We start from the raw sequence: 144,179 nt of genomic DNA, 5'->3' as shown, positions 1-144,179 counted from the left end.
GAGCATGGCTAGCATGTGGGCCAGCCACCTTCCTCATCACAGGGGTCAGCAACACAGCCCAGGCAGAAGCCTGACTCCACGATGGAAAGAGTGGTCCTCTCCTGGAACTTAATGCCCGTTTCCAGACTCAACAAATATTAAGCAGGAAAGGGGCTACCTGAGGCCTGCCTCAAGGGCCTGGATGGTTGGCTGCGGAAGACGACAAGGTCATTTGAAACTGGAAAACATTATTAGCAAGATCAGAATGTGAGTCTCCCAACACCTAACCCCTGGTCTCTAGGGCACATGCATACAAGACCCAGAGTTCTGCTTTGGGTCAGCCCTAGCTAGCAATTTTCACTGTTCTGGAAGCTTCCTTTTGCCTTTTGATTAATAGTTCTGAGATAAAGGATGACACAGTGTGTGTGTGTGTGTGTGTGTGTGTGTGTGTGTGTGTGTGTGTGTGTGGGTTTTCATTCCACAGAAAACATGCATCCAGTGTCTTGAGCCTTGAGCCTTACTGTCCTTCAGGATGGGAAGATAAAGCTATTTGCCAAACAGATAAAATACCTTTGGGGGGGGGGGTATGCCTTTTCACTAGGAGGCCCTGTTTTCTTATGGGGGCGTAGCAGGAGCATCCCAGGCAAGTCTGTATGTAGACTCAGGTATACAGTGAGGAGTTACAGCCCTTTCCTGGTCCTCAAGGGGTTGGGAACAGACCTTGTGAAAGCAATTCCTGTGTGTGCTCTGTCTCCCGCTCTGTGGCCCTACGGCACACGCAGACCCACCTGGTGAGCATCTCCTACCTTTGAGTGCCTTTCCTTCCCATCACTGACTTCCAGATCCTCACACAGAGGGACTACACCTATGCCATCACTTGATGGCCACGCTGTGGGGACTCTTGAATCACGGAGGAACTGCTCAATGAAACCATCGATTGTGACTCGGGCAGTTCCTCTGGAACACCTAGGTGATAACCATCTAGACGACTCCTGACTGTCCTCTACATCAGATGAGACGTGGGAGATGAAAGGACCTTGGAACCAACATGCCAGCAATGATACCGGTCTTATTATCCCCCATAAAAATGGCACCGGTTAAGTGTCTCTCTGGGAAAAGACTCGGCTGGGGAGGTCCTAGTTTTAGCTGGAGTGTACTTGTGTGTAAGTGGGAGTGCATTTAGGCCAGGAAAGCCATCTGGACCCTGAAAGAATACCGTAGCTTCCAGCAGCTTTTACCAGCACCTGCCTGGCTGGCCTCGCTCCCAGAGACACGCGGCTGCCCAGACCTCCGGGCCCTGCTTGAGTCAGCGCTGAGCAGAGAGAAAAAAGGGGGCACCCTTAGTACCCCTGCCCTCCAGTTGCCCAACTGTCCAGCTGTTTCTTAGCTGCAGCCAGTGGATCTCCAGGCAGGACGGAAGCACTGTCCGGCCGTAAATGACCACTGGCTCCAGGCTGGCCGCCCGCCCTAGCCGTCCGCACGGAAGGGCCGGACTTTACCCAGCAAATCGGGAAGGAACTGGAGCCTCTGAACTTGGGACTTGGGCTCCATCGATAAGGCCAGTGGACAAACAGAGGGCAGGGGCCAGAGCTCCCCTTTATACACACAGAAGCTTGGCTCCGGGCTGATACATCGAGATCTTTGCCCTTTAGTTCAAACAGGAAATCTTAAAATGGAAAATGAGCTGCGTAAGGAAGGGGCGCGGCCACCAGCCTACAGGGAAAGACAGCAGGTTGTTGGCAAAGAGTGCTGGGGCTGCAGTGAAGGGAACGGCACTGCGTGGTATGTTTAAAAGAATTCAACCAGCTGTAAATGCCAGAAAGCAAGCGGGCAGGTGAGGATGCCCTGTGGGCAGCTTAGGGCGGAGGAGAGTCAGGAAGCCAGCCTGAGCTACTTCTTCCTTGAGGGACCTGTGGAGAAGGATATCACCCAATGGAACCTCAGTTTCTCCATCCATAAACGGGGCTGGCAGTAGTATCTCCCTCCATGTTCACACAGAGGTATCCATGAAGGCACAGAGTCCGGATGGCCAGCCCTGCATCCTAATGAGGCCCTTCCCCCAAGAGCTATTTCACAATCGAGAGGGGAAATCCAAAATAAGATCTCTGGCTCCCCGTGCCACCCCCATACACCTCCATGCTTCGCAGTTCAAAGAAGAGAAAATTGGGGGAAGGTAAATAATTAGAGAAGCTGAGCGGTCTCCGTGCTGGGGGATCCAAGTAATTATTCACCTGTAATTTACTCCTCTCGCATTAATTCCATCTCGAGATCCCTCAGACAAGAGAAGTTCATTTATTTATATCTCTAACCTGGCCGCTTTGGTAAACATCCCAACAAGCTTGCGTGGCCCATTAAAGAAAGAAAAAAAAAAGTGGAAGAAGGGGAGACGGGCAGGAGAGAGCGAAATTAACCTGTGGTCATTACTGGCATTTAGAAGATTACCTCCAAGGGTAATTAATGGGGAATCAAAGCCAAGGCAGACCTCATACTCAGCCAAAGGGGAGGCCAAGGCAGCCAGGAGGGGCCTGCAGGAAGCCTTGGCTGCAGAAGTCCCAGCTCCCCACCTGCAGGATGGAACCTTCCAGCAATCTTCCTTTCTGCCCTAAAGCAGTGGTTGGACTGCACTAACTATAGAAAGAGCTCTTCTTATGCAGTGAGGTCGTTCTTGAGTCTTCCCTCTCCCTCAAACGCCCAGACCTTTCCAGCACATTCCCAAGCCAACCTGGCTGTTTCTGGGCCTGGCACATGGACACTCATTAAGTCGTTACTGAATGGATGAATCCACACAGCTGTCCATTCTAGTGCCATAAAGCCTCTCAAATTTGCCAAAGCCCATAGTCAGCCCCACCCCCACCCCACCCCAGCCATGAAACTGACAAATCAAACAAGGTAATCATCTTCCAGCTCCAACCAAAGAGGAGAAAGTTGTAATTTAGACAGCTTCCCCTAGAGTCAGACAACCTGGGTCTGAGGTCCAGGTCAACTCCAGATCACCTGCATGGCCTTGGAGAAATTGACTGACGTCTCTGAACCTTCGCTTCCTCATTTAATGAGCACGCCCTGTTAGCTTCAGCAACACTATTCTTGTTACCCTGCGACTTTTGGTGTCCTCAAATGAGAGACAAAGCGATGTCTCGGCATGCCTTGCGAATGCTGGGCCCCGCTTGCCTCTTAGACTCAGTCCTCACCACTTCCCAGCCCTCTTCACTCTAGCCACAAAGTCCTTCTGGTTTCTCAAATGCTTTTTTCTACCTCAGGTCCTAGCACGGGCTGCACCCCAGATCCTGGCAGTCCAGTGAGAAGCAACAGAGAAGTGACGTCACAGGAACCCAGCGTGCAGAGCACATGTGAGGCGGGAGGCTGGCCTCCTCAGCTAGCCTTTCTGAGCACACACGTTTCCTAGCAGCTTTCTAATCACTTTGAGACCCTCAAAGCACTGTGAGCTAGGGAGGTAACTGAGTCTGCCCTGCTTTAAGATGAAGGAGCGGTGGTCCCCAGAGGGGGCTGTGACTTGTCCATGGTCTCCACTTAGCAACAGTGGAGATCTGATCTGAATGTTTCCCCGGCTGGGATGCAGCTTAGTTTTGTTAGAGTACTTGCCTAGCAGGCACTGAGACCCTGAGCTCAGTCCCCAGCACTACATAAAAACAGGCATGGTAGCACATGCCTATAATCACAGAACCTGGGAGATAGAGGAAGAGGAATCCAAAACTCAAGATCAATCTGGGCCATATAGAAAACCAAGGTCAGCTAAACTGTACCTAGCAGCACAAGCCCTTAATTGTGGCTAATCTGGAGACTGAGTCAGGAGGAGTATGCAAGTTCAAGGCCAGCCTGAATTTCAGGATGAGTTCAAGACTATATTAGGCACCTTAGTGAGACCCTGTCTAAAGTATAAAAACAGAAGAACACAGAGATAACTCAATGGTAGAGCACTTGTCTGGCATGCATGAGGTCCAGTATTTAATCTCCAACACCAAAAACAGGGAGGGAGGAGGAAAAAAGGAAGAGAAGGAGGTTGAGAAGAAGGAAGGGAGGGGAGGAGGGAAGAGAAGAGTAGTGGAGCATTAAAAAGGAGGGAAGAGAAGAGATAAAAGAACAAAAGCAGTGAAGGTGAATGTAGAGATCAGGTGTGGCCTGGGGCCAGCTCCAGGAAAGCCATCATGATGGGATGAGATAAAACCTCCCAGGAAATGAGCTAGAGATGGGAACCTGGAGGGGACTCGGATCGGGAGCCAAGGAGAGAGATGTGAACGGGCAGGGACTGAAAACACACAATGACCCCCAGCAACAGCAAAGCTGGCAGCACAACAGTCATCCCCCAAACAGCACTGTGTGCTTATTCAACACTTTCCTCCAAGTACATTCTTCGAGACTCATTTTCACATTTCACTAAATGAAAAAATGATCGCGCGAGCGATGCTAGCAGGCATGTCAGCAAACGTGAACTTCACAAGGGCAAGGCCAGATCTCGAGCCCAGCCCAGGGCCTGGCCTGGTGCCCTCAATACATAGTGTGAGTGCCGAAAGACAGAAACAACAGGCTAACACGGATGTTACGGGGAATCCCCGAGATGTCCTTCAACTCATATTTATGAATAAACTCAAAGTATTATTGTTGTCACCTTATTATTATCTTATTTTCCAAATGACTGTCTAAGCAATTATGTAAGTTAAAAATAGTGTTTGAGGGAACCTGACCTCTCAGACCCTTGTGCTTCTTAAACACTAGTTTCTATTTAGTATCTTTATTGGAAGGAATCAAAGGCATATATATACCAAGTAACATCTGGAGTATAGCTCAGTTGATTGATTGCTAGCCTGGTACCCACAAAGCCCTGGACTGGATCCCCAGCACCATATAATCTTGGTATGATGGCACATGCCTGAGATACCAACACAGCGGAGATAGAAACAGGAGGATCAGAAGTTCAAAGTCATCCTCACTTACACAGGAATTTCTAGACCAACCTGAGCTAAATGAGACCTGCCCCCACCCCCAAAGAATCCATATGGTTTTCATTTCATACACGGAACCTGTCTACCAGGCTATCAAGTCCAAAACCATTTAGAAACAGAATCTCTCTAGACTGTATTCTCCAACCACAAAACAATTCATCTGGAAATAAAAAAAAAAAAAAGGATAACAAGAAGAATATGGGTTTGACAATGTGTGAGCACAAGTTCAAATAAGGCCAAGATCAAAGAAGAAATTAAACTGTGACTTTGAACATACTTAGAACTGTCAGTGGCAATGCATGTGCCAGAATGTATGGACAGCCAAGTGAGCATCAGAGTGGACTTATCAGTGGAAGTGCTAAGTTGGTGTGGAAGAAGTGCTAATGTACTGTAAACTAGATATTCAGTGTAAGGGCTGAATAAACACAAAATGAACTTAAGGAAAGAAAGCAAAAACTCAAGGAAAGAAAGCAAAAATATAAACAGGAGCAGAAATTACTGAAAGGAAAAAACAAATAAGCTCAACTTTTAATAGACAAAGTTGGTTCTTCAATGAGTTTAAAATGATTAACAAATTTTGAGTGAAAATGAACAAAAATTACAAAAGTGTAGAAAAACAGAATTATGACCAAAGTTAGTGGTCTTTGCCAGTAATTCTGGCACTTGAAGAAGCTGAGGCAGGAGAATTGCAAGTTTTAGGTCAGCCTGATCTATTTATAACAAAACTGGAGAGAGAGAGAGAGAGAGAGAGAGAGAGAGAGAGAGAGAGAGAGAGAGAGAGAGAGAGGACTGTCAGTGTAGTTCAGAGGCATTTCCCTAGAATGTGAGGCCCAGCGTTCCATACAATAACTGACAAAAACTGGCATTGGGAGTTGACGAAACCTGTGGGAAACAATTATAGAGAGCCTGGCGGTGGAAGGATATTAACCAACGCTCCACGAGTGGACTGAGATGCAGCTTCGTGACAGGGTGCTTGCCCGACATGCACAAAGCCTTGGGTTCAATATCTGGAACTGAAAAGTACCTAGATTATGAATGACTTTATGTCAGTAAATTTTAAATAAAGAGGACTTATACTTCTATACAATTATACAAAATCCACTAAAATAATTGTAAATTCTGCCTTTTTCTTTAACCATTAAAGATATATATATATATATATATATATATATATATATATATATATATATACATATATATAATCTCAAAGAGAATTCCCATGGGTTTGAGGAGATAACTCAGTGGGTAAAAGGTCTTGCTTCAGTGAGCATGAAGACCAAGCTCATATCCCTAGCACTCATATAAAAAATTTTGTGTGGTCTCAAGCATGCCTGTAACACTGGTACTGTGGGGGATGGTCACACGCATGCCTATAACACGGGTACTGTGGGGGATGGTCACATGCATGCCTATAACACGGGTACTGTGAGAGATGGTCACGTGAATGCCTGTAACACGGGTACTGTGGGGAATAGAGAAGGAAGGTTGATGAAGCTTGATGACTCCCAGCCTAGCTCCAGATTCGGTAAGAAACACTTTCCTAAAGGAATAAAGTAGATGGAGATAGAGTAGACCAACCAATGTCCTTTTCTGGCCTCTAGCATGTGCAACTGCATACACAGGGTGCATACACCGCACAGCACAGTTTCATAAAGAGAACTCCCAGGTCCAACAGCTCCAAAAGCTAGTTTTAACTAAACGCCAAGGAATAGGTAAGTAACAGACTCAGTCTGTCATGCAACTCAGAGAAGAATAAATTTCCCATCCATTTTCTGAAGAAAATATGCCTAAGTGAGAGAGAAAGGAAGGAAGGAAGGAAGGAAGGAATAGTGGCTAGCCAGCATCACATGTGAACCTAGATGCAAAGCTGTATGCATACACAAATCAGATCCAGTAAGTGCAAAAACCAATGACACCGTTGCCAATGTTTATCTAAGCAGTACTGTCTTGGCTTAAACCATATATATGTTATATATTTTTGCTACTCATCATTGTAACATATTTTATAGTATTTGTGTGTGTGTGTGTGTGTGTGTGTGTGTGTGTGTGTGTGTGTGGTGGGAGTGGGTACCTACAGAGATCAGAAGAGGACATCAGATACCCTGGAGCTGAAGTTACAGGGAGTTATGAACAAGGGTTCTGACAATGGTTCTGGGACTCAAATTTGGGTCCTCTGGAAGAGCAGTACATGCTCTTAACTGCTGAGTCAGCCCTCCAGCCCCCTCACAACAACATATTAAGGGAGATAAACCACAAGACTGTGTGAGCAGTCACACAAAAATGTCTTTTAGAATGCAACAGTAACACATGATTTGGAGGCGAGAAACTTAGAAAACTAGAAATAGAAATTTCCTTAATTTGAAAAATTACAAAAATCCAAAGCAAACATCATTCTTAATGGTAAAGTACTGGAAGAATTTCCTCACTGTCAACAAAGCACCAACCATCTTGACATTAGTCTGACACTTTGGGGGAAGCATAAACTCATATATATATATCACTAATAGAAACTAAGAGTAACTGAGAAGAAAAGAAAAAAAATAGCAAGATCTTTATCAGTAAGCAAAACTGTTGCTTTTTAGAATGCAACAATCATCAGCTATATAGCAAGTTCAAAGCCAACCTGAATCACATGAGACCCTGTCTTGGGAAGAAAACCCCAAGTAAAAAAGAAAATGGTCTTGTTTGTACAATGTCTACAGCTCATCAGGACCACCGATGCTTTCTCTCAGGGATTCCTCAGAATTTCCAGGTGACCAGTGGTCCTTAACGAATTCCTGGTGCCATGAGTTCCAACATACACCGTGTTGACACTGATAAAACTTTCAAATCATGCAAGGCTGAGCAATGTTTTTATAAGCAACATCTCAATATGTGAAAAACAAGATATAGAGAACCAGAAAGAAATGCTTAACGGGCATCAGCCAGAAGGGTACACTCTGCCAAGCACCAGAGGCATTTTCCAGTGTGGACACAAGGCCATGTGCATCTTTTGATCTTAACTATTTAACAGAAGCATAGAGGCCACTGTTCTATTCATGGAATGGTACAGTACGTGATTCTAGGCTGAGCAGTTCAATGGTAGAGCCCTTTCCTCATGAGGAAAAGGTCCCCAGTGTTACAAGAAAAAGAAAACAGCCATTTCAAATACTAATCAAATTTGAAGGGGCTGGAGAGATGGCTCAGCAGTTAAGAGCACTGGCTGCTCTTCCAGAGGACCCAGGTTCAATTCCCAGCACCCACATGGCAGCTCACAATTGTCTGTAACTCCAGTTCCAGGGGATGGGACTCCCTCACACAGACATACATGCAGACAAAATACCAATGCACAGAAAAATAGATTACAAAAAATGTTTTTTTTGAAAATTGAAATGTGGCTAAGAGAATGATATCTATCTCAGTGGTAGTGCTTGCCTGGCATGTACAAGGCCCTATGCTCAATTGTTAGTGCTGTGGAGAAAAAATAATATAAATATGTAGAAACAAGGCGACTGGAGATGTGTGGAAGTGTTAGCCATGGCTCTCTTCAAATGACAAGATGTCATCTTTTTCTTCCCCTTTTCCCTGTAGTTTCTAATTTTCTACAATGAACATGTATATCTTTTATAATCAAAAAGGGAAAAAAAGTACTTTGTTTAACAACACAAACCCATAATTTCAAAGATAAACACCAGGCAGTTGAAAGAAGAAGGGAAAAAAAACCCACTAGGTATAAAAATAACTTTTCCTGGGTTTGATCTTCAAGCAATGAGCTACAATCTCAGGAACTCTTTTTCCCCTGAGCTTTTCTGGGTCCTGCGTAACAAAATTGGGCCAAATGTGCCTGTTGGATTATATTGTTCCCTAGGCAGGTAGGAACCAGAAAGCTTTTGTGCATTTAAGGAAAAAGCACACCAGGCTTTATTTTTAGATATACTGTAATTCAGTCTCCTAAAGGACCTAGCAGCCAAGTGAACTAGGTGGTTTGTTCTTCCTTCTCTGGCGTCATAATGTTGCCTTTGTTGTTGTTGGTAGTGGGGTGTGTGTGTGTGTGTGTGTGTGTGTGTGTGTGTGTGTGTGTGTGTGTACACGTGTGCAGAGGCGTATAATCCAGCCTCACACAGGCAGGAACTTCCTTCAGTTTTAGCTCACTGTCTGCACATCCCTAATTTGGTCCTAGTCCCTTTGTCGGCCTCACCAGTTACTAAATTCTTTCGCAGGAGATTAGCATCTCAAACACTGATGCTCACAGCAGCAGGGATGGTCAGCTGAGATCCTAGCCCCAGGATGCAGATACAGAAACTGAGAAGCCACAAGGTGACCCATCTGTGCTTTGTCAGAGACAGGACCAACACATAGCCTGAATGCCATGGGTGGCCAGTTCTTTCGCTGTCCCTGGCCATGCTAGGACAGGCCTTCAGCCCCTCTGTGATGTTCACCCAACAGAATGCCAACATCCAGGTCCAGCGCTCCACTGGAGTCAGAACTCCTTTACAGTCTTCTGTACAGGGTGTATCCTTCCTGTAACCCAGCCTACAGGAAGTGGAGGCAAGAAGAGAAGGAGTTCAAGGCCAGCCTCAACTACAGAGTGAGTTCTAGGCTGGCTTCAACTACAGAGACCGTGTGGCAAACAAGCAAACAGCTTCATTTGGGGTTATATATTGAAATGGTGATGTTTTGATTCGTTGGCTTAAACAAACATAATAAATATAGCATTAAGGATATATATTTTTACCTGTTTAAGTTTTCTGTTGTGACCCCCAAACAATTTAGGAATTAAAGTATTTATGGGTTTTTTTAGGTGCTTAAGAGTGCCAATGGGACTTACATTATAGTTCTCCTGGGCAATGGACTCTAGTAGTCAGAGTTCCGCCACCTCAGGACCAGGCTGGAAGAGGACTTACCTCAAAACTCATCCAGCCAGGTGGTGGTGGCGCACACCTTTAATCCCAGCACTCAGGAGGCAGAGCCAGCCGGATCTCTGTGAGTTCGAGGCCAGCCTGGTCTACAGAGCGAGTTCCAGGAAAGGCGCAAAGCTACACAGAGAAACCCTGTCTCGAAAAACTAAAAAAAAAAAAAAAAAGAAAACAAAAAAAAAAACCTCATCTCCATTGCTCACCCCCTTCTTGCATATAATAGGCATTCAAGAAATACATGTAGCAATATCAAAAACTTCACCAATTGCTTGGAGCCTAAAAAGCATGAGTTCTTCAATCCTCAGAAAATACATATCAACCTCTCAGAGAGATTGGTGGTGTTTCAACTTAAAAGGCAAAGAAGGAAGGACACACAGACTGTCCGGTTCCGACGCTAAAACCCTGGTAGTCAAACAATTTCACCCAACTCCGTGTTGGGCTGGACCACAGCGACTGCCATGGCTGAGCCATGGACTCCACTGGGAACTGAGTTTGGAGGAAGCTCAGCAGCAGGCCGAGCGAGCGCAGGAGGAGTGTGAAGTATTACCCCGTGTCCTCCACTCCCCCACCAGCGTTGTCTGGCCTAGATTTTTCTGGACAGCTACAGAGTGTGCAGACACTGTGTTCCCTGGATTTACAACTCCTTTTATAATGTTTTGGGTGAGGCCTGAAGCTTTACATGCACTGATGTTTCCCTTGCTGGTCTTCAAGCTAAGTGGGATTCCTTGGAGGGCACAGGAGAGAAGCAGACTCCAGAGAAGCATCAGAAAGCTCTAGTTCCCGTCCGCTAAACTTCCAGACTTGGCGTCTTGCCCGTGTCTAAGGAATTGGAGGGAAAGCTATCTTCTTAGAGTTGAAGGTTTATCTTAGAACTGACTTTACATGTCCCCAGATTTCAACGGCCCACCAGATGGCCAGCTGAGCAGTTCTCATTGACTCCATTAACCTATCTCAGTTACTATTCCTGTTGTTGTGATAAAACACAATGACGAAAGCAACGTAAGAGTGTTTATTTGATCTCATGGTTGGACAGCACAGGCCAGTATGGCCGAGAAGCCATGACAGCAGGAGCTTGAGACAGCGGCTCACGTTGTGTCCACAACCAGGAGGCAGCGAGGGATGGAGGCCATGGACAGCTAACTTTCTCCTTTTGTGCAGTCCAGGAGCCCAGCCTAGGGAATGGTATCACCCAGTTAGGGTGGGTCTTCCTTAACCTAGATAGGAAAATCCCTCACAGGCACACCCACAGGCTTGTTTCTTTGGTGTTCTAGATCCTTCAAGTTGATAATATTAATCTGTCACACTATCATTCCCCGGAATTCAAATGTTCTGTACTAAAAAGTTCTCCTCCTCATCAAAGTTCGTTTTTCACTCCCAAGTCAACACTCTCGATGCTTCTTTTTCTTTTCTTCTCATTTTGTTTGTTTCTATTTTAGCTATTTATTTTGTGGGAGGGAGTGCATATGTGTTGCGGTATGCATGTGGAGGTCACGGGACAACTTTCAAAAGTTAGTCCTCTTCCACCACTCGGGTCTCTAGGCTTGAACTCAGGTCAACAGGCTTAGCAGCAAACGCCTTTACCCACTTAGCCATCTCATAAACCCTGTCTTTGTTTTCCCCAGACAGGGTCTCACGCTAGCCCAGGCTGACCCAGAACTCACGACACAACTTAGACTGCCCTCAACTCAAGGCAATCCTGCCTCGGCCTCTCAGTGCAAGCATTACAGGTGTAAGCCGCCACACCCAGCTGCTCACGGTGCTTTCCTGGTCATTCACAGAGCTGGGAGACTTGGAATAGTCCAGGCATGTTCCCAGCTGAGGCACTTCCCTGAGCTCCTGCCCGCTCAGCACTGGGAGAGTAAGGCAGGAGGATTGCCACAAGTTCAAGGCCAGACAGGGATACATGACAAGACTGTCTCAACAAAAAGCAAAAGCAAACTAAATAAAAACAGCAACCCTCAGAGCACAGTCAGGTATGGATTGATTTGGGGAGGGGACGCTCAGAGGAACCTGACTGCATTTCCTCCGGAGCTATGGGTAGGCTTTCCCTAACTCCTGTCAGCGTTGCAGGACAATCACTCAAGAGGACTAAAAGTGATTTGGGGTGAGTTGTAAATTATGTACTCTTCTGAAACATCCCTACTTCTTTTTTTTTTTTTCCTGTATTATAAACCCTTAGCTGGGAACACTCTAAGGTGACTTGAAATTTTTGTGTTTGTCATGACCATAAAGGTATCATAAGTAGCTAAGTGCATGGTGACTCACACCTGAAATCTTAGCACTTAAGAGTCAGGAGCAGGAGGATTGCCCCAAGATTGAGGGAAGCTTAGGCTACATATCTCATGTAGCTAAGGATGACCTTGAATTTCTGATCCTCTTGTGACTACCTTGAAAGAGCTAGGATTGCAGGCATGTCCCACCACATCCGGTTTACCCGCTGCTGGGGATTGAACCCAGGGCTTTACACATACTAGGCAGCACTCTGCCAAATGAGCTATTTCCCAGCTTTGTGCCCCACTTTCCATGAACCTCTCCAGCGGCTTGCACTTCTTCATTTTGCAAAGACAGCTAGTACCCAGTAACACTCAGCAGAAGTGATCAGGAAACCCAGAGAAGGGAAGTCCATCGTGGTCAACTGTCTTTGATGGGAAAACACCTTGATTGTTTTATAGTGTTCAGGGCAAGGGGCAACACTGGCCGAGGCTAGCACTAATGGAGAGGAGTTAATTCTAACTGCCGAGAAACTGTTGGTGGCTTGTTATTTGAAACAGAGGGGCAGGGAGAAGGATGGAGGGAGAGAAGGGAGAGAGGGAGGTGGAAGGAAGGAAGGAAGAGAGAAAGAAAGGAAGAAGGAAGGAAGGAAGGAAGGAAGGAAGGAAGGAAGGAAGGAAGGAAGGAAGGAAGAGCCTCTCCCTCATCTTCTCTACTGGCACATGGAACCTAGAACAGAAAATCAGCAAATAAAAAATAAATACAGTGCACTTCTGTCTCAGCAATTGGCATGAAAGAACACTTGCCCAAGGAGACCTCTGGCTTTCTATCCCAAGTCACCCATGTGGCACCTCTCATGTCCATTGAAAGGTCAGGGACTGTGAGGTCAAATTGGTGTGGATTCAAAGCATACCTGCCTCTCTCTCTGGCTGTGCAGACTTGAGCCTCGGTTTCTCTATTTGCAAGTTGAGGGCTGATGGTAGTTTTTGAAGATCAAGGAAGGGCTAAAGGAAATCCAGTACCCACTGCAATCCTTGATCCATCTGAATTATTCAAGGTTCTACCATGCTGCTACCTTTCTCTCCACGGCTCATTTATTTGTGAGCATTGTCCCTCCACTAACACTTCACCCTGGAGAAAAAAGGCCCCTTGGCTGATCTTCCAGCAAATCTGGTTGTACCCCTACTGCTACTTTGGGGCACAGCCCCGCTCTGACGATGATGTCTTCATACCTTATATAGCAATGTCTTATGTAGCCCCAAGGCTCCAAACAGTGGTAGGAGAGTTTCGGGCCGCCGGGCTGAGGCCGGATGCTATTAACGATGAGGTGAGAGCAGGAGGCTTCCTGGAGGAAGTGTTCTCCTTCTTAGTATGTTTCAGATTAGTGCTGATCTGGTAAGACAGGGGGCAGATGCGGGGGTAAAGCTTGAGCCTTGGGGCGGGGGTGGGGTGCCTATAAACTCAGTACCTGAGAGACGAGCAGAAGAGTTCCTGTAAATTCAAAGTCAGGGGCTGGAGAGATGGTTCGATGTGAAAAGTCCTGTGCAAGTGTGAAGATCTCAGCTGGATCCCCAGAACCAGCATGTCAGTATATACCTGTAACCCCATTGCTGGGGGGTAGGGGATGGACACAGGCAGATCCAGGGATTACTGCAGCTCAGAACGAGGTTCTGTCTCAACAAAACATGGTGGAGAGGAATAAAATAAGATAGTGAAAGTTGACCTATGGCTTTCACATGCACGTGCTTGGGGGAGTGCACCGTCATGCACCCATGCTTGCTTACTCACAAGTACACATGTGCGGGGGGGCGGGGGAGCGGGGAGGAGAAGAAGAAAGAGAAGAAAAAAAAAAAACAAGTTCAAAGACAGCCTGGGATAACTCCATAGTGTTTCAGATCAGCCTAAATTAAGAGTAAGACTGTCTCATAAGAGGAAAAGAAAAAAAGAAAGAAAAGAAAGTTCTCTGGTTTAGATGGAACACAGATTAAAACTCTGGGAGTCTTAATTGTGTGCTGGCGCATAACTTTAATCTCAGTACTCCAGAGGCAGAGGCAGGAGAATTACCACCAAATTTAAGGCCAGACTGAGTTGCATCGTGAGGTCCAGGCAAGTTCTGGCTACACGAGACCCTGAATCAGAAAAGACTTGAGTAAACTTCTTCCAGTGGCTTCTCATCTCCCACGCAGAAGCCAAGCTCACTTCCTCCCTTCTCTTTTACTGAATGAAGATGAGAACTATTTGTAATTAATTTTTTAAAGATAATGAATTTTCAATCAGCAAAATTTAAAGCTTTACTCAAAAATAAAATTACAGAGGCAAGCAAGATGACTCGGTGAGTAAAGTACTGTGCAAGCTATCCTGGAGGTATAAATTTGATCGGCAGAGTAAGCCTACAGATGCACAGCACACACACACACACACACACACACACACACACACATGCACGCACGCGCGCGCGCGCACACACACACACACAGGCAAACATGTACATGCACAAATAAATAAAACGGCCTGTCTTGCCTGGCCTAAAGATAATTTCTACTCTGTTGTGGCAAATACTTTTCTAGATTATGCAAGTATTATGTGAGTTCTGTTTGTTCCTTTAGTTTTCTTGAAACTGCCTTGCTGTGTAACCCTGACTGGCCTGGAACTTACCATATAAACCAGGCTGCTTTGAATTTGTGGCAATCCTCCTGCCTCAGCTTCCTGAGTGCTAGGATTCCTCTTTTACAGTTTGCTTATCACTTAACGGATGTATCAGCATGTTGTCTACATCCACAAATATGAGGCTGTCTCGTGCTTGACAGCCCTGTGGCAGCCCTTTAGACAGAACATCTAGAATTTATTAAGCCTCTCCCTAAGGGAAACTGTGATATGTCTCTGAATTTCAGGCTTTTGCTTACTTTGTTGTTTTGTTGCGACAGGGTCTTGTATAGCGCAGGATGGCCTCGAACTCACTATGCAGCCAAGGATGATGTTAAACTCTTATTAGAGCTGGTGTCACTAGCTTGCACCACCAGGCCTGGTTTAGTTGATACAGGAGATGGAACCCGGGACTTTGTGTATGCTGGGCAAGCACTCCAGCAACGGGGCCACATCCTCGGCTTGTCTCTGCATTTTAAAGACAGATCCCAGAGAACATGGTGATATATAAAGTTCTAATTACTATGAAGTAAATAATTGGTTACATAGAGCACTTGGGAAATATGGAGAATTTTTTATTTTTTATTTTAACCTCCCTTTGGAGACAGTTTTTGAATATGAACTGGCGAGACTCACAAGGCCCTCCCTGGCTAACAGCTGATGTGACTCCACAGAGCCTGACAGGAATGTCTGCTGCTGAGCCTGGCCAGGCCCGATTTCCTGAAGCAGACCTTGTCCTCCCCTTCTTCTATGTGAAAAACAATCCAGATAGGATAATGGTAAAATCACATTTTATAAAACTTAGGCTGCCTCAGGCTCTCACAAATACCATGACATGACATTCTTTCCCTAAATCAATTCTAGAAATACATTTTAGATAAACATTAAAAAGAGCAACAAATAGGGGTTACTTTTATATAGTATAGATTGTTTTAAATGCTTGCAATTTTGTTCAACAAATGTTAATTTCTTAATCAGAACAAAAATAGACCCCACCAGGTACAGTGGAACAGTGAGGCTGAGGTTTAAAGATGCCTGGTTCCAGGCCAGCCTGGGCTACATAACAACTACCAGTCTAGCCTGGGCTACATGTCAACTACCAGGCCAGCCTGGGTTTCATTAGATCCTGTCTCAAAATTAACTCATTAAAGGCTTTTTGGGGATTTTTTTAAGACATAAAATATTGAAAGAAAACTACAATCATTCACTCTTTACACCTCCTGTTGAAATTTTGCTACGCTTCCCTATGTTTTTCTATGCACGGTTAGATGCCTAGTATTTTTAAATTGGTTCGTGCATGTGTGCATGTGTGAGGGGGCTGGGTTGTGGGTGCCACCTTAGGTATATGGAGATCAAAGAACAACTTACAGGCAATGACTCATTCGTTGTATTGTGTGGGTTCTGGGGATCGAACTCAAATCAGCAGGCTTGGCTACAAGCAACCTGCTGAGCCACATAGCCAGCCCAGTAGCCTGGTTTTAAATAGCTGGGATTATAGTACAAATAAAATCCTCTATCAGCTTATTTCAATCATAATCATTTTTCATTCATAACCTTCAAATACGTATTTTTTTTGAGCTGACGATCGAACCCAGGGCCTTGTGCTTGCTAGGCAAGCGCTCTACCACTGAGCTAAATCCCCAACCCCAAATACGTATTTTTAATAGTTATATAATATTCCATTTCTCGGTGTAACCGTTTACACCATGTTTCTCCATGTTCACACAGTTCTGGGTGTTCTGAGTGTTCGTACTAAACACAGATTTTTTTGATCTCAGAGCAGGAATCCAGCTCTTCCCTTTGAATTATTTCTTTATTAGAGATTCCCAGAAGTGGAATGACTTAGCTGAAAGGCAGTGAACATTTTTCAGGCCTGGAATACATATTGCCAAATTCCTTTCCCCCGAAGGGCTGTACCATTTCACACTCCCACTAACTCTGTTGCTCATTCCATTTTTAATGGCATCACTGGCTGAACTAGCCAATAGCAAGGTCTAAACCAACTATAATACATCCAGTCAGTGAATTATACAGCCCACGAACTTGATCACTGGCCTGGGGACCAGCATAGGAAAAGTTAGGATGCATGAAGCAGAAAAAGCAGACAATAGGAGAGAATGTAACTGCTGCATGGAAAACACATAAATACATAGGACTAGATAGGGATGGAGTCTCGGTGGGGGGAGGGGGAGGGGTATCGGGGACTAGGGGGGTCCAGCCCCTCGATAGTCCCCTCCCAGGGTCCGGGAAGAATCTACAACCAGCTGATAATTAATCTTTGATAAAAAGAAATGAATCTATGTACAAGAAACTCCTTAGTTCATACACTTTATTATTCTGTGATAGTTCTCTCTCTACACAGCTTCTATTCTGCTCTCATGTCTAGCTCCTTTCTTGCCTGATTTCTCTATATTTATCTGCTGTCCCCTCTAGGTTCTCTCTTAATTCCTTCATCTAGTTCTGTCCCTCCTAGTTTCTCATCTATCTAGTTCTTTCCTCTATCAGCTCCTCTCCCATCTCCTTCTCTCTCATCTGGCTCTTCCTCATCTTGTTCTTCCCCATCTGGCTCTTCCTCATCTTCCATCTCGTTCCTCTAGTCCTCTCTTCTAGCCCTTCAATCTAATTCTTCCCCATCTCAGTTTGTTCCTCTCAAGGTCTTACCTATCTAGTTCTTCCATTCTCTTTTCTCTTCTCCACCTTGTGCCCTGGAAGTCCCGGTATATAAAGGGAGGGTCTGAGCTAAATTGTGTAAAGCTATTACTTAATGTCCACCTCTCCTAGGCGGTGTCTCCTTGTGGAATTTAAGTCAGGAGACTTGCACGTGGGCTGTTATCATTGTTAGTCCTCAGAAGTTGGGCGCCCACCTGGATGGTGTTTCCTGTAGTCCTTGAAAGTGGCTAAGGGAGATAATCTGATTCCAGAGAAAGCCTTTCCTGAGGCTGTTCTCCAAATACCTGGAATGTGTATGTCCAGAGATTGATCAGTCTACACTGTTAGTCCTTCTTAGGGGCAAGTCAATTGGAAAAACTATGAAGGCACACATGATTTTCATAACAGAATACAGCTGATATATAACAAGCCAAGTAACACCAAAAACTCCTTGGGATTTGGCTTCCTCTGGAGGAATTCCCTGATTCCTCCAGGTAGTGACTTTGCCATAAGCAGCTGAGTTCTTATGATATATTCCTGCAGCCTGCAGCAGAGGGGGACAGGAAACACTAACATGAAAGGGTAAGTGTGGTGCACCAGGGATATAGCTCAATTGCTTGAGTGCTTGCCTACAATGCACAAAGCCCTGGGTTCAATTCCAGCACCACATGGTGCGTGCCTGAAGTCCCAGCCCTCAGAAGAAGGAGAAAGAAACATTAGAAGTACAAGGCCATCCTTGGCTACATAGCATATTTGAGGCCAGCCTGCATGACAAGATGTTGACTCAAAATTTTAAATTAAAAAACAAGAAATTATACCAAGCCCCCTCTAGTTCTAATCATGTTAACTCTGGGCTAACATCACCCTACATGGCTAAAGCAAAAACTCGTTATTTTTGTTTGTTTGTTTGTTTGTTTTGTTTTATGAGGCAGGATGTAAACCAGTCTGGCCTCAAATTGGACAAGTATCTGAGGACGACCTTGAACTTTTTTTGATCCTCCTGCCTCTACCTCCTAAGTTCTGGAGTTAAAGGTGTGTACTACCACACCTGGTTTATGAGTAGTGCTGGGATGGAACCCAGAGCCTAGTGCCTGCTGGAGGGGCGGGGGTGGGGGTACTCTACCAGAAGAGCTCCCTTCGAAGCCCCTGAATTATCTAGTATCATGATGCTATTTAAAGTTTCCAAAACTTCACATATGAAAGAAAACTATTCAGGCAAAAAACTTGCATAGTCCAGTGTTTCTCAGAAGCTGCTGCTGCAAGATTCCGGCATTTTCAAGGCCAGCCCTAGCGTTTTCGTGTCTGCAGGATCATGGTGGTCTTTTCAGAATTCCCAGAAATAATTAAGTCAATGAATGGAATTTTCTCAAATGTAAATTCTCCCATGATCACCCTCACCCCACCCCCCAACCTCTGGCAACTGCCACCACACTTCTGCTCGCAGAAGACGAGGAGTGAAGACCACGAGCAGTAACAGAAAACTGCTGGAGCAGCTGGTCACAGTCTAGGAGACTGTGCTCTGTGGTTTTCAGCTTTTACCACAGCATGGAAGGCAGCCATATTTTCTGCTTTCAGGGCCATAGAGCAGCAATAGGTTCCGACCATCTCCCATGGGCATCATGATGTCAGCTGCTGAAGTGTGCCTTCTGTAGAAACGTGAGCTAAGTGGAGTCTGCTCCGACATGTCTTGGGTTTTCTTGTGGATGGGAAAAACCGGAAGGGTGTTGTATGCTGGGGCTGACAGGGTCTGCTCCCAAAGTTAGCAGAAGGTATGGTCTTAAACAGTCAACACCTAAGCTGGGCCTTGTCTGAGGGTTATCCTGCCCCCAGCCACTCTTGACTCCAGTCAGCCCAGCTTCCTTCCACACTGGCTTGAAGAAGAGCTACTTCAAATGGTCATGGGCTGGGGAGATGGCTCAGGCCTCACCTTTGCAAGTGTGGGGACCTGAGTTCAATCCTCAGAGCCCATCAAAAGCTGTTAGGCATAGTGGTCTTTGTAATCCAGGTGATGGGGAGGTAGTTCGAGGTGAGTACCTGGAGCTAGCTAGCTAGCCAGTCCAGCCTAACTGGTAAGTTCTAATCCATGGAGAGACACTGTGTCAAAAAGAAAGAAGGTAGATAGTACCTGAGGATAAGACTCAAGGTCATCCTCTTGCCTCCATACACATGCACACATGCACATACTTATATGCATATACAAAGTTTTAAGTTTTCCATTAAAAAATAATTTCCTACTTCAAGTATAATCCAGGGACCACAGTCTCAGCAAGTCTCCCCACCTCTCAACATGTTGGGAATACCGAGTGTCAACCCTACCCCATCCCCATGGAATTACAAGCCACCCAAGTGGTCTACAGTGCTCCTGCTTTGAGAAGTCATAGACAGAGCCATTCAGACATGGTCATCTGGTCCCAGCCTACCTACCTAGCTCTGATGGATGAGTCCTCTCATGCTGGCCATTCCCTGAAGAGACCAGTCCACAAAGCCCAGCTATGTCTGTGCTCTATTCCATGTCTGAATGCCTTTCTATAAAGGGTGAATCCACACAAGCCAGATCACATCCTCCTCCAGGAAGCCCTCTATGACTCCTCTCCGCACACACTCGTCATTTCTCCCTTCCACTGATCTGCAGGGTATGTGTGCGCACGCGTGCGTGTGGGGGGGGGGGTGTGAATTCCCTGCTAGGGATTGTTGATGAAATGTCCTGCACCCTTACCTTATAGACTTTTGTAGAATTCATATATTGTTGATGTGCACTAGCTTGGGGAGTTCTGGGAGGTGAACCAAAGACCTCGTCCTCGTTTTCCACTTTTTCTTTTGATTTATTTTGATGTCAAGGGATTGTTTGTTTGTCTGGAGACACGGGCTCACCGTGTAGTCCTGGCTACCCTGGCACTTGCTATGTGAACACGCCATCTACAACTGTCCTCTTACTGAGTGCTAGGATTGTGTAGACACCCCCATTCCCAGCCTCACTTTTTATTTTGAGACAGGGTCATGAGAAACCGCCCAGGCTGGCTTTGAACTTGCTCTTCAGCCCAGATGGGACTTGAACTTGTGAACTTCTCATGTCGTGGGATTACAGACCTGAGACAGCAAGTCTAGCACTCTCCTGGATTTAGATAAATCCATATCCCTGGATCTGCTTGGGTTGGGTCCTTTGATCATGACCAGAAGAGAAACTGGCTCATAAAGATTGCAAGGCTCTGTCCACAGACTTGAAGATTCTGGAAAGAGTCGGTAGATTTACGAACTTCTCAGATACTGTAAAAATGAAGCTAAATCGGGCAAAGGACCGTCTCTTCCTGAGCCCATGGCAGGGACTGGTGTGTGGTAGGAGAAGCAGCTGGCATAGGATTTAAAGGATGCCCTCCCTCTCCATCTTGCACAGAGCAGAACAGACTGTCTGAGAGAAAGGCCTTCCTTAAAAAGCAACGCACAACTGAATTCCTCTTATCATAACCTTGTACCACACAGCAGGCCACTGTGTGCACTGCTCAGCCAATGTGACCAGACACAATGTTCGGGCTCACCATGCTCACCCCCCAAATGAACCCAGCATGGGATCATCACTATGTAAGGAGTTCCAGGGCTGGCCCAGGTGAGCCGAGGACAAGGTACCCACAGGACTTTGGAATTTCAAGGCAGACCAGAACAGCCCAGTAAGCGTCTGTTTTCTCTCAGTGGGGAATGGACAGACTGGAGCTAACCTCATGCCCCTGGAAGTCTGACCACCTCAGGGCACCAGGAGCCCAGGGCTTGGCATCAGAATGAGCGAGACTCAGTTCCTTAGAGCCTGGTTGCCAACCCTTTGCTTTCCAGTCCTGGAGTCAAAAAGCCATCTCAGCGGCTCACGGCAGCTGCCCCAGATGCCCTGTGTGAGTGTGGGAAGGCAACCCTCCACAGCCGCTCCCACCCAAGAAGACGCAACTACCCACGCTGCTGCCCACTCCTGTCACAGGCTCACTCTGGCTGTGGCCGTACTCTGTAACGCCAACTCAGCAGAAAGCCATGGGCTTAACCAGTTTTTCTCATCTCCATGAGGCCCCTGGGGGCTATTGCCACTAGTTCACAGGGGAGAGAAAGAGCTGGAAAGTCAGCCCCAATGCTCCTTCTTGGCCCCTGGATTACTTTTAAAATACTAAATACTTTGAATTACATTATTATTATTATTATTATTATTATTATTATTATTATTATTATTATTTGTATATATATTGTGTGCCTTACTTAGGGTTTCTATTGCTGTGATAAAATACCATGACCAAAAGCAACTTGGAGAAGAAAGGATTTATTTGGCTTACATATCCCAGGTCACAGTCCATTGAGAAAAGCCACAGCAGGATGCCAGAGGCAGGAACTGAAGCAGAAGTCGTGGAGGAATGCTGCTTACTGGCTTCCTTCCCATAGCTTGCTCAGTTTGCTTTCTTATACACTGCAGAACCACCTGCCCAGGGGTGGCACCACTCCTCTGACATCAATCACTATTCAAGGAAGTGGACCACAGACTGGCCTACGGGCCAATCTGATGGCGGCATATCCTCTCTTAAGATGCCCTCTTCCCATATACGTCTAAGTCTGTATCAAGTTGACAAAAAACCCAGCTAGCACAGGGTGCTGCATACCACAGCGTGCACATGGATGTCAGAGAACAAGGAGTGTTTCTCTCCCTCCATGTTTTGAGGTTCCAGGACTGTGTGTGTTACCGGGCTTGCAAATACCAAGTATCTTCCTGCTGAGCAGTCTCGCCAACGTGGAGTGTCTTGTCTTTTGATTTCTTTTTTTCTGATAGAGATATGGTCTGTTCTCTAGCCCTGCCTGGCCTAACATTAGTTATAACTTACTATATAAAACCCAGGCTGGCCCCAGACTCCCATCCATCCTCCTGTCTCAGGCTCCCAAGTGCTGGAATTACAGGGGTAAGCCACCATACCTGCCATTGTTTCTAAGCTCTATTTCACTTACCTCCTTTGCTTTGGCGGTGCTGGTGGATTTGCTTGCTTGGTCATTTGGTTGGGAGTCGGCTTGATTTCTATTGTTGTGAAAGTCGATTGGTCTATTATCACAACCAAAGGCAACGAGTAGAAATCTGGTGGTTAAATGATATGTCCCCCATAAGTCTGAACATTTGAATTACTGGCCCACAGTTAGTGGCTGTTTGGAGAGGATTAGAAGGTGTCACCTTGCTAGAGGAAGAATGTCACTAGGGACTTGCTTTGAGGTTTCAAATGACTCATGCCATTCCCAGCGTGCTCTCTACCTCCTGCCTGCGGTTCAGTGTGTGAGCCATGAGCTGTTCCTGCCCCCAGGAACTCTGCCATCACGGACTCTAACCCTGTAGACCCATACACCCAACTCAATGCTTTTGTTTAAAAACTGCCTTGGTCATGGTATTTTATCACAGCAATAGCGACGTAACTAGAACAGAAGTTGGTACCAGGCAGTGAGCTATTTTTAGGATAGCCCCAACCTTGTGATTTGTGGAAGAATGTAGAAAGCCTTTGGAACTTTAAGCTAGAAACACAGTTGAATGCTGTAGGCACAGCTTAATGGGCCATCCTAGTAGGAGACTGGAAGGCAGTAGTGCTGAGGGCTATGTGGAGTGTGGAAACATGGCTCAAGAGGTTTCATGGGGAAACAAGGTTAGCAATTATCCTAGAGACCACTCTTGTGATATTTTGATAAAGAATGTGGCTACTTTCTACCTTCATCCTAAGAAATTGCCTAAGACTAAATTTAAAAGTAATGGAGTAACTTCTTTGGTGGAGATTATAAGGCAGCTTGATGTCAACTATATCACATGGTTATTAGTAATCACACTTATACAGGTCGACAACGAAAAAGAGCAAGTGGGGAAAAAAGAAATACAAAATGTACAGTTTGAAAGGAAAAGGAGCCCCAGGAGATTTGATGTTGGAGTTTGTGAGGAAAAGATAAAGAGATTAAGAAGAGACCTAATCTGCATGGGAAATCAAAGCTGCTGTAAATGTGATTCAAGGGTTCGTGACCGTACCTGTCAGTGTCAGCCATGTGTGCTGGCTTTAGAGTCAGGGAGAACACACTAGTAAAGGTGTTGTGGACTCTCCCTCTGAAGTTAAGGAGAGCCACCCAGGCCAAGTCTGTGGCAGGAAAGTCCCTGCATTGAGACCCTAAGAGGCCATTGCATGAATGTGTGAAAGTGAAACCTGAATTGTGTTGGAGACCTGGAGATGTGGATGGCCAGAGCCATGAGACACCAGCCGAGGAGACCTGCAGTCAAAAAATGGAGCAAGTCCGAGGGAGAGCAATGTGTTGCAGTCAGAAAATATGGAAGAGGGAAGTCATTTCAACTCTCTCAGACACGGAGCTGAAGGATTTGGAATTTGCCCTGATGGATTTCGGTCTTTCCTTGGTCCAGTATCTCCTCACTATTTCCCAGTTCTTCCCTTTTGGAATGATAATGTATCTTCTATGCCATTGTATGTTGGAAGGGTATAATTGGTGGATTTTAGATGGGGTTACAATTAAGAGACTGCTTTAAGTCTCAGAAGAGACTTTGGATTTTGAAACAGTGTGGGGACTGTGAAAGACTGTGGGGACTTTTGAGGTTGGATTAAATACATTTCATGTTATGATATGGACACGATACTCCTGGAGGCTAAGGAATGCAATGGAGGCGATATGAATGAGATGTCCCCCACAAGTCTCAGGCATGTGAATACTTGATCCCCAGTTGGTGGATGTTTGCGGAGGATTAGGAGATGTGGCTTTGCTGGAGGAAGTATGTCACTGGAGGTGGGTTTTGAGGTTTCAAAAGACTCATGCTCTCTGCCTCCTGCTTGCAATTCAGTATGTAAACTCTCACCTGGTCTTGCCACCAACGCCTTCACTTTGCCTTCATGGACTCTGTGGAGCCATAATCCCAATACTTCTTTTATAAGTTGCCTTGGCCATAGTGTTTTATGGATTTTACATGGAGTAACAACTAAAAGATTGCCTTGAGTCTCACAGGAGACTTTGGACTTTATAATAGTGTGGAGACTCTGAAAGGCTATGGAGACTTTTGAAGTTGGACTAAATACATTTTGTGTTATGATACAGTCATGATACTGTTGGGGGCTAAGGAGTGGAATGCTTAATTTCTCAGTAAGAGAAAAGTAACCAATACAAGAGGAAAGAGTTTATTTTAGCTTACAAGTTATAGTCCATCTTCAAGGGACTCCAAGGCAAGAGCTATTTTTGGTTTGGGGTTTTATTTTTCCGATGTTAGGGATTGAACCCTAGGCCTTGCTCATGCTGGGCAGACACTCTGCCACTGATCCACATCCTCAGCCCTAACTCCCCTGCTTTGGATTTATAAACTTAACTTTTCTTATTTTCATGAAGCATCCGCAGATAACAATTAGCAGCTTAGGTTCCATCAGTGTCCCCTGAGGCTGAATGCTAAAGGAGTTTGAAGAAGTGTGTGTGTGTGTGTGTGTGTGTTGTGTGTGTGTGTGTGTGTGTGTATGTGTATGTGCAAAATACATGCACATGCTACGAAACAAATTTCAAAATAATGTGCTTACTCACGTGCATGCACGCACATACACACACACAATTGTGGATAGTACCTGGTGTCCTTGACCTACCCTCCATCGGTTGTCCCTCTCTGTGTACTTATGTCCATTGCTCCAAATAGCCTTGCTGTCTCTAGCCCTTTCTTGAGCTCATCTCTGCCTGTCATTCATCTCTCCTTTCAGGGCTTCCTTCTCCCGCAGCCTTGCTCGAGTCCCTTTCTGTCACTGCACCTGTCATACTAGACAGTATCAGTGGTAACATTGACCATGCTGAGCTGCTCTCTCACCCCACCCTCCTCCTGACCCTTCCAGTCTGGGAAGCATTTCTCTGGTGTTTTCTGGTTTCTCCAGATCCCTTGAGCCTTTGTCAAGGTCACTTTACTAATGCCTTCCAAAAGGACAGAGGCTTAGCTCAGTTGGTAGAAGGCGTGCCTGGCATACAACGAAGCCCTGGGTTTGATCCCCCAACACTACATAAGTCAGGTGTAGTGGTGCACACGTGTAATATCAGCACTCTGGAGGTGGCAGCAAAGGGATCAGAAGTTCAAGGTCAATACATAGAGTTTGAGACCAGCTTGGGTTACATGAGACACTGTCTCAGAGATAGATACATAGATAGATAGATAGATAGATAGATAGATAGATAGATAGATAGATAGATAGATAGAGACAGACAGATGATAGAGATAGATAGATGATAGATAGATAGATAGATAGATAGATAGATAGATAGATGATAGATAGACAGACATATAGACAGATGATAGAGATATAGATAGATAGATAGATAGATAGATAGATAGATAGATAGATAGATAGACATATAGACAGATGAGATAGATAGATAGATAGATAGATAGATAGATAGATAAATAGATACATAGATAGATGGATAGACAGATGAGATAGATAGACTATAGATACATATATACATACATACATAATAGAAAGACAGATAGACAGATAGATGGATAGACAGATGATAGAGATAGATAGATAGATAGATATAGATGATAGAGAGATAGATAGATAGATAGATAGATAGATAGATAGATAGATGATAGACAGACAGAGGTGGATGCAAACTCCATAGCATGTGTATACCTGCACATATGCATGAGCATGCTCATACAACACATAATAATAACTAAATTTAAGCCAGGCATGATGTCATATGTCTGAAATCCTGGTCCTTGAGATGTGGAGGCGAGAGAATTAAGAATTCAGGACTATCCCTGGCCTCACAGCAAGTTCAAGGTCAGCCCACTGTATATAAGGGTTTGTCTCAAAATAATATTAATCATATTAATAATTAAAATTTAATTATTTTAAATAAATGTCCAAAATGTACACTCTGTGCCCCAATACACTTACTAGGCATGGGAGTATTCCATCAACCAAGTATAACATAAGAATTATCTAAGTTGGGGTAGGCACAGGACTATTACCCCATGAATGCACAGTATTCCACAGTTAGAAAAGCCTTTTCATAGATAGAGAATTATTTATAGCTCTAGGCATCAGGCACAGTAGAGGCCATCCACTGACTTCTAGATCCACATCAGAGACTCCAAAAGCAAATGGAGGCTTGGGGATGAGGACTGATGAAAGAGCAGCCAGGACAGCATGGTGTTTTCCGTGGCTAAACTAGCCCAATTCCACCAATACAAATGGACACAGGCCTGAAATGGTGAAAGAAATTCTAGAGGGCTTTCAGGTACACTCACACCTTTGATAGGCATGTGATTCATTCAACAAACATTTATTGAGCCCTGACTGGGTTTACAGACGTATACATTAGAAACTGAATGATGAGGAAGATTAGATATAGGGAGAACAAGAATGAGTCAGAAGAAAGGCAGGCAATACAGGGTAGTAGGCAGGCTGCATCTGGCCTCGTGGTCATAGGACCTGGGTCTCATCTGACATCAGCAACTCAGAAAAGCTAAAGAAGTCAATAGCTTCATGGTTTATATGCAAATGTCAAGTTGATTTCAATAGACATCCTTTCAACTGCTCTAGGCTTCTGAGCATGAACCCAAGACATACACGACCCAGATGTTGTTCATCTCTAGTCTTCAGTGCTGGGGACCCTGTACCTTCCAGCCTGCTACTTTGACAGCAGGAGCTATCTGAAGATGACCATCGTCACACTTCTTACCATGAACACTCCACAACAGTTCTCATATCCAGACCCACTCCTTTCTCTTCTCCTCTCACCTACAAAATGCTCACTGAACCCACAAGATTGAGCTTAAGGGCTGGAGGAGATATGGCTCAGTTGGTAGAGCATTTGTTTAGCAAGCTCAACGCCCTGGGTTTGATCTCCAGTACCACAAAAAACTGGTTGTGGTAGTACACACCTACAATTCCAGCACTCAAGAGGTAGAGGTCATCTTTGGCAACACAGCAAGTTCAAGGTCAGCCTAGGCTACAGCCTGCCTTAAAAAAAAATAAAATATTCAACCCATATTAGTTACTATGCCCTCAGTATTAACTAGCAGAATACCATGCATAGAGGTAAGTCTAAGCTTTACAGAACTCATACTTAAATAGTAATAAAATAACTAGGACTGGAGGTGTGGTTTAGCAGCAGTCTAGGGCTTCGGATGGAACTGAGTGGCAGAGTGCTCGCCTAACATGCATGAAGCCCTGAGTCTGATCCCCAACACCGAAAAATAATTTTTCTTTTAAAGAAAGAACTGTCATTAATTAATCATAGCATAACAAAAACATCATTTAGGAAAGTAGGAATTTACTGCATTCATTTTATCTGTGTGAGTATGTGTGCACTGTAGTGGACATACAGAGGTCAGAGGACAACTTGCAGAAATTGGTTCTCTCCTTCCACCATGTGGGTACCAGGGATGGAACCCAGGTCTTTGGTCTTGAAAGCAAGCATCTTCATCCATGGATCCATTTTACCAGCCCAAAAGAAAGGATTTAAATGTGCTCAAAGAAATGAATTGTCCAACCACCAGATAAGTTTCACCAAGTGGCTGGCCCCAAATAGCTCCAGCCATCTTTATTTATACCTCAAAAACAAGCCTGTTTTTCCATATTAATAAAGAAGTTTTTCCCATCCTCCAACGTTAACCTCTGGCAAAAACAAAACTGTCAAATATGGTTTTTTCCCAACTTTTACATCTAAACATCTTTAAACCCAAAACAACACTTATCATTTTGCTAGCTTAGCTGAATATCGAGCCAGGTACATCCTGTGTTTACAAAACTAAAAGATGATTGACAGAGGCACACGTTTTCAAGAACAATAATCCCATTCAAAATGTATTTACAGAAATAGGGGTGATCTGCATCCAATCCTGTCAGCACTGAATCAGGACAGCTCCCGGGGTCTGGAGTGACAGCTCGTGTCCCCAGACAAGAAACCTGAGAAGCATCAGCTCCCAAAGATGTTGGGGGGAAAGTATTCGAGAAGAAAATGGGGTTTCCATGAATGATCACATCTGTCCCATGCATAACTGACAAAACAGCACTAAAACCACCAAGAGATGAGAGCATATAGGCTGTGTGGTCCCAGCAGTACTCTTCACTGTCCCAAAGTCCACTGGTCCTTGATGAGTGAGACTGTCCTCATGGGCTTTTGCCTTATCTGGAGACCCATTGGACAATCACTCATATACTAGTCCAAAACTAGGCTGCATGACTCTCAACAGTGGGTGGATGGAGAGATAGATTGATCAAGGGTGGGTGAGTGTTAGCAGATGGATGGAGAATCGAATGAACAGGTGGTTTCATGGATAGATGGATTTGCCTGAATCAAACCATTATGGGGGGACATGGTGACAGATGCCTGTAATCCTAGTACTCAAATGGAAGAGGCACAAACATCCTGATACTTTTTTAAAACAACTTGCGCTATCCAACAAGACCTTGTCACAAAAGGTAAGGGTAGGCTCAGTGACAGGGAGTTGGTAACCCAGTTTCATGGTGATGACTGGGATAAGGGCTGTGAAGCTTAGTCTTAAAGGGACACTGGGAATCTCACCAGTAAATGTGAAGTCTATAGACTGAGAGCACAGTTTAGTGGTAGAGCAGTTGCCTACTATGCACACATCTCTAGTTCTACCCCAACATTGCAGATGTAGATAGATAAGATAGATAGGTAAGTGAGTAGGTGGATGGGTGGGTGGACAGATGGATAAATGGATGATTGGATGGATGGATGAATGGATGGATGGATGGATGGATGGATGGATGGGTGGGTGGATGGATGGATGGATATCTAGATGATATATAGATAAACGATGGACAGATACTTGTGGACAAGTAGTTTTTTCTAATTTGTGTTGCTGTCCTCCACCCCCATAAGAGAAAAGAAATTAATTGATGCATATTTCTGGAAGCTGAGAAACCCAGGACTGAGAGGCCAGCATCAGGGAAGACCTTTCTGAGTTATTCCATAGCAGAAGAGCAAACAAGGATGCTGTGGGATGGTCTGTATGTCAAATGTGTTGCTGATTGGTCAATAAATAAAACACTGATTGGCCAGTAGGCAGACAGGAAGTATAGGCGGGACTAACAGAGAGGAGAACTGAGAGAACAGGAAGGCGGAGGGAGACACTGCCAGCCGCCACCATGACAAGCAGCATGTAAAAATGCCAGTAAGCCACGAGCCACGTGGCAAGGTATAAATTTATAGAAATGGATTAATTTAAGATATAAGAACAGTTAGCAAGAAGCCTGCCACGGCCATACAGTTTGTAAGCAATATAAGTCTCTGTGTTTACTTGGTTGGATCTGAGCAGCTGTGGGACTGGTGGGTGACAGAGATTTGTCTTGACTGTGGGCCAGGCAGGAAAACTCTAGCTACAAAAGGAAGGAAGAAGGAGCCAAGCCATCCAGTCATATGGACCCCACTCCAGTGTCATGGAACCTACTCCCTCCTTAACATGAACTCAGCCTTGGATTAAAGCTCACACACAGCCCCATCTCCCAGCACTGCTGTACTGGGACTCTGCTCCAGCGCTTGAACTTTGGGGACTACCTTCAACCACAGTAACCAGTAACCATTAGCGCACACAAAGCCTTCAGTAAACTCCAATCTGTTGCTCCAGGTGAATCTCGGAGGATGATGCCAGCCATGGATGACTCTGACCAGCTCAGCCTACCCTGACGAAGCTCACTGAAGTTAACCCAAAATATAGACCCATTAGGCGTGTGGGGACTAAAGAAAATGTGTTGCAAATGTGATTCCTTTATCAACAGTGAAGAAGCAGATGGGATGAGGGTGAGGTCATGTACTGCTATTAAAACAAAGAGGAACTTGAAATGCCAGAGATCAAGAGTGTGCTTTACACACACACACACACACACACACACACACACACACACACACACACACACACACACACACACACCACACTACTCGCTGGGGCTGCAAGTACAGTTCCCTACCATTAGTCTTCCCTATCCCACAGCCCACCTCTGCTCTCCCCACATAGAGGGTTCTGAGGAGCTTGTCAAATTCCTGTCTCCCATGGCTTTCTAACGGCCTGGTGTTCTGAACAGTCAGAACAGTATGACTTAGCCCTGGGAAAGCACCAGTAGGGTTAGGTTGCGTTTCTTTGAAGATGAAAATGAAACATTAGCAAAAATCTCTTTCTGAGCCAGGTGTGGTGGTGCATGCTTATGCTCCCAACACTTAGGAATCTAAGGCTGGATAGATTATTGAAAATTAAGGGCTAGCCTGGGCTATAAAGTGAGCTCAAGGCCAGCCTGTGCTACTTAATGAGCCCTTTGTCCAAAAAAAAGAGAGAGAGAGAAACAAGTTTCTTCTCCATGCTAGGGTCCTTGCATGGAGGGTCTTTAGCTAAAGAGAGCTGAATGCTGAGCTTAAGGAGATGTAGGAAAAGCAAGGTACCTGATGTCAATCATGTCCAGGACAACTCAAAGTCCCCAAAGCATCTGTGAGGGCCAGCCTCCAAGGAATACTCTGACCTAGGTATGGAGCCATAATAAGAGTCAATTGAACCCTGGCAGAAGTGTCAATGAAGTGATATTAGAGAGAATCATTATGTGGGCCAGACGTCTCTTCCTTTTTGTTTACTGTCCTGTGCAAGGCTTTGCTGGCCTCTTGTCTTAATTTTACCCTGAGGATCAGGGTCCCACTTCTGCTCACAAGCTGGAACTCATGTCTGCAGTGTTGGGGGGAAAGGGAAGCAGGATGTGGAAACGTTCCGCGTTTCCTGGCCTGCCTCAGCCTATGCCTCCAGTCTCTTATCTACTTCATTCTCATCATTCCACTGCAGAGAGGTGCCTCCCTCTCAGGAAACACCCCTCCTGATTCCATTCAGCTCTTTTTCTCTTCTCCAGACAGACAAACATGCATCCTTGTCCACGTGCACACACACATAAATAAATGCGTAAATAATCCTTTTACCTCAGTTCCCTCAGGTATGGCTTTATCTGTTACTGTAGTTGCCTCGGCTTTCTCTTACCCTCTTATGTCAGCCCTGTTCTGCTAACCAAAATCGTTCTACCAGAGTTACTGTGATCTGCCCTTGGCTAACCCCACTTGTTGGTTTGAATTGTCATCTTCATTACCGCTGGAGGTTTCCACTCTCAGGATTCCCAGCCTCAACAGTACACCCAGGCCCTCGAGGATGACCAGCGGATGTCTTCCATTAGAAACATACCTGTCCATGGGAACCGTGTCACCATCAGATGTTCTGAGTCACGGTGACCTGAGAATTATCAGCAGATTTAATCTAACTTGTCCTGAAGCACTCCTCATACCCCTAATAGAGAAGAATTCCAAGTATGGTGCCATTTTCCAAGGTCCCAGGAATGACTTGCCCTCCTTCAGATTGACCTAGCTCTTCCTTCAGAAAAGCTAAAACTCCTGAAGGCCTTGACCTACTCAGTTTTCTGTCTCTTTGCAGTTTTTCATATGCCCGACTTCATCCACTGTGTGCTGCTTTATAGAAGACAGCTTCATTTGCAAGCGGCTGGACTCTAGCCTAGCCTCTGGGTTCCATCCACAAAGGGTCCTTTGACTGACTTGAGGTCACTCACCTAGAGTTCACAGTCCTTCTACCCACTAAGTCTCCAGCTGTTCCCCTCATTCCTCCTCTAGCCCTCTCCTCCAGTTTCTCCTCCAAGACTTTCTGAACCCCCCTCCCCATCACAATCAGGTAGAACCCATGGTTTTCCTCTGGATTGCCTCCCATGACTAGAAACCTATCATGATCATGTATTGATCATTCTTGACATTCTATTAGGGTCATTTGGGGCTTACTGTCACATTTATTTTCATTTCAAAACAGTGTTTAAAGGCAATCTACAACTACCTGACACCTAAACAAACACCCGGACCCATTATGTCAATAACCTGGTAAATGTTTTACTCGCTGGTCTCCCAGCTGCCACAAGGAGACAGCCGACCATTTGCCAGATGTTCCGATGATGCCTGAAGAGCAATCTAAAGCAGAATTATTCTGAGATAGAGTGATACATTGACAATTTTACACTGACATTTGTTCAGTGTTTCATGCCTATTGGAGGGGGCAATGTGTTATGACAAAAGCGTAGACCAAATCTGGATTCATCTCGAACAAAATTGACTCTGGTTCTGATCCCGACCTGTCAATTTACCAACCCTACTTAGTCTCCGGAACTTTGTTTCCTGACATGCATCATGACGATGGACAGGAGTCCAGCTGGTGGCTGGGGTTGGTGGAATAGTAAAAGTGAACGCCTTTCTCGTGCTTCAAACCTTGAAAGCCCCTTGTGAGTTCTGCTGTCATTGCTGACTTGGGCAATAGAATTCTGTGGGCCACTATTGCTCATGTTGTATGGACAGAAAACAAGCAAACCGACTCCACAAGTCCAATCCAGCAGCCTACCTTCCGTCGAATGGGCTCATTCCAAACATATTGTACTTCTGTTATTTTACAGGATTCTTCAGAAGACAGTGATACTGAGAACAGGAAATGACTCCCAAAGTCAAGAATCAGGACTAAGTGTTAGAGCACTGAATAGCAAAAATGTCTAAGGTGTCTATGCACACCTGTGTACATGTTTCAGGATGGTGTGTGTGTGTGTGTGTGTGTGTGTGTGTGTGTGTGTGTGTGTTTGGTTTATTTTGTTTTGTTTATCTAGAGGGCAGCCCTCTATCTCTATGCAATCAGTATGACCTTGAACTTCTGATCCTCCCACGGGGTTTCCAGAGCTGTGCTACTAGGCCCGCTTCACGCAATACTGGGAACAAAACCTGGAGGGCTTGTTTATGCTACGCAGGCCCTCTACCAACTTAGCTGCATCCCCCATAATTGATTGGTTTTTTTGAGGAGAGAGTCCTACTCTGTAGCACAGGCTGCCTTGAAGTCACTGTGTAGCACAGGCTGATCTCAAACCTGTGACAAACCTCCTGCCCAGGAGCATCCTTCTGCCTTGGGAGAATGGGTATGTGCCGACACAGCCAGGAACAGTATATGCTCCTTATGCAGGGAACATCGAAAACATGTCTTCCTCTGCTAATATCAGCTGTAGCTGGATCGACTAATAGGAAGACGTTCAGAACTATTGACAATGCAGTCAGTCCTTCGGAGCAGCAAACCCCACTCTACCAGCCTGCTCTGGCAGCCACAGACTCCTTAAGCTGGGATGGCTTTGGCTGATGGCTGCAGTTCCCCATCTCCCCTCTTTCTCTGATACTAGGGTTACTACAGAAGCCTCCCTACCTGGTTATTGAGTAAGCATCACGTGAGGTCAGATATTTGAAAGCTTTTGGTAAACAGTAGCTGTTTGCAAAGCTGTCCGCATATAAACAATCCAAATTACTTATGGTAAATCTGTAAGACAAATAAGGGAAAACCAAGAATAGCCCATCTCTCTGCCTCAGCAGGCAGAAGCAGAAATTTCCATTAAAAAACCCCCAGAGTCTCAATGCCTTCTAAGAATGGAAGGAGCCAGAGGGAGGGTTCTAGATCCCAGTCTAGCTTTGGGGTTTTGCCTAACTGCTTTGAAAGTTGAGATTTGAAGCTCACCTGCCTCACTTGATAGTGACAGCTTAGATAATCTTAGGCAACTTATTCAATCTTTCCAAGTTTCTCAGTTGATTGAGTAGTTGCCTGGCATGCATAAAGCCCTGGGTTCAATCTCTAGTACTGAATTAAAGTAGACGTGGTAATCCCAGCACTTAAGAGGTGAGGTCAAGGGCACCAGGAGTTCAAGGTCACAGCAAGAATCATAGCAAGTTCCAGGCCAGCCTGGGCCACATGAGATACTCTCAGTAATTGCAATAATAACAACAACAATAATAATAATAACCACACCTACCTCACTAAAGTTATGTTAATGCTAATGTACTTAAAACAGTTTATCCAAAGCCTGGCTCAGCGCATGGCTAAACATGGTAGCTGTGTTTTCAGTAGGGAAGTCAACTTGAGGACAGAAATGAGTGAAGGTAATAACTAGCAAATGACTTCTCCTTTGCCATGGCTTTTTCTCCCCAAAGGAACTCCGTGCCATGTACACATCTAGATGAGAACCGGAACACTGAGAGAAAGATGAGTGCGTTAGTTCTGCTGGGGGATCCAGAAAGATGGCTCCTCCTTCGCCTCCAATCAGATGTGGTTCTCACGTGTGTACCAGTTTTATTTTCTTGATAGAAGAAGTAAAGGCTTGGCAGGCAAGATGGCGCATCAGGTAATGGCAGCTGCTGGCAAGGCTGGCATCCTGCATTCAACCCCCACATCCACACGGTGAGGGAGAGAATGACTCCTGTAGGCTGTCCTCCGCACTCCTCTCGAGAACCATAGCAAGTACGCATTCCTGTGCATGCACACAAACAAATAATAAATAAATAAATAAATAAATAAATAAATAAATAAATGTAATTAAGAAATAATAAAAAGGGTGCCATAGTGGTGCATGCTTCTAGTCTCAGCACTTGGGAGACTGAGACGGGAGAATCTCCCTTGTGAGTTCAAGGCCAGCCTAGGCTACATAGAGAGACCTTGTCTCCAACAAAAGAAAAGGAAGGCAAGATTGAAGTGCAGGAGGAGGAGGAGAAGAAGCAAGCACGATGTGGTGGCTCGTACCTGTAATCCTGTAATTCTAGCACTTCTGAGTCAGAGGCAAGAACGCAGCAAATTTGAGGCCAGCCTAGACTACAGATGACATAGTGAAATCCAGGCTAGCCTGGGAAACACAGTGAGACCCTGTGTCAAAAGAAAAGCAAGAAACTGGGTACTGGAGAGATGGCTCAGCAGTTAAGAGCACTGGCTGCTCTTCCAGAGGACCCAGGTTCAATTCCCAGCACCCATATGGCAGCTCAAAACTGTCTGTAACTCCAGTTCCAGGGGATCCGACACCTTCACACAGACATACATGCAGGAAAAACACCAATGCACATAAAATGAAAAAAAAAAAGAAAGATTTATTTAAAAAAAAGAAAAGAAAAGAAAAGAAAGACAACAAACTACAGAAAAAACAAGCTTTGGTCTAAAATGTAGCATCAATTGACCTTAAAGGCCTAGCAATCTCAGGCAGGTGGAAACAGACACACATAATTTGCAGAATGACCAAAAAGATATTCAAGTGACAGATCCCTAGTGCATCCAAGAAGAAACAAAAACAACCAAATCTATGCTCCTTTCTGGGCCCGAGAACACCTCCACAAGTATCACAGATGCTCCGGATAGCAGGACTTCCTCCCTCTCCAGAAGATGCTCTGGATAGCAGGACTTCCTCCCTCTCCAGAAGATGCTCTGGATAGCAGGACTTCCTCCCTCTCCAGAAGATGCTCTGGATAGCAGGACTTCCTCCCTCTCCAGAAGCCACCTCTACTGCCACCTGGGCAGGCCTTGTGCTGGCCGCTGGCCTTCAGGTTCTTTGCACTCTTTTATCAATTACTTCCTCAGTCTCTTCTTGGCACTGGCTCCTTCCAGCGCCCTTATCAACCTACTACATTTTCATTTCCATGTCTTCAGAGCATGTACATGCTACCTCAAACAGCCTAGTTTATTCCCAGGCTTGCTGTGTGAAGACGAGCACATCCAACAAGGGACCCGTTCTTCCCCAAGGGCCCCTCTGTCTCCAGCCATCTCTGGAGTGACAAATCATTTCGAAGGACCCGAGTAAAATGAGGACATGGCTATATGAATACAGGCCACGCTGGTCCCAGCTCCCAACTGATGGAAATAGGCGTGCTCTCTAACCTTATGGGGTAAACTTGACCAGAACGGGAACTACAAACACAAAGCAGGATGAATTCTAGAGAAATAGCTAGCTTGCCTAAGCACAGCGTGGGCAGTTCAGAGATAGCCTGGCCAGAATGGAGACTTCCGCATGCAGCTGGCAAGGTTGAACCCTGGGGAACGGGTAACAGCACCTCTCCTTAGCAATGGGCCCGCTCTTAAAATGGCTGCCACTTGAGAGCTTGCCTTAGGAGTGACATGTTACCCAGGAAAGCCTAGAGAAGTGATTTCTAGAAACAGTAGCAGCTGTTCTAGAACACAACTGGATTCATCTTTTGACCCCATCCTTTCACTTTAAGGACAACACACACACACATACACACACACACACACACACATACACACACACACACACACACACACACACACACACACACACACGTCTGGCTGCTATTCACCTCATTTTCTTCATTTGCAATCTAGGGAACTTGATAGAAGCCAGTCTTTCACTGTGCAAATTCTGATCTATTGAATGGCCAAAAGCCAGGTGTGGTGGTTCCACTGCTGTTATCTCAGCCCTTGGGAAGCTGAGGCTAGAAGATTTCCACAAGTTCAAAGTCAGCTTGGTCTTCATAGTGAGTTCAAGGTCAACCAGGTCTGCAAAGGGAAACTCTGTCTCAAAATTAATCATCAGCATCATTATCAAATCAAATAAACAGTGCATTCCAGCCAATGTTCTTAAAAGTGAAATAGGTTAACATAGAATATAAAGTTTCAGGGCATTTGCCACTGTATTGTGAAACTTACTTTGTCTGCAGGACAAGCCCCAAACTTACTAGTTACATAGGTTTTACCAGGTTCCTAAGCCAGATAGACCAATCCATAGGTCAGTAGTGTTCCTTACCCAGTTGCCTCTTTCCCATTGTTTGCCTGAGGACCAATCCCGGTTCCAAGTGAACTGCAATTTGGCTCAGCTCACTAACTGTGGACACAGTGACCTAGAAAAAGGAGCCGCTCGGTGCTACATTTATTGTCTAGCATGACATCAGCCAGAAAGCGTTGCAAAAATAATAATATTATGATCATTGAGGGAAGAAGGCCTGTTACATGCCAGATTCTGTGCTCAGTGTCTTGGGCACACTAGGATCTGTTCTCACAACAAGGTGTATGTTATTCAAGGTGTATGTTAGCATTTTTTTTTCCAAATAGGAAAGGGAGACACAGAATGGAGAAAGGGGTCAAGGTGGCCCTGGAGTCCCTATCAGTCCATCTTTGCAGTCCTTTCTATGACATGCTTTTTCCACTTTATAACAAAGTAGCTTTGAACTAGCAGTTCATCCCATCTGCTGGGAACCCAGTGGGAGCTGCATTAGCCAGCCAGACATCTCTCCCTGACTCTGACCCACACTGGCTAAAACCCAGTTGGTTTATATTTCTAAGGAAGCGATCAAACTACCCTTCTCAAAGCTGGTGGGGGAGGGGGTGTTCCAGAAGGCCTGAATTAAGCTGAGAGGTCTAATTTGGGGACATTCTTAATACACAAAATTTCTTCCAGAACATTTGGTCCTTGGAGATTTCCCCCAAATTGCCAACGATTAGACAGAAAATTCCATCTCCTTCTCCCTGGTTGCCTCACAGTACCCATCGCTCGCTCCCCCATACGTTAGCTCCGAGTTTATTTCCTTAGCTGCTTGAGTGCTCCCTCATTTGCATATGTGACTGACTGTCATTGATTCACTGGTGAAGCCACATCTGGACAATTCCATCGGTTAGGAACCTGTTCCTTGTCCCCAGGAAGAGAAGAGAAAGAAGTTCAGGAATCAGCTCTCCTGTTGGAGAATTCTGAGTTTTTAAAGTCACCATCCAGATTACAACATCACCACTTCCCCACAGTTCCAAGGAAATTAGTCAGGGCTTAAATTAAACTTTAACCTTGTTTCAAATTAAAAATACAATTTAGCACATTTGTTTCGTATGTTCTTACTTCCTAGCCTTAAAAAAAAAAAGCTTCTAACAGCTCCTTGACCTGCGAGCTTCAAACCCTGCTGAATATTCTTCCATTGTCTTATTCACTTCCACTCTCGAATTCACACAGAGGCCCTTCTGCATTTACCTCCTTAGTGCTAGCAGAGCCTGCCTGGATGGTCCCACCCAGCCTTCTGATTTTAAATATGCTTGTTTGTTTGTCTGAGACAGGGTCTCACGTAGCTCAGCCTGGCCTCGAACTCATTGTGTAGCTGAGGACTTTGAACTTCTGATTCTTCTGTCTTGAGTTCTGAGACCACAAGGATATGCTACCAAGTGCAGCTTATGAGGTGCTGGCTATTAAACCCAGGGCTTCATGCCTATGAGGCAAGAATGCTACCAGCTGATCTGCAGCACCGGCCCTGAATTACTTAAGAGATTTTTTTTTTTCCAATTCTGGAACTATGACTCAGGGCCACCACATGCTAGACAAGTGCCCTACCACTGAGCCACATTTAGTGGCACTTTTTACTGAAGTACAGTACTCATGTACACATCTGCACATGTCTGTTTGAGTATCCACAACAAAGACTGGGTCCTGGTTTAGTCTCAAACTCAGAACAACCTTCCTACCTCAGTATCTTAATGCCTGATATCCTTGAAAAAAGCTGCACCTAGCTGTTTTTCCAGGATTTTTATTTATTTTTTAATTATGTATATATGGGGGTGGGATATGTGCACGTGAGTGCTCTGGCTGTGTGAGTAGCCTGATGTGGATTCTACTTGGGAACCGAACTCTGGTCCCCTGCAAGAAGAATATGTGTTCTTAATCAATGAGCCATCCTCCTAGCCCCAACCAGGCAATCTTGGAGGTGTTTGTAGGCAGCGACAAGCTGATTCTAAACTTTATATGAAAGTATGAAGGATGAAAAGAACCAAGCTGGAGCTCCCACGATACCCCACATCCCAGAGTGGCAGAACTATAACAGTGTGGATTCAGCACAGACTGCAGACTAGAAGAGAATCTGCAGATTCACAAGCACACTCCAACACTTCAGCTCAGAAAGAAAGGGGGCTGCTTCCAATACATGGGGCCAGAGCAACTGGACACAGACACTTTAAAAAAAATTAAGAGAATACATTAAAACTAATTCCAGATGACTTTATGCTAAAAGATTAAAAGCATTTTACATTTTACAAGTATATTACAATATACATGTACATATACACATACAATGTATGTGCACACTCATGGTATATGCATAGGAGAATAAGACAGTATAAGTCAAGTTTCCTGATGAGGACAAGAATGACTAGCCACTGAACGCATCAAACCGATAAGCGGGACAACTTCGAAACCAAGAACTGACAACCAGCCAGATGGCTCAGTCATAAAGACACTTGCCATCCAGCCCGATGACCTGAGTTCCATCCCCAGGACTCACATGATGCACGCAGAGAAATGACTCGAAGAGCTGCCCTCTGACCTCCTCTTGCACACCATGGTACAAGCACACACACACACACACACACACACACACACACACACACACACACAGGTGGCCCACCATATCAGCAGATTCCCCATATGTGGATCATGAATCACAAACAGCCCAGCAATTTGTTTTTTAAGACAACATCTCATGTAGCTCTGAGAGGCCTTAAACTCCTGATCCTTCTCCTCCAGCATTATACACATACATATGGGAGAGAAAGAGGACAGAGTGAGGGGAAGGCCTGTATGGGGCCTTGTCTGAGCCACAGCATGTGTGTGGAGGTGTCACCTTTACATGGTTTACAGGGACTGAACTCAAGCTGCCAGCTTTGCACTGCACGAGCCACCTTATGGGCCGAGAGATTTGTTTGTTTGTTTGTTTGTTTTGGTTTTGTTTTTCGAGACAGGGTTTCTCTGTGTAGCTTTGCGCCTTTCCTGGAACTCACTTGGTAGTCCAGGTTGGCCTCAAACTCACAGAGATCCGCCTGGCTCTGCCTCCCGAGTGCTGGGATTAAAGGCGTGCGCCACCACCGCCCGGCGAGATTTTTTTTTTTTTTAAAGGATGTCTCTGAGCTACTTAAATACAGACTTTTTCTCATTGCTACTTCCTAAGTTACACAGTGTAGTAACTATCTAACATTTACACTGCGCAGAGTATTATAGGTAAGCTGGGGGAGGGGAGATGACAGAAAGCACAAAGGAAGGTGTGCTAGAAATATGCAAATTCTGCATGTTTTCTGCAGCGGCGTGGAGCATCCACAGATTTCTTCATTTTGCATGATTTTGAGTCCAATCCCCTATAGACACATAGGCACAACGGTATACTCAAATGACCAGTAAACACCTGAAAAGGGGCGCAAGGGAAATTCAAATTAAGCCCACCCTCAGACCTTGCACAACAAAGGGCTCAGCTTTCATTCCTGCCTGGAGAACGAGTGTTTGTTCGTCTACTGGATTTTTTTTTGGGGGGGTGGGAGGGTTGAGACAGGATTTCTCTGTATAGTTTTGGTGCCTGTCCTGGATCTCTCTCTGTAGACCAGGCTGGCCTTGAACTCAAAAAGATCCACCTGGCTCTGCCTCCCGAATGCTGGAATTAAAGGCATGCGCCACCCAGCCATCTACTGGAATTTTTATTGTTTGGTTGAATTTTTTGGTTTTTTGTTTGTTTGTTTAGGGTTTCCGTTGCTTTTTTTTTTTGAGACAGGGTCTCTCTACACAGTCCTTGCTGTCCTGGACTCGCATTGTAGACCAGATTGGCTTCAACCTCATAGAGATCTGCCTGCCTCTGCCTCCCAAATGCTAGGATTAAAAGTGTGTGCCACCATGCCTAGTTTACCCAGTTTTGGTTTTGAGGTTTGTTTTTGTGGGGGAGGGGGGTTATTCTATGTTTTTATTTTTGTTTTTGAGACAGGGTCTCATGTAGTCCAGGCTAGAATTCACCATATGGTCAAGAATGACCTTGAACTTCTGGTCTTCATGCCTCCACTTCCCAAGTGAGCGCTGGAATTACAAGTCTTTGCCACAACACCATGTTTATGTGGTGCTGGGAACTGAACCCAGGGCTGCTTCCTGCCTGCTACGAATGAGCGACACCCACAGCCCATGGTTTCCCTTGTAATATTAGGATTATTGAAGTTCAGAAAGTAATCTGCTCACATTTTTCCTTTGTCCAGGTCCAAGGAAGCGTGAGGTGGTGGCCCAGAAGCTTCCAAGGCTGTCACCACCCTGCTTATGTGTTTGGAGCTGAAGGCAGTAATGGCTTTCTCCGTCCGCAACAGAAACTTCTCTTTATTTCTTTGTCTTCTGTCTGTTCCTTTCCCCAGACATGAAACACTCCCATTTCTCTGCTTGGCATTTTGCTAACGTCTGAATACACCCTTGGGAATAAGGCTGAGCTCCGACCAGGCTGGAGAAACAAACAGGCGCACACAGCAAACAACATGTGTTTCCAATCGCATCCGAAGACCCGACGCTTTCTGCCTATTCTAAAATGCGTCCCCAGAGTGGTCTCTAGCAGTCGAAGTTAAGGTCATTTTCATTTCTCTATAGGTTCAAATTGCAAAATCACCCTCCTGGATGATTAGACCAGAATACACTAGAGGCATATATTTGCTGTTTTGTCTCCTCCTTCTCTTCTTTTGTCTGTGTTACTTGTGAAACACACTAGCAAAACTACACTAATCAGGGCTCACTATGTAATCCTGGCTGACCTTGAACTAGCAGCAGTGGTTCCCTTACCTCTGTCTGTCAAGTGCCAGGATTACAAGGATGGGCCACCACTCCCAGATGTTTTTTTGTTTTTGTTTTTGTTTTGCGGGGGGTGGGGGGTGGGGGGGTGGGGGGTGGGGGGAGTGGGGGGGTGTTTGTTTGTTGTTTTGTTTTGTCTTTTTAATTTCCTGAGATAGAGTCTTTCTCTGTAGCCCAGCTCCAGCCTGGACCTCGCTGTATAGCTGAGGCTGGCCTCAAACTCATACCAATCCTGTCTTGGCCTCATCACTTGTGACTGTAGATATGAGCCTCTCGTCTACTCTTTCTATTACTGTGATGAACACATTTTGAACAAAAGCATTTGAGGGTAAGAAAGACTTTATTTCAGCTTACAATTCCAGGACAATTAGTTGACAAATAATTATACATTTTCATCCAGGTACAATGGTGCACACTGGTAATCCTGGGCACTCAAGAAGCTGAGGCAGGACGATTACTACAAGTCTAAGGCCAACCTAGGTTATACAGTTCCAGGCCCACTCTGGTTATAGAGTTAAGACTCTTCTCAAAAACAAAATTGGACTTGAAATATGTAGACACTCAAGTGAGCTAATTAACATATGTATTACCTCATATACTTAATCATTTTTGTGGTATGAGCATCTACTCTCTTGGCAATTTCAGAACACAATGCAATGTATTCACTGTGTTGTACAACACGTCAGTGAATTTTTGGAGTCATTATTTTACCTAAGAAAGAAAAAGTATGTCAATTACACCAAGACACTGCCTTCCTCACCCATAGGAGTTTTCGCTTTTTACTCAATTAAGGAATTCTTCAAGCTGGGTGTGATGGCATGAATCCTTTTGTCCAGGTACTTAGAAGGCTCAGATAGGAAATGAGACTGAGCCCAGGAGCTCCGGATTAGCCTGGGTGACTCAGTGGTATATCTCTCCCCTACCAATACAGAACAAAACAGTTCTTTGAACCTAGAATTTGCTATCACTCATCCTTCCTGTGTCTTTACATGTGACTATTTACACATGAAACCAAATGATCAAGACATTAGCACACTGATAGCCCTTGTGTCTACAACTGTAAGAGCCGTTACTTACAATTACATACTCCCATTTTGACAATTTTTCTTCTGTTTTTATTCATTTTTAATTTTGTTTGAGTTTTTTTCTTTTTCTGAGGGGTGGAGGCAGTTGAGACAGAGTTTTATGTAGCCCAAGCTAACCTGAACTCACAATGTACCTGAGGATGATCTTGGTCTCCTGGTCACCCTGTCTCTGTCCTCCCATGTGCCGGGATTACATGTGGGTCATCATCCCCTACTACTCTAACTTTGAGGATGCTAAAAGGGTCTGACGCATAGAACTCACCCAGCATGGGCAAGAAGACCCTGTTGACTCCCAGAATAATCTATCATCAATCAATCAATCAGTCAATCAATTGATATCAGGGGAAAATGTATACTAAACTTGAAATACAAATAATTCCTTCCTCCTGGACTAGCATCTGGCACACAGTAGATACTCAATAACATTTGCAAGCTTGCTATTAGTTTGTGACATGTCACAGGCCAATCAAATGGAGAGTACAGTAGGTGTGGTGGTATTAATCTCAGCACCTGGGAGGCAGAGGCAAAAGAATCAGGAGTTCAAGACTAGCCTCTTCCACATAGCGAGTCTGAGGCCAGCCTGGGCTATAGAGACCCTGTGCTAACAGAACAAAACTGAGAGCTACTATTTCCACATGGCCTTAGACACAGTGTTCAAGGCTTCCAGAACGGCAGTCTAGCAGCAAGGCTGAGAAACTGAAAGCCTTTTTGAAGGAGCTGGAGTGGGGGGGGGGGGGGGCCCACACGACACGACAACAGCTCCCAGCCCAGAGAATGTCCTGGTTTCCTGGTGGAAGAGAAAATTGGTCATGGCCACATGAAGCAGTTTGGCGGATACCGAGTTGGGAGGTGACTTTCGAGTATGAGATGTTGGTCCTTGGAAGTGTGTTTTTATTTGTAAGTACATTTTTGGACCTCAAGTCCAAAACCAGCACTAAATATCACGCTTTGCACTCGGCCTGCACAACCCCACTCTCCCTCCGTGAGGCACAAGCAGAAAAAGGACTCCATTAGTCTGGAAGGAGAGCAGTTATAACTGAAGGAAAGTAATGATGTGTTTAGGACAGGAACATCACCCCGTTATGCTTCTGTGTAGATGGAATTTTGTTAACAAGTTGAATTTAAAACACACACACACACACTTACCAGGGGAATAGAGACCTTTACCAGAAGAAAGCCCCCATTGCTTGGTGTTGTATTTTATGCTTGGGTAAATAGGACACCATTCTTAAACCCTGACACTTGGCTACCCTAAGTCTCACCTTGAGCGCAGAGGAATATGTCAAAACAGGGGCAGGTTGCAGTCAACCAAAATGCTTGGCAGCACAGAGAATATATGAGGCAGGCGGAAGTCTGACCAAGTCCTGGGAGGAGCCTGGATTCTCGGGCAGGGAAACCATGAGCCTGCTGAGTGACCTTGGAAATTTGTTTAATCTAATATGCCTGTATAAAATGAACCCTGTGACACACAAGTACACACATATGGGCAATGGTGACAACGGACACATTTAATAGTCCATGTAGCAGGACATCCACAACAGGTGAAGAGCAACAGATTTCTGTCCCTTCCTCCATGTCCAGAGATAACCCTTTCATTGCTGGGTCACAAAGGAGCACCACAACTGCACAATCTGTGAGATTCATAATCCCAACACTTGGGAGACTGAGGCAGGAGGACACCCAAGAGTTTAAGGTTGGCCTGAGCAAGACAGCAAGATACTATCTCAAAAAAAGAAAGGAAAGAAGGAAGGAAGGAAGGAAGGAAGGAAGGAAGGAAGGAAGGAAGGAAGGAAGGAAGGAAGGAAGGAAGAAGAAAAGAAGGAAGGAAAGAAGGAAGGAAGGAAGCCAGCCAGCCAGCCAGCCAGCCAGCCTGGTGTGGTGGCACACACCCATAATTCCAGACTTGGGAGGTAGAAGCAGGAGGATCAGAAGGTCAAGATCATCCTTGGCTACATAGAATGTCTAAGCCTGAGTTACATATACATGAGGACCTGTCCGAAGGGGAAAAAAAAGCGGTAAGTGAGAGAGCTCAGTAATTGTTTGCTTAGAAGCCTGATGACCTGGGTTCAATTCCTTCGAACCCACATACATGTGAAAGGAGGGAACAGACTCCACCAGACTGTCTTCTGACATCTGTGTGTGTAATGGACATGAACCCTACAAATAAACCTTAAAAACATGTAAACCCCCAAATAAAAAAATAAAGGAGGATCACGGCTTTCAGCAAGGAACTGTTCTCGAGAAGGAGTCACAGTGGTCTAGGGACAGTGGCTATTTATTTACCAACTACAGCAATGTTGATAGCACATGACATCGGCAGCACGCCTGTACCTATATGCACCACATGCCAGGCAACGTGCCCATGGGCCCCCTGAGAGTAAATGAGATTATGCAGCTCACATAGGGGTGGTTTGGACTGTGCTCACATGTCAAGAATGTTCCCACCGTGGTGTGGAGACACACACCGATAATTTCAGCATTTGGGAGGCAGAGACAGGAGGACCTAGAGCCCACAGTCAATAGCCTACAAACAAACCAAACCAAATAATGCTTTCATTTGGTGATCGTGCCGGTGGCGCTGCTGCTGCTGCTGCCACCACCGCCGCCGCCGCCGCCGCCGCCGCCGCCGCCACCGCTGCCATCACGGCCACCACCTGCCACTGCTCCCTGTACTTCTCTCCTCCCCTCCCATTTCTTCAGGGTTTTGGTTATTGTCCCTTCAACACTTTTACTTTTTGCTGTGCTAATAACCACGGCCCTGCAGGCCTCACCCATGCCAGGCTAGCGCTCCACCGCTGAAGCACAAGCCCAGCTCCCGTTCGGTCGGTATTTTAGTGAACACCTGCAGTGTGCTTGTTTGCAGGCCAGATGCTTAGGATGAAAACATCCAGAAGAACTTGTTTCATGAAGTCTTCCCAGGCCAGGCAGTGGGAGGTGGAAAGAGCAACCCAGATCAGGAGACAGGTGCAGCCAAGGCACAGAGACCAAATAAGAGAAAGCAAAGAAAGCCAACCAAACACACACCTTGCCCAGGAAGCGAAAAAGCCATGGTGTGCAGAATCAAGTCTGGGCCTGGGGACCTAGAGACAGGCACAGGGAGGAGACAATAATGGCTCGGTTAGCAGAGAACTACACCGAGTGCATTCATGGAGTGCACAAGGCCCTGGGTTCAATCCCCAGCACCTCATAGACTGACTGTGGAGGTGTACATCTGTTGTAATCCCAGCACTCATGAGGTGCAGATGAGAGGATCAGAAGTTTTATCTTCAGCTATACAGAAAGTTTGAGATTGGTCCAGGATACATGGCACCTTGTCTCAAAAAAAAAAAAAAAAAAATCAAAAAATAGTTTTTTTTGTGGCTTTGTTTGTTTGTTTTTAAAGAAGGGGGAATCTTGTTAGAATCCAATGTCTCTCTGGCCTACACAGGGGGCCTAGTGGGACAGGCTATTTGCATATTTCAAGAACCACAGTAAAGCAAGATCAAGGGCAGTTTTCAGGGCCAAGATGGATACAAGAGGCTGTCATGGAGACCATGACAATAATCTAGGTCTATCATAATGAAACATAAATTGGAAAGGTGGGAGAAAGATGTGTGGGAACAAAATGAGGTCAGTAAACAGGAAGCTGAAGGGGAAATAGCATTCAAGAAATAGGGCAGGGTGTGCTAGTGCACACCAGCCATGCCACACTTGGGAGGTGGAGGCAGGAGAATTGAGAGCTCAAGGTTGGACTGGGGATGTATCTTAGTAGATAGAGTGTTTGCCTAGCATTCATGAAGAACCATGGTTAGGATCCCCAGCACCTCATGAACTGGACATGGCGGCATACACTTATAACTCTAGTGTTCCTGGTGGTCAGTGTCAAGACCTGGTGTTTCCAAGTTCCAAGTCTCTCACTAAAATTTGTGATGAAGGAGCACAGAGACTGCAAAGGAGCATGGGACCTTTGTTCAAAACCAAAGAACTAATACAATTCAACAACATGCTGTCAGGAGGGCCAGTAGGAGTGAAGAGCTGTGTGTGGGGATACAAGCCTATAATCCCAGCATTTGGGAGGTGGAGACCGGAGAACTGGATATCCAAGGTCATCCTGGGTTACATTACAGGCTCCAAACCAAATGAGCTGCATTGGACCCTTTCTCTAATAGATAAAAAGAATGACAGTGGATGACACAGGAGTAAGAGTACTCCAGGGATCCCAGGTTATTGTTTGGGGCTTCCTTTTACAGAGTTCAAGAGAAACAGAAGTTTGGAGCTAAGAATACTAGCATGGCTGCTTCTCTGTTTTGACTAACAGGTTTGAAGGACATAACCTTTTTTCTACTGAGCCAGTCCCTTCCCACAATGCATCTGATTTTAATCATATGCATGTCCAATTATGCATAGGCAAAAGACAGAAAATAGGGACTTCTCCTTCAATGTTCACTCAGAGGACATAGTATGCCTTATTTTACATGTATTCAAAACCAGTTCCCGCCAGATTGTTCTCCTTGCTCTCATACCCAGATTTAACTGGAAATACTTCTGAATAGCAAATATCTAGGAAAGAGGAGCTTTGGATGATTGTTGGGGCAGAGAGACTTGTTTCATTGTTTGGAGAGGAGTGTAATTGAGATCTTCAGTTGTTAAGAGAGGGACGTGTTCATAGTGTGTGTGGGGGGGATCCTAGGGTGCCAAGTGCATTATTAAAAGAGGGGGATAAATGGAATATTACTCAGCTGTTCAAAAAATGAAATATTTCCAGGTAAATGAATAGAACTAGAAAAAATCATCCTGAGGTAATCCAGACCCAGAAAGATAAATATGGTATGTACTCACTTATATGTGGTATTAGCTGTTAAGTCAATGATAAGCAAGCTACAATCTGTAGAACCATAGAGGTGATGTATTGAATAAGTGACTAGAGGGGGACAGATGGGTTTCCCTAGGAAAGGGAACTAGACAGCTAAGGATGGAGGTGGTGGGGGTGCACTTGGAATGGGAGAATCAAGAGGGTAGAGAGAGGGAAGAGGGGGATGAGGGAGTGAATATGGGGAGAAGCAGCTACAATGAAGGGCCATTTGAGGGGTAGTATGAAAATCAAATACAGTAGAAGCTTCCTAAAATATATACATATATGAAGGCAATCTAAATGAAATTGCCAAATAACGGGGAGACAGGGCCCCAACTGTTGCAAAATATTTAACTATGCAAAGATGTGTCGCATTTGTTTAACTATGTAAATGTGTGTTGCATTTGTTTAATTATGTAATGATGTGTTGCTGTTTTACCTTGCCTGTCCAAGACACCTGATTGGTCTAATAAAATACTTAATGGCCAATAGCGAGGGAGGAGGTATAGACAGGATTTCTGGGCAAGGAGAGTAAGTAGGAGGAGGAATTTAGGCTCAGGGAAGAAAGAAGAAGAGACGCCAGGAGTCAGCCAGACAGACACAAAGGAAGCAGGAAAGTAGGATACAGAATGAAAGAAAGGTAAAAAGCCCTGAGGCAAAACATAGGTGAATAGAAACAGGTTAAATTAAAAGAGCTAGTAGGACAAGCCTAAGCTAAGGACAAGCATTCATAATTAATAACTCTCCAACTGGACATCTCTTGTCACCAAATGAAGCTACCAGTACTGGGAATGAGTTATATCTAATTAAGCTGTTGTCCAAAGAGGTCCTATGGGAACTCCCAACCCAGGCTGTTACCAATACTATGGGTCACTCTCTACACACTGACACCAAGGCCCTGTGATGAATACAATACCTCACAACTCACTGAACATGGAAAAGTAGAGCTGGTGTCTCCATAGAGCCTTCACCTCTGTGGGCTAGTGTTCTTAGTACTGGAAGGTACTCTGCACTCTACCAAAGGAGAAAAGCAGTTACAAACCCTTCTATCTACAATGGTGTTCTCCCTGCAAGATATGCCAGTGCAATGGGGGCACAAAGTTTCTGGGAGTAACCAACCAATATCTGATTTGACTTAAGGCCCACTCCATGAGAAGGAACCTATACCTGACTGCTTGAGTGGCCAAGGATCTGAGATCAGAGAGCCCATAGACCAAAGGGGAAAACCAAATACTGTTCTACTAAAGGAGAGCAGCAACAAAATGTCTCCTAATGACATTCTGCTAGACTCACAGATCAATGCCTTCCTCAGCCATCATCAGGGAAGCTTCCTCCTGCAGCAGATGGGAACAAATACAGAGACCCACAGCCAGATAATACGTAGAGAGTGAGAGAGCGTGGAATACTCAGTCCTAACAGGATGTGTCTATTAAATACCTCCCTCAGGTCTCAGGGCACACCTCAGAGGAGAAGGCAGAAAGACTATAAGAACCAGAGGGCAATGAAGACACCCAGGGAACAAAGATCTCTAAACACCGGCACAGGACTGACACACACAGGCACTCACAGAGACCGTGGCAGCATGCACAGGGCCTGCATTGGTCTGCACCAGATGGGAACCCAGAGCTGAAAGGAGAAGTGGACACGTGTCCACATTCCTAACCCAGAAGCCTTCTCCAGTTGATAACCTCTTGCAAATAAAAATGTAGCTTTCTTCAAGGGAGTCTCACTTGGGAAACTACTTTTAAGGGTAGGCTGCAGGCCAGCAGTAGACAGCCAACAAAATGAACTCAATGGCATCTTTGGAGTTACTTTGTCTCATAATACTTTGTCAGGGCTTTCTTCTTTTTTTTAAGTTTATCTTTTATTATTTTTTATTTGTATTTTTTCTCCTTTTTTACCCTACAGGTACTTTGTATGTATATTATGGCTTCCAGTTTTGTGTTTCTATGGGATTCTTGACTGTGTGAATGAGTGGGTCTGTGTCTATATCTGGTTTCTGTGCCTTTTCTTAGGCTCTTTTCCTTCTGTTTGTTTTGTCCTGTTTGTATTTGGGTTTGTTTTATCTTTTTTGTTTTATTTATTATCCCTCGGAAGCTTGTTTGTTTTCTAAAGAGAGACAGAAAGAGGGTGGATCCAGATGGGAGGGGAGGTGGGGAGGCATTGGGGGAAACAGAGGGAGCAGAAACCATAACCAGAATGTATTGTATGACAAAAACATCAATTTTCAATAAAAGAAAAAATAAAATAATAAAAGCTACCAGGTTACCTAAGCTACCCTCTATGCTTGCCTACTTCACCAGAACCTGAGACATAGAAGCCGGGGATCAAGAGTTCAAGGTCATCCTTGGTTATATAGAGTATTCCAGCCAGGCTGGCCTACATGAGATCCTGTGAAAAAGAAATAATGAAAGAATGACTGGGAAAGTAAGATTCATCAGACTGAATGATTGACAGTGTTGTCAAGGTCATGTGTGGTATATCACACCTATAATCCCAATAGTGGAGTAAAAAAAACACCTTGAGTTCAAGACATCAGCCTGGGTTACAGAGTAAGACCGTACAAGCAAAAAGGTAAAAGGCAGTAGGGAAGGAAGCAGAAACTGAGGAACAGATGTGAGAGGAAGACCTTGGGCATGCTGACAGGGTCTGGGTACCTCAGGCAGAGGTGCCTGGTAGGCATGTTCTCTGACCACAGTCTACAGTTTTCCCAGGATTTGCTTTAGATCATAAGTCTATGTATCCCCATTGTATCAGCATGGTCTTTATTGAGGCCTCCTAGCTGCAGAGCTGCTAAAGACTCTCCTCATCAGGCAGAATCTCCTGGTTCTTGAGGGAGAGAGGACATACAGAAATGTACGGGATTCTGAAGCTCATGGTTCATTGAGCATGTCGCCTTGACTGTATTAAATATAGAATCCACACACACATGCCATGTATGAAGGAAAGACTGTTAGGAAGACAGATACAAGGCTTCCCCGGCACTTCAGTATTTTCAAGTTGGGCATAGTGGAAAACAGAGGAAGGAGGATAAGGGGCAAGTTAGAGGCCAGACTAGTCTGCCAAGTGAGTTCCACGCCAGCCAACTTTATATAGCTAGACCCTGTCTCAGGAAAAAAGAAAAAAAAAGGAGGAGGAAGAAGTGGTCGGGGAGATTTTAATTTCAGGACAATGGGCTTTCATAGCCATTGATATGTCAAGCCCAACCAGCCTTCATGTGGAACTTGAGACCTTGAGCTATCTGCCACTTGCTCGCTTTTCCCTCAACTATGTCCACCACCACATGTGCTTTCCCAAACCAACCTCCAGGCTCACTGTCCCATTCCAACTGCCTATCCACGGGTCTTTCTCTTGCCTTCTCCAGCTGCAGATCCAGGCAGCCAACCATCTTTTGTAGTTCAAAGCCCTCCCAAGGCCTCCCCTTAAGCGAAGTCTTCCTCCTCCTCTGTTCTGCTGTTCCTTACCTCTCTTGCATCCATTCCAGCCACTGTTGCTCCTCGGTTGCCAAGCACTGAGGCCACACAGGCTGCATGGCAGTCCCTCAGAACAAGTCTGCGCAGATGCCAGAGGGTGTCCATGCCTGTTGTCACCACTGAGCCCTCACCAAATGTCTGTTCACAAAGAAGGTTGGTGGGGTGGCACACGGCTGTGATTTCAGCACTGGGAAGGCAGAGACACAAGGATACACACACACACACACACACACACACACACACACACACACACACACGGAGTGATGTACACCTACAATCCCAGAACTTGGAAGGTGGAGTTCAGGAGGATCAAGAGGTCATAGCAAGTTAGAGACCAGTCTGGGCATCATGAGACCGCATCTTTAAAAATATTTAGAAGGAAATGTTTCACTTTTCTTTTTAGTTCCTAAGTATAGCTAAAAGGAAATGTGCTTTCTATGAAGAAGAAGAATCATGGGGCTGGGGGCACAGCTTAGCTGGTAGAAGTACTTGCCTAGCATGCACAGAGCCCTGGGTTTCAGCCTCCAACCACATCAGCCAAGCAAGGTGGTGTGTGCCTGGGCTGCTGGCACTTGAGAATCAGAGGCAAGAGGATGAGAAGAAGGACACAGCAAGTTTGAGGCCAGCCTGAGCCTCATGAGACCCTTCCTTAAAAAGAAGAAAAACAACGGTAGAATCAGAGCTCTAGTTTTGAGTTCCTACTCCAAAATGACCAGCTGTAGTCAAGTGACAAATCAGTTAACTTCTCCGGGTCTCAGGTTCCTTCTAGTTTTCAAACACCCATGGTCTTCTAGCCAAGAGTTCAGAATTCGAATACACAGCACAGTAGGGTCTTGCTCTCTTCCCTTCCCCTTCTCCCATTGGGTACCCATCTGGGTGAATAGACCCTGAGACAAAGCATATTTCTTCCCCTTTGTATACCCGAGGTAGGAAACAAGAGAAGCTGAATTCTTTCCACACACGATACAATGACGTTAAATAACAGATTTTAATTGTTCTCTACAAGCGAGCTGGATTCAATAGCTTAAGAAACTACGCATTGGCCCACTCTCTGTCCCTGCAAGGCAATGAGCCGGTTCCTGGAGGGGGAAGCCAGCTCACCACCCCACAGCATTCACTCTCTCTAACACGCCTCTCACTCAGACCCCATGTTCATGGACACAATTCATCGTAGTAACTGGCTGCAGCTGCAATTAGGAGGTGGAGAATCCGGGCATGTGTCTGGGTTCGAGCTGCGTCCTGTGTGATTCCTCAAATACTTTGGGTTTGGCAGAAACCAGGGTGCATTCTGTCAAGTTCTTGCTCCCCCTTCATTGTTAAGCCCGTGTGTATTCAAGAGAAATGTGCTCCATCTGATCCTCATTCATTTTCGCTTAACTCAACAAAAAAGTTGTCTTGGAAGAACCAGAAAATGTCCAAGTGGCAAACTCAACTCATTTAATGGAAGTCTTATTAGCATCTTTCTCTCAACTCCAGACAGCTTGACATTCTCCAAACGGGCCAAGCATTTCCATTTCACAAGGCCCCTGCACTTGTGCACCAAGCCTAGACTGCCCCTCCCCCGACTTCCTCCATGTTGACTCCTAGTCATGGAGTCCCAATGGCTGCCTCCGTCGTTAGAGCTTGCTTCACATCCCAACTCAGAGATAACTGCACGATCCTCTGAGCTCCTGCTCCACCTCACTTGTAGTGCTAACCAGCCCTTTATTCCCAGCCCACATTGTGTTGCAGTCAGTTGTTGAACCAGGGTAGCCAAGCCCTCACTGATGTCTGCCTCGGTGCTAAGCCCTTGACCTTAATTAAAGGCCTGCACAAGAAATGGCAGACAAAAATTGGCATTTGCGGTAAAGCTCTTGCCAAAAACATTAATTATTGTGTCTATCAATGTCCTTATGTGGGCTTCCAGGTGAGAACTGAGCATGGGGTTGAAAGGACTCAAATAACCATGGGCTTCTTCCCTTCTGAGGAGTGCTGGGGCAGGATTTGTTCCTTTTCTGTCCCGGCTGCCAGGAAGCTGGGGGACAGATTTGACAGTCAGTCATGGCAGCCCTGTCCTGTGGTAACTCCATTTCTTCCTTCCTTCTTTCTCTTTATTTTTGGTTTAAAGGGCTTGGTTTTCTATTCCCACATTGTTACCTTTATAAAGGAAAAGAAAATACATTCTTTATGAGTCATTTTGAAGCCCTAACAGCATGTCATAGTAAAATAATAAGTTGTCCATGGCTGCTCCTGTAGAACAGGTCTAAGTAGTGGCGATTAAGGCTAGTAGTGGCAATCAAGGGGTGTGTGTGTGTGTGTGTGTGTGTGTGTGTGTGTGTGTGTGTGTGTGTTGCTGCTGTTGTTGTTTGGTTTGGGTGTTCTGTTTTGAGATAGGGTCTCAATGTGTGACCCAGACTAATCTGAACCTCACACTGTAGCCCATCCTGGTCTTGAACTCATGGCAATTCTGCCTCAGCCTCCTCACCACTAAGATTACAGACATGAGGCCTACTGCACATGTAGAGATCAGAGGACAACCTAGGTAGTCAGTTGTCTCCTTCTGCTCAGGAGGTTCAGTGGTTGGAAGTCATCGGGCTTGGTGGCAAGGCCCCTTACCTACTGTTTTGTTTTTGTTTTTTAATATTTTAAGTTAGAATACAAAGCACTGGGTTTCATTATGGCATCTTCACATATAATTATCTTAGCACTTCGTTCTCCATCATCTCCTCCCCCACTCTCCACTCTCACAGACCCTCCTCTCTTCCCATGGGTCTCCTTTCTGCCTGCCGTTGGTCTACTTTTCAATTACGTGCACTCCATTACCCTCTCTACGCTCTCCTTTCCTCCTCATTCATGATTTCCTTTCTAGTTTCATGATCTACAAACACACATGCAAATACACACACACACACACCCTGCTACATATAATTTTAAATAGGTTCAACATATGAGAGAAAACATTCACATTTGTCTTTCTCAGACTGGCTTATTTCACTTAACATAATTTCCAGTTCCATCCATTTTCCTGCTGTCATAAATTTAACTTTCTTTTATATATGAAATTCCTGTATTCACTCATCTGTTGATGGGCATCTAGGCTGGTTCCATTTCCTGGCTATATGAACAGCAGCTGCAAACACCAGCACACAAGTACCTGTGATATATCGACTTAAGAGTTTTAAGGTATTAACCCAATACCTTAAATAGCTTGGGCATATGATCATTCTGTTTTCCATTTTTGAGGCCCATCCATGCTGAGTTCCATAGTGGCTGCTCAACTTTACATTCCTACCAGCAACAAATAAGAGTTCTTCTTTCCCCATATCTTCCCCAGCACTCATGGTCCAAATCTTCTTGATGATAGCCATTGTGCCTGGAGTGAGACGGACTCTCAAAGCACTTCTCTTTTGCAGATCCCTGGTGTAGACTCCACTTCTTGACAACACAACTTATATCATTCATGTTCTGCTCTGGACTTCTCACCATACAGCAGCGTTCCTTCTATAAGCATTTAGCAGTGGTCTGATAGATGAATGGGAAGCAAAAAGAAAATCCATGTCTTTGGGAGTAAACAAACAAGAAAACCACAGACTCAGAGCTGGAAATACAGTGCTGTGCCTCGGCCAGTTCCTTTGATCTATGAGAGATGTGGTGGCTCAAGCCTATAATCTCAGTACGTGGAGGCTGAGATAGTACACTTGAGGGCAACCTGAGCTACATAATGATTTTGAGGATAACCTGGACTTAAGTCAAAAAAAAAAAAAAAGATATCTAAGGCCACTGGAACATGACCTTTTAGGGAGAGTTGTGCCTAGCCTTTCCTCTTTCCCTCTGTCTCTTGGCTTCCACGAGGTGAGCAACTTCTCCTACTGTTTCTTCCATGGCATGCTGCCTCAACAGACCCAAGAACAAATGGGTCAAATTAGCACGAACTCAGACCTCTAAATCCACAGCTCAAACACGGCTTCTTTCTTCTTGGTTATCGTATTTTGTTACACTAACAGAAAGATGGGTAACACTGCATCCTCGAAACCAGCAGTTATTTTATTACAGTTTGTTTGCATTTTTGTGATTATTTGATTACTTTCAGCTCCCTGTGGGTTAGGATTGCATCCTCATTTATGCTGATATTTCTTCTCAATGTCCAGCTCAGGCCACACACGTGGATGGTGCTCCCTAAACCGATTTCATAAATGAAGGAATCAATTTGTTTTATACACCCATGTGCAGTCAGCCTCTTAGCTCTTAGACTCTTGTATAGTTCATTGAGGGGGTGGATGCTTGGCACAAAGACGGCTGTAAAATCTCCTGTTTGTTTTTTCAGGCATATTACAATGAAAATGCAAGGTTTGCCAACAAGCAGGGGGAAATTCAGAATGGTAAATAGAGCACCCTTACTTTCAGGACCTGGTAAAGGTTTGACCAGCAATACCCAGCCAAAACAAAATTTTTAAAACGATACTCAAGGAGAGAGTTGACCCTGTCCTTTGCAGGGACACTTTGCTCAGCCTGGGTGAAGGGAGGAGGCGACTGGACCTGCCTCGACTGAATCTACCAGGCTGAGCTGAATCCCTAAGGGAGTCCTTGCCCTGGAGGAGATGGGAATGGGGGGTGGGCTGGGAGGAGGGGGAGGAGGGAGGACAGGGGAATCCATGGCTGATATGTAAAATTAAATTAAATTATAAAATAGAAAAAAGAAACTTCCCAGCCAGGGGAATAAATCTCTGAGAGAACTGGGACGACTGTGATGTCACATACGCTGACAACTTCTCAGAATCTGGAGAGCGCAGAGACCGTGGAAAGGAAGATGAAAGGAGTAATGTTATATTAAATGAAGGGAAAGCCGCTCTGCACTGGGTTTGTCCGGGCAGACAACCAGGTTTTTAAAACGATCACACACAGATTTTCATTTGGTCTTTCTCTGTTGTCTTGTATCTAAGATGAGGTCTCACTCCATGGCAGGCTAGCCTCAAACTCAGGGTGGTCTTCCTGCCTCAGCCTTCAGCAAACTGGGTTTGCAGGTTAAGCCACTGCGTCAGTCTCAAAGATACTCTCTGCCTTGGTCTTCAGCACAGTTGCAAAGAGAGTTAAGGCAGGCTGAGGCTCTAGCTCAGCTGGTACAGTGTCTGCCTCACCTACATATAGCCCTGGGTTCTCCCCCTGGCAGCTCACAAACCAGGCATGGTTCTACATGTCTGCAATGACAGCACTCGAGGGGTGGAGGCAAAGGGATCGAAAATCAAGGTCATCCTTAAAATAGTTTGAGATCTGCCTGTCTCAAAAAGCCCCAGAGCATGGCACATGCTTTAAGTCCAAGGACTTGGGAGGCTAAGGAAGGAGGGTTCCAACCTGGTCTGCATAGTGAGACCCTGGAGAGGAGGAGGAAGAGGAAGGCGTGGAGGGGACAGCATGCTGCAATCCTGAGAGTCAGCACGTCTACCACTCTTCATTTCTTACCTTGGGAATGCCTCGGCTGGGGCCAGCCAGACCAGCGGTCCAGAACTCATCCGTTCATCCACACCATCGCGAGCCTTAGACTTGCTCCATCTCCCTCTTCCACAGTGCCAGCTAATCAGAGGACTGACTCAAGCTCATGTGGAGCAGCCAAGTCCAGACTAGAGTCCAGGCCTTCGCACTCAGCAGCCAGGCCCCAGCTCTGCACATAGCAGCTCTGTGGGGAGACAAAAGCCAACATTAAGCTTCTCCCTGCTTCCCAGGACATCCAGCCGCTGAGTGACTGAAGCCTTGTTTTCAGGTCAGTGGTTTCTGCCCCCTATACACTGGTCCATGGTCTATTATCTCTTTGTGGTTTTTCTATCCCCACAGGCATTCCTGAGACATCTGCAAATGAGCCGCTGGTCTCCTGGTACTATTTTTTCCTTTCATCTGAACTGGCTTTCCTGCAATCTAATGCCATCATGGCACAGCTATCTTAAATTCCAAGAACATTTTGGCTAGTCCACGAGCTGCTTGAAGGCAGGAAGTATGTCTTATTCATTTGGGAAACCCCAGCACCTAAGCCTATGTTTTGGCTCACAGAAAGCTGGGCTTGGTGGCATATACTTATGATCCCAGCACGCAGGAGGTAGAGGTAAGAGGATCAAGAGTTCAAGACCAAGCTGGGCTCTATGAGAGTCAATATTAAAATATAAAAGGCAAACAACAAGATCACACAGTGGATACTGAAGCCAGAGATGGATGGGTTAAAATCATTAGTCGGGGCCGGGTGGTGGTGGTGGTGGTGGTGGTGGCGGCGGCGGCGGCAGCGGCGGCGGCGGCAGCGGCGGCGGCGGCGGCGGCGGCGGCGGCGGCGTACGCCTTTAATCCCAGCACTCGGGAGGCAGAGCCAGGCGGATCTCTGTGAGTTCGAGGCCAGCCTGGGCTACCAAGTGAGTCCCAGGAAAGTCACAAAGCTACACAGAGAAACCCTGTCTCGAAAAACCAAAAAAACAAAACAAAACAAAACAAAACAAATAAAATCATTAGTCGGAAGCTTGCAAAGTTACCTAGCCTGTAATCGGCCTCAATATTCTTACCTATTAAATAACACAAAAGGCTAGGGACATCATTCAATAATAGGGCACTAACCTAGAAGACATGAGGCCCTAGATCCAATTCCTAGCACTACAAAAACATAAAATTAAGGCTTTGAGTTGTGGCTTAGTTGGTAGAGTACTTGCCCGACCTCTACAAAGCCCTGAGTCCTATTCCCAGCATCACATAAATGAGTTACAGGCAGTGCACACCTGTACAATCCCAGCACTCAAGAGGTAGAGGCAAGAAGATCAGAAGTTCAAGGTCATCCTGGGCTACATATTGAGTTTAAGGCTAGCCTGGGCTACATGAGACTCTGTCTCAAAAAATAAAATCATAATAACAACAACAATGATAACAAAGTAGAAGAAAATAATACACACATTTCTACTTCCTAGGATTTGCTATGAGGATAAAAGAAATGGACTTCATGTATAGAGCACAGACTTCATGTAAAGAGACACTCCATCAGTTGTAGCCTGGGTAAGGCCCACAGCCTCTATGTTTAAGGCAGAAAAGGATGAAGTCAAATTTAAATTAGTTCTTTCCTAGGAGACGAGCAAGAAACAAACAGGAACAATAGATGTGATTACCCGGTGTTCTGTGTTTCCTTGGCTATTTCATGTCAGAGCTAGAAGCCTGTTCAAGGCTGGCTCTGCCTCATCCCCACTTCTGCTTCATCCCTCAGTGAAGTCATAACTCTGGGCTTGCTCGGCTGTCTATTGACACTGTGAGCCTGTGAGTCACAAATTCAACAGGATGACTTGCTGTAGTGTGATTGACTGGAAAATGTTCCCTCATCTAATTTTTTTTTTACAATCTAAGAAACACACTTAGTTTTGCAGCGCAGAGTGCTGGCTTTTTATTTATTTGACGATCTTTTCAACACGTTGGCAGAGGGAGGGTCCACCATGTTCATGTTTTGCTTTATGGAGTGACATTCTCTCCCTGCCTCTCCTTCTCCTCTTCCTGCTAACTATTATATCTAAAGCAAACAGTTCCAGGACAATGGTTAGATTGCACTTGAATTTGATGTTTACTTGACATTTACACACTGGCCATGCTGGACAGCTCAGACATTCCAGAACAGGGGCTCAGCCAGCAGAGGACTATGTTCAGCTGTAGCCCTTGCCTGAGAAACCAAGATCCCGAGTCAACAGCACACAGTCATGACATGTTGCTTATGCTGATTCTTATGACTGAACTAGGGTACAGGTGGGAGAGGGGGTCATCAGAATGTCTTTGGTGCTCCCAGGAAATCTGTCCCTTACCTGCGGAGGGGAGACTAGTCGGACCCATGAGACTCTCCCTGCCCAGACTCTAACCTGCACAGTCCGTGGGTGCGCGAACTTCCCAGTGCTGGATTTGTCTCAGGATGAACTGGAAATGACTGATATTTCATTTCCAGTTTCCCTACTTCTGCAAACGTGGATAATATCCACTGTGCGGGGGTTATTGCGGGTATGATGAATGCCAACTGCCTAGGCAGATTCAGGCTCTGAGAAGGCCCCCGGGGAAGGCTTGCTCACCCATATGCTGATGCAGGAGGGAAGGGGGCTCCCAGAAGCATGTGCCATGGCTTCCTCCATCACTGCTGTCTGATGCCTGAGCTCAGACAAGATTTGAGACACCGGCTTTCTCATGCCGGCCCTGCCAGCAAAGAGCGGGTACCCTCTGCTCACCAGGCCCCTGAATCTGTTTGTATGGGCTAGGGCAGGGGTACTCCAGTTCCATTCTAACTTGGTACCTTTTCCAGGGCTGGGAAGAAGTCCAAGCTTACTGTCATAAAGGTCTGAGTAACCTGAATGCTTATCTGTGCAGATGCTGGTAGATCTGTGTTGCTGGGACCAAACTGCCAGGCAGGTATAACGTAAGGAAGGAAAGGTTGATTTGGGATCATAGTTTCCGAGATTTCTGTCCTCCACAGTGGGAAGGTGAGGCGGCAGCCCAGTCCAGGGTTCGAGGAGCTTGTGCTGATGGCTACTCACATGGCCAAGGTCTGGCAGGGGCTCAACCAGAAGACGGTGCAATACGCACAGGCCTACCCCTAACGACCCATCTCTGCCAACCAGGCTCTGCCTCCCAAAGGCTCCAGAGCCTCCAAAACAATGTCATAAGCTGGGAACCAAGGACTCGAAACTTTGATCTATTGCTGACAATTCAGATTTAAACCACAATACAGAGCGAGATCATGACATGTAGTCCTGGGCAGCATGCAAACCAACTAATGGATGGGGTGAGGGAGGAGGGCTCCGGTGGGTGGGTGGGTGGGAGAGCACTTGCCTGCCATGAGTAGATCCTTGGCAGGAAGGAGGAAAGGCCCAAGGAGAGAGGGAAAAAGAAAGAAGAGAAGCCAGATTCGGGCTCGGAGAAGTGTGGCGGGGCATGCCAGTAATCTCAGACTTTGTAAGCATTGGCAGGAGAGTTTGTGCAAGTTCAAAGCCATCTTGGGATACATAGTAAGACCCTGTCTCAAAAATCACTCCAATCCCTGTACTCAGGAGGGTGAGACAAAAGATCTTGACTTTGAGACCAGCCTGAGCTAAATACTGAGTTCCAGGCCAGCTTGGGCTATGTAGGAATACCCTGTTTCAAAAAAATTAGCAATTTCCATATACATACTGATACAGGAACTCTGAAAATTTACATAGAAAGCTATTCAATGTGGCCATATCTGGATAGGTGATAGGTGGAAATTTTGATTAAAACACACATGCATTGGTTCTTTTTTTTTTTTTTTAAGAAACAAAAATTACCAGGCATTACTTTTTCAAATAAGACTTCCCCCCCAAAAAAAAAATTACTCTTAAATGCTAAAAGAAGCAAAGGACTTTTGCTAAGCTGGTCTAATCCATAAGTGTTTTCTGACATTCTGGATCTCTCTGAATATGACTAGGAAGGAATCCAAGGACAAGCCAGAGTAAGAGGGAGCTGTACCGACAGAGGGATGAGCACAGACTTAAGTCAGAGAAAGCTGGAAAGGAAGAGTCTGAGTCAAGGACCCCTGAAGGGCTCCTGTGGAACAGTCATCAGCAACTTGGAAAGTGAGAAGCAGGTAGGGGATGAAAAGGAAACTACTGATTGAAAACCCTATATCAAGGGGTAAGGGGCGCAGTTCAGTGGTGGAGTGTTCGCCTATCGCGTGTGAGGGCCTGGGTTCAATTCCAGAACTGAAAAAAAAAATGAAAACCTATGTAAGTCAACTTGCCCAGGCTGGCAGCTACTTGAGAATTTAGACCAGAGGATAAAATGTCCAAAGCCTGCCAGAGCGAATTCAGTGCCAGCCTGGGCAATTTAGTGAGATCTTCACTCAAATATATTTAGAACTAGGCACAGCAGTGTACATCTGGGATCTCAACACCTAGGAGGTGGAAGCAGGAAAATCAGGAGTTCAAGGTCATCCTTGGATACATGCTAGTTCAAGGTCATCCTTGGATACATGCTAAATGAGTGCTCTTCCAACTGAGCCATAGCCCCAGCACCCCCTCCCTCAGGCCTGTTCTCATGCAGCCTAGGCAGGCCTCCACTTGCTATTTAGCAGATGACCCTGAACTCCTGATCCTCCTGCCTCCACCTCTGGAGTTCCGGGATTACAGAAGTATACCAATAGGTCTAGCTAGCTCTTAGCTTGTATAGCTCAATGTCACTGTCTTCTGGATTTAACAAAACAAAAACAAAGAAAAGCATAGGCCTTCACCAGTTGTGAAACCAACCCACTTAGTATGAATCTCAGTTTGCAACTGGCCCCACTTAAAAAAGCTTCTGTGAAATTTAGGCCAACCTGGTCCTAGAAGGCTGCATCATCTGCAGTGATGCTGACCAGGGGACCACAATTGGGAGACAAGGCGTTCCAATCTTTGAACCAAAACAATGCATCATGGCCCAGTGTTGGCTACTGCAGAAGGAATTAACTGTGTCAAGTCTCATTGATTGAAGGGCAAAAGTAATATTAATGGCACCTTTCATATCTGATACTTCACTTAATGTTCACAACAGCCTGTGAAGCAGATATATATTCATGACCCACCTCACAGTTAAATGTACTGCTACTATGTGGTCAGAGGGCTAAAGATCCATCAAGGTTTTAGGCTAAATCCTTGGGTGGATTTACGAAGATTCATGAATTTCCCCAGCCATCTTGGCATGCTTTCACTTCTGACCATTCTTCCATCTCCCATAGTCCAGTGAACTCTGACAAGTCTCCCCCACTAAATAAGTTACAGCAAAATGGTTCAAAGAATCAAATTCAAGATACGATAATCTGACTTGGATAAATCAAAGATACTGTTTTGTCTTGAAAGGTGCCCAAATGAGTTTCTGTTCTAACAGAACACTGAGCTTGCTGAATGAAACATCTGAACAGTGAATTCAACATTTCAATGTTTCCCGCAACGCTTGGCTTGGCTGAGAACCCTGTTAAATTTAGCAACCAGAAAAATGCATCAGTAACTGACTCCATAGACTGAGTTCACTCTGAATGGAATACCTCCTTGAATATCTACCATGATGTTGGGAATTTCTCAAGATTAGGTACCAATGCCAGGGGCTTCCTCTTTGAAGATGATTCTGGTCTTTCCTGATATATATGCATCTAGATTGAGTTATTGACTCACATGCATCAAATACAACAGCATGCAAAAGCACTGCTAGAAAGTTCTTTTGGCCTTCCGTTTCTCCTTCCTGAACATTGGCTTTAGACAGCTTTCCAGCACTCTTCCCACAAGCCAGGACATTAAAATTGATTAACAAACACAATGTGAAAGAAAAGAACAACCGGAGCAATCAAATGCATTGTTAATTTAAAAAAAATTTCATTTCCATGGCTCAGAGGACATAAAGCCATATTGGCAAAAAGAACCTATCCTCTGGCCCACAAACTGAGAAGAAAATTAAACACAGAGTGACTTGGTTCTTGTTTGCATTTCTCAGGGTGTGAAGCATTCACTGTCAGCTCATTCCTAAATCCTACACTTTGCCTAATGCAAAAAAAAAAAAATCTCCAATATGATAGACAGCAGGAAACTCTGTGTTCCTCAGAAAGGTGAATGTCCCCAGCAAATAATCCAGGTACCAAAGCTCTCACCTGTAAAAAGTAAACTCTTGGACAGTAGGTCAGTTCTCCCCTATTGGTGGACTGGGGGAAGGATAAATTCCAATTTTCTTTTTAATCTTCTTAGGGCCACAAACACACACACACACACACACACACACACACACACACACACACACACATACACACACACACACACACACACACACACACCACACAAACACACATATGTCCAACTCATTTTTTTCTCTAGTCTTTTGTTTTCTGCAAATAGATTCCTGTCACTGAGGACTTTGAATTCCTGATCCTCCTGCCTCCACCTCCTAAGTGTTGGGATTTCAGGCTTGTACCACTAAACCTGTTCAGCTCATCAACTTTTAAATGTTACAAATGAATATTGTATCCAGTGGGATTCTTCTTGTGTGCTTATAAAGAAATCATATGGTTAATAACGGCTTATAATAGCCCTTAATTTCTTAAGAGAACTTTTATTGCAATATATTACTCTTAAAAGATGTTTTCTTCTTTGTTGACAGTAAGAACAAGAAACCTAGCCAGGCACAGTAGGACAGACCTACATTATCAACACTGGGAAGAGAGGCAGGAGGACCATGGTAAGTTTGGGGCCAGCCTGGTCTACCTACTGAGTTCCAGGCCAGACAGGGCTACATAGTGAGACCCTGTCTCAAAGATCAGAATACGGAAAAAATAAGAAACTAAAATAGGACATAGTAACTCCGCCTGTAATCTTAGCACTGTATTCCAGGCTGAGGCAGGAGGATTGCCATGAGTTTGAGGGCAGCCTGTGCTCCAGAATAAGAACTTGCATCAAGAACAAAACAAAACATCAAATGTCTTTAAAATAATTGGTAATCTTATTCATTTTAGATTTCCTCTGTAAATAGCTTAAAGGATGTACTGGACCTCGTGTGTGTGTGTGTGTGTGTGTGTGTGTGTGTGTGTGTGTGTGTATGTGTGTGTGTGTGTGTGTGTGTGTGTGTACTAAGAATGCAACTTAAGTGATCAAACCTAAGAGTTCACGAAAGAGATTTTAATTAAATTTCTGAGAATTGATTCTTAAATGTCTGTGATTCATTTTCTGCTCTAAAAACTTCAATATCCAAAGTTCTGGGTTTTGAAAGGCAATGAATTTGGCTACAGAAGAGAGTCGACTCTCTCCATTTGGTTTTGTTTTGGGTTTTGGTTATTTCTGTTTGTGTTTTCAAGTTTGCTAGTACAATGGATGGGCCCTGGCTGCTCACTCGCCTCGGCCAGCTGCTTTGGGAAAACAGAGTCAAGGATTTTAATTTTTCTTTCTCAGCCACAGAACTTTACAAAAGGAAAAAAAGTGGGTGAAGAAATAAAAGGGATGAAAAGTTAAGTCCCACCCTTACAACACTGGACTTGAGAGAAAGGTCTGAATAAGATGAGAACTAGAGACCAGTGACGGCTCAGAGCGCAAGTGGCTAGCCTCCAAGTCAGGCACCCTGAGTTCAATGCCCGAGACCTAAATGCTAGAAGGAAAGACCCAACACTGGAAAGTTTCCTCTGGGTTCTCTGTGTGTGCCACACATAACAAGTGAATAAATAATAAAAAGTAAAGTGGATGAATTAAGTAATATGGAAAAGAAATGGATGAAATCATTTTTTTTAAATAACAATTTTGCGTTTTGACTATGATTAGAGCCCAGCACAGAGGATATTCCAGACAGGAAAAACACCTAATAAAAAAAACGGACATCACAGATTCATGGGTTAAGAGTTGAGACTTAAGGATCTTGGTCTAGTCTCTAGAGAGGATTCTGGAAAGTTTATCTAGGGCCAGAGTAGGAAGCGTTTGGTCTAGCCAGGGGTAAGCAGTTAGGTCTTGCTTCTCTAGGCAAAGATGTCTGTTGACAGGGCTTGGGACGTAGCTCAAATGGTAGAGTGCTTGCCTACTACACATGAAGCCCTGGGTTCTATTATTAGCACCAAATAAGCATAAAGCAGTCTCGTGGTGTACCCCTATAATCCCTGCACTCAGGTGTCAGTAGGTAGGTCGGAAGTTCAAGGTCACCCTTTTCTATCTCTGCTACCTAGAGAGTTCCACAAGGCCAGCCTGGGATACATACATAACACCACGACTCAAAAAGGAAAAGGGAGCCAACCTGGAGCCATGACTAAAAGCTGAACTAAGGTAGCCAGGAAGCTGGAAAACAGCGGAGCGATTTAGGAATCTAATTTGCCAATCACTGTGAATGCCTGCGTGCTTAGGACAAGGTGAGCAAGAACTTGAAGGAAATCCAGATTTCACCACAGGCAACTGGGGAAGACAGAAGTTGAAGAGTCTGAGCAGACTGATTTTGAAGGCGGATGGCTAATGAGCCTGTAGTTGAGAGCTGAAAGACCAGCTTTCCTGTTAATAGACTGTTCACAACGGGAAAGTGCATGACTCATTCATTCAGCAATACTCAGAGCACAACCATGTGTTAGACAGGTACTAAATGTGCAACTGGACATACAGCAGTGGATAAAACAATGGTCCCCATCTATCCGAAATGAATGGTGCCTGGAAAAAACTGGTAATATTAGAACCTATTAAGTCCTGAGTGTCAAGACTTGAGCTCACTTCTTTAGATGATCTAATTAAATCCTTATTACTCCAAGAAATGGCTGCTATTAATATCCCCATTTTATAGAAGTGTACCAGGCTGTGCTGACTCCCCATGGAAGACCTTGCCTTGGAAGAAGCAGGAAAGGGGAGTGGGTTGGGGGGGGAACGCTGGGGGGCAGGAGGAAGGAGGACAGGGGAATCTATGGTTGGTATGTAAAATGAATAGAAAATCTCTTAATTAAAAAAAAAAAAGGAAATGGGCAAAGTGAGGTCACTTGCCAAGCTACAAACCAGCAAAGTTAAATTAGAAAATGTAGTGTTAAAGCCACCCCCCCTACACACACACACACACACACACACACACACACACACACACCTCCTAAGACAACATTTAACTGTGAAAGTGTGGCCTTGAATTTTAGATACTCCTGCCTCAGCCTTCCAATCAGGATTACAAGCATGTACCGTCACGCCCAACTTTTGAAACCCACTTTCTTAACCTCTGCAGAAGTCTGAAGGTCACGCCAAGCATGATGGGCTTGGTGGTACATGCCTGCAATTCCGGACACTCAAGAGCTTAAGGGAGGAGGAATGCTCTATCCCGGAAGTTCAAGGCCAGCCTGGGAAACATGGCAAGACCAAGTCTCAAAAACAATCAGATGGTGACACTTAAATGTGGGTAGCCTTGACAAGACAGGCTCAGAAACTGAAGAAGACCTTTCAAGGATTCAAGTCCTCACAGTTGGGATTTGACAGCAGTCACTTGGGCCCTGAAAGCCACCCCTTCCTTTTGCCTTTAAGAACAAACAGCTATTAACCCAGGGATCTAGCTCGGTGGCAGAGTGCTCACCTTGCTCATGTGAGGCCCAGTATTCAACTCCCAGTACCAAAAACAAAACACAACAAAATAAAACAAACAAACAAAAAAAAGCAGGTTTTGCTGGCTTGGTGACTGGTGCCTATAAGCCCAGCACTCCTGAGGCGGAGGAGGCAGGACTGTAGTGAGTTCAAGGCCTGGCTGGGCTGTATAGTAAGTTCCAGACCAGACTGGGCAACACTGAGACTCTTTACATCAGTTTTTAAAAATACCTTGAGTCCTGTTGGCACCTATGTGCAGAAAACTCAGCCAGGGTACAGGTGCCCAGGTACCCCATGTGCCGAGACCTGTGCCCTGCTATGGTTTGGAGTACTTGAAACACCCACGCAGTCATCTCCACCTCTCACACTACTCTACAGCTGGGCATTCATCACACACACACACACACACACACACACACACACACACACACCACTGGCCTTTCCCATCACCTCATCTGCCAACTAGTGCAGTTTGTGCTGGAAAAAAAAAATATTTTAAAGCTCCAAGGACATCAATAATTAACTTCCATACCACAAAACTTGTAATATGAGTTTGCTGAAATAAAGTCACCAGTATTTAATTCTTCTTTAAAGGGTGTCTTCTATTATTATTATTTTAGAGTGCAATTTAGTCATCAAAGGTTTACACAGCCTCATGTTTATAAATTATATAGGGCAGGGATTTAACTCTTCTGGCCCTACCTGTTTTGAAGAGAGGGAGGGTCATAACCCTGCTGTCACACCCGGCACCTGCCTTGAAAGGAGGTGAGTTCTCAGCTGGAACTTCATAGCTCTTTCAGAAATCTGGGATGAATATACAGATTTCCTCCTATGATGCAATCACCAGAATAACCCGAGAGTTGCCTTGCTGGCTTTTATCCTCCAGAAAGCTGTTGGGAAACTTCATCTTTTTCAGATGAGTTTCAGAGTCTTGCCTTGATTATATGACATAATAATAGTGGCTTTCCAATTCATCTGTGAAATGTTTTTTCATTGTGGTGGTTACTGGTGAGGGCTTCGGAGGGGGAAGGGCTACTGTCCTAGGTAAATAAAAACGGAGCTGAAACCATCTAGAGCCCTGACTGACTACCCAAGTCGTAAATTCCAAGCCCTGACTGACATGTTTACATCCTAAGGGTGGCGGCCCTCAAGCAGAGGCTCCTCCAAGTTCATCAAGGGTTTGGGACCTTGGCTTTAAATTGGCTCACTTTCCGTGCTCAACCGTAGCGTTCCACGTCGTTCTTGCCATCACAATGACGGTGCTGCGGGGTGGGAACAGGTGTTCTTTTTGTTGTTGTTCTTTTGTTGGAAAAAGTAATGTGTTCAGAGTCAAATTGGCCTAGTCCCCTGGGAGTGGGGTTGAACCCCTCGAGGTCACATGAGACTTGGCTCCTTTTCCAGGCGAAGTCTGGTGCTCTTCCCCACCCCCTATCCCTAAAGCCCTCCCATCAGCCCTCTGCCTTTTAAAACCAAGAGAAAGAATGGAGAGTCGCTCCTCAAAGGCGCCCAACTTGAATCTCCCTTTTACAGACTGGGCAGCCTCATTTCATTGGGACGAGATGCATTCCAAGAACGCTTCTGTGGTCGGCCAGAAGCGGAAAATTCAGGATGACAAATATTCCGAAGAAAACTAAAACAGGTCCCAGGATTCCGGGACTCCAGCAGGTGAAACGAGAGAGGACGTGGCACGCACGAGAGGAGCGAGTGCACACGCTGCCTGTCCTGAGTCCCTTTCTTCCATCAGTCACTATCCGAACCCCCGCCCTCAGCTGACTCGGCCGGGAGTGAGGGGATTCAACCGCGAGGGCGGCGGAGCCCACTCCGCGCTCCCCAATCCAAAGTAAACACCTAGTCTACGTTAGCCAGTGATACTGCACACCACACGTTTTGGGTTGTGTGTGTGTGTGTGTTTTCTCTTCTCTTTCTTTTTTTTTTTTTTAAGTACTGTTTGTAGAGATGAGGGCGAAAACATTTCCCGGCTGGAAAATTACTGATCACGCACTAAGACGGTAGTGAGGATAGGAAGAGGAGTTACAAGACTGAAATAAAGACCTATTGCCTTTTCCCCTCCCGGTGAAGGGCCTCCTGGGGTGTCATTTTTGGAGACCTAGGTCCCACCGCAGTGCTCCGCTTCCCAGCGCAGGGTCGCCTCCCAGCGAAGTCCCTTTGAGTGGGCTGGCCAGCTCGGAACCTAAACTAAAGGGAGCGAGTTGTCCTATGACCTTTACCTCGCCGCTTCACGTCTTTATGACTCACTTTTCTCATCTTCAAACTGAGAGTGCGAGTGCGTAGCTTGTAAAGAGCTTTGAGATCCCTGGTGAAAGGTATCTCCGCGCCTCGATTCCTCCCCGCGCTCCCACTCCGGGCAAGCAAATCTGGAACCCTTTCACTCCCTTCCTTGTCCCTTCCAGTGTCAAAACTGTAACTACGTGCCCGATCCCGGCCTTTTTCCGCCGTAGCAGACGCCCTACCCTCCTCGGAGCTTCTGAAACTCCTAGCCCCCCACCACCCGGCCTTTACCCCCACCCTGCAGAAGGCCCCACGGGCACCCGCGCCAGGCCAGGCCCAGCGCCGACACAGCCCGGCCTCTGCGTGCGTATGCAAGGGAGGGCGGGCTGGATGAGTCACGCGGATAATCGCGCTCTTGGGTGCGCAGACGACTCAACAAGCGCAACCGCGAGCAGGAGTAGGGGCGCGCCGCCGCCTTCGCCCCCGAACCCCGTCCCTGTCAGGGTTCCCGTGGCAGGGCTTTCGAGTCCAGGGAACCGACCGTGGCCGCGCAGAGGACCCTAAGTCGCGCGGCCACGGAAGCCACGCCGGGATCGCAGCGCCGAAGCCGTCGTCGCCGCCACCGCCGCCGGCGTCAGCACGGCTCCAGCCCGCCAGCTGCCTGGCTGGCGTCACGGCCCGGCCCCGCCCCGCCCGTGCCCCTCCCTCGCCCCCGCCCCCACGTGCGCGGAGTTTGTTTATTTAGCTGCCATGGCAACGCGCTGGGGGGGGCTGCGGGAGGCGGGGAGAAGAAAGGCAGGGGGCGGGGCCTGGCGGCGGAGCCCCGCGCGCCACGGGGAGGAGGCGGGGAGCGAGCGAGCGAGAAGTTATAAGTAAGAAGCGCGCGGCGGCCGCCGGCAGTTCCCCGGCCGAGAGAGCGAGCGCGGCTCCGGGCGCGCGGGGAGCAGAGGCGGTGGCGGGCGGCGGCGGCACCGGGAGCCGCCGAGTGCCCCTCCCCGCCCCTCTGGCCCCCCACCCAGCCACCCGCCCGTGACCCGCGCCCATGGCCGCGCGCACCCGGCGCAGCCCCCAGGACTCCGCACCCCGCGCCACCGCCCAGCTCGCAGTTCCGCGCCACCGCGGCCATTCTCACCTGGCGGCGCCGCCCGCCCACCGCCCGGACCACAGACCCTGAGCCGCCGACAGCCACAGTGGCCGCGACAACGGTGGGGGACACTGCTGAGTCCAAGAGCGTGCAGCCCGGCCATCGGACCTACTTATTTGCCTTGCTGATTGTCTATTTTTATAAGAGTTTACAACTTTTCTAAGCATTTTTGTATACAAAGGAACTTTTTTAAAAAGACATCTCCGGTTTATATTGAATCCAAAGAAGAAGGATCTCGGGCAATTTGAGGGTTTTGGTTTGGGGTTTCGTTTCTAAAGTTGTTTTTAATCTTCGTTGACTGTGGGGTTCTGGTTACCCCTCTCTCTTCTTCGGACTCCGGAGGACCTTCTGGGCCCCCACATTAATGAGGTAGGTGAGATGCTGGGCTTTGGGAAAGAGAAGGGGGTGAGGGCTGGTGGGAAACCTCGGAGCGGTGGCCAGAGTGGCCCCTGACTCCCGGTCCCTGTGCGCCCCGCCCGGCCCGCAGGCAGCCACCTGGCGAGTCTGACATGGCTGTCAGCGACGCTCTGCTCCCGTCCTTCTCCACGTTCGCGTCTGGCCCGGCGGGAAGGGAGAAGACACTGCGTCCAGCAGGTGCCCCGAATAACGTGAGTGTCGCGCTAGTGCCCGGTAGATTTCTGCGGACGGGATGGGGTGGATGGGCGGAATCCAGGGGTCACAAAGAGCCCCTGCCTAGGACAGGGATTGCCCTCCATTGGGACTCTACAGCCTTCCCTGGGTGGCTGCTCAGCCCTTGAGTCGGCCTGAAGTGCGTGTGGTCCCGGCACTGCGGTACCGCCAGGGGCGCACAGCGGTTCCTCGCTGGTCTCCGGGCGTCCGGGCCGTGGGGTGGGCGCACGCGGGCCATGGGTGACCAATTCTCGAGACCCTCTGGGCCCGAGTGAGCTTAGCGCGTAGGCGGCCGGGTGGCTATGGTGCATATGGAGAAAGCCACAGTGCCCTAGTGTCCCAATCTTGTGGGCGGCTGGAGCGTCTCGGGGATCTGGCGGGGAAGAGAATTCGGCTGGCGGAGGTGCGGCACTAGTTTGAGGTGGAACCGACGTGCTGCCTCTTACCCGGGTGTTGGCTGAGATTGCCAACGCCGGCACCTGGAGTCCCTAAAGCTGCTTTCCTGTCCTGTCCAGTTCCTATGGCATGGGTGGATGCTGGTGTGCTTCACCCACCAAGTCAATAGTAGAGGTGGCAACAGGGGGCTACAACTAACCGCTTCTCTCTCCCTCTGGCCTTGGCAGCGCTGGCGAGAGGAGCTCTCTCACATGAAGCGACATCCCCCACTTCCCGGCCGCCCCTACGACCTGGCGGCGACGGTGGCCACAGACCTGGAGAGTGGTGGAGCTGGCGCAGCTTGCAGCAGTAACAACCCGGCCCTCCTACCCCGGAGGGAGACCGAGGAGTTCAACGATCTCCTGGACCTAGACTTTATCCTCTCCAACTCGTTATCCCACCAGGAATCTGTAGCCGCCACTGTGACCTCCTCGGCCTCAGCTTCATCCTCGTCCTCCCCGGCGAGCAGCGGCCCTGCCAGCGCGCCCTCCACCTGCAGCTTCAGCTACCCGATCCGGGCCGGAGGTGACCCGGGCGTGGCTGCCGGCAACACAGGCGGAGGGCTCCTCTACCCCCGAGAGTCTGCGCCACCTCCCACGGCCCCCTTCAACCTGGCGGACATCAATGACGTGAGCCCTTCGGGCGGCTTCGTGGCCGAGCTCCTGCGGCCCGAGTTGGACCCTGTGTACATTCCACCACAGCAACCTCAGCCGCCAGGTGGCGGGCTGATGGGCAAGTTTGTGCTGAAGGCGTCGCTGAGCACCCCTGGCAGCGAGTACAGCAGCCCGACGGTCATCAGTGTTAGCAAAGGCAGCCCGGACGGCAGCCACCCTGTGGTGGTGGCGCCCTACAGCGGTGGCCCGCCGCGCATGTGCCCCAAGATTAAGCAAGAGTCCGTCTCCTCCTGCACAGTCGGCCGGTCCCTAGAGACCCACTTGGGCGCTGGACCCCAGCTCAGCAACGGGCACCGGCCCAGCACACACGACTTCCCCCTGGGGCGGCAGCTCCCCACCAGGACTACCCCTACAATGAGTCCCGAGGAACTGCTGAACAGCAGGGACTGTCACCCTGGCCTGCCTCTTCCGCCAGGATTCCATCCCCATCCGGGGCCCAACTACCCTCCTTTCCTGCCAGACCAGATGCAGACTCAAGTCTCGTCTCTCCATTACCAAGGTCAGTGGGGGAAGGGATGGGTAGAGCCTCTCTCTGCTGGGGAATTTTGCTCCTGGGAGGTTCTCAGGAGAGTCTTGGGAATGAAGTTGACCCCCTAGTTTCTCTACCCCTAGAGCTCATGCCACCGGGTTCCTGTCTGCCAGAGGAGCCCAAGCCAAAGAGGGGAAGAAGGTCGTGGCCCCGGAAAAGAACGGCCACCCACACTTGTGACTACGCAGGCTGTGGCAAAACCTATACGAAGAGTTCTCATCTCAAGGCACACCTTAGAACTCACACAGGTAAGGGGACCAGCGCTGTGGAGGAGGGTTGGTGCCTGTCTGCTCATAGGCTGGCGGTGGACTCCTTCAGGCTTTCTTGGGTGCTGGGGTGTATCTCTTCTCCATCTCCTGGATCACAGAGGAGGGCAGCAAACAGGCGCCTGTGTTTTTGCCCAGAAGCCTTTTGCTTGATGGATGCTATCTGCTGCCTGAATGTGCAGTTTCTCACCGGGCCTTTAAAAGATAGGGAGTTTCCTGTGTGTGGATGCCTGCCCCTCCTAGCTTGGCAATGGAGAAGTTGTACTTTGCAATGCAAAACTACGGTACCTTTAAAAGAAAAGTTTTAAATGTTGTAGCTTATTTTCATAGCCGTTCCCTCCTCTCCTTAGATCTGTGCGCCCTTAGCTGTATTCTGGTCTTTTAAAATAATTAGGTTAGTTGGCTTTACATTCCAAGAACTAATGGTTGTGATTGCTGGGGATTCTGGTTTAAAACTGCCAGTACAAGCTGGGTATGGTTTAAAGTTGTCCCTGCAAGCTGGGTGTGGTGATACTCAATTTTGTAGTTAGAAACACCCAAGAGACCGAGTTGAACGGATCAGTTGATCTTTAAGGCCAGCCTGGCTGGTCAAGAACCCCAGTCTCAAAATAACAAAAACTTAAAGGTAGCCATTAAGTGGGTAAAGTCTTGTAGATGTGTTTATGAAAACGACTGGAGAAATTAGGCACTGGTGGCACTTTGGACACCGTGTAATGAGGTGAGACACTTTGGGTTTGGGCAGAGATAACTGCCAGTCATTTCCCAGTCCTTTTCCGACACTGGCTAGGTTCAAAAGAATGAAAACATGGCTTCTGTGGAAATGGAGGTCAAGTGGGTGTTTGCGTTGTTTTGTTGCTAACTACTGTTCAGGAGTTTAAGCTCATGCGCATGCGCGTTCTTACCATCTGCATTTCAGTATGGCCCTTCAGTGTCATAAAGACATTCCTGGATGTTTTTGAGAGAGGGTGGGGTGTGCACCGGAAGTTGGCTTTACTCTCTGGCCTCTAGTTTTTAAAGGGGCTAATTCTCCGTTCCAGCAATGGCTTTAGCAGCCCTTTCTCTCTTTCCCTCACAGGTGAGAAACCTTACCACTGTGACTGGGACGGCTGTGGGTGGAAATTCGCCCGCTCCGATGAACTGACCAGGCACTACCGCAAACACACAGGGCACCGTCCCTTCCAGTGCCAGAAGTGCGACAGGGCCTTTTCCAGGTCGGACCACCTTGCCTTACACATGAAGAGGCACTTTTAAAGCCCACACAGTGGATATGACCCACACTGCCAGGAGAGAGTTCAGTATTTTTTTTTAACCTTTCACACCGTCTTCCCACGAGGGGAGGAGCCCAGCTGGCAAGCGCTACAATCATGGTCAAGTTCCCAGCCAGTCAGCTTGTGAATGATAATCAGGAGAAAGGAAGAGTCCAAGAGACAAAAAAAAAAAAAAGAAAAAGAAAAAAAAAGAAACAAAAATACCAAAAACAAACAAAAAAAAATTCACAGAACAGATGGGGTCTGAGACTGGATCTTCTATCATTCCAATATCAAATCCAACTTGAACATGCCTGGACTTACAAAATGCCGAGGGGTGACTGGAAGTTGTGGATATCAGGGTATACATTAGATCAATGAGTTGGGGGAGGGGAGGCCAGAATTCCCTTGAATTGTGTTTCGATGATGCAATATACATGTAAAGATCACCTTGTATGCTCTTTGCCTTCTAAAAAGCCATTATTATGTCAGAGGAAGAGGAAGCGATTCAGGTACAGAACATGTTCTAATAGCCTAAATGATGGTGCTTGGTGAGTCGTGGTTCTAAAGGTACCAAATGCAGGAGCCAAAGTTCTCCAACTGCTGCATACTTTGACAAGGAAAATCTATTTTTGTCTTCCGATCTACATTTATGACCTAAGTCAGGTAAATATACCTGGTTTATTCTATAACATTTTTATGCAGACAGTCTGTTATGCACTGTGGTTTCAGATGTGCAATAATTTGTACAATGGTTTATTCCCAAGTATGCCTTTAAGCAGAACAGATGTGTTTTTCTATATAGTTCCTTGCCTTAATAAATATGTAATATAAATTTAAGCAAACTTCTATTTTGTATATTTGTAAACTACAAAGTAAAAAAATGAACATTTTGTGGAGTTTGTATTTTGCATACTCAAGGTGAGAAATAAGTTTTAAATAAACCTATAATATTTTATCTGAACAGCAATCTCTTTGTTTTGATTCCGGCTTGAAAAGTAACTCACACATTAACACGGCGGTGGAGGAGGGTTTGTGAGAATCTCACTGGAAAGTCAGTTTCACCTTGACAGAAGATGTGAATTTGTTTGTTAAGCTACTCAGTTTTACATTAAGCAGTGTTGGAGTTGAGCTATACAGGTGGGGAATTATAAAACGCCTGGTTCGTGTCTGCTCCGTAAAATTACGAAAGTATACTTCCTTCCCCAAATGCACATTTCCAGGTATACATGGCTCAGTTATTCTTTGATTTGCTCAGTTTTATCAAAGAGCACTCAACAGTAAACCTGAAACCTCCAATTTCATACACACACACACACACACACACACACACTTAATTACATTTTGTCTTTTAAAGTAAATGAAATTATGAAAAGTTTTCTCTGGAGGCCTGGCCTCGTAGTCCCCACAGAATCTAAGTAACAAAAGAACCTTCCCCAAGCAAACAGCCCCAGGAACGGAATGTGGTTCCACAGTGCCCTCCGGAGGACTAAGGGCTTCATTTATGCTTCGTTTGTTATCCCCAAAGAGATCCAAAACATACTGTCTACAGAGTATTTGAAAGCTTACTCAGTTTCTCTGAAGACATGGAAACAAAAGTTATTCAAACCCCTGGGGCCGAGAGTATGTAGCTCAGTGGTGAGGGTGCACCTAAGCAAAACCCTTGGAGGTAGCAACCCCTCCCGGTGCTCAAAATTCGTGTAACTCATAAATGAAAACTTTTAAGTGGTATCCTTGTAAATTTGTAAGCATTTCTACTTCTGAGGTTATTTAAGCTTAAAACTGCGCTAATTACTGTCTCGGGAGGTTGAAGTAAAACTATTTTTAGCTGTCACAAAATGGAAAAGTACTTGTGATACTTGTAGACAACTTCAATGATGTTGTGGGTGACTCAGAAGATCAAGGGAGCAGAAGCTGACTGGCATATTCTTCAGAGTGCTTATTAACTACCCATTGTATCTTGTGCCCAGAGTTGTGTTTACACCGTAATACACTTTATAAATGAGATGTAAGAACTTACGTTCACAGGGGCTCATGGGAGATCAGCACAGAGTATTTTCGTTGACATTTAAGGGGCCAGTGTGATTGAAAAACACAACATGTGTCTTTGCTTAAAAGAAAACAGGTGCATCATAGGATGGAATTTTATGTGGCCCAAAACATATTCAAAGCAAACCTAATGACATGGAAAAATGTCCATGGTATGTTAAGTGGAAAAAGCAGGATATAACATAATAAACAGTATGACTCCAATTGTATGTGCCTGCACTGGAGTCTGGGTTTTGCTCATGTAACCGAGGCTGGCCTCAAACCTAGCTACGTTGCTGAGGAAGGCCGTGCACTCATCCTCTTACCTCTATCTCCCAAGTGCTTGGATTTGAGGCATGCTCTCTCTCATTCCAGCTGTGTTTCCTTTTCCGTGGTGGTGTGCTTGGTCTTTTTTTTTTTTTTTTTTTTTTTAAATAGGGTTTCATGTTGTAGCCCAAGCATGCCTGGAGCTTGCTGTAATGCGACATGGCCTTTAGCACGGTGACTCTCTTGCCTCAGCCACCCGAGTGCTGGGATTACAGATGTTCACCATCACAGGTGGCTTAGGTGTCTGTGTTGAGGAGCAGAAAGAACAAAGGGAAATAAAAAGACTATGAAGAAACACGGAAATGGGAATACGAGTTTTCTCAATTTAAAATTTCAGTCTGAATGAATTTGGGGACCAAATACTTCCCTCCCCGCCAGTTTGCAAACATTAGAATAAGTATGGGAACACTGCTTTTCTAAAAATAAAAGTAAAAACACCTGGTTATTTTTTAACGAATTAAAGTGAGAAAAGAAAAAGGTTGCATGCTTGATGGCTTTTTCTTTGAACTAAATAGTGGTTGCTTTTGTAATCCACCTGTCTTATGGCACAAAGCTGCTTTGTAGAAATGGTTTACTCCAGCTGGGATGTAGCTCAGATGGCAGAGTTTGCCTAGCATGCATGAGGCCTTGGGTTTGATCCCCTGTACTACATAAAACTAGGCATGGTGGTACCGACCTATAATCCCAGTTACAGAGAGACGGGAGGATCAGAAGTTCAAGGTCATCCTCAGCTGTACAACGCAAGGCCAACCTGTGATACATGAGGCTCTGTTTCAAATGAAAGAAAAAAAAAGGAAGAAATGGCTTTCTGAATGATCATTACCATCTTATGCATAAAGTTTCAAAACATTTCAAATGTATTCAAAAATGTCTGATGTCATAGGGAAACCAGTACACATTAGCTTTTTCTAATCTGCAAAAGTAAGTTCAGTATCTCAAATGAATGAGAAGAGTCCTCTCAATGTAACAGGATAAAACATTATTCAACACACACAGTGCTGAACTATGTCCTCTCACACATAGTAGCTCTGGGTGCTAGGTGCATTGTCATTGCATGTCATTGCAGAGCTTCGGAACCACACACACGTATCAGTACCTAATAATCGAGATGCCTGCTTATTATATTTTCCTTATGACATTTAATTTTATATGTCCTAGTTTTAACTGGCATGCTTACACAAGGGGATTAACTGTAGTGTTTCCTGTTGTCAACAGACATGTAGCTGACTTTTATTCTGTCAAAATAGTCTTCCTACCGGAAGAGATTTGCAAGTCTGTTCCTTTTGTCTTTGTTTGTTGCTCTTCTTGGGTTGAGACAGTGTCTCCTGTATCCCAGTCTGGCCTAGAAATCCCTATATAGCCTTCAACTTCTGATCTTCCTGCCTTCATCTCTCAAGTGCTGGGTTTATACGATGCTGAAGATGGAGGACCCTGTACATGCTGGACAAGCATTCCACCACTGGAGCTGCATTCTCAAACTTTGTTTTTATTGGGGTTGAGGAGCAGTCTTTATATGTATCTCAGGCTGGTCTCAAACTCACTCTGTAGACACCTCCTCCAAAAATTGTTTGACCTTTTAGAACAGTATGGAATAATATTTCACAACTGGAGATTAACAGTTTTTACATAATATATATAATAGACAGATAGATAGATAGATAGATAGATGATAGAGCTATGTAGCAGAGGCTGGCCTTGAACTCCTGATTCTCCAGTCTCCACCTCCAGAGTGCTAGGATTATGAGTGTGTGCCTCTATGCCCAGCTATGTGAGTCTTTATAGGGAAACCAGGTAGTGCGATGTGTAGAACTGTTCCACAGGAAATATATTAACACAAGTTCTTGTACCTGTTGTGCTTTGACAACACAGGGAGTCTCTAGATTTAGCAACGAGTGCCAGCCACCTGCTCCATTGCAAGCTCTGGCTTCTGATGCTGTATTTAGCACAACACAGACCAGATCATCCCCCACACACACCCCTTTCTTCTCTCTCTCTCTCTCTCTCTCTCTCTCTCTCTCTCTCTCTCTCTCTCTCTCTCATTTAGACAAAGGTACCACCCTGTCCTACAAAAACACTTTTATATATTTATTGTCTTTGTCATTTTATTATTTTATTATGCATTATGCTTTTTATATTTGTTTTAGTTCTTTGTATTTTCTTAGCACCTTCTACAGCCTATTGTATACTGTCAAGTTTTTATAGTGCTAAACTGAAGCCATGTCTGCCTCCTAAAGGTCACTTATGAAACTGTCTTCCATTGTTCACATGTACAGTCACTCAAAAATATTTCATATAAAACCGCCATGATCTGTCTTCATAAGCAAGGCTGTGGAATGTGCTACCTGTGAAATCCAAGGGGAGAGAGCCTAACAAAATCAGAACACTGTATAAAATTAATCTTTTTAATTTTTACATTAAATGAAATTAGAAGGCTTAGTCTTAAACACAAAAGAAAATCTTAAGGAAATTTCTCACCATGTCCTGAAAAATGTTTAATTCTCCAATCATTTTAAATTATGTAGTGTGTCTATGCCCAGATCACAGTCAGAACAGAGGGCAAACAACCTCAGAATGTATGTTAAAACACAACTTTCCCAGACTGGTATGAAGCCTCTTGTAACCAGTTAACATGATTGGCAAAGGAGCTACACGGGGGCACATCAGTCATATTGCTGTAACTGTGTATATCTGGAGCCCTTCATTTTAATTGTTTTGACCATGCTCTTAATACAGTATCACTTAAACTGCTTTGGTTCTCTCACACCTTAATGAGTCAACATGTTGCAAACAGATCCGCCCAAAAGTCTTCCAATTGTTCTTAAAGGAAAAGAAGGGGAATAAGTAGAAATCTCATTTAAGAAGAGCAAAAGGGGCCGGGCGGTGGTGGCACACGCCTTTAATCCCAGCACTCGGGAGGCAGAGCCAGGCGGATCTCTGTGAGTTCGAGGCCGGCCTGGGCTACCAAGTGAGTTCCAGGAAAGGCGCAAAGCTACGCAGAGAAACCCTGTCTCGAAAAACCAAAAAAAAAAAAAAAGAGCAAAAGGGAAAACGCACACCTGTGGGGTCCCTGTACGGTCTCTGTGGTCATCTGACAGAACGTTTGCTTTGGGGGTGCACCTCAGTGATTACAATACCCAGAATGTTAGCGTCATTTGCTGTGCTTTTCGGTTTGGTCTATGTTTATGTTACATGTTATCATTTAAGCAGGGCAGAAAACAAGTAGTTTTCTAATAGAACTGCAGGTCAACGGTTGATGACATCTAGACAGACAGATAAGCAGACAGACAAATAAAGGAGCCCCGCTAGAAGTTGGACAATTATCTAGTTAAATCAATTACAACAAACAGTCAAATATGTCCAATTCACTGTGTCTAAGACCAGAAGTTCCTATCCCATTTTATTTTTATTTATTATGTTTGAGACAGGGTCTCAAGTTCCCCAACTGAGACTTGAATTGATCTTCCTGCTTCCACCTCTTGGGTGCTGGGATTACAGATGTATGTCATAATGTCGGGTTTATGCAGTGCTGAGGATCAAACCCAAGGTTTGGTACATGCTAGGCAGGCACTTTCCCAACTGAGCCAAATCCCTAGGCAGTTCTTATATCATATATATTTGAGTCTCCACTGACACAGGATCAATGGGTTGCCACATGGCCAAATCCCCATGGCATAAACCCCATGCGTGCAGGTGCTGTATCTGCATACTCACTCAGCAGCCTTTAAGGTATAGGTAAGTGCTGCACAGAGCTATTTAAGGAAGCTTGGATGCATTTGCTGAAAGCCTGAGAGGTAAGGTAAGGCAGTATAAACCATGAAAGAATGCAATCAGCACGATTGAAAGGGACTCTCTCCACCAGGACACACCTCATTCTGATCCAGGTTCCTTTTGGCTGGTGTATAATAATCCCTTAGTGCTACACAATTCTATGACTCTGTTACCTTACAAGAGGCAGGGGTGGGACTTCCCCCTCCCAGCCCCAATTACATGGATGAAAAAGCCAAGATTCCCTTTTCATAAAGTTCATTTCTCATTCTTGCTGCCATGCCCTGAATGCTTCTTCTTGTTTGTTTGGGGTGTTTTGTTTTGGTTTGGTTTTTAGATGGGGTTTCATGCAGCACAGGCTAGTCTTAACTCGTGATCCTCCGAAGTGCTGGTCTTACAGGCATGAGCCACCACGCCCCATCATACTCACAAGCATTTCTAATATTTTGTCTTCAGTCTGCTGGACAGGTAGGGCAGCAGGCAAAACAGATACATCCAGTTCAGGAGGATTTGCTAACACCCAGATTCTTCCAGTAAGGCTGCTCAGAATTGAAAGCCATAGACTTTCTGTCTCCCAAACCAGTGTGCCCTTCTCATCAAGACTAGGGAGTTCCAGTTTCCTGCCCACCTGCCTCCCTTTCTCTTCCTTCTTCCTTCCTTCCTTCCTTCCTTCCTTCCTTCCTTCCTTCCTTCCTTCCTTCCTTCTTGCCTTCCTTCCTTTCTTCTTTCTTTCATTCTCTTTCTTTTTTTTCTTTCTTTCTTCTTTCTTCCTTTCCTTTCTTTTTTCCTCTTTCCTCAGTTTTTATGAGACAGGGTCTCACTTTGTAGCTCAGGCTGGCCTCAATTTCACAGTAAATCCTCCTGTGTCAGCCTCTCAAGTGATGGTATTACAGGTATGTGCCCCCACACTAGGCTTCAAAGCTGAGTTCTTGAAAAGACTCCTTTGTGCTACTCAACACTGAGCTGTCTATACTACAAGGTTCGATGGTTCTGGCTCCCTGGGCACACAGGAGCTTCTGGAGCCCACAGGGAGCTTCTCTTGTTTGCTGCAGGATTACCATCATCATCATCCTCAGCTGAATGAAATCAGTGATGGATGAACATCTAGCCCCCCAAAACTCAGCATCTCTTTTCAGCGGATTCTCCTTTGCTGGGTGACTACGGCATTGACTAAGGAGTCTGACTTGTTTCAGGAATGTATTGGAGGAAGCAGAAGGCTATGGGGACACTCTTGAATGGTCAGGACACCGTGAGCATGTTCTCTGTGAAACAAAACTTGGGAGAACGGAGCTATTTTACCCTTTTTCATGCATGGCCTGCCGTACTTCCTTTCACAGGAAAATGTATGAGAAAGGAATACTGAGGAAGTCATACAACAATAATAAGACAAAAAGTGACGCCTTAAAAGTGGGTGAATGAGACAAAAGGGAGGGGACCAACTCTTTTCATCTGCCTGACACCCTCCTTGGGGTTTGGAGGCATTTCCTCACTTTATAATACGCCTAGATATGTTGACACATGTGAGGGTCAGAGGTCAACATTTGAGAGACAGTTGTCTCCTTCCATCACGGGATCTAGGGCTCAAACTCAGATCATCAGGTCTCAAGAGCTTTTACCTGATGATCCACCTTGCCGTCATTAGTTTGGAGTATTTTGTTTTGAGACCAAGGTCTTATATAGTCTACCTTTATTCCAGATTCCCTAGGCACTGAGGTGGACCTGACCTAGAGCTACCGATCCTCCTGCCTCTGCCTCCCTAGGACGGAGATCATCCTCTCAGTATCTACTGAGTTCCAGGCCAGTCCAGGACACATGACCCCTTGTCTCAACAAAGGAAATCAGCACCCCAGCTTTCGTCTGTTTGTTTTGAACCTTTCTTGGGAAAGTGATTAGATTTTTCTTTGAAAGACTCGGGCACATTCCCCGCACCTCCATGCCGTGTGCCTCATACACTTTTCTTGATTGCTTCTTATTTCATATACATTGAACCTGTCATTCGGGTGCATGTTAAAACATGCTGCTCAGGTTGAGCACAAATATTTTAGCGTTATTCAACAAAACAGTTTAAACTTCTTTTGGAACTAGTGATTCAAGCAGAATAGAACACTTCGAGGAGGAAAGTTAACCCATGAAATACCTTGAGTTTCTATGGTACAGAGACCTTGTGTCTTAGCTATGGGAAGAAAATTAGTTTCTTTTAAGCACATTAAAGTTTATGACATGAGAATAACTGACTTCATAGGAGCCGAGTGCCAAAGTCTGAAGAGGAGAACAGGCTTGGCCTGGGGGACTCTTTGCATTAAGAACTTTGTTAGGCAAAGCCATGGCGGCTTAGAAGTCTGATTTGCAATTTGTGCCTTTGTCAAAGGATTAGATGATCCCTACTGTTTAATGTTCGGGTCTCAATTTGCATATGGAAACACATGCCTCTTCCAGGTTTGGCTCTCGGTTATTCTCAGTTTCTCACCCTAGTCTGCAGCAGATACTGTGTATAAAACTTGATGAAATTGTTTGCAGTGATTCTGGGCGTGGGGTGGATTGGTTTTAAGGGGAAGTCTACCTGGACTTCAAGAATACCGACCTGGGAATCCGTTTGGCAACTGACAAAGAATTCAAAGCGAGAGGCATACAGGTGTCGTTGCTTTCCAGAATTAGAACACATGGCACACTGTTAACAAAGGAACTCTGAGGAGATGTGGTCAGTGAAAGGAACTGAAGGGAGGGAGCCTCTGGCTGCTTTAGGGCACATTTGGCCACCTCTGTTCAGTGTCTTCCCTTATACTTCAAGGTTTGAGAAAACTGATTTTAGATTTGCTGTAACAAAACCCTCATCTCAACATGGTGTTTAACAGCCTAGCCTTTGGCAAACAGCTTTTGACTAACATTTGCTTTGAGCCCGTTCCCAGATGGGCAACCTAAACCCTGGAATAGAAGCTTCTCAAGGAGGGATAATTTTACAGGTTGTGGGTTTAGAAGGAACGGTTTACGTGTTTGTTTATTTTCTTTTGAACTCTCCGTTTTCTTTCTTTTAGCTTTGTCCCAGCCAGAGGGAAGTGCTTCCTCTGTGGCCTGGGAATTCTGGTTGAGTAAGGTGAAGGTGGATGGAGAGAAAAAGGCAGGATTCAAAGCCATTAAGTTACCCCAGACTGATGAGAATTTTGCTAGAGGTCAAGGACTTTGTTACATATATTTTATTTCATTTTTTGCTATTTTGAGATAAGGTCTCATGTAGCTTTGGTTAACTTCGAACTCTATGTCTGGAGGATGATCTTGAAATCCTGACTCTACCCCACCCCTACCCCACCAAGTTCTGGGACTGCAGGGGCATGCCAGTGTGCTACATTGTTATATCCCTTTAGGTTAGACAGAAGCCTATAGGAGTGTGACTTGTCTAAGGTAACACGGGTATAAGAAGAATCTGTCTGCCTTGGAAGTCTGCTCCCTCCCTTACTGGAACAATATGTCATCTCTCAGACAAACTAAAGCTCCTCACCCCCTAAGGATGTGTGCTTCCGTTTCGAATCTAAACAGGGTGATATTTGGTGCATACAAAACAAAACAAAACAAAACAAAACAAACAACAACAACAACAAAAAACACGATTGGCCTGACCATCCCTTTTCCTAATAGAGACAAGTAATCTTATGTATAATTCTATTAAAAATACCTCACATTCCTCTAGGTTCCAGTTTGAACAGTGACTTTAGAAAGGACGACACACTCCTGCCTTGTAGCAACTCATAGCCTCTACCAAAGCGCCATGAATAAGTAAGTCATAGACTTTCTTCTAGGGTAATTCCCACATGATTTCAAAGCATTTTATGCACGTCTTCAATTGCTGGGAGCAAGCACCAGCATCTCTATTTATAGTTGGGTCCACTGGAGGTGGGTTTAAAAAAACATCTTAGGAGTCTGGGTGTGCAAGAAAATACATGTACTCCTAGCACTCTGGAGGTGGAAGGAGGGTAAGTTCAAGATTAACCTCTGCCACATGGCAATGCTCTGTGTGTGTGTGTGTGTGTTCACGCGCGTGTGCATGCATGTTTGTGCATTTGAGAGAGAGACCCCAAAGCCTCTTTCTTCATTGCACGATGCCGCAGGGGAAGCTGGCCACTCTGACCTACCACACTGAGACTGTTCTGAGCTATGGCCATGGGAAACACTATTACTTCTTGCCCATCTTCCAAAACCCTTTGCCAACATTCTTCTAATGCTCCCAATATCTAAAGATAATCCCTTTTCCCCTAACCAGGATCTCAACCGAAAATAGAGCTGGGCATGTGCCGCCAGGCATGAACGAATGACTCAGAAGCCATTTCAGATCTCAGCAGCCTGGAAGGCACTGTTGGACACAGGATCAGAGTCTGGGAGCCTGTGAATGACAGGCTGGAAGGCGTCCCAAAGACTGGCTTGCTCAAAGCCTCCTTCTCACAAACAGGGAAGCAGGAGCCTCTCATCCCCCTCAGAGTTACGTTCCTGTAGAACCCCATTGTAGCCTCAGATTCCTAACCCTTGGATTCAGTTTGCAAAAAAAGGTCTTGGGGTAAGACTAAGCAAGACCCAGAGGTATCCTAACCAATTCTCAAGGGGTGAGCAAGTGTGCGTGTCTCCCTGAGCAGCAGTGTCCATCATCAGGGACCTAGAAGGGAAACAGCCTCCTTTGTGCTGATTTGGTTTACTGGCTCCGCTGAGCTTTCGTTGGGCTGTGTTGAGTCTTGTTTGTTAGGCTGTGCTACTGCTTTGCCTTTCTCCTTTAGCTCATGGGTTTATGTCCTCTTTCTGTCCAACTGTAGGGCATTAGCTACGAAAGTCCTGGTGGAACCTCTGAACCAACTGCTACACCCATTCAAGTGATTTCAATGAAGAAGGACCAGCATGTGGCATGGCTTACTTCCTATCATTCCTATGCTCAGCATTCTATGCATTTTTCTCATTCAGTCCCCATGACAACTCTGTGAGGCTACTATTCTTCTCATTCTGAGGACTGGGGACATGAGAACCTAGATAAGGCCTGTATAACCTAAACAGAATAAAAACGAGTGAGTAATAAAGCTGTGGTTTCTCTCTCTCTCTCTCTCTCTCTCTCTCTCTCTCTCTCTCTCTCTCTCTCTCTCGTGTGTGTGTGTGTGTGTGTGTGTGTGTGTGTGTGTGTGTGTGTGGACTGGACTCAAGTTCCCAGGCTTGCACTTTCCCTCTGTACAAAGTTCAGGCTGGTCTGGAGCCTCCATCTCTCTGTGTAACTTAGGCTGCCCTTAAACTTATGATCCTCTGCTCTGTCTCCTAGAAGCTGAGACTGCAGGTATGTATCACCACGCCCTGCCAAACCCACATGTGACACTCTCTCTCTGCATATATATGTATGTATATAAAAATACATGTATATGGAGAGAATGTATATATATACATAAATATATATGCAGGGAATGTTCAAAACTTCATAGTCGGGGTGATTATTTATGCTAAGAAAATTCTAGAAGGAATGTTGTCCATTCTTGGAGCCATCCTTCCCAGATTCTGCTAAAAGAGCTTTCCTGTTTTATCTTGAGCACTTAACCTGCTTAGTTTTCTTTATGTGTCTCCTCCACAACACAGCACAGTGAAGATAATGCCTGACAGGGTGTGTCTAGCCTGTAGTTAATGCTCAATAAGTATTTTTTTTTACTTGAAAGTATCTAGCAAACCCATAACGTTTATTCTTTCTCTGTCTGTCTCTAAAAAACAGAAACAGTTTTCACCCCCAATCCCTTTTTGCTTGTTTGTTTAGTTTTCTTTTTGAAAAGATAGGTATCACTATGTACGCCTGGATGGCCTGAAATTCACTATATAGACCATGCTAGCCTTAAAGTAGCATCAGTCCTTTGCCTCTGCCTCAAAAGTATGACAGGCACATGTGCACCTCTGTGTCTAGCTTGACTCTGAATATTTAAGTGAATTTGCATATTTCATCTGAAATCCATAATGACAACGGCAAAGCCCACTCCACTCCATGAAGACGCTGCAGTGGTCTTTCAGATGAGAAAGGACACCCTTCGCCTTGCTCACATCATACATACCCTACACTAGATAGTTCTTTCAATGGCTAAGGAGAAACCTGTTGGAAACCTGCTTAGATAAATAAACCTGCTTTGAGTCAAGAGGTAATCATTAATGTTTCAAGGGCTAATTCACTTGGTGACCTATTCCCTCAGAAGGCTTTTCGGAGCACCCCTGATGATGGATTTCAGAAGATAAACTTGCCAGTCAGCAGACTCCAGTTGAGCAAGACAATTGACTGAAGATGGAGAGATTGAAGTTTGGGTGATGAATGATCACCGCCTATCAGGTCCCTGTGAAATGGAAGAAGCTCTCAGTGTCCCCTGATAGGTGTTGTTTGGGTCAGCCCCACAACCCCCCTCTCCCTCTCCACAAAGGATTAGTTAGAGCCTCGGGAAGAAGCGGGGACAAAATCTTGCAGTCAGCAACACTCTGGGCCTTGACCTTGCTCTGCTGTTTCTAATCACATGTCACTTGTTTGGGATTTTGCTTTTCTGTGTTCTTCAGAAGGGCGACTTTCGCAGCGTCAAGATTTTAAAGTCAATAGGGAATCATCCCTGAGATCTTCCAGGCCAGCGTGATGCCTCAGCAGGCCTCCTGCCCCTTCCCCAAGCAGGACCAAACTCCTATATAAAATTCATAAAATTCTTGGCAGAAAAGAAACCCTCCCATTGGAAGGAACAGATGCTCTGCGAGTAACTTTTGCCATGATTTGCTGTTCCTAATACCGTAGTTTTAAAACGTGTGGGGATGTTAACTTATTTTTATAAATGTCAACATGTTCTGGGCAATTCTTCCATCTCCATCTCTGGCATACACATCACCAACACACTTTCTCTCTCTCTCTCTCTCTCTCTCTCTCTCTCTCTCTCTCTCTCTCTCTCTCTCTCTCTCTCTCTCTCTCTCTCTCTCTCTCTCTCTCTCTCTCTCTCTCTCTGTCGGGAATTTGGAAGCTATGAAAAAGCGAAAGTGGAAAATCCAACAAGCACGCAGATGTATAAGCTAACTCTGAAAGTGGTGAGCCAGTGCCTCCCAGCTGTGGATCTCAGAAACATCCTTCCTCTTTGCAGAGCATCTGGATGGTCCTGACGCGACTACCAAGGCAATTAGGATCAGTTAGCATTTGAGAATCAGCTATTAGCAAGACTTTATTACAGTAACCTAGTCATAAAATCCCCTTTCCGCAGAGCCGACCTGGGTTCCCGCTCCGGGGATTGGAGTGTCTGCTTGCCTGGGCTTCTGCTGGATGCAGCCCTGGAACCCCTTATCGGCTATGGGGTTCAAAATCGGAACTAGGGTTCTGAATGGGGTGAGATGCGGTGCGGCTCCGCGGCACCTGGCCGTGGAGACTTCGGGGGCTGGGCTGGGAAGCAGCGCACGCGCGTTCAAGGGCGCATTGGGATCCGCCTGGAGCCGCAAGGGCAGGGTTCTGGCTCGGCCAGAGCGGACCCACGTAGTCCAGGTCTCCTGCCCCGCCCCGGAGAGCTCCGTCGCGTCCCTGTTCCTCTCCAAGTGGAGATGGAATGGGAGCTCCTAGGGTGTGGCTGGCGGAGGAGCAGGTCGCCTTGTGTCCTCGAAGCTCCCGGGCGGCCCCGTTGTCCTCGACGCCGGAAGGCCCGAGCTGGAGGCGGGAGCTGCGCGGTCTGCAGCGCCCCCCGCCGGTCCTTCCGCAGTAACGCGGCCGCAGGTGGGAAAGCCTGAGACCCAGACCCCAGGCAGACCCTTTAGAAGGGCAGAAATCCAAATCTTGTTAGGGGATTTCTCATCTTGACTCACTGCATGGTTTGGGGCTCCTGAAAACTGGACTCCTAGGCCTCTCTTTAGCTGAGGCATACTGGGAGGTCGCACGAACGTTTCAGAACAGGAGTGGGTTGCAGACCAGGACAGGATTCTGGTTTTTTTGTTGTTGTTGTTTTGGTACCAGGATTGAAGCCAAGATTTCATGCATGCTAAGTGGGGCTTGTACCACAGAGCTACACCCACTTGTCGACCTTCCCACAGAGAAGGAACCTGACTACCCAGGTGGGATATAGTCACCTGTGGCTGTGAACCCAACTGTCTTCTCTTTGAACCTCATACCCTCATTACAAAATAGGAATGATCTTATCTGCTTCCCAAGTAAGAAATGCAGAGCCCCAAGAGCAACAACAATACTACCTGGAGTATACAGCAGATGCAGCAAGAGACCCTTGTCCCTCACACAGGCAGCCAGCAGACCCAAGGTCCTTTTTTTCTTACAACACATAGCAAATGCTCAGTGGTCGATATGAATGCCTCTGGCAATCGTGTCTGCTCATGCAGCTTGGCCTGCCCCAAAGTAGGTTTTTAAATTGTGTGTGTGTGTGTGTGTGTGTGTGTGTGTGTGTGTGTGTGTGTGTGTGGTGTGTGATGTATGGGCGTCAGAGTACAACTTTATTTTTCCCATTTACTCATTTAGTGTGTGTGTGGAAATCGGAGGACAACTTGTGCCATTGTGTTATCGGATGCTTAAGTTTGACAGACAGCACCTTTATCCATATCTCCTCAGTCCATTCAGGAAGTGTTGACTGCTGGGGTCCTGTACCTCATCCCCCCTTAACAGCTCTCGAATACGTGTCTCACATCCTTTCTGGGACTTACAGTGTTACAAAATGTAAGGGCACACAGACATGCCAATTCCTTGAGGTCTGTATCCTATAAATACCCAGTGCCACATCTTTCAGGATGAGTTAGTTATTCCTGCTGGAGTGGACCAGTGTGAGGTACACGAATTCAGCAGGTACTCTACTAATTCTAATTTTTTTTTTTTTTTTTTTTTTTTTGTCTCAGGAAGCAGAAGCCCAGTGAGGATTTGGTGGAGTGGCCACCTTGGCCTTGTCAAAGGACGCCTCCTGGGACCTGACACTCCTGCCCTCTTTCTAAAGGTTGGTACTTTGCCTAGAGAAGCGGTGATGGTTCTTCCCAGAGGTACTCTCCTCCAATCCTTTTCTGAGACATTGGCTTCAAAAGGCAACATGAACTGAGACAAAAGTCACATGGAAACCTATTATGAGGTTTTTGTTTTGTGGGTTTTTTTTTCCTTGTTTGTTTTCTGCAACAGAGTCTCACGCAGCCCAGACTAGACTTCTACACCTGGCTTTTCCTACCTTCACCTCCAAAATTCTGGGGTTCCAGGCCTGTACCACCTTACCAGGCTAACCTGTTATTTCTTCTTCTGTTTTATTCTGAGTGTTCTGGGGCCCTTTTGTACAGGAGTGAAGGGTGGATATGGTGAGAAGAGCATGTGGTATTTGTAATTAATCCTATTGAGTATGATAACCCATGCCTATAATCCCAACACACAGGAGGTTGAGACAGGGGGATTGAAAGTTAGAGGCCAGCCTGGTGTGTGTAGCCAAGACCCTGTCTCAAATAAATTTTTTAAAAAAGCAAAAAAGTATAACAGGAAGCATATGAGCACTGATGTAATAATATTATTTTTAGAAGGGCGGAAATCCAAATGTGATATATTTTGTGGATGTGTGAGAAGGTGTGAGAAGAGGGGAATCCCATCCTCATGACTTTTCTAAGTCTTGGAAATACCATCCTTCAGGGGCTGGGGAGATGCCTCTGGCGGTACAGCGCTTGCTATGCAGCATGGGAGCCTGGGCTTGCACCTCCATAACTTACGTACAGCCAGGATGGGTCTGCAATCCCAGGGCTCCTCCTACATGACAAGAGGCTGGAAGGCAGGAACATTCCTCAGAAGCTCAAAGTCCAGCTGCCCTGGTCCCCCCAGCTTCAAACAACAGAGACGCCATCTCAAAACAAACCGGAAGGCAAGGACTGATACCCTAGTCTTCTGACGTCATATGTGCTATGTGGCCTGTTCGTTCGTGTACACACACACACACACACACACACACACACACACACACACACACACACTGGCATCCTTCAAATTAAAAAAAAAAAAGCAAAGAAACAAAAAGACACAAAGAATCCCATAAAAATGACGTCTAATCTTCCCCTGGCCTCAGCAGTCAACAAAGTATCTTCATGTATATCTTATCCACTTAGCCATTCTCTGGATGAACCTCAGAGGGGACATGAGATTTTGGACACAGTGCTGATGATGTTCACAGCCCAGTCACTGCTTACATCCTGCCTCATCTCCACGCTGCTAGCCAGTGATTCTGCTCTCCCAGGTTCTGGTGTGGGATGGGTCACTGTGCATCTGAGCAAGCATTCTTCATGACTCTTCAGAAATGATAGGACATGTGCTTTATTAATATGGAGCACTGGACAAATTAGAGAGCCTTCACATATTATAACAAGGTAAGCAACAGCTGTTACTTTACCAAAACTACTCATTATGGGCCGTTTGTTTAAAAGTTGTACTGGTGGCGTGGAAACTGGGCTTTTTCCTCGCTGACTCACAGGAAACAAAAATAAGTTACTATCAGGTGATGGCCATACTTAGAAGCCAAACTAAAAATGAGAAGGCTTGTCATCCTTGGGTGGAGGGCAATTTGGTTCTCTTCTTCAAGCTGGGAAGTGCCAAGTGATAGAAAAAAATTGAAGATTTTCTTCCTTCCTTCTGCTCCCTTTCTTTCTTTCTTTCTTTCTTTCTTTCTTTCTTTCTTTCTTTCTTCCTTTCTTTTCTTTCTTTCTTTCTTTCTTTTTATGTGTGTGTGTTGAGACAGGGTCCACTGTTTCCCAGGCTGGCCTGAAACTTGCTATATAGCCAAGGATGATCTTTGAACTCGGCCTCTTACTTCTCAAGAGCGGGGAGTATAGGTATGTGCCACTAGGCCCAGTTTATATGGCACTGGGGATCAAACCCAGAGCTTTATACATGCTATAAACAAACACTCTACTAACTTAACTACATCTCCCACCTCTTGGCAGTTTCTTTGAGTCAGGGTCTCATGTAGCCCAGGCTGGCCTCAAACTCCTGTACAGCCAAGATTGGCCTTAAATTCCTGAATCTGCTCCTCCCACCTCCTGAATTCTGGGGTTACAGTGCACCGCATCATGCATCATGCCTGACTTTAATAAGGTGTGTGTGTTTTGTGTGTGTGTGTGTGTGTGTGTGTGTGTGTGTGTGTGTGTGTTGAGACAAAGTCTCTACATAGCCGTTGGCTATCCTAGACCTCACCATGTAGATCAGGCTGGCCTTGAAATCACAGAGCTCTGCCTGCCTCTGCCTCCTAAGTGGTGGACTTAAAGGCATGCACCACCATGCCTAGCTGCTTAATAAGTTTTAAAAAGCAGTTTTGTATTGTCAACTATGGGCACTATATTATACACCAAATCTCCAGAACTTAAGACTGAAACTTCACATTCGCAGGGCAACAATTACCCACTTGCCCCTCCAGGCCTCTGGCAGCTACCATTTCACTCTCTGCTTTGAAGAGCTTATTTTAGATACTTAACAGAATCATAATCATTCAGTATTTGTTCCCTTAGCACAATCCTCTATATTCTTGGAAATGGCAGGATTTACTTTGTAATTTTTATTCAGTTAGTTTATTGGCGATACTGGTCCTCAAACTCAGGACCCTATGCATGCTCTATCACTGAGATACATCCCTGATGTTTAAAGGGTTTAACTTAAGCTTCTGGGGTCTCATTGTGTTATCCATCTAACCTCAAGCTCCTGAGCTCAAATGATCCTCCCACCTGAGCCTCTTGAATGGCTGGGGTTATAAAGTACACCACCACACTCAACTGGAGTCCATTCCCATTCTCTTTGAAATGGTGTTCCACTGCATGAATAGACCACATCAACAAATATTGCGCTTGTTTCCAGCTTTGTTCAGTAATTTACAGTAGCAAGATTTATTCATATTTTATCTGAATGAGTGTTTTGCTTGAGAGATGTCTGTGACCACCTTATTTTATCTGAATGAGTGTTTTGCTTGAGAGATGTCTGTGACCACCTTCACGCAGTGCCAGCCAATGCTAGAAGAGGGCGTAGATCTTCTAGAACTAAAGTTATGGTGGTTGGAAGCCACCCTGTGGATGCTAGGGATCAAAACTAGGTCCTCTGGAAGAGCAGCTGATGCTGTCGTCTGCTGCTGAACCACCTCTGCAGCCCCCAAGAAGAGAATTTCAGCTAGGGTAGATAGTAAGAGGTTTATTTCTGGTTTGGTAGGGATAGCACTGAATGGCTGGAAAGCTTAGGGTCATCTAAATATTTTGACAATAATAAAGCCTTGCAATCAGTGAACATAACATGTTTCTTCGTTTTTTTCCTTTTTTGGTGTGTGTGTGTGTGTGTGTGTGTGTGTGTGTGTGTGTGTGCATGCTCCTCATGTCTTTCTTTGTTCTACCCTTCTTAGTGTATAAGTCTTCCACCTCATGATCAATTCCCAAGTATTCTATTGATCTTTATGCTACTGCTCATGGGATTGTTTTCTTAACTTCTTTTTAAGACACTCCGTTGTGGCTGTCTAGGAAAACAACTGGTTGCTGTGCATTCATTTTCTGTCTTCCAAGTTTACTGAACTCACTTATCAGATTTAGTAGGAATTTTTTTTTTTGGTGACATCTTTAGGACTTACCATATGTAAAATCATATCATCTGGGGCTGAAGACACAGGTCAGTTGGTAGAATGTGTGCCCAAGATCCTGGGTTGAATCCCCAGCACCATGTGAACTGGCACATGTCTGTAACCCCGGTCCTCAGAACGTGGAACTACATAGCTAGCATGTTTGAGGCCAGGCTGGGCTACAAGAGACCCTGTCTCAAAACCAAAAATTCATATTATCTGCAAGCAGAGATGATACGATTTGCTTCTTCCTTTCTGGTCTGGGTGTTCTTAATTTATTTTTCTTGCCTAATTGCTCTGGCTAGAATTGCCAGCACTACTGGTAGGAATAGTCATTCTCGTCTTGTTTCTGTTAGAGAGAAGAAATACTTTAGTTTCTCTCACCACTGAGTTTGTTAGTTATGGGCTTGTCACACTTGGCCTGTATTTTGGTCAGTGTATCTGTGTTCAGTGTCGCTTATCTTAAAGGGGTATTGAATTTTGTCCAGTGCTTTTTCTGTTTGGATTGAGATGATCACATACTTTCTAGCCTTTGTTTGCTGAATGTGTGATCAAAGGCCTGGAGAGAAGCAACTTAAGGGAGAAAGGTTTGTTTTAGCTAGAGTATGCAGTCTATAGTCACGGAAAAGGTGGGACTGCGATGGCCGGGGTTGACCAATCAGATTGCCTGTCCAGTGAAGAAGCAGGGATGGATGCTGATGCTCAGCTGGCTTCTTCATCCCTACTGAGTCCAGAACCCTAAGCCTCCCACGTTTTAAATGGTTCATTCCTCCTCAGCTAAACTTTCCTAGAAACACCTTCACAGGCATGGCTAATAATGTCTCCATGGTTTGGGCCTTTGTTGGTATTGTTTTTGTTTTTACAGATCCACGTTTATTTATTTACTTGTTCATTAGTTTTAACTCCAGGAAGGGTACAGCGTCACACGGATTCTGTGCCCAATGGCCTTTGCAGGAAGGCTGCTTCGGAATTGGGCATGAAGCATACCACTGCTTCCCGAATTACCTTTCCCCAGATCTCTCTGGCTTTGTTTGGCTTGTCTCCAGGAGTCACTGTGTTGTCTTTCGCTGTATACACATGAGCACATCTCTTGCCCAAGTAGAATTCAGTTTCATCTCGGGCATAAATGCGTTCAAGTTTAAGAAGAGCTATGTGCTCTCTTTGGTTCTGGAGACCTCACTTACAGCCAGCAAAAACGGCCTTGCAGCACTGCCTTCCAGACTTATTTGCCTTTTAGAAGTCTTGCTCCCGGCAGGCCCCAGTAATTACCCCCAAAGTTCAGCTCCATGGTGATTTTAAACCCAGTCAAGTTGATAATAAAAATTAGCCATCACAGTATATCACAGTTTTCAGTCTTCATATGATGAACTATCATTGTATCCTTGGATAAATTCAATTCAGTTGTGCTGTATGGTTCTTTTTATATGCTATTGAATTTAGTTTGCGATTCTTTTTAATTTGACAGTTTGAGACAGGGCAATCATCTTCCTGCTTCTGCCTTCCGGGTGCTGGGATCACAAGTTACCATGGCCAGATGGCTCACTAATACTTGGTTGAGGATTCCCCCCACCACACACACACACACACCCATCTTCAGGTAGGGCAGTAGTTAACAAGTTCAGGGACTTTCCTGCCTCTGCCTTCCCCACCCCCACACCAGGTAGCATGGCTGATAAATTGGTGCTGGGATCCAAAACTCTGGCTCTCGTGTTGGCATAGCAAGCACTCTTAACCACCGAGCCCTCTCTCCAGATCCCTGGTTTTTGCAAACATTCATTGAAGATATCGGTCTATAATTTTCTGTTTGGAAGCCTCTTTGACATTTGTGTCATGGCAATGCCGGCCTCATAGAGTGAGTTTGGTCAGACAGAGTGGCACGTGCCTTGTAGCCCTAGCACTTGGGAGGTGAAAGCAGGAGAATCAGTCAGGAGTTTCGACCCACCCTTGGCTTGTCCTTGTAATGAGTTCAGAGCAGCCTGGACTCCATGAGATACTGGGCCAAGCAAACTGGGGAAAAGAAGTTTGAAGTGTCCTATCTTTAAGTTTTTGAAGATTTTGTGGATTAACATGAAGTACAACATTTCATAATCACATATCATATTCCTGCTTGAGTGGGTGGTAAGAAAATGGCAGCGTTGGGACAACTCTCCTGTCAATCATAGACTAGCCACAGGACCTTATGGAGTTCACTGACCCACTGTGGACCATGTGCTCTGTTGCTCTAAAACTGGTTGCAACAGAAGTTGGAGAGACAAAAGGAAACAGTTGGTGGGAAGTGCATCTGTACACCTGACTGTTGCATGTGATGTGTCCATGTTTGTGTGTGTGTGTCCATGTTCGTGTGTGTGTGCGCTGACGGGGCTCAAACCGAAGGCCTTTCATATACTAAACAAGTGCTATATTGCTGAGCTCACCCACAGTTCATATCTGGCTATCGTAAATATGAGTTTTATTGTGTGTTTGATAAGCCATACTAGACCCTTTCCGGCTCCTCTGGTCACTGGACCCCAGAGAAAGAGTTGGCTCATATGCCCATAAATCTACTTTTTAAGGTGGAACTTTAGACAAGTTCCTTAATCCAGCTAAGCCTCGGTTTCATCATCTGTAAAATGGGAACACAATAGATCTTGTTAAAAGTTAGATTACCAATAAGAATGAAATGGGGTTGTATATAGGGCATTTCAACAGTGTCTGCCTCTTGGCAAGCGTTTCACAAACACCATTTTATTACTATTATTATTATTACTACTAACTGGGTCGAATTCCCTGGCCATTTCGGGGAAGCTAAGCTCCTTCTGCCTGCACAGCCCAAGTGCTAGGTCACAAGCTTATGTACTATGCCTGGCTCTGCTTTTTTAACTTTTTTGAAAGTTTGGAGTATTTCCAAATAATGATGATAAAGTGGGGAGGACAAGGAGCTTAAAACTTTCTCTGTAACTCGTTCTTAGCTAACATGAACCCTATAAAGTGAAGAGCTGAGGCTCTGGAGTAAAGATTTCCAGTATAAAACACCAGGGATGAGGAGGATACAGACCCTCTCAACAACCAGTCACTCAGCAGGCCATATACCCTTCTCTTTGGGCCGTGAAAAGTTGTAAGATTTGACTTAATTTGCCTCTAGATCATTCATTAAATGGCTTGATAGTGTATGGTAGAACCTAGCTTTCAGTCCAGGACACCTGTCTCCAAATCTTAGGCTCTTCTCCTTCCCACCATCTATGTGCCAACACGGTGCCTACCCTGCGGAAATTCAGAGTTTCCGGGGGACAGTATATATCTACATAAAAAAGAAAGATCAGATCTTGCATATAAATCATGTTTGAGTTGTAGAAACAGCTGTAAAAGTCACAGCATCATCGGAGAAGGGTTAAGATGGAGTTCACTTCAGCCACAGAGTGTGCTTGGTGAGCTTTCAGAGTGGTAAATGTGGACTGGATGTTCATTAAAAGGGAATGCCTAGATCTTTTATTAATGGCATGCCATTTCAAAATCACACAAGCAGAAGGAAGGGAACCACTGGTGTTTCTTTCTATCTCTTCATTGCTACAGCCCTGAGTAGTCTGTCTCCTAAGTTCCCAGCAACCTCTCCAGACATTTTCAGATGGTCTATAGAGTGAGCAGTCAATGGGCGGTTCTAAGTGCCTTTTCCCAGGAAGGCAGACCATTGGTAAGTGATGAGTAGGCTATCTTAATCTCACCTGATTCAGAAAGTTCCAGATGGCTAAGGAGTATAGCGAGAAATCCAAGGGAGTAAGTAGCCTGGCTAGCTCAGTTGGTAGAGCATGGGACTCTTAATCCCAGGGTCGTGGGTTCGTGCCCCACTTTAGGCTCCAGTTATAGTAAGAAAGAGAAATCCAAGAGAGTCTGCTTAAGGGGTATAACAAATTTATTAAGACATAAATTGGAAAAGACAACTCACTAAACAGAGTAGGCAAATTGTCGTGCAGGGTCCTGGAAGGCTGAGGTCCCGACCCACGCTGCTCTGGCTGCCTAAGTCAGTCCACACCATCCAAGCCCATGAGGGAGAGAAGAGAGAGGGAAGACCTGCCTTTCAGGTCTTAAGGCTAGCCCTGAGGCCACGCCCCAGGGGCTTGTACTTCAAGGTCATAGGTAGAACAGGTATCCACTACAAAGGAGAGACCATTTCTTGGGTTAGAGAGATGGCTTGGCAGATAAAGCGCTTGCCAAGTAAGTGTGAGGACCTGAGTTTGGATCCCCATAACCTACATAAGAGCTACCTACATGGTAACAAGAGGCCGTAATCTCTAAGCTCCGACAGCGACACAGGAGATGGAGACAGGAATGCCTGGGACCTGGAAAGGCATCTAGTTGGCTGGTCATACACAGTGGCAAACACCAAAGAGAACTTGCCCCAAAGCGGAAGAGCGTTGGGACTGTAGATGTCTGCTGCCACACCTGGCTCTTTATGTGACTTCTGGGGACCAAGTCAGGGCATCATCGGTCTTGTGTGACAAATGTCTCTCTCGTTGCTTTCTGTTCACAGAGCTCCTCTACAGGCTCTAGTACTGCCTAGGACCTCTTCAAGGAAGCAGGCTGAAGAGAAAATAGCCTGACAACAGGGTCCACACTGGGGTGACTGCAGCTCCAAGCGGCCATCTCCTTTTGCTCATTGCTCACCAGCCAGGGAAAAATGTTAGCACCTCATCATTAAATGTTATATCTGTACTCATACGGTGTGCCATACATGCATTTGTAAACAGTGAGGTATGTGTATGCAAGGCATGCATTGTATGCCCATGGGGGTGTTCATTAATTATATACACGAACTACTCTACCCGTATTTCACACGGATTACAAATGTATGTTATGAAAACAAGGAGAGAGGGAAGTTCAAATGCTGTCTTCGAGCTTCACGGTGAGCATCAGACCTCTTATTTTATTTTCTCTTTAATTAGTTAGTTTTCCCCAGTGATGGGATTATAAGCGCATACCACCTCACCCAGCTGGGGATTGAACTCTGGTCCTTGTGCTTGTATGGCAAACACTTGAATAAGTGAGATATCTTCCTGATCCTGGAAATAAATATGTATGTATACATATATTTCATTATATTTATTTATTTAATGATGGGTACACGTGGAAGTCAGAATGTTTATATTTTTTTCTTTCATTCTTGTTTTTTTTTTATTTGTTGTTTGTTTTTTGTTAGCTTGCTTCTTTGTTTTGAGACCAGGTTTCACTATATACCCCTGCCTGGCTGGACCTTGAACTCACAAAGATCCACCTGCCTCTGCCTCCCAAATACTGGGATTAAAGGCATGTGCACCATGCCTGGCAAATCTTTTTTTAAAGAATTTGGGCAGATTTTCAAGGATTTATGTCTGAAGGGTGTTTATGTATCCTTGGCCATTCTCTTCTGTGAGCCTCTTTATGTTCTGTGAAGGTGGGACCAGCCATTCTCAAAGAAAAGCTATAGGAGTCTGTTGTTACACAATGTTTGTCAAACTTCAAGTCATGGAGCCTATAACAAGAAGAATATTTTGTATAAAAACCTTTCTTGGAGACAGTTAATTAGATTCCTGTTACAGTAAAAGTTACTTGAAATAAATTAATTTTTAAAAGACCAATAAGGTGAAATATATTTATATTTATGTGTAATTTGTATAGTTTTGTATTGGTTTGGGGCCTTAAAATAATTTACCACCTTAACCATTCTTTTTTCTTTAAAGAAATATATTTAAAGCTAGTGGTGGTAGTGGTGGCACATGCCATTAATCCCAGCATTTTGGAGCCAGAGGCAGGCAAATCTTTGAGTTCAAGGCCATCCTGATCTACAGAACTAGTTCTAAGACAGCCAGGGCTACACAGAGAAACTATCTCAAAAAAACAAAAACAAAAAACAATTTCTTTCTTTTTTACTTTATTTCATTTTTTAATTGATTTATTTTTATATGCATTGGTGTTTTGCCTGCATGTATGTCCATGTGAGGGTGCCAGATCCCCTGGAACTGGAGCTACAGACAGTTGTGAGCTGCCATGTGGGTGCTGGAAATTGAACCCGTGTCCTTTGTAAGAACAGCCAGTGCATGGGAGTGTGTGTGTGTGTGTGTGTGTGTGTGTGTGTGTGTGTGTGTGTATGTAGAGCTGTGAACACATCATAACGTGCTATGGAACTCAGAAAGCAACCCACACTGTGCGTCCCAGGGATTGAACTCAAGTTATCAGGGTTGGTGGCAAGTGTCCTTATTCTCTGTGCAGTCTCACTGGTCCTGGGTTTTACTTTTCTGTGTAGCCCAGGCTGGCCCCAAACTCTATGTAGCCAAGGATGTCCTTGAGCTTCTGATCCTCAGGTCTCCACCTCCCAAGTCCTGGGATTATAGGTAAGTACTAACATGTCCTTTCTTCATGGTGCTGGAGTTCAAATCCAGGGCTTCCAGCATGCTAAGCCAACTCTCCACCAACTGAGCTACACCTCCGGCACTTAATTTTTTTAATTAGCCTGCAAAAGAAAGTAAGTTAAGACATTTTCACGTATGCATAATTGTCTCTTGTTCATTTTCACTCCTACTGACCGCTTTTCAGTACAAATGCATTTTAAATACAATGTATATGAATGTGTTAGCTTCCAACCTGTAACAGTTCTTAAGAACACAAGTAAATAGTGGCTCACAGTCTTCCAGAGGTCAGCCCCTGGTCATGTGCTCCCATTGCTTTGGAGCCCATAGCAAAGCAAACAAATCAGGGCTGGAAGCTTGGAGTATAACAAGCTGCTAGCCTCAAGGTGGCTGAGAGGCAAAGAGGAGACCGAAAGGGGCTAGATTTCTACCAGGTTCTTTTTGGGTGCAGTCCAGTGATCTAAGAGTTCCCATGAGGCTGTCTGTCTTAGAGGTCCTACTTCTCTTGATAGTACAAAGCTAGAACCAGACCTCTAACATATGGGCCTGTGGAGGACATACCACGTGTACACTGAAGCAGAGTGTTAGCGATTTGATAAGCCAAAGCACCGGGTTAAATTTTTAAAAATGTAAGCGATGATGTACTGAAAGACGGGAAGAAGTGTTATATTAAAAAACTGGGTGCTTAATCCAGGAGCACAAATGCCGTGCACACACGCACCTTTACACAAACACGGTGGCAGGGCTGGAGTTGTGTGGGAGCCTAAGGAAGCCGTCTGAGCACTGCGCCCCCAGTGGTGAGGGCTGGAGACAATGTTGAGACTAGCACGCTGGAGACTGAGGGCAGAGATAGGGGATCCAGCAGGTGAGTGTGGAAACTGCTTTCCAGAAGCAGACTCTGAAAAGGAGATGAGGTCCGACCACGGTAGGGAGAGGGGAGATGGGCGAGACAGTGCAGAGGAGAGGGTGAGCCCTCTGTCTCACGGACAGCTGATGCTGATGGCCCAAGGCTGAAGATGAGGCAAGATGGGACATCGGAAGTGAACATCTTGTGTTGAAGGGCTCTTCCTCCCCTCCAGCTCCAGGTGTGAGACGGCTGGACCGCCAACTGACAGATGGGGACACATATCCTTGTACGATTTTTACAAGGTCATTCTGTAGAAATTAAAAATATAAAAGTGTGTGGATGAGGCTTCCGGATGTATCCACACTGCCACAAATGACAAGGTCTTTAATTGATTGATACTCTGTCATGTTATCTCTCTCTCTCTCTCTCTCTCTCTCTGTCTCTCTCTCTGTCTCTCTCTCTGTCTCTCTCTCTCTCTCTCTCTCTCTCTCTCTCTCTCTCTCTCTCTCTCTCCAGAATCTCTCACTGGCTTGGAAATCAGCAAGTAGCTGGTCTGGAAGGCCGTAAGCCCCAGGGATCCATCTGTCTCCACCGCCCCAACACCGGGATTATAAGCACATGCTGCTACAAACAACTGAGAACTGAACTTAAGACCTTGTGCTCGCATGGCAAGCCCTTGACCGACCCTGGAAATGATTTATTTATACGTATTTAATTACATTTATTTAGTTAATGGCAGAGGATGTGCATTCCAAGTGTACATGTGGAGGTCAGAGCTGTATATAATTTCTTTCCTTTTTTTTTGAGACAGGGTCTCTGTTTTTTATTTTTTTTTAAAGTATGTCATATTTTTATTGAAAATGTTAGTCTACTATCCTAACAACTATTTTTACTTACATTGTCAAGTTGCATGCTGTATAATGAGCCATTACATGTAATACTTCCCATACTATACAGGAAACACATAAATTTTACATATTTACAGTGTTAAAGCCAAATATGCAAAGTTTCATTAAATGCTTTCTTTCAAATATAATATGGGAATAGCTGGCACTGTCCATGTCACAGAAAAAGAAAATTAAGCAAAAGATGAGTATGAAAACTCTGCTTTCCAAAACCTCCCAGTGACCCCAAATGTAAGATACGTAAACAACTTTGGAGATCTCAGATGCTCATTAGATGACTCTTGGACACGGGCGATGCTGCTGTTTACCAGTCATCAGTGCAAACACTGTCTTCAGGATACCTGTGGTGTTTTCACTTGGGAGCACACCTGCAGGAAGAACTCCTGCTTACACCAAACCAAGGCAGAAAGGAAGCGGCACAGCGGTATAATAAGGCCCTAAGACAGGGTTTCTCTATATCCCTGGCTGTCCTGGAACTCTCTGTGTACACTAGGCTGGCCTCAGATTCACAGAAATCCACTTGCTTCTGCTTCCTGAGTGCTGGGAGTAAATGTTTGTACCACCACACCCAACAGTATATAGATCTTTATCCATTCATTCACTACCACATACATAGATTGTTTCCAGATCTCGGCTATGAGGGAGATGAATGTACAATGAATGCTGGAGCTCAAACATCTCCATGAGGAGTTGGATTCACGTTCTTTGGGTGCATGCCCTGCAGGGAATCGCTGCATGGATGAACCTCATGGCCACCCAAGTGAAATAAGCCAGGTACAGAAAGACCAAGATCACATGACCTCACTTACACAGAGAATCTTTTCTGAAAAAGTCAAACACATAGAAATGGAAAGTTAAAAGGTGCTTTTGGGAAAGGTGAAAGAGATTAGAGTAGGTTCAAAGTCATAAATTTGAAGTTAAAAAGAATTTTTAAAAATCTAGTACCGTATAAAGTCAGAGCTAATGGCATTTGTATGAAATACTGAAAATCTTCCAAGAGAATACATTTTAACTTCTCTTACCACATACAAAAAGGATAACTAGGGTAGATGACCTTGGAATGTTCTGCCAGGTGGTAGAATCATTTCACTGTGCTAAGTGCATATCAAAACATCATGTGATCTACCTTGGATACATACAACTAAAACTAAAATAAGTAAGAAATAAATGGAAAACAAGAGTGAAGGGGAGACCTATACGCAAAAGAGACTTGGGGGGGGTATCAAATTTCTGAAATAAAACTTATTATATTTAGATAAATGTACTTGGACATTAAGTGCAAGGAATGGAGACTCGGGGCCGGGGCTGCGGCTGAGTAGGAAGAGTGCTGGCTTAGTGTGCACAAGGCCCTGGGTACGATGCCCAGCATTGAATCAAGCAAGCATGCTAGTCTCGGCACTGGGGACAGGAAGTAGGAGAATCAGAAGTTCAAGATCGTCCTTGACTACATAGGAAGTTTGAGGCCTGCTTGGAACACTTTTGGAGGCTGCCTCCAAAAGAAAGAAAAAGAGAGAGGGGTGCTGGAGATGTGGCTTACTTGGTAGAGTTCTTACCTAATACACAGGAGGTATTGGGTTTAAATCCAGCACTTCATGAACCCAGTGGGATGGCACATGCCTATAATCTCAGCAGGGCAGGAGCAGCGGGATCAGAAGTTCAAGGTCATCCTTAGTAGCACATGAAGTTCAGGATCAACCTGGGCTGAAGACCCCGTCAACAAAAGCACTGTGGTCACTTTTTCTTGAATTACTGGGTCTCTGACTAGGATGGGGCTTCTGGAGTGGCTGGCAGTTCTTGACGGAGATAGCGTCGCGATAATCAAGTAAGCTATGCCTCTGGGGGTTTTCTGTATCCGAGGCTTTATTTTACGAGGTTAACACCGTCAAGGGTAGCATTCTCCCATGTTACGGGTATGTGGTTTAAGCTCCCACACTCAACAGTTAAAGGAGCTGGCGACAGTGACTCCTCAAGACACACGCGCTGTGTCAGCTCAACCTTTCTCACAGCACCACCAGCAAGGCGAACAAGTCTGGCACGAGGAAAATAACAAAGGACATGGAGTCCAGTAGACCTGAACTCATGTCTGCCGTCTACACTTTTGAGAGGCCACCTTCTCCTTAATGGCTGTACAGTGTTGTGAAAGTCGCCCAGTCTCACAGTGCTTCAATTTCCTTGTGTAATAAAAAAGATAATGGATTGTTGTAAGGGTTAGGTAAGTGTGTGCAATGGTACACAGTAGGTGCTTAGTGGTGCTTTACTATAATTATTTTTATGAGTCAAGGAACAGGTTGGCCAGGTTCTAATACATGGAAACTGTGTGTGAATCTGCCGCCATGCTGGGCAGTCATCCTGAATATTCCCATAGTTGTTCCATGACTAAAACAAAGGTCTTTTCTCCTCCTCTTGGCTGCCTTCTTGTGGAAGACAGGCCCAAGCAAGGAGGCATTAAGTCATGCCTGTGAGTGCTGGGAGCATGTGACCCTCTGTGGGGTATTTGTCCCTGAATACAGTTAAGTGAATCAGTAGTCAATGAGTATTAGAGAACCAATGTGTGACCCTTCCAGTAATAAAGACAATAACAAAACTCCTTCATCGCTGCTCCTTTCCCTCCTAGGCTCAGAAGCGTGGGGGGGGGGGGGTGTTCTGCAGGCAGTTTTCTGTTTCTATGTGTCCAGCCTAAGTTGCCAAGGCCACCAGAAACTACTCTCCCTCTCCAAAGACAAGTCTGTGTCACCTCCTTTTCCTCCTTGGGACATTTGACAATGCCTGAGATATTTGTGCTTATCACAAACTGAGAGGTGCTACTTGGGTCAGTGACTTTCCTCATCACTCTGATGGAATATCAACAGACCCAACTTAAAGAGGCAGTACTTTGTGGCTTGTGGTCTGAGAAAGTACATCATTACGACAGGGGAGACACAGCAGCAGACGTATGGATTATTTTTCTCATTGAGTGCCAAAATATTCAGCAAAAGCAATTAAGGAAGGGAGGGTTGATTTGGGCTCCCAGTTTGAGGGTACAGTCCATCACGGTAGGAAACATATGGTGGCAGGAGTGTGGAGTGCCTGGTCACATTGGATCTACAGTCAGGAAGCAGAGAGAGGTGAATGTGAAACTCGGCTCAGTTTACCTCTTGTTGGTTTTGAAAGATTCATTTAATTATATGTGTGCATGTATGTCTGTGTAGGGGTAAGTGCACGTGAATACAGTGCCCAGGGAGGCCAGAAGCCAGGGGGCGGGGGAGGAGGGCGGGGTCTGCTCCCTTGCAGGGGGAGTTATGAGCAATTGTGAGTTAGTCCTCTGGGAGAGCAGCAGTATACAGACTTAACTGCTGAGTTTTTCTCCAGCCCCTGCATTTATTTATTTTTTTACCCCTCAGCCTTTGACCCTAGACCCATGGAATGGTACTGTACACAGTCAGGAAAGGCCTACCTCAGTTAACCTGATCTTGAAACTTCCTGACAGACTTGTCCAGAGGTTTATCTCCCTGATCATTCTAGATCTTGTTAAGCTGACAATATCAACTCTCACCACGGAGTTCATGGAGATGTGAGCATGTGGTTGGCACTCTTCACAATCCAGTAGTGGACTAGGAAGCAGAGGGCTCAGGCAAAGGCAGGCTAGTCTATAGGCCCTTAAGTTCTGTCCCTTAGTGGCCCGCTCTTTCAGCTAGGTCCCACCTCCTAAAGGCTCCATGACCTCCCCCAAACAGTATCACCGCCTGACAACCAAGTACTAAACACAGGAGGCTGTAGGGAGTGTTTCACAATCAAATCATAACATCACTAAACATCGCACAGGACATCTTACCACAGCAAAGAGCTAGCCAGATGTAAACATCAACACTACAAAGTGGAGAAGCTCTGCATCAGTAGAGGGAAGTGGACAAGCAGCCTTGTGCCTGTGACCTCCCAGCCCTGCCCCAGATGACTTGGCAAGCCTTCAGCTTACACACAGAACACTAGAGGCTACAAACCATTACTCAACTTGCCCAAAGATTTTTGTTATTAAAAGGCTGGTATTTTTAAGGTCCACTCTTTGCTAGAGATCTGCCTGTCCAAGATTTCCTAAGAATCAAAATTTACAGTTACTTTTATTTTTTAATTTTCAACTATATATTTTTTTTCATTTTGAGACAGGGTCCCATAATATACCCAAGGGTGGCCTCAGATTTTGAATATAGCCTAAGATAAACTTGAACTTTTTGATGCTTTTTTCTGCCTGCTGAATTCTGGGCCTATAGGCATGAGCCATCTGGTTTTATGTGGTGCTGGAATTGAATCCAGGGCGTTGGGGGTAGCAGGCAAGCACTCTAGGAACTGAGATACATCCTAGTCGTCTTCTTTTTTTTTTAATTTTTTAAATTTTTAATCATCTTTTGCAGCACTTGTGAATGCTAGGCAAACACTCTACCACTGAGCCCCCCACCCCACCTCCCTCATGGTTACCTCTAAAATGAGACCCTCAAAAGACATTCTGAAGCACAGGAAAGAGATTTTGAATTTCTCTTGCCTTGCAAGTGGCTCATAGCATAGCCTCTCCGTGGCTTTCTGTTCCCATCTCTAAGATGATCCCAGCCCATCTAAGCCAGCATGCAAGCCCTTTCAAGTTCAGGCCCTGTCCATCCTCCATCCATCCCGGCAGCCCTCTCCATCTCACACTGGCTGTGAGTGGCTCACCCCGCTCCCCGCCCCATCCTCTGCCTCATAGTCAAGCCTTTGTTCACCGGCTCCCATCTAGGGTGCCCTGCTCCCTGGATACACCAGATGAACTTACAGGGAGAAGAGAGGATGGTTTCTCATTTGAATTCTTAGGTCCTTATTTAAGTTGTATGAGGAAAAAGAGCAAGGAGCCAGCAAACCCACGATATAGTGTGGCTCTTTCAAAGAGTGCATTTGTATAATGAAAAAAAAAGTCTAAGGATTTTTGAAGTCACGCTGAGGTAGATGTATGGTAGATGCTTTTGCTGACTATCAAAGGTGGTTTTAGAAATAACCTGAAGTGCTAACAACCTCTCTTATCCCCAGTCGGCCTGCCCAGTAAGTATAGTGTCCTTCCCTAGATGATCAGCCTGAAGTGTGTGACACGAAGAACCCTGCCAAAGATCACAGTACTCGTACATTATCATCGGCCTCTCCACTTTGTAACCTTCAACTCTGAAATCAAAGGACATTGAAATGACCTACTTTCCAAACGGAACGGGAAAAAAATGCATTTGTCTTTAAAAAAAAAAAAAGTCCAATAAAATATTATGTAAATGTCCTGTGGGTGGTAGTCATATGTAATAAAATCGTGGAGATGGCGTGCATACACGTGAATTGTGTCTTTGCTTACTCTCCTTCCCTGGCTTCATGCCCTCCTCCCTGCTGGCTTTTGTCCCCTCCTTCACTGGACCCCCTTGCCCAGCTAATGCCCACCTGAAAATCCATCTCAGAAGTTCCTTGCTTCCGAAGCTCCTTTCATCTCAGCCCCTACACACACATCTAGTTCAGGCTAGACCAAATGTCTTCTTCTGTGAGTTTCTGGAGGCAGGACACAGAGTTAAATAAACCCTTAAGGGAAACTGCTCAGCAGGATAGCCAGAGCAAGAGGGAGGGGGTAATGAGCTGTCGTTGTCCAAAGGAGAGACAATGCAGAACTTTCCACAATCTAGTCTCCTTTCTAGTTCAGCCCATCCCGGGGCAGGAGCTTCTGACCAGCACCAAGTCTCCTCAGCAAGCCAGGGCATGACAGCCGTTCTGATTTGTCTTCACACTCCCCCTGGACAGGCACCAAGCACTGCTCAGCCCTGTGCACCAACCTACTGCTAGGTGCCAGCACGTCTCTGCCTTTTGGCCTGTGAGACCTGAATCTAGTTTGAGTTTGGCCAGCTCAGTGGGCCATCTCGTGTGGGCTTCCCCACCTCTAAGAGCAAGAAGGACAAGTGGTGCCGAGTCCCCCAGGCAGCTGGAGCATCACCCCCGTGAGTGACTGTGGAAGCTTTTTAGAAGTCATCAAGTGCTTCTGGAGGAGTGGAAGGGACTGTTGTTTTTAAACTAAATGAGGACAGCCTGGTGCTCTGGGGTTTCCAGTGCGATGCTGTGCGACCAGAATAACCAGCTTGCATGTTATGCCTCTACACATACGTGAACACACACACACACACACACACACACACACACACACACACACACACACCCTGACTGGAGAATGTGTCTTTGGGGCCTTCCCAAGATGCTCTGAGAGATGACATGCAAAAGCAATCCAGAGATGGTTTGGGCACTCTTTGGGTTTAAGAAAGCAAAGCCTGAGAGGAGAGAGATACAGGGTCCAAATCCAGGAAGGGTTTCCTGTTTGGGGACATCAGGCCATATGGTCCTGAGTTGCTTCCCTGAGCTAGGCCCTAGTAACACAAGATGTCACAGGTATCCGTTTGAACAGGGACAGCTCACTTATAGATAAACTATTCTATACAAAGCACTGGAGATCAGCATTCAGTGACATACTGGATAGTATAGAAGCCTGAGGCAGCCATGGAACCCTGGGGAGACAAGCTCACATAAGACATATGAGATGTAGGCTATTTAGAGACGAAACTGTTGGAATAGGACTGTGTTAATCGCCTACATATAATTTACATTAAAAATGTCTTTATTCCAGAGGGTTTTTTTTTTTAATGGCCTAGAAGTTTGGGGAACCATTGGATTGGCTACATTGTAAGCTCCCTTTGCAAGAGGAGCTCTCTCAGTCTTCTCAGCCTCATCCCCAGTGTGGATGCTCTGCATCCATCCATCCATGCTCTGCACAGTGGTCAAAGCTGCTGCAAAATACAAAGAAAGAGCTGGAGCGATCGCTGTCGATAACATATAGCGGGGCAGGCGTCGGGACCTGAGTTCAATCCCCAGCACCCATGCGGACAAGCTAGGTGTGGTGGTGTGCACTTGTAATCCCAGGACTGGAGAGGCAGAAGTGGAAAGATGCCTGAGGCTCACTGGCTAGCCAGCCTAGGTGTGTTGTTGAGCCTGAGGGGTCCCAGTGAAAGACTCGGTCTCCAAAAGAAAGTGGATAGCTCCTGAGGAGTGATACCTACAGTTAACTTCTGACCTCCACATGCACATGTATACATGTGCACTCACAAACATGAGAACATACACACGTGTGTACACACACAACACAAGGCCAGTATCAGAACACTTGGCTGATTCTAGACATCCAGTGGACACTGACTTGACACGTCCTGTGTGGGTCACTGGGGTTCAGCAACCAGATTATAGTCATGGACGGTGGGTTGGAGAATGGTAACAGTGTGATCATGCCCCTGCCTCCTTAGACAGCAATGGGGACAGCTGGCCAGGAGAGGCCGTCAATGCCAGGAATGGAGTCAGTGCTATTCTGGCCAGCAGTGGCCACTCCTGCTGCCATGGGGAGTCCAGCAGGGACTGCGTGTCATTCCATGGCTTTGCTCCACTTGGCGTTTCTGGATCTCAATAATTCACACCTTCCCAGCCCTGGGCATTTATGGAGCAAGGACCAATTCTTTCTGTGTAACCCCAGGCACACAGAGAGACTCTCAGAATAGGTGCTAAACCAATGGAAGGTGGGACCAGCACTGTGTGTCAAGAGAAGAGCAAGGGGGTGGTGGGGGGTGGGTGGGGGGTGTCACCTGCCCTGGAACCCTGGGTTCACAACAATTATAAGTGACTTGAATTTACATCTCAACTTACTTGGCTATTTCTATTCTAAAATAGGGTCCATTATTAGGATATTAAAAGGCAGTATACGAAGTACAAAAGAATATATGATCTACGTATATTTGAATGCACACAGCATAGTGACAGCCACCTTAGTGAGCCTTTTCTATGTCATCCCCTGACGACCCCAGAGACCCTACCCTGGATAGCATCCTGAATCTTCTGATCAATGTTTCTATCACTTTTCATAGTTTCAGTCCAAAATTATATGTATAAAAATTATGTTTCTTGTATTGAGCTTTATAAAATTATAAAATTTTATATGTCAAAAGTTATACGTATTTATTATATCTATCTTGATGGGGTTGAACATAGGCAAACACCCCATAGTATGGATGCCAGCCCTCTGGAACCAAACATAACCAACTATTTCCTTGTGTCTTTTTTCTTCTTTACTGTGGCTTTTTTAACCTTCGTGTGTATGTGTGTGTGTGTGTGTGTGTGTGTGTGTGTGTGTGTGTGTGTGTGTGTGTTTAACAAAGATCTCACTATGTAGTCTAGGCTGGTCCCAAACTTAAGATCCTCCTGCCTCAGCCTCCTGGGTGCTAGAATTACAGGAGTGCTCTCCATCACACCTGGCCTTAATGTATTTTTAGGAATTAAATTCAAGTTGTCAACCTTGAGTAGCAAACACTTTTAGGCCCGAGCCATCCCACCGGCCCCTGGCCACAGCATCCTTTTTAAGTGCACAGTACCATACTGCTGTCTGTAGGCATCAGAGCGCACAGTAGCTCCCTAACAATTACTTACCTCATGGAAGTGAAACTTTATACATACAAAGCCACAGATCCTCCCTCCCTCCGTCCCCCAGTGGCCAACATTCTACTCTCTGCTTTTATGAATTTGGTTATTTTGGATGCCCCGACTAGGTGGATTTGCCTTTCTATATCTGGCTTATTTCACTAAATCTAATGTCTTCTAGGTTTAGCCACACTATTGCAAGTTGTAGTGTCTCTTTTTTCTTTCCTTGTCCCTCTCCTCTCCTCTTTCCTGTCAGGGTCTCTCGGTGTAGCCCAGGCTGGCCTTGACTTCACAATCTTCCTGACAGCCTCTCAAGTGCTAGGATTACAGGCACCATTGGCTTAGATAGATTTCTCTTTTAAGGCTGAAAAATACTCTATTGTCTGTATTCCATTGACCTCTTTATGCATTGATTTCACATCTTTCCCTGTATCTTTAATTCATTCATATCCCTCTATAGATGCTACTATTGTGTGAATGGAAGGTAGTTATTATTTCTCTGCTTGTCTCTAGACATTGTGCTTATTCTCAGCTTTGTACCACAATCCGCAGAGTTCTGTGAGTATTCTTATATGCCCAGGGCTTCGTGTGAGTATATGATAGGATGCTTGTTGCTGACTTGTAAGGTAGTGACTCGTATTGTGGGTTTAGCATTCATTGTTGCCCATGACGTGGTCTAGAATATTCCCGGCCTTGTTCCACAGTCCCCAACTGAGGCATTGCTCTGTGCACCATTCCCAGATGCTAACTGACCTTGTGTGTGCTACCTTTTAGGGCTTTGGCCTACTTCATGCTTTTCCTTTCTCTTCTCCTTTGACAAACACAGACTCAGAGCCTCACCTCCCTACCTAACCACCAGTTCTTCTGCACCTTTGGACATTAGGTCTGCAAAGGACAGATACAGGGAAGCCCTAGATCTGTTACCTCCTGGCATTGTGGTTTTAGAGTTCCTCATCTCTCTGACCCTAGATTTTCACCAATAAAACAGAGTAGAAATGCCCCAACTTGCTGAATGTTTGCTGAGGCCAAGCTCACCTTCTCTACAACATTCCAAAACTGATAGAATGTGATGTCACATAGAGGTTGGGATAGTGAACTTTGGAATGAGACCATCTTGTGCTTGAAGAGTATGTGGTGCAACGGATATTCAAGACTTAGCACAAGGGTTTGTACAGAAGACCTGCAATGATTTCTGATTGTTACAATATGCACACCTGTAAGCAGGAATCGCTGTGTGTGTATGCGTCTATGTGTGCGCACAAGCACAGGTGCCTGAACACACATATACACACAGGGGAGGCCAGAGATGAATTTTGAGTGTTATTTTTAGCATTCATAAACCTTGTTTACCTTGTTTTGTGAAACAAGGTCTCACAGAGACCTGGGGATCACCAGTTAGACTAGACTGACTGCCCAGCAAGTCCCAGAGAGCTACCTGGCTCTGCCTCCCCAGTGCTGAGACTGTAACTCATGCACCACCTCTTTTGTTTTGTTTTTAACTGTTACTGGGGCCTGAGAGATGGCTTTGCAGTTAGGAGCACTGACTACTCTTCCAGATGTCCTGGGTTTGAATCTCAGCACGCACATGGTGGCTAACAACTGTCAGTAACTCCAGTTCTGGGGAGATCCAACTCCCTCCCCTGACTTCTGTGGGTACTGCGTGAATGTGATACACAGATATACATGCAGGTAAAACATCTATACACATAAACTAAAAATAAATCAATCTTTTTTTTTTTTTGGTTTTTCGAGACAGGGTTTCTCTGTGTAGCTTTGCGCCTTTCCTGGAACTCACTTGGTAGCCCAGGTTGGCCTCGAACTCACAGAGATCCGCCTGGCTCTGCCTCCCGAGTGCTGGGATTAAAGGCGTGCGCCACCACTGCCCGGCTAAATCAATCTTTTAACAGTACTATATTTTTCTTTTTTCTTGAGAATGTCATACATCTATACAATGAAGTATGATATCCATCGCCCATTTTCCATCTCCAACTCCCCCTGTTCCTTGCCTAACATCAGGCTTGACAACTCCATGTTTTCTTTGTCTTTCTTGATAACCCACTAAGTCTAACCAGACTGCTCATATGTGCATGGGTGTGGGGCCACCCACTGGAGCATGGGACACTTACCAGTGGAAACACCCTCAAAAAAGAATTCTCCCTCTAACAATGGCTGTCAATCAGCTCCTCAGTAAGGGGCGGGAACTAGATTGCCATGCAAGGATGAGGCTTTTGAGTTTGATCCCCCAGAACTCATGTTAAAATCAACAGGCAGAGGAAGATGTGCCCAATGGCACAATAGTGGCATGACCGTGACAGGGTAACCAATCACTCTCTGATCGGATGTGAGGCCTGCTGCATACGGGGAAATGTCATGCCTCACTACTATAATATTGGTCAAAAGCCCGTGAATGGGGAGGTCCTAGGTTCTAGGGTAGAAGCTGTTATTATCTTAGTGAATTGTTATACTTTTGTCAAATTGCCTTGTAAATATTTATGTTTAAAGCCATAGACCTGGACTGCTTTCAGCCTTGGTCAGAGATGCTTCTTTTCACTGTGGACAACAGTCATTGCAGAGACACATGACTGGTCAAAGTGGCAAGAATAAGAGAGGAATGATGTACTGGCTGGTGTGTGTGTCAGCTTGACACAATCTAGAGTCATCAGAGAGGAAGGAGCCTCAGTGAGGAAATGCCTCCGTGAGATCCAGCTGTAAGGCATTTTCTCAATTAGTGATCAACGGGAGACCCAGCCTATGGTGGGTGGTGCCATCCCTGGACTAGTGGTCCTGGGTTCTGTAAGAAAGCAGGCTGAGCAAGACATAGGAGCAAGTCAGTAAGCAGCTCCCCTCCACTGCCTCTCCATCCACTCCTGCCTCCAGGTTTCTGCCCTGTTTGAGTTCCTGTTCTGACTTCCTCCAATGATGGACCAGGATGTGGAAGTGTAAGCCAAATAAACCCTTTCCTCCCCAACTTGCTTTTTGGTCATGGTGTTTCATCACAGCAATAGAAACCCTAGCTAAGATAAAAACTCAGCCCTAAATGGGACCTCTTTATCAATCCCTCCCCTGCCCTGGCCGAGGCTTGGGGAACATTGTGGAAGAGGAGGCAGAGGAGTAGAGAGCAGGAGGATGGGGAGGATGCTGTGCAATGCTGTCTTCTGGACATGACACAGCCATTGTACTCAAGAAATCACAGAAGGTTAAGGCAGCCCAAATTCTGGCACAGATGGGGGGATCGTTTGTTTGTTGTTGTTTTTAGCTGAAGTTCAAAAATGAGAAGCCAAACAGAAAGTGCTAAAATTCGAAAGTCCTTTTTTTTTTTCTTGGTCCATGTTGATTGTCCGGCTGAGCCAGATAATGGTGACTTAACTTGTGCCTGAGTGTTTCTGAAAACAAAAATTCCCAGATGGAAGGAATGTCTGCGACATTGGTGACTTGGTGGCATAGTCGGGGCAAAGGATGCATTTGGTGAAAATGTTTGTTGAAGGTAAATCTGTTGCCAGGAGCTGATGCTTCTGTCTTTCCATTCCCTACAAAGCAAGTGGATGAATAAGTCAAGCCTGAGCATGGATTACTGTCTCCTCCTGGCTGTCTGGTGACTTGTGAAACTCCTTGGCATGAGGTGTTGAGGGCATCTTGATAGTGGAAAGATTAGGTTTTAACTTGGTCAAATGGCAAACAGAAGCCTTTAGACCATTTGAGTCTTTTGAAGCACAAACTCCCATCTTGTGCCTTCCTGGCATTTTTATCTGGCTATCCCAAACACTTTACCAAGCACTGTTCAATAAGAATGATGTCTGGGTGTACTCACTCATAAGTGGATGTTAGCTGTAAAACAAAGGATAATTATGTTACCTAGACCCGGGGAGACTAGGTGACAAGGAGGGTTGGTGCAGGACACCCAGATCTCCCTGGGAAGGGGAAATAGAAGGGACTGCATGAGAGGACTAAGGGCTGGTGGGGATGGAAACATGAGTGATCAGGTGGGAGGGATAGAGGGGGAGACTACTGAAAGAGACTACTGGAAAAGGGAGGCACTTCGGGGTCAGGTAAAAACCTGGTGCAAGGGAACCTCCCAGGAATCTACAAGGATGACCCAGCCGAGACTCCTAGCAATGGCAGAGATGTAGCCTGAACTGGCCAGCTCCTGTGACCAGATTGGTGCCTAGTCCAATTGTCCTCAGAGAGGCTTCATCCAGCAACTGGTGGAAACAGATGCAGACCCACAACCAAACAGCCAGATTTCAGGGAATTCTGCAGAAGATGGGGAGAAAGGATTGTGGAAGCTAGAGGGGTCAAGGACACTACAAGAAAACTCACAGAATCAATGAACCTGGGCTCATAGGGGCTCACAGAGACTGAACCAACAACCAGGGAGTCTACATGGGACTGACCTAAGTAATCTGCATGCATGTTACGGTTAGGTAGCTTGGTCCTCCTGTGGGACTCCTATCACTGATAACAGGGGCTGTCTCTGACTTTTTTACTAGTTTTTGGGACCCTGCTCCCAATACTGGGTTGCCTTACCCAGCCTTAAAACATGGGGAAGTCCAACTTGATGTGCCACGTTTTGTTAATACTTATGGGAGACCTGCCCTTTTCTGAACAGAAATGGTGGAGTTGATTGAGGATGGAAAGAGAAGAGAGTGGAGGGGAGGGGCTGGGAGGAGAGGAGGGAGAGGAACTGCAGCCAAGATAAAAACTAAATAAATAAATTTATTAGAAAAAAATTAAAGTTAGCCAGACAGTGGTGGCGCATGCCTTTAATCCTAGCACTTGGGAGGCAGAGGCAGAAGGATCTCAGTGAGTTCAAGGCTAGCCTAGTCTACAGAGTAAGCTCCAGGGCAGCCAGGACAGAGAAAACACAGAGAAACCTGTCTCAAAAAAAGAATGGTGTCTGGGATGTGTATAGTCATATCAGGAGAGTTGTAAAGGAGCTCCCTTTGTGCGATTAAGTGGGCATCTTGGTCACTGGTAAATAGCATCATTTTAACCCAAGATAGACAAGAGTATATCAGCATGCAGATAGAGAAGTCAGGAGAATAGAACTAGGTGTTTGGTGTAGCCCAAAGGAAAAGACCAAGGACTGGGGGTGTAAGTTTGAGGTGTGTAGCAAGAAGAGCTAATGAGACAGCCCCATTAGATGGCTGAGGGGACAGAGGGAACCCCTTGTTCCTGGAGTAGTATAAGCAGCAATTAGATGTGAACGACACAAGGGGGTCTTGGTAGTTTGAATAAAAATGGCCCCCATAGACTCATAGGGAGTGGCATTATTGGAAGGTATGGCCTTGTTCGAGGAAGTGTGTCACAGGGGGGTGGGCTGTGAAGTTTCAGAAGCTCAAGCCAGGCCCAGTTGCTCACTTGCTTTTCCTGCTGCCTTCTGATCCAGATGTAGAACTTTACCTTTCCAACACCATGTCTGCTTGTGTGCTGCCATGCTTCCCACCATGACAATAATGGACTAAACCTCTGAACGGTAAGCCACCCCCAGTGAAATGTTTTTCTTCATAAGAGTTACTGTAGTCATGATGCCTCTTCACAGCAATAGAACCCTAACTAAAACATGGGTTTCCTTGGCCTGGAGAATCTCCTATCTTATTAATCTATCCCATGTCCAAGGATATCTGGATTCTGCCATACTGACTTTAAATTCCCAGTTCCAACTTCACCACATTCCAGGAGGAAAGAGTTTTATTGCTCTCTGTGTGTGTGTGTGTGTGTGTGTGTGTGTGTGTGTGTTTGTGTGTGTGTATCTATCTATCTATCTATCTATCTATCTATCTATCTATCTATCTATCTATTTATTTATAGATGGACCCTCACTACATTGCCCAAGCTTCGGCTCAAGTGTCCTTCCTGCCTCAAGCTTCTATAGAGCTGAGACAACAAGAATATTTGTTTCCATCTGGCTTCCATGATGTATTGTTGGTTTGTTTTTTTGTTTTTTGTTTTTGTTTTTGTTTTTTGTTTTTTGGTCTTTTGGGGGCCACCACCCAGCTCCCAAATAAATCACACGCAGAGGCTTATTATTAATTATAAATGTCTGGCCTTAGCTTGGCTTGTTTCTAGCCAGCTTCCTTAACTTAAATTATCCTGTCTACCTTTTGCCTCTGGGCTTTTTTCTTTTCTTACTTCTGTAATCTTACTTTCACTCCAACTCTGTGGCTGGCTGGGTGGCTGGCAGGCTGTGTGCCTGGGTGGCTGGCCCCTAGCATCCTCTTCCTTCCTCTCTCATTACTTCTTCCATCTCCCAGATTTCTCCTCCTATCCCTTCTCTCTGCCTGGCAGCCCCACCTACCCTTTCTCCTGTCTAGCTATTGGCCGTTCAGATTTTTATTAGACCATCAGGTGTTTTAGACAGGGAAAGTAACACAGCTTCACAGAATTAAACAAATACAACATAAACAAAAGTAGCACACCTTAAAATAATATTCCCCAGCAATGATGGTTTGGAAGCACTAAGTCTTGGTGACCTCTGTGTGAGTCCAGCTCCCCTGAAAAGCAGGTGCTAACACAGACCTAACCACAAAAGGATGGGAGCAACAATACATGGGAGAGCAAACCACTAAGAGCTGAAGAAAGCTGGAGGAATCCCAGGGATGGGAAAAGAGTTGGAGTTATCCTGAAAGTGTCCAAAGAGGCCATCAAGATGGCTCAGCAGATCAAAGCACTTGCCACACAAGCCTGATAATCCATGTTCAATCCCCAGAACCCACATGAAAAAGCCAGATGGAGTGGCCTGAATCTGTAATCCTTGTATTCCTAAGGTGAGATGCAAGGTAGAGACAGGAGAATCTCTTGGAAGCTTGCAGGTCAGCTAGCCTGGAATATACAGCTTGGCAGAAATAAGAAGAGAGCCTGGAAGGAGAGGACTAACCCCTAAAATTGTCTTCTACATGTGAACCATATCACACAAGCACACGCACACACACAAAAGCACAAACACACGCATGCACATGCACATGACAACAACAATAATAATAAATAAAATTTAAGAACAACAACAACAAATTGTGCCCAGAGAGTCAGACTCACTAGTATGCAAGTCTGGCTTGAGAGAGGAGACAAAGAAGGAAGCTTGGGCAGAAGTATCCTCAAGTAGCCTATCATGCTGTCTAAGGAAGCTTCAGACTGTTCGGGGAGTATGGTGCTTAAGTCAATATGGTTTATCACAGAGGCTGGGTGTCTCCTAAGCAACACAGCTGCCTTGGAGTGTTCACTGCCTCAGCCAATGGGAAGAGAGTCTGGGGGAAAGCTTGACTGTGAGAACATGGAATGGGTTTCAGATCAGTCACCTGGGACATTACACTCATTCTCTTCATAGTTGGATGGAAATCTGTGACTTGGCCTCATGCCACTCCAGTGTCCCATAGATATTCTCTCTCTCTCTCTCTCTCTCTCTCTCTCTCTCTCTCTCTCTCTCTCCCCTCCCCCCCCCCCGCCCCCAGGATCTCTGAGGTTGCCCTTGAATTCCTGATCCTTCTCCCACTTCCCAAGTACTGGAACTATAGGTATGTGACCCCACACCTGTCATTTGTGGGCTCATTCCTTTTGTGATCAAAAAATAGATTTGGTCCTGTAGGTACCCAACAATGATATATGAAACAAATGAGTGAAATTGCAGTTTCTCAGTGTCCCTTGAACATCTTCACACAAGGAAAGAAAGGTAAACTCCATAGCCCTAAGAGCACACTTGTCACCCCCCACAACCCAGCCTCTGTTCATGTGCTGCCATCTGCTTTGGTTGCGGGGAGTGGCTTGCACGCTCATAGACTTGCTCAAGAAGGCGCTTGACCAACAGTCTTGTTCTACCTAACCAACTATCTTCCTTTCTCAGAAACCAAGAAAAAGAAGAAGAAGAAGAAGAAGAAGAAGAAGAAGAAGAAGAAGAAGAAGAAGAAGAAGAAGAAGAAGAAGAAGAAGATTTGGGCTTGACTATTAAAGGCCTATCACTCACACAATTTTGAATTTGTCCTAGTCATAGTACTTAAGGTGTTATGATCTTATTTGTCAGGGTAGGTGAAGATATGACCAGTTAAGTCAAGCAAGGTAATACTCGAGCAGAGTAGCTCCTCATCCAATATGAGTGGTTTGTTGGTTGGTTTGTTTATTTTTGGTTTTAAGACAGAGTTTCATGTAGCCCAGGCTGACTTCCAACTCTTTATGTAGCTATGGATCCTTCTGTCTCCATATACCAAGTGCTGGAATCACAAGAGTGAGCCATTGTACCCAGCTTGACTGGTATCTTGTATGTGTGTATTTGTGTGTGCATTTATCTGTGCAGATGCTCTTATCCATGCATGCACAGGGGCCCAGAAGTCATTAGGTGTCTTCTTCAATCACTCTCCACCATTTGTTTTTGAGACAGGGTCTCTCATTGAACCTGGAGCTCCGTTTGAGTTAGATTGGCTGGCCAGTGAGCTACCAGGATCCCCCAGTTTCTACCCCCCAGTGTTGGAGTTATAGATATATGCCACTGTGACTAGCTTTCATGAGTACAGGGGATCCAAACCCTGGTCCTCATGCTTGCATAGCAAGTACATTACCCACAGATTCATCTCCCTAGTCTCTTGACTGGTGTCTGTATAAAAAAGAAATTAATGGGCACATAGGGAGAACGCCCTGCAAAGATGAAGGTAGACACCCAGTGTCTTCTACAAGCCAAAGAAGACCAAAATTTGCCAGTAAAAATGCAGCTGGGGGGGAGGCATACAACAGGCTCCCTCGTGCTTTTCATAGGAATCCTCTAGCCTCCAGACCAGCGCATCTCTTGTGAATGTCTTGTCATATCAGCCCTGAAAAACTAACATAGGAGAGGAAGAACCAAGTTAACATGATAATGACCTTCAATATTTATTCTTCAAAGAGCCTTATATGGTTACCTTCAAGATAATAATATTGCTAGGAGAAAAACAAAAACAAAAACAGTTGCTTATCAGAAGACCCATTCTGATGGGGTAATACACATATGTTTTCCAACAGTTGTACCTTGTGAAAAGAGGCCCCTGTCAACAGGATATTCCTGTTGGCATGGGACTTCTTATTTGCCTAAAACAACAGAGCCCTATTTCTGCAACAGCCAGCCTACACAAAGAAGGAAATCTGGAGAAGTTAGAAAATCATAGAAAATCACGAACGCAGGCAGCCCTGGCTGAGGCACAACCAGAGATCGAGTGCACACAAAAGCCCGCCCTTTGAAAGCTTGGACGTTTTCCTGGGAAGGTTGCACCTGAGTACCTCTAAAGGGGAAAGCATAGAAGGCCAAGGCTGGAAGAGAGCTTAGGGATTATCCAGCTTGTCTTACTGGTTGAGGAAACTGTCTCCCAGAGAAGGGACATTTGTCACAAGGCACAGGGCAGCAAATGGCTGATGAAACTCTTGAGCCCAGCTTTTCTGACACTAAGTCAATGGTCCTTCCCTTCATCATCCTTCTCTCTCTCTCTCTCTCTCTCTCTCTCTCTCTCTCTCTCTCTCTCTCTCTCTCATTCCTGGACAGCTCTCTCTGTCACCCATTCCTAGGTTTTTTGAATGAGAACCTCTCACTGCCTCTACTGTTCCTCTCCCCCTTGAAGTAAACCTAGTGGCCTGGCAAAGTCCTCTGCCATGACTCTCTGTGTCCTTAGGAACGTTTCCAGGTGAATCTTTATGTATTGTCAGTAACATGTGGGACAGGAGAGGCTTGGAGACAGCTATAACAGAGTCCAACACTCATTTCAGGGACATCAAGCATTCACACTTCACACTCATGGCAGACACACACATACACACACACACACACACACACACACATACACACACACACACACTTCATAGACACCACACTATCACATAGACCCTGAAGGAATAAAGTGAGTCCCTACAGAAAATAGGCTGTGGAATATGAAGCAGTATAAAGAGGAGGGCTCCCACCCCCACCCCATTGTCTCATCAGCCTCTGTCCTACCTTTAGCCGGGTTCCTGACTGTCTCTGTTTCACTGGCAACACTGATCTCAGGCTCTCTGTATGCACATTAGGTGCTTCAGCCAGGGCTTATGACTTACCTTACCACTTCCTGGGAGCCTGTCCTTTGCCCTTCTGTATAAACCGCTACTTGCCTGGGATGCTGCCTGCTTCTGACCTCTGGGTTTCTGTGGAACAATAAGATCAACACAGTGGGATCTGACAGGCTAGTTGGGCCAGCCTCATTTTCTCCTTCCCACACCACCTGGCCTCCAAAGGGATTGTGCTGAACTCCCAATCTCTTGGCCTTCTTCCCTCCACAAGAAGCTCCTTTGGCTGTGCATCTGGTCCAGGATCAAGTCCAAGCTTCTTGGCTTGGCACCGGAGTCCTTCATTATCCAGCACAACCCAGGAGCCCTCATGCTCTACTCTCTAGACACCTGTTGCACAGGCCACTCCTGTATGTCCTTGAATCTACTCCCCACTCCTTGGAATACCTGTCCTGCTCTTTCTGACCCACATCAATGGTTCTCAATCTGGCCCCCGAGTCTGAGCAGCACTGGTACCAGGAGACTAAGAAATGTAAATCCTATCCCACTACTGCATTGGGAACACTGGACACTGGGACCCACAGTCTGGTTTTTAGTGGGCCATCCAGGTGACTCTGATGTGAGCTGAAGCTGGGGGAGCCCCCAACTCCTGAAGGTGCTCTTAGCCAAGTTCAGGTGCTAATTGTTTGTGGCAGCCTTCCCAAATCTTCAGATCCTGGAAGTGAACCTAGAACTCTGAGCACCAGACAGAGGCCTCCTGCACTCGGTTGGTATCATCGTCCGTTGATGCATACAACCATGGCACATTTAAGTCTGTGACTGCCCCACTGCCCCAGATCAAGGCCTAAAGGGGGGTGAATATGCCAATGAGTAATACCCTGGAGGCTTGTTAAGCTATAATTTGCAAAGTTCTCCAAACTCTATGACCCTAGACCAACTTCAGGTTGTGGGCAGACAAGGCATCATGGGTGTTTACTTCTGAATTTTGCGTCACCACTTTCCCCAAATTCCCTGTGCCCCTCCCTTCTGCTAACTTCCAGATGACCAGAAAGCCTATGAAATCTCAAGCATTTCATCCAGAAGATTTTGCATTCAATTCCGTCATATATCATTTCTCTTCACCCTCTCTCTGGGAGGGTCTCATGTATTCTAGGCTGACCTTGAACTCACCTTGGAGCTGAGGATTGTCTTGAACTCCTGACCCTCCTGTGTCCACTTTCTGAATGCTGGCACTATTGGTTTACACTACTAGTGTTAGTTTTAATGCGTGCTAGGTATTAAACCCAGAGCCTCATCCATGCAGGTAAGCAGCCCTCTACTAACGAAGCTATGTCTCCAACCCTATTTTCATTTTAAATTGTTGCTAAATCTATATAAAACACATAGCAAACCATCCTACTCTTTATGTACAGCAGTATTGTGTAGGTTCATTCTATGCCAGCTTCATGTTTTATTTTGTGTTTTAAGAAGAAGACAGTCTATTGTGGGGAGAAGGCATGGTGGACCACTGATCACATTGTATCCAAAGTCAGGAAGCAGAGATGCTGGTCTTCTTTATGCCTGTTTTAATAGACAGAAACAATGACTTAAATTACTGAAAGCAATTCAAATTTACTTGAAAGTGAATTCAGCAATTCAAGTATAGTCATCGTATCCCTACTGAGACATGGACCCCTCCAAGGGATAAACATGTTACCTTTGAGACTCCTGTATATAGAGGGTTCTGTGTATGATGGCTTCAGGCATCACGAGGAGACTGCGTGTGTCTCCCACGGATGGGGGGGACGAGTGTGACAGTCACGGCAAACATCTATTTCATGCTCACTAGGATCCATGCACTACACTAACTGCTTTCAAACACCCTGTACCTAGAAAACGATACTATCTCTATATTGCAGAAGAAACAAGCAAAGAATCAAAGCAAATTGCTAATGAGCTGTGGGACGTGGGCTTCAGACCTCAGAGTCACTGTGTTGAAACTTCTGTTGCTGCCTAGAGCCCAGATGCCGGAGCTCTGGAGGTACCCACATCTTGTGGGAGTACAGAAGTCCCTTTGCCTTCTGGCTCTGTGCATGTTTTTCTTCCCTTTGTATCTATGGATTATAAACAACCCATGCAGGCTTCTCTACATCAGGCCATCAGGTTATTATTCAGGCTCAGCCTGGGTTGTGCCGTGTGAAATCACCACCCCTTGTTTGGAACACTATCAGTGCCTGAGTCTTCCGTCTACTACATGACCCTCTGTGGCACAATATGCCTTATTTCTCACCCTTAGGTCCTGGCTTTCTCCTTTAAAGTAAGAGCAACATGAGTCTACAGTCCCTTCCTTAAATCTCACCGGTCCAGATGCATCCCAGAATTCAGGCTGCGTGTTTCTGAAAGGCAATAGGTGCACAAATTATATATAATAGAGCATCTCCACTGAAGTCTGGGGCAGCACTCCAAATACCAAGCACCTTATTGAGCTTTTGCACTGAGCATGAATATGACCAAGATAAAAACATATTCATGTTACTCCAGACCTGCCCTTATTACCAAGAAAGCTACAAAAGGGCTTTCGTTTTTCCAGAGCTTTCCAGAATGTGGAATAACAGAGAATTTAGAGTTGCCTCTGCCTTTGAGGGTTACTACAGGAACCAGACACACTCATGGTACATGAGTGTGCTTTTTGCAGAGTCTGTGGTCCACAGGAGGAGCAAAAACACCTGACAGGAGGCGGCTCTCCTCTCCCCCATCTGCTTGCCCAATCTGGCCCTTTTCTCAAGCTTCTCCCAGACCACCTCCTTTGGTCTGTATATTTGAAATCTACCTTCTCTACTCTTCCTAGACCTACTTTTAATTCTTCCCTTCCTCCCATCTTTCCTTCCTTTCTTCCTTCTGTGCTGGGAATTGAACCCAGGCCCTCAGGCATGCTAGGTATGTACTCTATCACTGAACTATGTGCCTACCCTGTTTTCTGATTCGACTTGATAATACAGCTGAGGATGGCCTTGAAATCCTGATACTTTGGGCTCCACTTTAGCTGTTGAGAAGGCAGGTGAGCCACCCTAAGCTTTGACTGAAATTTTTCACATCCTCCCATGTAACTGGAGTCTTTCCAGATATTACAGTTCTGGCCAGATATGTTTGTATCTGGCCTTAGCTTTGGATTCCTCTCTCCCCAAATCCGTGACTATTTCCCTCCAAAGTCAAAACTGAGCTGGCTCACAGATCCCGTCTGTGGGTTCCTGTCTATCATATCCTACGTTCCTTGGTTAACTAGCCTGTGCCATTTTGTTAGCACTGTCGGTAAACTTTCTTGCAAAAGTGTGGTCACAACTCAGGGACAGTTATAGAAAGATGAGTGTGGTCATGTCTCTACAAGATAGCCCACCCACATAGTCCTCTATTTGCTAAAGGGTGGCTCAGAGAGAGTGAACCAGCCCAGCCTATCAGTCCCTGAGGGATCAGCCCAGTGCAGCTCCCTCTAGAGTCTGGCACTTCCCTGTAGTCCTGCAACTCCACACATGTCCAGGGAATGCTACTGGAAGGCACGGAGGTGTGGGCAGGGCAGAGGCAAGGCGCCATTATGTACCTACTTCAGCTGGCGGAGCCTTGTTGTTGCTATCATGACAATATTGCATCATGGAATGGGAAAGGCCCTTCCCTGATCTAAGCCATTATTATGTGGGTCCTATCCTGGCCACAGACACCACGTGGGTAGTCAGGCCTCCGCTGTTATTTCAGCCTCAGGGGTGAAAACATCCGAACAGTGGAATCTTTTTTCTTCCTGGCTCCAGTCTCGGAATGTACAGACATTGGATTCACCGTCGTCTCCACCAGTCATCACCAAGAACAGAAGAGCTTCCAAAGCACCTCTCTCCTTTCTGCCTCTGGCTCGCAGCTGGCATCCTCCCCCTTATCTTATCAGGTGCTCAAGAAAACTATGGAAATCCAGGCGACCGCTGACAGCACAGCTCAGCTGAATTGAGTGCAGGCGAAAGGACTTTGGTAGTGGGAGCAGGGCCCCTAGGGCTCCAGAGGACGGTCCATAGAGGCCCCCTGAGCTGGGTGGCAGCCAGCGTGGCCCGTCTTGCCTGCGCCCCTCGTGGAGCTCTCTGGAACTGCAGGCTGGCACCGTGGGTTACTGTGATGTGGCTCTGTCAATGGCTTTGATGGGGCCAAGCGGGCCTCTTCAGAGGAATGCGGACCTGTCTGCACCCGAAAACCAAAACCGTGTCCAAGGGGCGGGGCTGAGCGGCTGGAAGAGAGGCCTCACCTCACCTGGGCGGACGCGGCTTCTGGAATGAGACCTGGCCGAGTGGGCGCGGGAGGTGGCTCCAGGCCCGGGGCCAGCACGCAGCTTTCCCACGTGTGCATAAGCGGGCTTCCTCAGAACAGATCCTGGGAAGCGATCAGGAGGCCTCTGAGGAAGGCAGTGTGTGCCTTCCCCCTGTGTTCCTCGACCCTCAAGCAGGCTGAGAGCCCCAGTGGGATTTGGAGAACCTAGAACCCTTTCTTCCAATAATTCCTGGCAATCATCACCCACGCTGGGCTCCTATTCCTAGTAAATAGGCATCTATGGTTAATGGGCACTTCACACGTGCTTCTAATACACACCATATTTTGAAGATACAGAAGTGTGATTTTTTTTTCATGGTACCCGGTATATGGAACTCAGGGCTCACACGTGGAAGGCAAGCTCTCTAAAGCTACGTCCCCGGTTCTTTTTCTTATTCTATATATTAAGACGTGGTTTCATTATGTTGCCCAGGTTGGCTTTCAGCTCACCATCCTGTCCCAGCTTCCCTAATACAAAGGAGAGATTACATACATCTTCGATGACTCGTAATTCAGTTTTTGTTTGTTTTCTGCTATGTTAATAAAACGTAAGTTAATTTTACTCATTTCTTTTTTTCTTCTTACAGTGTACACGCGGAATATTTCAAATGGCATCTTACTTCTACAGAAAGCCTTTGGTTCTTCCAAAAAGCTTGTTGCCCGCCCAGGGCCTTTCAATTTGCTCTTCTGTCCAGAATGCTTTTATTTTAGCAGAAGTTTCTTCATCCTTACTATTGAAATCACAAATCTCACACACCCAGCTCCTTCCCTCTTTCCTCACGGGCCGGGAGCTCTCTCTTTGTGTTCCATTTACTGTCTGCCCCTCCCCCATCCTGAGAACACAAGCCCCCTGAGAGCAAGACCTTCCCTTTCCTGTTGGCTGAGCTCCCCTTGGTCCCCACAGCAAATATTTGTTGAGTGAGTGTTGAAAGGCTCCTCCTCAGAGAGGCTGCTTCAAGTGACTCTGTCCACCGTGGAGCAAAAATTCTAGTCCCATGCCTCAGCAGGAGATCTTACTGATGGTCCCGGCACCGTGCTTCTGGGTTGTGGGGAGTGGAGAGGACGTAAGCGTCACTCTAAGCTTTCCATTTTGCCAGTTTCCAACTCAACTTTGGAGTGAAGGGCTCCCGCCATGACTAGAAATAGTTCCTGTGTGAGTTCTGCCTGCCATGTGAGGATGGAGAAGTGGTTACCTCTCTCAGGGGCCCAAGGTCCCCTAAATGTTGATGTCTCAGGACCCTTCCTGCCCAAGTGTAAGGATTAGGGATTCTGTTTGAAGGCTTAGGCCCCTCCTAAGGGCAATTTATTCTGCTCCTAAGTCACATAGCTGGCATTGTCAGGGCTCCATTAACCACCCAGCCAGAGCGCTCGGGGCTAAAGGTGTCCTGGTTAATTTAATTTCTTGGCTGAAGATCAACCACACAAAGCATCTCTATTGAAAATACAAATAGTATGTGAATCCATTCACCAGCACTAAAAAGCTACTTCGTGCACAAAAATTACCTATGCTTAGGAAATAATCTGGCATTATTGTCTCCTCCTCGGAATTAAAATTGAGCCCTGGGGCTGGGTCGGAGAGACCCTTTGAAAACTGCCTGGCTGTTAAGCACCACTGTGTGACTTTAAGCCGAGCATAGCCTCCACCTGCAGTGGATCTGTTTTCTCGTGGGGGGCAGGGGAGACCTGGATGATATCACCCAGCCTCCGGGAAAGTCATGTGAATGAAGGTCAATAAGAAGAATAGAGGGTTTAGCTCGGAGCCTGGTGTGTGGCAGGTGCCTGGCACTTGCTATTATCTATCTGCAGTGTCTCTGAGCACCACAATGTGACAGAGCCACATAGCTAATTAAAGGAGGGTGCGTGCCAGGACAAGGCTAGCCTCTGGTCCTGGCCCGCCTCCAACATGCGCGAGATCCCCCAGACAAGCTCCCTTTACTCCTTGGTCTGGTTCCTCTTGGGTAAGATGAGGGGCTTCTGGCTAGTTCCCCACTCGTACACATTGGTTGGAAACCCCTGAGTTTTCCACAAGCCTTGGAGGGTTTTGTTTGTTTGTCTGTTTGCTTTTTCTTCTGTGAACCTTGGCCTCAGCCAGTCAGGAGGACCAGGCTCCTTCTCCCCTAACCAGGTTCCTTTCCTTTTCACCAGGCTGTCTCTTTCCAGGGAGAGCCAGAGGTGTGGATTTCCTGCTCAACTCAGTAATTGTAACGAACCAGCCAAAGTTTGCCTTCGCGTCAGCTGCATAGGCCGCCTTCCTTTGGGAAAAGCTGTCCTGTGACGCCCTCTGGAGGAAGGAGGCTTCCTTTGCGGGGCCACCAACTGCTCAGGCTCATCCTGGGCTCTGGGAACTCTGACTCAGGCCAGGCCTGGAGGAGCAGTACCAGGTCTATACATGCACCCTCCTGGACCCAAGGGTAGACTAGTCTTCCTAACTTTGCATCTGAAGTCCTAGGCAGGCCTCCTCCCACACTCCCTATTTCTCAACTTCTCCTACCAATGCCTTCCTAAGTGGCTCACCCCAGCCTCTGTTTAAAACCCTTAAGGTTTCTCATGCTAGTCTCTCTGCTGGGCACTTCAAGCCCTCTGTGAAGGCATTTAGATGGTGCTGTGTGGGGCTCGCTTCCTGCTGTGACCCACTCACCATTACTGCCTATCAATTAGGTGCTGTAAACACAGTTCCCAGATTTATTCTGCTGCTCTGTATGCACCCACATTTCCCAAAATGTTTCAAATAAGAAGGTGGCCAAGTTGAAATTGATGAGTGTATAATTAAATGTCTACAAAAGGTGACATTATGTCAACTGTCTTTGCAACTGGCCTCCTCTGTTAGGTAGCTATATATAACTCCTTTAGTATGCAAAGTGGGTGAATTGTAATGTGTATGCTAGAACGTGGGCGTGGGGCCTTGGAAAATAACAGTGCCCAGGAGCCTCCAAGGTCAAAAGGCATCCTGCCCTCCACACCCTCTGCCTTAGCCATCCAGAAACACTCCACAGGCTCCCCTCTCCCCAGATTCCAGGCTTTGCACCTGCAGTTCCTTCCTCTACTTCTGGTGCCTTCTACCTAAGCCCACCTCTCACCTTCTCCATTTACTTGGTTTTGCAGTAGACATTTCGGGAGTCACTTCCTCTGACATGGCCCAGTCAGGACCCATGCAGTGAGCTCCTTTTTGCTCTCACCCCTGTGAATTATACAGCAAGGCAGGAAGCCCTGCACTAGCATCTTTACTTCCCTGATCATCTCTGCACTGGCCCTAATCACCCTGGTGACTAGGACTGAATCTCACTCAGCCTTAATGTCTCTAGTACTTAACTCAGTTCCTGGGTCATAGTATCTAAGGACTGGTTGGTGCATGTCCAAGGATAAAGAATGATAGATGGATTATCAATAGATGAATGGATAGGTGAACAGGTGGATGGGTGAGTGGATGGAATGGATGAGTCAGTGGTTGGGTGAATGGAGGGAGGGAGGGGTGGATGGATGAGTAGGAAGATGAATGTAGATGGGTGGGTGGATGATGGATGAGTGAGTGAGTGAATGGATGGATCATGATAAATGGGTAGATGAATGAGTGGATAGATGAGTGGGTAGATGGGTGGGTGGTGAATGGATGTGTGGGTAGATATGCAGATGAACTGATGAGTGGGTGGAGAGGTAGGTGAGTGGATGAGAAGAATGGACGTATGGATGGACAAATGGATGAGTTGGTAGAGGAATGGCTAGCTGGATGTGTGCATAATGTGTGTGAGGGTGGATGGGCGGGTTGGCGGAAAGGCAGAAAGTACAAAGTTCCAGCACTGAGTACAGAACAGGGGTTCACTGTCTCTGGTATCTGAGTTTTCTCCCTTCTATACTGTCAACTGGCAGTCTGGACTCTCCTAGATATGGATGTCTTCAGGGAGCCAGAAGCACCTGCTTTCGCCACTAGTTTATGATCTTGGCCGTGTTCCCATTCTATATTGTGTTTTGATGTTCAGAAGGAGCTAAAAATTAACAAATCATAGAATTATAAGGGATTAAGCAGGGCGATGTGTGGAATCTGATTTAAAATAACCCAATATGTGTAAAGATCAAGGCAGAGGGATGAGGTGATGATTACAGGATGGAGGAGATAAATTTGTCTGTGTGTTGATGTCTATGGTAGAAGGCATTGTTTCTAGTTTTGAATGTGTTTGAAATTTTACGTAACAAATACTTTTCCTCCTAGATTTTCCTAACATTTTTTGAGACAACATCTCACAAAGCCCAGGCTAACCGCAAATTCACTATGTAGCCAAGGCTGTCCCTGAACTCTTGATCCTTCTGCCTCCTGCTCCACCTGCTGGGATTATAGGCATTCACCACCATGTCTGCCTCTCTCCACTCTTCTTTCTCCTTTTCCTCCTTCTCTACTCCCTTTTCTATTCTGCCCCTTCCCTTTTTAACAGTCTTACTGCATAGCCCAAGCTGACTTGGAACTCCTGCTTTAGTCTCCTGACTAACAGGACTACACCTGGCTCTTCTTAGGATTTCTCTGTGCTTTAGAATTCACAGAAGCTTGCTTCTTCATCAGCAGCAGTTGAGGAGGCGCCCTGTTGCCTTGAGTCTCCAACTTCAGGAAAGCCGTCAGACCTTTAAAAAAAGGCTCATTTGGTTAGCTCAGGTATTTTGCTAATTCAAAGTCAACACATTAGGAACCTTAACCACATCACAAAAACCTGTCACCCTTGCAATGTAATATAATGGAATTATACAGCAGTAATGGACCATCTCTTTGGTCATGTTCTATTGGCTGGAGCCACACTCAGGGCTGTAACATCAGAGGGAACCATGGGGGTGAGTGGTCTTAGAATTATAGTCACATTCACTGCTCCTGTAATACAGGCTTAGGAATGAACTTCTGTCTTTGGAAATTCACAGTGTGATAGTCTGTGGGAGCCAGGAAGGTGGCTGGGGCTCACTTTCTTGGCACTTAGTGTTATGGCACAGGCCAAGGAAACGGGCTTCTGGTTCTAGCCCCCTACTAAGTCATAGCAGCAACTCGGATGAATTCTTTCCTGTCCGAAGTCTCATTTTCTCATCTGACCTATGGTGATGGTTGGCATAGGACATTCTGGGTGAGTTTCGAGATGTCTGCACTTACCTCCACATGTGCACTCACATGCCCTGTCCCTCTTGGTCACACAGCAGACATGGGTCGTGATAGCTTAGCAACCTGCTTGACTTGAGCTATACACACATGGCCCTTTCCCAACAAAGTATTGGACAATCCCGGACCTCTGCCTGCATTGAGCTGCTTGCACACTACTCTCTAAACAAGATACTGGCCACTCTGCCCTTAAAGCTTCCTAGCAACTTCTTAGTTATTCCCCTTCCATGGATAAACACATCTTAGAACACGTCCTTGTGCTAGAGGCAGTGTATCAATCCAGTCTGGACTGGTTTGGGATACCTTCAGAGTAAAGCAACCAGTGTCCAGGGAGCAAACTTTTAGCGAAAAGACCTTCTTTAGGTTCTTAGGCCTATGCATGATTAGGCATGCATATGATTAAAATCGGATGCATCATGGGAAAGTACATGCTCATTGAATAAAGGCTGACACCATAAAAGTCTGTCAAAACAAAAAACACCTAAACTCCACCCCTAGCAACCAACTCTTCCTCTTCAGGAGTCATAAAAAGAAGCCCCAGAGGTATCCAGGGACCAGTAAACCTCGCTCAGAGCCTTCTTCTCCCTTCCAGCGCATCTAACCTGGACCTTGGCCTTTGAGGAAAACTTCCTGCTATTTGGCTATCTCTGCGCACTTCTTCAACTCTATGAACAAGATGCCAAGAACCTGGACCTACCCAACCTTGTCTAACACTAGTAGCAATTTCACATCTGCTCCCACACAGATGTACAACAAGCTTCAATCACCTTCCACCTCTCAGTACCATCTAAGGGCTCAGCTCCTCTCACTATCCAGTCTTCCGGTCCCTCTGCAGAGGACACGCCTACCATATGCAATTTCGCCTTTGCATTAACATGGGCACGTGGATTTAATATATGGTGCCCCTAAAAGAGGAGGAGAACCTAAAGCGGAAAAGAAAAGCTGGTTTGGAAGGATAAAGGGCACAACCCACACTCAGTGATGCAGACTGTGCATCCCTACCCTTGTAGCAGCCATCCAATCAAGAAGGAAAAGTCAGCCTTGATCCATCCAAAAGTAACCTTAGTTTTCCTTCCCCTGGATTTATGATGACATATAGTTTAAGAGGCATCTGATCCAGCTTTAATGCTCACTCTAAAATTTTGTTCTTCCCTTAGAGAGAGTGGAAGCCTGGCTACAGCAAATGAAATCCTAGAGCCTTATGGGGTGGCTCTCCCTCTGCATTCTCTACTTCTCTTTGGCACCCCAGGAGCCTTCTCTGCACTGGGTCTCACCCTTCTTTCTGCTTTCTTTTCTATTCTAGTAAAATAATTTTCTATTTTAACATTTAGTCTGTTTAACCCCCTTGAGTACGTTTGTATCATTGTACATCTGTCAATGTTATCAATAACTTACTAACCTTGTTCCACTTTGCAAAGGCGTCTTTGTCTCCATATTGTCCCTGTAGATGCCACCCCTACCTTCTCTCACTGGGACATCCCCTTCCTCCTATGTGTGTTGTAGGGAGGAGCTCATGTTGCCCAAGCTGGCCTCCTACTCACTAGGTAGTCAAGAGTGGCCTTGACCTCTTCCTGATCTTTCTGTCTTATCAAGTGCTGAGATTACAGGTATGTACCCCATGCCTGGCTCCCTTCATACTATCATTACTTTCTTTTAGTATCATACAACATAATTTAATGGGTTTCCATGACATTTCCATACATATTCTCCCTATAAATTATGACTCTTCGTACTTTATATAAATGGAGCGACAAGCACTTTACCTTTTGTGGTTGGCTGCTTTCACTTAGAACAATGTATTCAAGGTTCATCTGTGTTGTCTGTGTCACAGTTCACTCTTTGTGGAGGGTTGTTAAGTGTTAAGGATTGAACCCAGAACTGTACGCATGCCAGGCAAGGGCGACCCCAGCCCAATTCCGTTATTTTTTAATTCCATTAAGGGTACAGCTTCCCGGTCCCCTCATCTGCCAGTGAACACTTGCATCGTCTCACCTCTTCTCTACTGGTGTGAGTACAAGTGCACAAATTCTCTGCTTTGAAAACTTTTGGAGATGTCGCCAGAAGCAGAATTGTTGGGTCATGTATAATTCTATGTTTGATTTTTCTAAAAAGCCACATGCTATTTCCATAGCAGCTGTATCATTTTACATTCCCACCAGTCTGTGCTAGGATCTAAATTTCTTTACATCCTTGCCAACGTGTGTTATTTTGTTTTATTTGTGTTGTTACCGGGGTCCGTCCTTCCTTCCTTACTTACTTACTTCCTTCCTTCCTTACTTACTTGCCAACTTCCTCCCTCCCTCCCTCCTTTCCTTCCTTTCCATTGTGTTGCTGTTGTTTATTTGCTATTGTTTATTGGATATTTTTATAGGGTCTCAATATGCAGTGCTGCCTAACCCAGTATTTTGTATGTAGATCAGTCTGGCCTTGAACTTGAGGCAATCCTCCTGCCTCTGCCTCCCATGCTCTCGGATTGCAGGCATGTGTCACTAAATGTACTACTGCAATTTTTGAAATCACTGTTTTAGTGTGTAGTCAGGGACGTCTCATTTGTATTATCCCTCTCAACATGTGAAATCTCAGGCCCAGTGTTTTATTGAGCCCCTCCTCTGCGACCAGTCTGCTTGTCCTTGCTTGTCCACCATCAGGGCTTGCTCTCATCAGGAGGGACTGTGCTGTGAACAGTTCTCTCCTTGTGTGTCCAGAGCTCAAGTCCCCATTTCACTTCAGGTGGCTCAGATGTCCAAGTCCTGCAGCTAGCCCCTCCGTGGGCTACTCCTCATGGAGCCAGGAGGGGAAGGGTGCTGGCAGTGGCCAAAGCTCTACGTGTAGCCTCTGGAGAAATTTGATTCAAGGACCTGCAGACAGCACAGCTCCTTGGTGCAATGCCCCAGGAGCATTACTTTCGACAGTACTGTCATTATGCCATTTGGAACTGAGATGGAATTCTTGAATGAATTTCCCTCATGCTCTGAGACACAAGAATTTATACTAGTTAGTGGTGCTGTGTTATGGAGCTCTGTTTGGGACACAGAGGTTTCCAGGGTATGTTTTTTGATGAATTGGATATGTTCTTGATACGCAGTTGCTTAGAAACAGACATTTGTGTGAGGTCTGCAGTGTCTGCCTTTTCCATGCTTAAAATCAGAATGCTGTGTCTGGCTAAGAGCATGTTTGTGGGAACACAGAAAAGATGAGATTGGAACCATCCCAGAAAAGTCTCAGAGATGTGGACTCTGAAGAGGCATGGTGATTTAAGGAGGCTCACAAATATGATGTAAAGTAGGTGGTTCTTTCCTCCACATTCACCATCTTCATCCCTCAAACGAGAAGGCACACATTGTAGGATTGACTGGTCTTGTTAATTAGATTTCAACAACCCAGATAATACACACAAACATGTTAAAGGGGGTGTGTGGTGGTTTGAAAGAAAATAGCCCCAAAGGAGTGGCACTATTAGGAGGTGTGGCCTTGTTGGAGGAAGTGTGTCACTGTCGGGGTGGGCTCTGAGGTCTCTTTTGCTCAAGCTTCCCTCCGTGTGACACAGAGTACACTTCCTGTTGCCTTCTGATTAAGATATGGCCAGCACCTTGTCTGCCTGAATGCCACCATACTCCTGCCACGATGTTAATGGACTAAACTTCTGAAACTGTAAGCTGCCACCTCAATGAAATGTTTTCCTTTTAGAAGAGTTGTGTGGTCATGGTGTCCCTTCACAGTAATAGAAACACTAAGACAGTCTTTTTTGTGTGCTGGTCCTTTTCCTGACCCCATCTTTCCAGGGGTGCTGGTGAGAGTTTAACATGCTGCCAGCCTCAGCCTTTTTATCTACTCATATGCCTGCACCTCTATGTAAATATACCGTTCTGTTTTCTAAACACAAGTCACAACATCTCATTGTACATTATCTCACAACTGACTATTCTCATTTAAACTACGTGGGAGTTTTTTCAAAGTCTCAACACTCAGTCTTTGTGTGTGTGGATGTTTATATGTATGTGTGGGTGTGCATTCATGGTGTGTGCATGTGGGGGCCAGAGGTGGGTGTAGTGTTTTCCTCAATCACTCTCTTTTTGTTTTTAAAGACCCAGAACCAACTCATTTGAACTACCTACTCAGCTAGCCCAGACACCCTCCTGTCTCTGGTCCCTAGCACTGGGAATTCAGCGGCATCTGTTACAACCAGCGTTTTTAGGCTTGTACTGAAAGCACTGAGCCATTACCCCAGCTGCTGAACACACAGTGTTGTTGTTATAGCTAATACATTCATTTTATGGCTGCATAGTACTCTTTGCCATGGAGATCTGTGGCTGACTTAACCACACCTCCAGCAGATCGACATTTAAGTTGTGTGATAGGTACTTTGTGGCTGTGATGGAATTCCCTGACAAAAAGCAACTTAGAAAGAGTTCCTTTGGCTTTCGGTTGCAGAAAAGCAGAGGTCAACACAGCAGGAAGACCAGGCAACAGTCGGGAAAGGCAAGGAGGTGGAAGCAGGAAGCTGACCGATCACATTTCATCGGCTCTGGAAACAGAGAGAAAGCAGGAAGTGCACCAGGGTATAAAACCTCTGAACTCTTTCCCCAGTGACAATGTCCCAGACAGCACAGACAGCTGGGAACCAAATCTTCAAACCTACAAGCTTATAAGGCATAATTCATATTCTAGCTTTGAAAGATTGCTGTGTGGCAAGCACTTACCCACTGAGCCACCTCCCTGGCCCCCTACAATCATCTACATTCACTTTCCCATGACTCCCTGCTGTCATCTCTGCTTCTTGAGCAGGAGCGAAGATAGCTCACACTTGACTCTTGGATGCCTTGACAGAGGGAAGAGGCACCGGTTACAAGCTGAGTTCTCGGTCTTCCTGGAACCCTCTGCTTTCAGCTGGATGCTGTTCCTCAGCTAGAAGCACTCAGTCTTTTCGGAGGGCATTGAGCTGCAGGTAACAGAAGCCTGACCACAGAGGCTTTACAACCAAGAGCTTTCCTGGCCATACGCATGTCAGGGAGTCTGGAACCTGCACCTCAGAAGGAGCATTCCCAAGCTCTCAGGCTTCTGCCTCTCCTGCTCCATCACCCTTAGCGTGTGACCCCTTTCTCAGGCTCAAAGGACAGCTGTAGGGCCTCCAGGCAGGAAGTGGAGGAAGGACGAAAGATAACATCATAATCCAGTTGAGCCTGTTAATTTCTTATGGGGAAACAAACAAGAGATTCCCTGGAAGTCCCACCCACTACCCTCAGTGGTCATCTGTAGCCCTTGAGCACATGGGACATTGGGTTGCTTTGGGTTAGGCACGTGGCTGCCCCCAGTTGTCAGAGTCTTATTAGCAAGGAAAGGGAAGATCCCATGGAGACCGAGGGGGCCTTCCGGAAGTGTTCCTCGTACTAAAGACACCCTTTTCCTTTCTCCTAGAGACAGCAGGTTTGTCTTAAAATGTTATTTTTATATTTGGCAACAGTTTAGAGTCACATCAGCTTGAAAACTGAGGCTACAACATGCTGACTCTGCCCAAAGCGATACCCACAGAGTCTGGGCGATGCACATGGTGACCAGAACCCTTGGGTTCTACACACTGGTCCTTTGTTCCAGCACTGAGGGACTGAGGCTCTGAGTGGCTGTGAGAGAGATAGACAGTGGTAGATGGTATCTTACCCCACACTCCTCATGGGGCCCAGTACTTTCCGTTTGCTGTTTCTGTTTCCTTTACATGCTACCTTTCTGGAGTGTGTGTGTGTGTGTGTGTGTGTGTGTGTGTGTGTGTGTGTGTATGTATGTGTGTGTGTGCACGCACACATACAAGCTCATGAGTTGATATGCCATGGTGTTCTCATGAAGGCCAGAGGACAATTGCTGGAGTCAGTTCTTCCTTCCACTATGTGGGTCCTGAGAACTGAACTCAGGTTGTCAATATTGGTGGCAAGCACCCTCACCCCCTTGCGCCATCCACTGGCCCCATGTTAGTGTTTTTTGATGTTATTGTTAGAAATCTTTCATCTGTTTCTCTCTGTGTGTCTCTCTGCCTGCCCCTGGCTCTCTGTCGTCTCTCTGTCTCTCTCCTGGTGGCGCTGCAGATTGAACAGCGCCTCTTACATGCTACAGAGTCATTTCTCTAATCCTGCTTTCTTACTTTTGACTTTAAAAAATGGTTTATTGTAACATAAAGCACAAACACAGGAAAACCACAGAAACCAAATGCTGGTTTGATGAATTGTGATGTGGATTCCACCTGGAAACCAAAGAAAGGACTTTAATTTAACCCTGTCTGTCCCCTTAGACATTTCTAGGCTATCACATGCTATGTGATATATCTATGTTTGTATCACAGCTGCATATTTTTACAGTTGTCATCCACCTACACAGGACAGGACATTTTAAAAGCATTAATGTCTCAGCTAGTCACGGTGCGCCCCCCCCCCCCCCCCCGCCATCCCAGCACTTAGGAGGATGAGGTAGGAGGACCAGCATGAGCTTTCAGCTAGCATAGGCTACACAGAGTTTCAGGCCAGCCTGAGCTACAGAATGAGACATTGTCAAAAGCAGGGAGGGGGCTCAGGTGAAATGCCGCAGTGGGTAAAAAGTGTCTGCTGTGCATGCATGAGGACCTGATCCAAACCCACATTTAAAAAAGCCAAGCATGGCTCCACATGCCTGTAAGCCCCAGCTCTGTGGAGTCGCAGACAAGAGGATTCCCAGCTAGCACCAGCCTAGCTCCAGGTTCAATGGCAAACCCTGTCTCAAAAAATAAGGTGGAAAGTGACAGAGCAGGACACCTGACATCCTCCTCGGCTTCTACCACACAGACCACATACACTTACATACATACACATACACACATACACATACACACATACATACATACACACATACACATACACACACATAGACACATACATACACACACATACACACATATACATACATACACACACCTACACAATACACACATACACACACATACACACACATACACACATACATACACACATACACACACATACACACACACCTACACAATACACACATACACACATACATACACAAATACATATATATACACACACATACACAAACACATATATACACACATATACACACACATACACATACACATACACATACACATACACACATACATGCACAGCAAAACCCTCTCGTAGTGGACTGAGCCAGATGAAGGTCAGGAGCTTACCTAAGGACAGCAGCAGCCCATTGTGATGGAGTCCTGAAACAGCATCACTTGGGACATGGTGAGGACAATGTCTTTCCCTAGACCGTCACTGTACGGTGGGACTTCCTGCTTCCCTGTATCCCACTTCTAGGCAGAGCGTGAGGGCTGGGCGTTCTGGGGCAGAAAACCAGTTGGGAAGTACAAGGAAGGAATTTGGAGAGTTACATGAAGACTGCCACATTCAAAATATGGCCAGAGCCTGAGGTGTTGTTCTTAAGTTTGGCTGGATGGGACACAGAAGTGCCCCTGGACTTCAGGTCTGTGAAATTGTGTTAGGAACTATTTCCAGAGAGGGCACAGAGCCTGCCCTGTGGTCCTATCTGTTTTCCATTGTTCATTTTTTCAGACATTTTTCACTCTGTATCTCAGGCTAGCCATGAACTCACTATATAGCCCAGGCTGGCCTCGAACTCATATATGTCCTGTTTCAGCCTTCCAAATACTGGGATTAAAAGTGCACACCATCATACCCGTCCTGGTGCTTTGACAAGGAATGGCCCCAGAGACTAATGTGTTTGAATGCTTGGATACCAGGGAGTGACAGACACTATTAGGAGGTGTGGCCTAGCTGGAGGAGGTGTGTCATGAGGGGAGGGGCTTTGAGGTCTCAGATGCTAAAGCTACACCGAGTGTGGCATGCTCTTCCTGCTGCCTGCCGATCCAGATGTAGAACTCTCAGCTCCCTTCCAGCACCATGTCTTCCTGCATGCTGCCTCGCTTCCCACCAGGATGATAGTGGACTAAACCTCTGAAACTCTAAGACAGCCTCAATTAAATCTTTTTCTTTATAAGAATTGCTGTAGTCATGGTGTCTCTTCACAGCAATAGAAACCCTAACTAAGACACCACCTTTATCCATTGTTTTTGTTTGTCTGTTTTTGACACACTGTCTCAAGTAGCTCGGGCTGGCCTTGAACTTGCTGTGTAGCTGAGGATGACCTTGAACTCCTGAACCTCCGATCTCCTGATCTTGAATACTGGAATTATAGCTGTAAACTACCACATCTAGTTTATGTGGTGCCAGCTGGGGATTAAATCCAGGGAGGGCTATGCGTATGTGTATGCTAGGCAAGCACTCTACCAACTAAGCCACATTCTTGGCCCCCCCCAACAATTATTTTTGAAGTATTTAATTCTCTGTTACATATTGCTTTTCGCTTGAAGTAACTAGAGTGTTTAAATTGAAACTATATGGCTGCTATTGCATTAGAGGAGAACTGTCGCCAGGACTTTATTAGTTAAGATTACATGCAATTTTTCCACTAAAACTAAAGAGTATGAGCTAAGCCTGCAGCTAATGGCCTGGAACCCTAGCTACTCAAGAGCCTGAGGCAAAAGCATTGCAAGTTCAAGGCTGCTTGGGCTATGGAGTGGATTCAAAATCAGCCTGGGATATTTAGCAGTACTACATCCCAAAATTTAAAATAAAAAAAATTAAATGGCTGCAGATATGACTCAGTGGTAGAACATGTGTGTGGCATGTTCGATCTCCAGTGCTTCAAAATAAGTATGAACTCACTGAATACTAAAGGAGACAGTTTTCCTAATCCTGGCATTCCATTGTGAATTGCAAAGAGATTCTAAAGAAATTACATGCATTCTGCTCACCTTAGCACCTGAAACAGAAATGTCAATCTATTTGGGCCTTGCTGCCATTTTTAACCCTACATCCATGGCAGACATTACTAATCAATCGTACACTCCTTTGCCTTGAGACTGGGTATTGGCTCTATCTATCTTTGCACAGCACTTCAAGTGGCCATTTCCAGTTGATTGGATTGGGAAGCAAGAATAAAGCAGTTTAGCCATGTCTGCCTCAAACAAAGATGAACTTGAAAGTACCAAAACATTTATGTGGTTATGTGGTGGTTTGAATGAAAAATGGCCCCATAGACTCATAAGGAGTGGCATTATTGGAGGTGTGGTCTTTTTAGAGGAACTGTGTGTGTGGGGGGGGGGTGTTTTGAGGTTTCAGAAGCTCAAATCATGCCCAGTGGCTCACCCTTGCTTCCTGCTGTCTGTGGATCTTGATGTAGAACTCTCAGCCACTTCTCCAGCACCATGTCTGCCAGTGTGCTGCCATGACGGTAATGAACTAAAGTTCTGAACTGTAAGCCAAACTCAGTTAAATGTTTTCTGTTACATGAGTTTCTGTGATCATAGCATCTCCTCACAGCAATAAAAACCCTAACTAAGACTGTAAGGAACCTCAAAGTCAGCTCAAGACATTCCAAGACCTTCTCAGCACAGAGGAGGTTTATCTGCTGCAGAGGAACAGAGGGTGGGATAAGGGACAAAGATGGGAAATAGAGGAAGAAGGGGAACAAGGGAGAGGGGCAGAGAGGACAAGGGAGAGGAGGAAGGAGTATTTGTCCCAGGGGAACGAAGGACTGTCCCTGGATAAAGAGGCAGATGTGGCACATAGGAAACTGGTGGTGTATAAAGGTACAGGGGGAAGCCCTGTGTAAGGATGAGGTGTTTAATTTTAATTGGGCATGTTAGTTAGGTGAGCCAAAGGGGGCTTCTGATTGCTGAACTTCAATACGTTGATAGCTGGACCTCGGCTGTCAGCCTCAGGAGGAGGGACTGGCCAAATAAGGGAATAGGCATTGGGGGCTAGCTTCAGGACTGTAATCTAATGGTTTTTAGCAAGGCAGAGGGAATGGAGGAGAAGGGCTAGGCCTGCCAGAGCCACGCTCACCATCTCAAGCTGGGCCAGAGTCCCTTCAAAGACAATTAAAAAGTCTTTGATTGATTTGCCTTATGAGTGCTTACAAGCACAGCTCTGTGCTGAATGCTTTAGAGGAATCCAAAGACTTTTTCGATGTGGATTCAACCTCAAGAAGCTTCCCTAGAGGTGAGTCATGTGAATAATGGTATTACAAGGTATGAAGGGGTGACATGGAGATGCACCTGAAGTGTCATGGGGGATGAGTGTGTCCCCATGGGAGGGGCAGTACAGAGTCTTGGAGGATGTTTGGACGTTAAAACTATAGCAATATGGAGACGGAAGAAGTGGTGGAAGGGATTGTAGATGGAGAAGGGGCTGACTGAATAAATACCCAGAAGGCAAAGCAAAGGTCAAGGTGCACAGAGAGGAGAGGCGGTGGCATCTGTTAACATCCTGACCTGCCTCGTGAAACCTCACCCCCTTGGCGCCGCCTTGCATCCTGACGTAAAAGCCTTATTCTAAGAAAAATTCTTCCCCTTCCTCTCTCTCTTCCACTTTTCCTCTCATGAGCTGTGCGTCTCTCTCTTCTCTCTCTCTCTCTCTCTCTCTCTCTCTCTCTCTCTCTCTCTCTCTCTCTCTCTTCCTTCCTGGCCATGAAGTACCCACACCTCTCTCTCTTTCTGTCTCTTTATCTCCTATGATAATAAACCATTTCTGTGCGGATACAGCACCTGGGTGTGAATGACTTTCCATGCGCCGCTGCCCGTGCCCCCAAAATCATTCATAACAGTATCGTCTCTGTTTATTGGGGGGGGGGAGGACAGGACAAAAGAACCAGGCCTGGGGGAGATGCACGTGCAGACAGCCGAGAGAGGGAGACAGAAAATAGTTAGTGGTGGTGGGGAGAACAGAGAAGAGGAAGAGGAGGGGTCTGTGTCGGCTTTTTAAGGTTTCCCGTGAACACGAGCAGGCGGGCTTACAGTGCTACCACCACGCAGGTGCTGATTGCATGACCACGCTGTGCGTGCAATAATCACCAGTGAGCACTAATGACATAAGACGCAAGACCCCTTGCCTAGCTCCTGAACTGCACATGTGCGGTCATGCAGCTGGAGCGTGGCAGAACCCCAACAGTGGCCACACGTGCACTTAAGAACAACTTTGTTGTTCAATGAAAGATGCATGGAGTGAACGCCAGAGCCTAGAAGGAGCAGCTGCTGGTTATACTGTCACACATCAAACAAGCCCCAGTCCACAGACGGAAGACAGACCTGCAGTCGAAATTTTAATACAAAGATGGTGCTGACATTTTTGGTAAAATCTACTAAGATTCATCATCTTAACTTTGTTTTTCTTTTAAGACAGAGTCTCTCTGCATAGCCCAGGCTAATTTTGAACTCACCACCATCTTGCCTCAGGGTCTTAAGTTCTGAGGTTGAAGGCAAGTGTCATTTTAACCATTTTTTTTTTTAAAGACAGGGTTTATGTATTACAGGCTGACTTCAAACTTGCAGAGTTAGCCAAGGATGACCTTGAACTCCCAATCCACCCCCATTCACCTCTGAAAGACTGGGATTATAGGCATGCACCACCAAGCCCTGTTTATGTGCACTAAAGATTGAACCCGGGATGGGGGGTGGGGGTGGGGTTCATGCAAGTTAGACAAACATTCTACCAACGGAGCATACTCACAGCCCTGTTTTAACCATTTCTCAAGTGCAATTAGTGACCGCAAGTACATTCATAGTGTTACATACAACCCTTAGCACCTCTGGTGCAGTCCCCACCAGCCAGCAAGCGAGTGAGTGCCTTCCTGCCAGCTGGACTGCCGCCACCCATTGGATCCTGTTCCCCTAAGACCCACTCCGCAACCCAACCCCATCCATCTCATCATCCTCCCCGGTGGCCAGCCCTTCCTCGAAACTCCAGCAGACTCTATAGGCATCACACCAGTCTGAAAAACATCCCCCCTCCACTGGGCTCCATATTCTGGTTTACAACTTTGGAAGAATACTTCAGCTTTCCAGAAAGCCAAAGGTTGGATCTAGGCACCAAAGCCCCACAAACCTCAGCAAAGAAACCCTACTGGACCTGAAGACTTGGCAGTCACCAGAACCCTCAATCACCTAGGCCAGAAGACAAGACAGAAAACAGAAAACAAAGGAACAGCTGTTAGCACCACCTGTCTCCAGAACTCCTTTCAAACTGAAGTCTGCCCTCATGAGACTCTAACATCCCATCCTCCCCATCACCCCCAGGAAATCACTGCCTTCCTTGTGGTTTTTCTGCAGTTGACTATTCTAGAGCACTCCTAAAATGACAACGGACTTTTGTACTCGTGCACTGTGGTTAACAGTCAAAAGCTGGAAGGACACAGAAGGAGAGGCAACAGCTGGGAGAAACCATGAACTAGCAAAGAACCAAGTGCTCGCAAGGGCTTAGCCTCACTTCCCCTCTCCCTCCCAAGGAGGCTGAGATCCAAGCCACAGGAGCAAGCAGCCACAGGGCATGGGCTAGAGAAGTTGGAAAAGAATAGCCCTGCTGGTGGCTGGAAAGGTCACTGGAAGGTACAGGCAGGCTGGTGTCAGTCAACAGAAGTGGTTTCCTGGCAGAGGAGAATTGCTGGAAGTCCCAGGTGAAAACCAGCTCCTGAGAAGAGCAAGGTAGAGTGCCGGCAGCCCTGTCTGCCCTGGTGGTTGGTGGCTGAACCCATAGGCAGCAGCCGGGAAGGAGGAAAGAAATATGCTTAATGCTGAATTCATTGGCAATGGAGAAGTGCCTAGCGGGTTTAGTTCCAGGTTCTCCAAGCAAGGCAAAGACCCATGGATCACAGCTAAGAGGGGACACGTCGGTAAGTGGTGCAGTAGGTAAGAGTAACTGGAACATGGCTGTGCAGACGATTATTTGAACACATGGGGAACACCCACAGTTACCTGAAGTGGAGATGGACCACATTGCCAATGCTGTCCTGAGTGTCACAGAGTTTTGCAATGTTGTGTTATGTGTGTGTTGTGTGTTCACGTGTATGTGGATGCACTTGCTAGTGTGTGTGGAAGCCAGGGGGCCAACCTTGGATGTCATTCTTCAGGAGCTAGCCACTTTTTTTTTTTGACAGGCTATCATTTTTATCAGAAATTTCTAATTCATCTAGGCTAGCTGGCCAGAGGGCTCCAGGGCACCCAACTCTACTTTTCCAGCACTGGACCACAAGAACCAATGCACTTGGCATTTTATGTTCTGGGTTCTGGAGATGGAACTCCGGTCTTCATGATGTTTGGTCATGTGCTTTCCTGGATGAGCTATCTCCCTAGCCACAGACTGTGGTTTTCATGCTGGGTAAAATAGTCATCATCTAGATCAGTGATTCTCAACCTATGGGTCACGACCCTATGGGGTTGAACGACCCTTTCACAGGTGTTACCCAAGACCCATCAGAAAACCCAGATATTTACATTACAATTCATAACTGTAGCAAAATGACAGTTACAAAGTAGCAACAAGAGTAATTTTTGTTGGGGGTCACCACAACATGAGGAACTGTATTAGAGGGTCCCAGCATTGGGAAGGTGGAGAACCACTGGTCCAGAAGCTCTGAGCAACACACAGTCCCATTTCTCACTCACCTGAAAGCCAGGGTTGTTGTTGCTGTTGTTGTCATTGCTGCTGTCCTCCTCCTCCTCCTCCTCCCTCCTCCCACCACCACACCACCTCCACCTCCTCCTCCACCTCCTCCTCCTCCTCCTCCTCCCTCCTCCTCCTCCTCCTCCTCCTCCTCCTCCTCCACCCTCCACCACCCACCACCTCCACCTCCTCCTCCTCCTCCTCCTCCCTCCTCCTCCTCCTCCTCCTCCTCCTCCACACTCCACCACCACCACCCTCCACCTCCTCCTCCTCCCTCCTCCTCCTCCTCCCTCCTCCTCACCACCACCACCTCCTCCCTCCTCCTCCTCCTCCTCCTCCTCCTCCTCCTCCTCCTCTTCCTCTTCCTCCTCCTCCTCTTCCTCTGCAGAGAGTCTACTGGTACCACCATGCCTAGATTAGCGTCTACATTTCTATAAGATGCTTGTATAGTTTGCAGGCACCTTGAATATGAGGCATATCATCTTTTCTGTGGTTCTTTAGTAAAACATTCCTGGCCTCATCAATGAGAGTCTCATGAGCTCCCAGGAAGGACTGACGTTGCCAGTCCCTACAGGACTAGGCTGTAATTAATAAGACTCTGACATACCACTTTGCTAACTTGGCTGAACACTGGGGTTGCTCAGCCAGCTTTAACCTATCCAGTGTTTGATCCCATCCTCCGAAATTCTGATTTAAATGGGTTTGGATGAGACCCATCCAAACGCTGGCATTTCTAAAGCCTCCCCCAACTGGTTGTCATGGACAGCAGACAGTCCAGGCAGAGGTTATAGGTGGGTAGCCAAAAGCAGCCAGCACATCTAGTTAGGCTGGCCCACCCAGTGTTTCATAGTTTGGCTGCCAATATTTAAAAACAGAACATTTCATATGGGTATGCATATGAAAAACTAGATCTCCAATTTCTTGTTAAAAATCCTAAACCAAGCACCCTCAGGCCCAGTACCTACATAGCAGCCAGGAGCCAGTATGACATAGGGGCTTCAGAAGCCCCACCCACCTGATCCCCACTGATGTCTTACGTCTACTGTTGACCCAGTGAGCATTCCACTGTGCCAGCCTGATTGGACTCTGGAAGCAGGCACTGGACCATCTCCATTGGATTCTGCCCTTTTTTGGCTCTGCTGCTTGGCTAGAAGACAAACAATTCTTTCCAAAATCAGGTTTCAGATTTTTGAATTACAAAACAGCCAATATGTTGTAAATCTGGGTATCTTGCCCATATGCTTTTATCTTAGATTTGTTACAACCTGCATAGCATTGTTTTACAGAGCTCTTGGATGTCCAAAGATAAATTATAATCCCTTGTTGGAAAATCATACCTTCCACATGGTGAATCAATGCCGGGCCAGCTTTGGCATTTCAAGGGAATGCTTCAACCTGTTCGGTTAACTTCTAGACGTCAATGATTTGCATTTACACTTAGACTCAGAATGCATTCTGGACCCAGAGTTCTTCACAGTTTACAAAGCTCCTTCCCAGGCAGTCTTTCTCAGAATCTCCACCATGAACCAAACCAAAACAAGTAGATCACTTTTGGTATCAACAGGAAAGAAAAAAATAAGAAACAAAAAGGCTCGAAGAGGGAATTTAGCTTCTCGGGCTGACATGTGCTGCTTGTCAGGACTTTCTGTCTCTGTCTTGTCTCTAAAGCACTATCCTTGAAGAAAACACTGGTTGGAGAGACCACAAGAGAGCCATGGCCCTCACCCATCACAGGATATTAGTCTGGAAGCCAGAAGGTTCTGGAAACACTCACTTCTACACATCTGCTTTCTGACCTCATGCTGTTCATATCAGATGGTTCTTGGAAAGCTCTGAGTTGGTCAGAACAACAAAAGTTCCCTAGGGGATATGTCTTAGTTAGGGTTTCTATTGCTGTGAAGAGACACCATGACCACGGCAATTCTTTTCTAAAAAATAATAATAATTTGTTTGACTTTATTTTATATGTGTTGGTGTAAAAGTGTCAGATCTCCTGGAACTAGAGTTACAGACAGTTGTGAGCTGCCACATGGGTGCTGGGAATTGAACCCGGGTTTTCTGGAAGAGCAGCCAGTGTTCCTAACCCCTGAGCCATCTTTCCAGCCCCCTGTGGCAACTCTTACAAGGAAAACATTTAATTGGAGTGGCTCACTTACATTTTCAGAGGTTCAGTCTATTATTATCTTGGCGGGGGGCATGGTGGCATGCAGGCAGACATGGTGCTGGCTACATCTTGATCAGAAGGCAATAGGCAGCCTGGTCTACACAGCAAGTTCCAGGAAAGGCGCAAAGCTACACAGAGAAACCCTGTCTCGAAAAAAACAAACAAACAAACAAAAAAAGAAGGCAACAGGAAGTGGACTGAAACACTGGGCTCTATCTTGAGCATAAATGAGACCTCAAAGCCTGCCTCTACAGTGACACACTTCCTCTAACAAGGCCACACCCACTCCAACAAGGCCACACCTTCTAATAGTGCCACTCCCTATGAATTATGGGGGGACCATTACATTCAAACTACCAATTTTCTATTGGCCCAATAGAAAGAGTGTGGATGGAAGAGTTCTCCATACCTGTCTAAGAGTCCCACAGCCTCACCCCCACCCTCTTAACCAAGGCCAGCCAGATGCATCCAACTGATTGAGCATTAATCCCAACCAAAAGAAAGGGATGG

General features: G+C 45.9%; 1 protein-coding gene, 1 long non-coding RNA gene, 1 other non-coding gene and 1 pseudogene across 5 annotated transcripts; 2 read left to right on the top strand and 2 right to left on the bottom strand.

The window, feature by feature from the left end:
• Window positions 1–34,186: 34,186 nt before the first annotated feature.
• On the bottom strand, window positions 34,187–68,052 carry LOC131903662 (uncharacterized). Of its 3 annotated transcripts, XR_009377560.1 has the most exons (8): window positions 66,851–68,052; window positions 58,241–58,383; window positions 56,571–56,784; window positions 54,079–54,635; window positions 51,126–51,272; window positions 41,155–41,404; window positions 36,497–36,695; window positions 34,187–34,671 (listed from the first exon to the last, which is right to left on the bottom strand). It is a non-coding gene; the product is annotated as an uncharacterized LOC131903662 (long non-coding RNA). The 3 variants fall into 3 exon arrangements; XR_009377558.1 differs by lacking the exon at window positions 41,155–41,404; XR_009377559.1 differs by lacking the exons at window positions 41,155–41,404; window positions 58,241–58,383.
• A 1,100-nt stretch (window positions 68,053–69,152) lies between these two features.
• Window positions 69,153–73,751, top strand: Klf4 (KLF transcription factor 4). The gene is made up of 5 exons (XM_059254369.1): window positions 69,153–69,890; window positions 70,009–70,129; window positions 70,775–71,759; window positions 71,873–72,037; window positions 73,131–73,751. Exons 1-5 carry the CDS (start codon window positions 69,886–69,888, stop codon window positions 73,304–73,306), a joined length of 1,452 nt encoding a protein of 483 aa, XP_059110352.1. The 5' UTR covers window positions 69,153–69,885; the 3' UTR covers window positions 73,307–73,751.
• A 19,117-nt stretch (window positions 73,752–92,868) lies between these two features.
• On the bottom strand, window positions 92,869–122,896 carry LOC131904771 (large ribosomal subunit protein eL33-like; annotated as a pseudogene).
• Trnak-cuu (transfer RNA lysine (anticodon CUU)) lies at window positions 95,728–95,800 on the top strand. The gene has a single exon. It is a non-coding gene; the product is annotated as a tRNA-Lys (tRNA).
• Window positions 122,897–144,179: the final 21,283 nt, after the last annotated feature.

This window comes from Peromyscus eremicus, chromosome 2 (genome assembly GCF_949786415.1).
Source record: "Peromyscus eremicus chromosome 2, PerEre_H2_v1, whole genome shotgun sequence".
NCBI lineage: Eukaryota > Metazoa > Chordata > Mammalia > Rodentia > Cricetidae > Peromyscus > Peromyscus eremicus.
The sequence above is the reverse complement of the archived record's forward strand: the minus strand, read 5'-3'. Positions and strand labels throughout refer to the sequence as shown.

Coding starts and splice junctions, on each gene's coding strand:
- Klf4 (XM_059254369.1), top strand. Junction 70,130..70,774: donor CAGCAGGTGCCCCGAATAAC/GTGAGTGTCGCG, acceptor TGGCCTTGGCAG/CGCTGGCGAGAGGAGCTCTC. Junction 72,038..73,130: donor ACACCTTAGAACTCACACAG/GTAAGGGGACCA, acceptor TTTCCCTCACAG/GTGAGAAACCTTACCACTGT.